We start from the raw sequence: 144,179 nt of genomic DNA on the forward strand, positions 1-144,179 counted from the left end.
AGAAACTGGTGAAAAGCTTGGTAGCAAATCTTAATTTAAAAACAACAAAACCCATTCATGATAAGTATATTCTTTGGAACTAAAAATGTATCTGATCTTTTATGTTCTTTTTGGAGGGGGGGCTAATTGCCTGCTTCCCTTTAACTGTAAATGTACAGTCTTTTTCAAGCTGAGTTCAACCTCTGATAAGTTCTACATCCATAGATTTCTTAGCAGAAATGCCCACATGGTTTGCTATTGCCTTCTTCCAGGATGTTTTTGGAATTTTCAGTCTAGCCTACAGCTGTGGTACTCTTTGGACATCTCCCATCCAAGTCCAACCTTACATAGCTTCTAAGTTAAGGCAAAGTTGGTCAGGAAAGAATTTGACTTCCTAACAGATGGCCTTGCAACACTAATTTAGCATCTCCAATGTAGTAGGATCCTCATTGGATTCATTCTCAATTCATTATCAGTAATTTTATCCAAAACATATTCAAATTCATTATATGTTTATGACAATCCTATTCTCTGAGTCCATATCGTAGTGTATATATCACATCTACTTTTCTAGATCTTGAATGTAATCAGTATAGATAGGCAAACATGTAGCTTGCCTGCCTTCCTTCCTTCCTTCCTTCCTTCCTTCCTTCCTTCCTTCCTTCCTTCCTTTTACCTTTAAAAACAAAAAAAGGGTTGCAACAAACAAAGAAAAAAAACAAGATAAACTTAACTATATAAAATAGTTATACAGCCTTCTGCATCGGCATTCATGTGTAGCCTTTGTAGTTCACCATTCTACATTGCCTTCCTATCGGTCTTAACTTCCTTCCTGATAGCTGACAAATGCACATGTTTTATATGGTAGAAACATATGTTGCACAAAGAACAGAGGTGGGTTGCTGATGGTTCACCCCGGTTTGGCCAAACCTGTAGTGGAAGTCAGGCCTGGATTGTAGAACTGGCAGTGACCCAGGCCTGCCACACCCCTGAACTGGTTCCCTCGCCACCTCTGGGCTGCCATTTTGGATTTTAGTGACTGCATGTGTGCAGTTCACTGTAAATTGTTCTGTGTATGTGCTACTCAAACCAGCAGTAAAACCAGCAGTAACCCACCCTGGACACCCACACTCCCACACCCACATCCACATACCTATATGCATGGCTTCTTCCTGACAAAGCATCACACTTAGCGCTTGAGTGAGCTCTAGGATCTTTTCCAAAGAAACAAACCCCATCAGAAACCATTGGTGATACAAGGACAAACGTAATTTTTTAAATCTTTAATATTAAACTTTAATTATCATACTATATTTCTGGATGAGCATGAGGAAATAGGAGTGGAGGGTAGTATTGTGGTGGCCTTCCTTTCCATTACATTTGATGGGGAGTTGATGGGGAGTTGATGGGGAGAAAAGTTTAATCTAAGAAGGCCCATGCTTTGTGGGGTGCTGTACGTTTGACTCTCTCCTTCTCCTGTTTAATCGCTAACAAAGCTGCTGAGTCACCTTGCAACATAGGGCCAGGTATTATCAGAGTGCTGATGATATCCAACTGCATATTTCAACCTCTGGTCACCCAAGCAATATTTTTTCTCAGTGCCTGGAGCCTGTTGGGGTCTGGAAAGGAAGGAACAGGCTCAGGCTCAGGCTGAATGCTAGCAGCCTATTTGGTCTGTAGTGCTTCAAAAGAGATGTATATCATAACTGTATTGAAACTAATCCAAACCTATTGGAGAGCTTTCAATTTTCCCAGATCTGAAAACAACTGAATGTAGTAGTCATAAAAGTGATGCTTTAATCCATGTTACTAGGTAGTTTTTGATCTGTCTTTGAGGTTTCAGGTAAGACAAGGAAAGTTTTATCTCTGTACTTAATCCACAAAGTCTGCAGTAGTAATCCTCTCCAGACAATTCATTTCAGTTCATTTCTTTCACCAAAATTATCAGATTGTTGTTGTTGTTGTTTGAAAGAGAAAGGCACAATTGAGCTGAGACATTGTGGTACCACCCTTTTACTTCTGTGAGCTGGCTGGAGCCATGAAATGATGGAAAGGGATGTTAATAGATTTTTTTTTAAAACGAATGACTAAAATTCAGTTGGGCAAGTAAAGTAAAATAAATAGGGTAGAATTATAAATAGGCGTTGTTCTGTTTGTTCTTGCCTGCTTGATCAATTGCCTATCAGCTGATAAAAATATCCAGTCTTTTGAGCACATTAAGCAGCACAGTTTCTGGTTCGTTCAAATGAAAATTCAACAATTATAAAGTTCATTTAAGAAATATGAAAGAGGGCTTGTTCTGCCCACTTTCACATGCACTTATGCATGCTTTTTCAAGCAGTGTGGATTTAAATGAATGATGAATGAAAGCCACTAGTATTTCTTTATGAACTGTAATAGAAATTGAATTCCTAAGCAATATGTGCCGCCTTTGAAAATGTAGGTTTGCTATTTGTAAAGTTTCCAAACTTCTACCCACCTAGGTCTCTTAGGCTTTTTCCTGATCTCAGCATTTCTTTTTTGCTTTTTCAGCTTTCAACTACTTTCACAAATTCTTCCTCCTGATGACCTCTCCCTACTAGGCAGAAGTTTATGGATTACTTAACATTCTGCTCCATATTTTCCAAATTCTTGAGCCAGAAAATATTTCAGTGATATGAGGCATTCAGGGCATGGCTTCCCCTGAATAATGGCAGAACATTGGAGATTTTTGTAGCTTTTTAAATATTTGGCCCAGGCAGAGGTAAGCAACATGAATTCTTCTTCAAGGTGTTTGAAAGTGAAAGCCTATTAAGCTCATTATTTCCTATTGTAGTTTTTCAGGGTGAGTTTAAATTAATGATTTCCAAACAAATGAATTGGAAAAACTAAAAAAACTGAAAATAGTACAGATGTCAGTAAGGCAAGTAGTAATAGTCTAGTACAAAATTTCTCACTCTGTTTCTGACATGATTTGATCCAATCAAATGCAATGGAATGCTCTACATTTTGAGAGTTATCTGAAGTGATGTCAGGTACATTAGCAACTGAAAATTCCAGAGCGGAGCTAAGATTTTGTATGGGTCCTTTCTTACTAACATAAAACAAGCGGTAGATATGAGCTGTTCAGCCATGACATTAACTTTGTCCCTGACCTCAATGAATCTCTCAATGGAAGATTTCTATCCATGGAAAATTCTCTATATCCTCCAATCATGTGCAATCAAAGGGATCTATATAAATAGGTTCCCTATTTTAGGATTTTTAGGAGCAGATAAATTGATTGATGATGATGATGATGATGATGATGATGATGATGATGACGATGATGATGATGATGATGAAACATCATAAAAGTGCCAGGTTTGAGTGGCACATTCTATTAGGTTTAATTAAAGGAAACAAATGCTATTTAAAGTAAGACAAATCAGCATCGTACTTTTAAATTGTGTGAAAATGGCAGATCTCTACTTCATCCTAAATTATTGCCTTTAGAGCGATGTGTACTTAGAGCATAAGTAAATTAAAGTAAAGATTTTGTAAACCCCATTGACTTTAGAGATAGACTTGAGTATATGCTCCATTGTCATTCAAGCGAGAATAGGCATTGTGTGACCTTTATGGCTCCACAGCAACTCAGAAAAATTGCTAATATTGAAAGAGTTGTATCTGGAAAGTTACACATTGTCCTCCACTATATTAAAATTGCCAGGATTTTAATATGATTCTATTTTATGGCTTAAAGTCCTGAATACTACTGTTCATTAAATTGGAACACAACCAAATGATATATTTTTCTTCTTGGTTTATTATGAATACACCTTTTCAAAGAAAAGATTATTGTCTAAACGTAAAGCATACTAGGTTAACATTATTATTTCTGCAGCTAAATAGAATAATAAAAATATTTTGTTTTATGGAACCAGTAACTAATAATAAAAACTAATAACAGGATATAAGTATATGTAGCTACATCGGTTTTCCAGCTCCAAGGAAGGAGAGAAGTTTGCCATGCTGCTAGTAGAGGAAATCTCCTCACGGCATTACACTATGGTGTTGTTTTACCAATGCAGTTTTGCCAAATAGGGCATACTATATCCTATACTATCTGGCTCTGAACATACCATTGCAGGCTAGATGATCCTGTCTTACGTGACCAGCCTACAAAGAATAACTTTAGTCTTGGACCTTTTCCCTGCTCAGTAACAAAACTATCCATCTGATAGCTGTTTGAGTCAGCAATAATTATACTGACATGAAATTTGCTTCCTGCAGTACCGATCCTTATCCAGTCTCTGTTCTGAGTCACTGCCAAATGCTGCAGTCCTGGTTTTGTATGTTCAGCATGCACTGGGCAAAGCAATTTGTTGAGTCCTCAATTTGCCTTCCTCCCTGTTCAGCAATTCATCAACCATCAGGAGAAAAAAAAATCTACCAGTCACAGGATCATCTGCATATCCAGTGCCAGCTCTAAAGCAGGCTGCTCTACTGTTTAGCATGGGGGCATATTCTCATAAGTGTCCACCTTAGGGTCAGCCAGTTAGACCCGGTTAGTACTAAAGCGGAAGGCTGCCTGGAAATTCCAGGGTTAAAACCAAGACTGGGAATTTGAACAAACATTCTGGAGGTGGTATCAAAGATGCTTTTTCAAAAGGCAACTGAATTATTGTTGTTTTTTCTTTGTGGAAGAAGAACAAAATGTTTTACTTCTCACCCAAGAAGCTTGGCTGTGATGGAATGTGCACCTGGAGAAAGGAAGGGAGGGATAGTTTTGGCAACATAAAGCTTTCCCACGAAGAGAACCAGATTAACAATCTGCGCAATCCCAGGCTGGGTGGGGTAGGGAGGAAGAGGTTCAGGGTAGTTCAGTTTAGAATATCTCTGGATATATCCAGTAGGTTAGAAGGTTATAGCTTTAGTTTAGCGAGAATCTGTCCATTAGGCAAAAGCAAATAAAGGATTGGACATGATTGAATTTAGCTGGGTGGTTTTTGGTCCTGGGACTGTCAAACTACTTCTTACTGATGTCTGTCAAGAAAAACTACTCAGACATGTTTGTGCAATCATCAGAAGTTCAGCTTTTGCTTCTGGTTCTTAATTGCTATAAAATATTCATTTCTCATTAGCATTATGATTTTCATATTCATGTTTCCAGTCTAGCTTATAAAATGCATAATAAAAACTTTTGAACGGCAAATAGAGAATGAAGAAAAAGGTACAGTGAAAGAGGCCTTACAAATGAAAACGATTAGCAAGAAATGGCCCCACATAGCAGATAGCAGGAATGCTGAGTATTTCCAGGAAAACGCTGCATTATCTGGAGCTGAAAATAAATTGCTGAAAGCTACAAAATACCTAAATGAGCTTGGTGAAGAGCTAAACTGACAAAAGTCAATAGAGGCTTTTGAAGTGACAGCATTAGTTTTTAACATGGTGGGTAGGAGAGATGGACAAATTAATACATGATTTTAATCAGTAAAGTTTAATCAGGGATTTCCAATATCAGGGATTTCCAACATGTACACAGTGTGGGATTCTGTCACATGTTTTTTGAAAACAGGCTTCACAGTAGAAAATATAAATTAGCTGTAACTATTACTGGGTCTAGATTTGCTGCTTCCATATAAGTTCTCTGATTAGGTATGTAAAAGTAAAGCAGGCGTATAGCCTTAGAGTACGGAACCTGAAGGACTGAAAAACAGATAACAATTTAATGATAGCATGTACAATTAGGAGACATAAGGTTTTTTTTATATATTAGAAAAACTTGCTTAAGAGCAGCTGCTATTTCCCACAGTTTTGTCACATATTGGTAGGAACTGGAGACAGAGCAAACTTGAGACAGAGCACACTACACCACTTCCAGTAATAATTAGTTTCCTATTTTCCTACCATGAATGTTTGTATATCCACAAACTAGGTTTGCTGTATTAGATGGATAATCTTTTATAGGCTAGGAAATTAATTGAAATGTAAGTTAATTGAGGGTTTTTTTCATTTCTAATTTATTCTTGTTCATATTTACACCATTCATATGCCAAGAAACAAAAGGAGAATATTGCTTGTTACAGAATAGATTACAGTAATTTTACAGTCAAGAGAATTTGGGTTCCTGATCCAAGCCAGGGTTTCACAAAACAGATCCCAAACATGCTGCATGGAAAGGACGTAGTTTATTTTTGAGAGCAGGGAATCTGCTTTTGAAGATAGCTACAAATGTAAGGTGACCAGATTTCCAGATTGGTAAAGAGGGACACCTTTGACCGGGGGGGGGGGAGGAGAGGGGCTTGATTAAAAATTTTATACGGAGCAACAAAAATTTTCATATAACGCAAAAATAGTATTGTATTTTTTTTTATTTCAACATAACTACAATTTACAAATATAAATTGTAACTGTTGCCAAACATCAAAATTTTGATCACGTGACCATGAGGATGCTGCAACGGTTACTAAGTGTGAAAATGGTCGCTAAGTGTGAAAAATGGTAATCAGTCACTTTTTTCAATGCCATTGTAACTTTGGTCACTAAGCCCATTGTACCACCTTTCTTGCCACAGTTCTTAAGTGAATAACTGCAGCTGATAAGTTAGTAACATAAGTGAATCTGGTTTCCCCATTTGACTTTGTCAAAAGGTGATTATATGACCCCAGGACACTGAAACCATCATAAATACGAATCTGTTGCCAAACATCAAAATTTTGATCGCGTGACCATGAGGATGCTGCAACGGTCGCTAAGTGTGAAAATGGTCGCTAAATGTGAAAAATGGTCATCAGTCACTTTTTTCAATGCCATTGTAACTTTGGTCACTATACCACCTTTCTTGCCACAGTTCTTAAGTGAATAACTGCAGCTGGTATTTTGCATTTTGGATAGAATCTTTTTTTAAATAGTCTAAGACAATTTTAAAAAAGAATCCACACAGAATAAAGCTATTTTAAAAAATCCTATGCACAATAAATAAAATATTATTTTAAAATACATTAAAAAAATAAAAGAAAAAAACCCAGCTCACTTACCAGCAGGCACAAGTCAATCCAGAATGATGTAGATGTTAATACAAAGAACTGATCAAATTAAAATGGTGAAATTAGTCAGGGAAATATTTTTCAAAGAAAATTTGCCACTATTTTTTCTTCCACACGAGCCGACCTCCAACCTCCGTGCCCCTCCCCTCCGGAAAATCCAGGAAGTAACACTCGCAGCCCCTCTAGCCATGTATTTCCTGGAGCTCTATGGTACTTGGTCATTTTTTCTTATAAAATGAGGTAAAAGGGGCGCGGGGAGGGGTCCGTTTTCTTGCTTTAAAGTTTTAATATTTTCAATGAACGTACTGAGACATAGAGAGGGGTTAGACAGTGTCTTTTGTCTTGCCCTGGTTAGGATTTCTTAAGCAAATCCACTGGGCTTTCAACATGAAGCCAGAAAATGGGACTTTTTAAAAACGGCCCAGGACACGGGACAAATTGTTATAAAGCGTGACCATCCCACTGAAATCGGGACATCTGGTCACCTTATATAAATGGGGATAAAAACAACAGAGATCTTTATAAGAAAGATGGTCCTTGCAGGGGTGTAGGACAAATGTTTACATACCTTATAATTTGGCAAATGTGTAACTTGGGTGGGGAAAATATTTTAATTAACTTATATTATGTTTGCAGATCTTCTTCTTTGATGTGTGGGTTAAGCCTGGGCGACTCATTTGTGCAATAGTCCAATGAATTTTGTGTAAAGGATTTTCCTTATTTGTTATTTTCTTTGATTTAATCAGTTTTGGCTTAGCTGTTAATTATTTAGCAGAGATGCGATGTAATGATCATTTGTAACAACATATTTACATTTGCTTGCAACATAGATTCTAGTCTGAGCCATTTGCAGATCATGTTAATGGGAAGATTTGAGACAGTGTAGGAACGAAGTTATTTTTATATAAAATACTTTTCACATTGCCATAGTTTGTGATTCCTTTCTTTGCTGCTGGCTATAATTTCTACTTCACTACAGTGCATGTCTACTAAAACTAAACTTTAAATTAACCAATAGTAGCTCTTTACAGTCATGAAAACTGGCTGCAACTAGAAGATAGAAAGGGCAGACACAAGTAGCTATCTCAGTCAAGGTAGCAAGTGTGAACAGATACATCTCTTGAGCATCTACCAGCATCACCCAAATGTGATCACGATGGACCCTTTACTAAACCATTTACAGTATTTTATTCTCAGGTCCTATTGGTAAATCTTAGGATTCTTAGGGAGAAAATACTAGCTCTTTAAAGACTGCCTATAAGTGATTGAATGGGTTCTACATAACGGTTTTCAGTGAAGGAGTCAGTTAACTTTTAAAATAATGTAAAATAGATCTATTCAGGAAGTCATTCGCTTGGATAATTACTCCAACACAGGAACCTTCCCCCAAACTTTAATGTATTTTGTCATTTGAAGATTTTTTTCTTTTTGTTAAATGAACACAACCTTTATAGAAAAAGAAAGGAAAACAAAAATATATACAAGGAGTATCTTCTAACATTATAAAGAACGTTCCAACGTTATAAAGAACGTTATTCCAACATTATAAAAAACACTTACATTTGACTCATTACTTAAGATCGTAATAAAATGTCCATACCCCTCCCCCCCAAAAAGGGAAAGAAAAAAATTCTTTTTTTAGAGGTTTTTAGAGGTTTTATTAACATTTATAGGCCGCCCTTTTCCCTGAGGGGACTCAGGGCGGCTTACATAAAATCAAGGGAGGGATATACAAACAATAACGCAGACAAAACATAGAATAAAATAATGAGCAACATTCATTCATCATTCGGGAGGGGGCAATTATCTTTGTCCCCAGGCCTGACGGGCTAGCCAGGTCTTAAGGGCTATGCGGAAGGCCTGGACGGTGGTGAGGGTACGAATCTCCACGGGGAGATCGTTCCAAAGGGTCGGAGCTACTACTGAGAAGGCTCTCCTCCTTGTAGTTGCCAGCCGGCACTGGCTGGCAGATGGAACTTGGAGGAGGCCTAGTCTATGAGATCTAATTGGTCGCAGGGAGGTAATTGGCAGAAGGCGGTCTCTCAAGTACGCAGACCCACTACCATGGAGGGCTTTATGGGTGACAAGTAGCACCTTGAAGCGCACCCGGAGATCGACAGGTAGCCAGCGCAGCTCGCGGAGGATAGGTGTTATGTGGGTGAACCGAGGTGCACCCACGATCACTCGCGCGGCTGCGTTCTGGACTAGCTGAAGTCGCCGGATGCTCTTCAAGGGCAACCCCATGTAGAGCACATTGCAGTATTCCAGCCTAGAGGTCACAAGGGCCCGAGTGACTGTTGTGAGAGCCTCCCGATTCAGGTAGGGTCGCAACTGGCGCACCAGGCGAACCTGGGCAAATGCCCCCCTGGTCACAGCCGTCAAATGATGGTCGAAGGACAGCTGTGGGTCCAGGAGGACTCCCAAGTTGCGAACCCTCTCTGAGGGGTGTAAAATTTGACCCCCCAGCCTGAGCGATGGAGTACTGGTCGAATTGTTGGGAGGGAAGCACAACAGCCACTTGGTCTTCTCCGGGTTGAGTACAAGCTTGTTAGCCCTCATCCAGTCCATAACGGCCTCAAGACCCCGGTTCATCACGTCCACCGCTTCATTGAGTTGGCACGGGGCGGACAGATACAACTGGGTATCGTCCGCATATTGATGGTATCTTATCCCGTGCCTTCGAATAATCTCACCCAGCGGTTTCATGTAGATGTTGAATAGTAGGGGGGATAAGACCGAACCCTGCAGCACCCCATATGTTAGGGGCCTAGGGGTCGATCTCTGCCCCCCCACTAACACCGACTGCGACCTGTCCGAGAGGTAGGAGGAGAACCACCGTAACACAGTGCCTCCCACTCCCACCTCCCGCAGTCGTCGCAGAAGGATACCATGGTCGATGGTATCGAAAGCCGCCGAGAGGTCGAGGAGAACTAGGATGGAGGGATGGCCTCCATCTCTGGCTCTCCAAAGATCATCGGTCAATGCGACCAAAGCGGTTTCTGTGCTGTAACCGGGTCTGAAGCCTGACTGGAAGGGGTCGAGATAACTTGCTTCCTCCAAGGACCGCTGAAGCTGGAAGGCCACCACCTTCTCAACAACCTTCCCAAGAAAAGGGAGGTTGGAGACTGGACGGTAGTTGTTAAGGACAGCTGGATCCAAAGATGGCTTCTTCAGGAGGGGTCTCACCACTGCCGCTTTTAGCGCGGCAGGGAAGTTCCCCTCCCGAAGAGAGGTGGTAGCAACCGCTTGGATCCAGCCTCGTGTCACCTCACTGCTGTTGACAACCAGCCATGAGGGACACGGGTCCAGTACACAGGTAGAGGCACTTACAGCCCTCATGGCCTTGTCCACATCCCCAGGGGCAACATCCTGAAACTCAACCCAGAGGTGGTCTACCTCATCCTCTTCTGCCTCGGCTGGAACTGCGGGGATGGAGTCCAAGTCCGACCGAAACCGAGCAATTTTGTCCGCTAAGAATTGGGCATAGTCCTCAGCTCTACCCTGCAAGGGTTCCCCCGTATCCCTCCTATTTAGGAGGGAGCGGGTTATCCTAAACAGGGCGGCTGGGCGAGACTCAGCGGACGCAACCAAGGTGGCAATGTGAGATCTTTTCGCTGCCCTAAGTGCCCTGGTGTATTCCTTGGTGCAGGTTGTTACCATTGCTCGGTTCGATTTGGACTTGTCGGACCTCCATAGGTGCTCTAGGCGTCTCCTCCGGCGCTTCATCTCCCGGAGCTCCTCGGTAAACCAAGGAGGTCTCCGGGATCCGCCGCCTCGGAGGGGCCGTAGTGGCGCAATCCGGTCAAGGGTCTCCGATGCTGCCGAGTGCCAGGCAGCAACCAGAGTCTCTACCGGACTGTGGGCGAAAGTATCAGGAATGACCCCAAGCTCCGTCTGGAACCTTAACGGCTCCATAAGTCGCCTGGGGCGGAACCACCTGGTCGGTTCCTCCTCCCTACAGTGGGGGTTTGGTCTCCGGAAGTCGAGCCTCAGTAGGCAGTGGTCTGACCACGACAGGGGTATGATCTCGTTACCCCTCAGACCAAGATCACAAATCCACTGCTCCGAGAGGAATACGTGGTCGAGCATGTGACCTGCTGAGTGGGTTGGGCCCCGGATTACCTGGGTCAAGCCCATGGCCGTCATGGAAGCCATGAACTCCTGCGCCCCATCAGAGTGTTCACCGAGCGACGGCAAATTGAAGTCCCCTAAGACCATCAGCCTAGGGAACTCAATTGCCAGCTCGGCTACCGACTCGAGGAGCGAGGGGAGGGCTGCTGCAATGCTGTTGGGAGGCAGGTACGTTAACAGCAGACCCACTTGACCCTTGAGGTCCAACCTTACCAGCAGAGACTCACACCCGACAAGCTCCGGAGCAGGGATCCTACGAGGTGATAACGACTCCCGGATAACAATAGCCACACCTCCACCCCTTCCCTGGGATCTCGGCTGGTGCAGCACCTGAAATACTTCTGGGCACATCTCTACGAGGGGGACTCCTCCCTCCGGGCCCAGCCAGGTTTCAGTAATACATGCCAGGTCTGCCCTCTCGTCTAAAATTAAGTCCCAGACGAGAGGAGCTTTGTGAACCACAGACCTGGCATTTAGCGACAGCAGCCTGAGCCCAGGGTCCTGATTACTTGCGCCATCTGGCCTCGGAGTGGGACTCATAGGGCCGGAAGGAGGGATCTCTGTAACGTAGCGAACCCTCCTTCCCCGGTAATGTCCTGCCCTAAAGTCCCCGCCATATCTGCCCCTCCCTGTTACGACCGTAATGCTCCGACATGTCAAAATTTAATTTATCTCCACCTTCTGCAAAAAATGTTGCAAAGGGCTTCCAATTATAGATGAATTTCTTCAGTGATTTTTCTCTCACAACTCCCTTGTTGTGAGTTATGTCACTTTTATTAATTATTTGTATATTGTGGGTATTGTAAGACCTTTCAAATGCTGAATATATGAAGACATGCTGCTTTTATCGTATAACAATAAAACAACATGAGATTGTTCCATTATAATTCCATCCATAGATCCTAACAAAAAAATTATGCTCTGAGTTTTATTTATTTATTAACTTTATTGGCTGCCCATCTTATCACATGGTAATTCTGTAGGATATTGTTTATATACAAGTTATTTGCCCTGGCAATATTGGTGGGATATTTCTGGTGGATCTTTGATTCATTTGTTTTATTGTTTGTCTGAGTTGGTAGTTCCTTAGTTGGGGTATTCTACCACTGATAATGTTACCTAGTTGGGTAATGAAAAGTCTGCAAAAATACAACCAAACTCAGAGAGCACCAAGAACCTCACAATTCACCCTTTCTCATGAAAAACCTACGATAAACAAACCTCTAGCAATACCAAGAAAGGCTGTCATACCTTTTGCATTGTATCTTCCATCCTTTTCAGTGCTCTAAACCTCTTTTTCTTACCCAAACCTGATAAGATATATTTTATCTTTTCAGTTATGTTTGTGTATGTTTACCTTTATTATTACTTAGGTACATTAAGCTGTCAGTAATTGTATTGTTGTATTGTATTGTTGTTGTTGTACTGTATTGTTTCAAACAGCACCCAGGATCCTTACAATTACTGTTAAACCGTCTGTCATTAGATCTTCCAAATGGTTAGTAGGCCACTTTCAAATTGAAGCTTGAATGTTTTTCTGAATGTTGGTTCATTTCATGTATGATAATTGCTGCGTTTTCCTTGGAAAGGCTATTTTTAACAATGTTTCCTTCAAGTCATTATTCTCCAAATTGATACTGCAACTACTTCACATAGTATTGTAGAGGTAGACTGCTTGGTACCTTGGTATTTTAGAGCATAATGCATCCATTTCCTTAGTGTGGGCTATTTTATCTCAGACTACCGTAATTAAAACTGAAATCCAGGCTGGTTGTGTCCCTGAACTCCTGTATTCCTTTGGCAACTGCACTAATAATATTTAATAACATATAGTCCAATTTACGAGTTTCATATTTAAAGGGGTATTCTTTTATACTATGAGTAGTTTCTTAAGATTAAAGTAAAGTTGATTAATAATAGCAAAAACGGAAAACCAAAACATTGGTTTACTGATGTCTTACAATTATCCACACCACTGATCTTGCATCCACTGGAAAATACTGCTTACAAGAGACTCTCTCAGTTTCTCCCCCCCTTCTTCTTCTTCCTGTGGTGTATGTGGGAGTCATGGTTGAAAATACCCTAGAATATCTTGGAAGAAGGAGTTGAGAAAAGTCATGCTGACCTTCAGATATGTTAGGAATTCAAATATTCATTTATTATCTCAACTCTCTAAAAACTCTCTCTTGCCTTTATACTCCAGTCAATCATATCTCTTTGGTCATGTGAGATCATGATTAATAATATCTGAAGGAGGCCTAAAAAGCTGTGGAGGGGATTTGCACGGAGTGCAGATAAATCAAGTATTATTAGCAGAACTTTATTTTTGTACAATGGAGTGGGATGCTATTGTACAATAGATATGAAGTTCATTATCATTTTAGCAATCACAATTCCAATCTTCATATTAGTTTTTCCTCCCCTCAAAAGAGTTAATGGTGCCTCAGTGACAGAGATGTCCAGAAAGGACTTGATTATCTTATGAAAATCTGAGCTCTGACAAACTAATCCTTTCTGGGACTTTCACTTTTTTAAAATCAGGATTTACTTGTACTGTTTATTGAATATGTAGTGTTTCATTCAATTCCTAGCTTTAATGTATTTGTTGTAATCCATTCAAGTTATTCATTTTTTCAGTTGTTACCAGATTCTGGATCCCAGTATGCATTTTCAGACCACATTATTTCTCAATCTTGACTCTCATTTATGTGTGACCTTTTCCCCAGATGCTTACAAAAATGTGAAAAATATAGAGCTTTGACACTAATTTCCTGCACAACAAATTCAACTTTCACCTTAAAAAACAGAAGCTGGCCATGTTTCTCCGAGTGAGGGTAGGTCAAGAAGTATAAGTGAAAGGTGGGTATGTTCACTATCACTTCTGTATCCTGTCCACTGTAAAAACAAATGGGGAGGGACATATTGTCAGATTTGGTCCCAAGCCACATATTATACTTTCCAATTCAATGCAGCCTGGATAATATTCAGTTGTGTAGGCTTCAGTGCCTAGAAGTCTTTGTATTGGCCTTGTGTTCAAATGTTCAGGAAGCTGAAGTTCATGCACTTGGAAGATGCCCAGCTTGGAGAAGGAGCCAAGGTGGCGCAGTGGTTAAATGCAGCACTGCAGGCTGACTGCTAGATCAGCAGTTCAGCGGTTCAAATCTCACCGGCTCAGGGTTGACTCAGCCTTCCATCCTTCCGAGGTGGGTAAAATGAGGACCCGGATTGTTGTTGGGGGCAATATGCTGACTCTGTAAACCGCTTAGAGAGGCCTGAAAGGCCTATGAAGCGGTATATAAGTCTACTGTTATTGCTATTATTGCTATTATTGCTAAAATAGAAGATCATATTGTCACCACTCAAGAGCACACTTGAAGAAGCCCAGTTGTTACACTTAATTCTATCCTGTTGCTCTTAAATGATGGTAAAGCTGGATAAAGGTATAATATACTAGCCTAGAACAAAACCAGATGCTAAAAATAAGGATGGGGAAACCTGTGACCTTTCAGAGGTTGCTGAATTACATTTCCCAGCATCCTCTTTTAAGGATCATATTTTACTGGGGCCCTTGATGGCTGTGCTTCAGCAACAACTTGAGGGTCACAGAGCTCCCACCCCAGTGGTGGGATTCAATTTTTTTTTACTACTAGTTCTGTGGGCATGGCTTGGTGGACATGGCAGGGGAAGGATACTGTAAAATCTCCATTCCACTCTAGAGGGGAGGTTATTGCAAAATCCCATTTCTTCCCAATTAGCTGGGACTCGGGAGGCAGAGAATAGATGGGGGCAGGGCCGGTCAGAGGTGGTATTTATCGGTTCTCCGAACTGCTTACAATTTCCGCTACTGGTTCTCCAGAACTGATCAGAACCTATTGAATACCACCTCTGTCCCACCCCCATTGGGAAGGTTATTAACATTTGTAATGTTGTATTGCTTTATGTAAAATACAGCAGGAATCATTTGGACTGAACTAGTAATTTAAATCATCATTATTAAGACTCAAAAGTGATTTAAGCCATGATTATTTGGAGTGAAATAGTGATTTACATCTTGGCTGTTTTTAAAATAACCCAACGTTTCCTGATAGTTAGAACTAAGGGGAAATTTCCTGATATTTAGAACAATTAACCAGTGGAATTATTCACCTCTGGAAGTTGTAGGTGTGACAACACTGGGGTTTTTGAAGAAGAAATTGAACAACCATTTGTCTGAAAGTATATAGGGTTTCCTGCTTGAACAGGGGTTGGACTGGAAGATCTCCAAGGACCCTTCCAACTCTGTAATTTTTTTTATTTTTCTGAGAATATTTAAACCATGAAAATATTGTTTACACTGAAAATGTTTTCTTAAGTTTTGATCACCTTTGTGAATTGTCCTTACTTCTGACATATTTTTTAAAATGAAAACGAAAAGACACATATTGTCATCCACATATTGTAAACTGCTGACAAATATATCTGTATTTCTCTTTTTCCCTTTTAAAGAAAATAAAAACTAACTCAAAGTAGTCTGTGTGATATTTGTCCACATATGGAAACAACTTTCAGGGTCAAATTGCTTGGCCCTGAATCAGATTCTTCATCTAACAAATGTGCCTTGGCTATTCTGCTCAAAGTCCCCTGAGCCTTTCATTTCCTTAAATAAATGGTTTATATTGTTACCAGAAAAAAAAAACATATGGGAAAGTATGTTGAAAAGTTGATATAATCCAAAGCCTAGAGGAACTTTCTGATACAAGTTATGTTGCACAAAACTTTCAGCACTGATTATTTTCTAATGAGGTTTTGAACTTTAATCCAAATTTTGTTACTATTATTTTCAGGAAGTTATTTTTCCATCTGAAGTACAATGGCCTATTACCTAGTGCAGGGTTTCTTAAGTAGCAAAATGTATCATTTCTTTCTTAATAAACATGGGGATTAATACCATGAATTGTCAAGGATATCAAAACGCTGTTATTTAGCCAGTTTGTCAAATGGAAACCCAATTAGAAGGTATCATTTGTGGATCTGAGTGTAATTGTGAAAGTAGACTTAACTCACTGTACACTACAGTCTACACCAGGGGTATCAAACTCAAGGCCCGGGGCCCAGATCCAGCCCGTGGTGTGCTTATATCCGGCCTGTGGGCATGACCTGGAAACAGCGAAGGGCTGGCCCACAGTGCCACTGCCAGCAAAAATGGAGCTCCCTAGGACCACATGTGGGACTCAGGCCCCATTTTCAGCCACGATGGCCTCCTGCAGCCATCTGCCAGCAAAAACGGAGCTCCATTTTCACTGACAGAGGGCTGCAGGAGGCTGTCACAGCTGAGAACAGTGCTTGGGGGGTGGGGGAGCAAGCATGGCCCACCTAAGCTTCATTTTCACTGGCAGAGAGCTTCAGGCCATTGCAGCCAAAAATGGAGCTCAGGAGCCTGTTTTTCTTGGCAGAGCGCTCAGGCCATCATAGGCACCCCTGATATGAATGATGTCAAGCTGGCCATGTCCACCCTGGCCCCTGAGGTCAAACTCAACCCTGATGCACTCTTGGTCTATACACTTTTATTCATATCTATGACTGGCCAGGTTCATTTTTTGTGCTAAGTCCCCACTGTTTGTCTTAACATGCATCATGACATAACAGTCTCTAGGTGTGAAGAGTGTATTAAATTATCAAAATGCCAACAGATTGCTTATGGAGTAATAGAATATATGAGTGTAGCTGTAATGGTTTCACCACAAAACTGTGCTCGACTAAACCGCGTCCGACTAAACCGCGTCACTGACATCATCAACAGGGCGACAACAGCACGGAGACAGAAGCACGCTGTAAACCCTAAACCTAAAGTTAACTCCTAAACCTAAACCTAACCCCCCCTAAACCTAATCCTAACCCTAACCCTAAACCTAACCCTTAACCTAACCCTTAACCTAACCCTAAACCTAACCCTTAACCTAACCCTAAACCTAATCCTAATCCTTAACCTAACCCTAACCCTAAACCTAAACCTTAACCTAACCCTAACCCTAACCCTTAACCTAACCCTAAAGCTAACCCTAAAGCTAACCCTAAACCTAACCCTAAACCTAACCCTTACCTTAAGTTGAATCGGCTTGCTTTCAAAGTGCTATTTAAAGCGCCCTTCTTTCTCCGCGCTGGCTGTTGTTGCCCTGTTGATGACGTCAGCGACACAGTTTAATCGGGCGCGGTTTAGTCGAGCGCGGTTTTGACGGGTCACGAGCTGTAATAGCCAATCAACTTCACTGTCTGGAGTATATTACAAATTTATATCTAATAAATTCATGAAAAATTTCACCAGTGCTAAAGTTGCAATTGTACCATGCCACTCAAAAGTAACAAACCATGTGAATAAGCCACCATGATAGGCTAAGGGCTATCTATTTTGAGTTCAGTATCTCACCATGTCCAGCCAGACACATCCAGGAAGATCACAAGGAGGATATCAGCAAAATGGTCTCTTTCATTGCAGTTGTTTTATTTTACTTCAATATTTACAGGGCTCATAAGTCATTCAAATCTACTGACACTAAGTTAATCATGATTAAAATCTATTGACTCTAAGTTGATCATGATTAAAATATCTCCTACATACTGTTCCTGGAACTGATAATCATGAATAAAAACTTCAGGAACTGTGAGTATAAGAAGATCACTGTAGATATTTAATGAGAATCTTAATGGGTTAGCCTCTGCTTATGAATGCCTCATAACATTGTCCTCTTTCACAGAAAACTGTCAGAGTATTATAATAAAACCCAGGCCTTATTTTCATATTTTGCTAAGCCAATCTTCTCCATCCTAGTATCTTCTAGATATTCAGATTTACAGGAAATCTTGGCAACACATCAAGGTTCAGAATGACCACGCTAAGCCTCATTAAGCCCCGGTTTTAGCTTGGTATAGTATGTGCACTAAGGCTTTTATACTATGGTTTACCATAAAGTATAAATGAAGTTAATTGCAGTTTTTAAATAAATTTGATGTCCATACATGTTATGAGATCTGGAGCTGTGACTTCTCCAGTGTAAGTAACTGAAGAGCAAGTACTATAAAATATTTCCATTCTTGATCTTAGGAACCTGTTAACTGTTAAAATAGGTAATATTGGCTAGACAAACAAACTAACTTGAGGTAACATTTCTATATTTGTTTTCCTTATATTGCTGCCTTCAATATAATCTGATTGTAATACTCACTTCTTATTATTAATCATTATAGTATTCTTATCTTATTTTTAATAGCACTATAAGAGTGCATAATTCCTACTTGGCAGAGTGAAAACAAGACCTGAGTTTTATTATAATACTCTGACACCTGTCTATGAAAGGGGAAAATGGTCCATTCAGGTTATTAACTAAATTGGATGGAGAAAAGAAGTGGTGAATGGACAAGTGGCTGGAGCTGTATCCTATGTGTATATATTCAGTTATGTCTGGTGTGTCTAAATTATATTAAATTGAAGCACAGGATGTAGTCTGATCGTTTTTAGAAATATTGGAGCAGTTTCAGGGCCCCTCCACCCACCTGAGTCCCTGCTAAAACAAAGGTTTAGAATTTGATTGCATGCTGCCTATTCATCAATAGGATGTACCATCTACCTCATCTATTTTTTTTCCTGTGCTATCAGCACAGTTGCACTTTTCCTGTTCTGGAAAAACTCTTAATTCCCATGACACAGTTGCTAATCGTTATTTTTCTATAGAGAAAGTGCCAGGCAGATCTGTTGAAGAGCTGAGCAGCTGCATTTTCTCTCTCTCTCTCTCTTCATAAAGCATACTATGGAGAGCAGAAGAGCCAATAATTGGTTTCTATCTTTTTTAGTTTTTTTTTTCCGGGAGTTGATGGCAAGATGGACTGATGTAATTATTAATTAATACAATATGATATTGGCTATGTGATAGTATACATGTGATTATATGTTATGAAAATGGAAAATAAAAAAAGTATTTTTGAGGAATAAAGCATACTAGGCCAGTAATTTAGGTATGAACAAACAAAATGAAGTAAACCTTTTAAAGGCTATGAACAGCAGAACTAAACATCTCCTCACGTATAAGTTGAATTCTAAAAGGAAAAACATCACTTCTAATCAGGTGTAAGAAAACTTTTTACCATCGAACATTATATTCCTTAAAACCTTACTTTATCTGTTCATTTCCAAATGCACTTGGAGGTATCATAAGTTGAAATCTGTGAACTTTATTCCAACACGTCAAGAAGGTACAAGCTAAAGAAGATTACATTGGTTTGAGACAGTGAAATTTTCAAAAAATAGTGTCCATGATCAGAGCTGCCATGATTTTTTTTTAACACATCCATGCACCTGCCCCATCCAAACGTATCTGGTTAGGTACCCACTGCCAATGTTGAATGAAGTTGAATGAATTGGTAGGAAGGACCAAGGACCAAAAAGTGTGAAGCCTTTCATTTGGGTAGCGGGAGGGCTGACTCCCACTTCCCTTTCTGCTGTGAAGTTGATAATTAGGAAAGTGACACAAAAATGTGTGATCTACTTTTTGGATTGGTATGTGGTAATGACCTTGAGAGTCCTGGTGAAGAGATGCTGCCTAGGGAATTGACTGATGAGAGGGAGCATAGCCCACAGATGCATAATGGGTGAGTCAAGAGGCTCCTGAAGGGATCTTCCCTATCCTATTGGGCTGTAAAGATAAGGGGAGGGAAGAGACTTGCAAGATTCTATTAATGTAGCTTTATAATAAAGCAGAATTATCTTATCTGGCCATGTTTTCTATCTGCTGTGCATAGTCAGGATGACACTTTCAAATGATGTTGAACTAAGCTGAGAACTACTTTAGCCTAATGTGAACCCACACTTCTTGAGGTCTCCTCACGGAAGTCCTTTCACCGGACCCCCAACTCCCTAAATTTGTCGGCTCAATTAATTTGGCCGAGGCTCAAGATGTACCTCTTAAGGAATTAATAGAAGCTGCAGAGATTGGTGGCCCGGCGAAAGGACTTCCGTGAGGAGGCCTCAAGATTTATGACTTCTAAGGAATGCCTGCTAGAAGAAGAGAGGGTTGCCAGCAGGGGTGGGTTTCAACCGGTTTGCGGCGGTCCCTGCGATCCGGTTGGTCGCCGAACCCGGAAGTAAGTAACTTCCGGGAACGGCGAAGGCCCCCTCCCGCGCCTGCACGCCCGCCCGCCCGCGCGCGCCCGCTCCCGCTCCTTACCCGGTTTTGCGGAATTCTGCACTTCCACGCATGCGCAGAACGCATACAGCGCCTGCGCGATCCTCCAGGAGCAGCTGGAGCATCGCACAGACGCTAGTACGCATGCGTGCGCCGCGCGCGTGCGCGAGGACACTGCTGGCCTCGTTCCAACCGAACCGGTTGGAACGGGGCGAGAAACCCACCCCTGGTTGCCAGGGAAACTTCGACAACTGGATGATTACCAGAAGATCTGATGAATGGAGAACTCAACCGCCCTCCCGCAGCCCTTCTCTAATGGGCCTCCCAGATCATTTCCTATGGCTAAACGTGGGTGAAATAAAAACCCTCCCCTCTTCAGAGACCCCCTCAGTGGACCCTGGCACCACCCACATTCTCCTCTCCTCGCAGGGAAATTTCTGCCAAGTGGAGTGGAGACGTGGGCTCCTTCCATACAGTAGCTAATGAATCAACCCACATCCTTGCTGCTGGATTAATGCCTAGAGCAGTCACATCAGCACCCCTCCCTCCTATTGGAGTGCAACCAGACCGCCCTCCAATTAGCCAGCAGAAAGAGGCCTGGAACACATGCACCTCCCCACAGCTGCAAAGGGGTGACTCCGAACCCATGAATCAAGCAAACCAAGGGTGGGCATTCATCCCGGGTCATGGATGGGCTCAATGTCAATGGTTGCCTGCCCTCTTCCAGCAGATGGCGCCTTCCCAGATAACTGCTCCTGGACAAACCCAGAGAATGGGACCGCCACCAGGTCCAACATCCCCCAACAAGTTTTTGGGTTCTTGTTGGACAGCTGGGTTTTTGTCTTAAGTTCATAGCACAGCTTTAGGAGAAAACAATATCTTTCATTAAGAGATGAAAGAGATGAAATCTTGCCTTTCATTAAGAGACAGTGAATATTTTATTATATATTGTCAAGGAACCCAGATTAGCATACCTGGGCTGTATAACATATAATTTAAAGAAATTATGAATATTCCTGTTTCTATGTAAAATGACTATAGATTCCCTGGTGCAAGAATGCATCACTATGGAATAAGAACGACTCATTAACAAAATATTCAGGAAGGCTAGATGAAACCATTTAATTTTACTGAAATTACACGTTATACAATGGTAAGCATTTATTTAGTCTCAAATGTGATCTACTTTCTTAAATTTTTAAATGAATACTTATAGTTTAGTTGCTCTCCAGTAAAAGGCAAAAAGGGAAAAGATGAACAGAAATGGCAATTCCTCGGCCATTCAAGGAAATGATGTGGAGAACTGGTCTCATCTGGTATAAACTTCAAGTTTTGTTACATTTTCTCATAAACTCTTGTACATATGGCACCTTTCATGATGCATTCCTAAAAAGGGGAACATAATTTGAGATATAAGACAAGTCATAATCACATGATTAGCCTCAACACTATTATACAATATATTTATACAGATGTAAGATGAGAATTTATAATCATTTAAAAAAAGATAATAGTCAATAATAAAAGCTTGTGTTAAATATTGTAGCTAGCAAGTTTATATCGGTTTCTTTTGATTTTGGTTTTTTTTCCAGCCTTTTTGTACACTGTCTCTTATGGTACTGCTGCCTATCAAAAGTCAATAAACAAAATCCAAAATGCTTTTGTTTAATTTTAAGGAACACAAGATTTAATAAAGAACAAGTAAGTCAGCATGTGCCTGGAACTTTCTCTCAATGCTAATGATCAAGATTCTCACAGTCACTTTAAATTGCACATGTATGTATAATTTTAATCTAGAACAAGTGAAGCAGCCTTAAATTTAGCTTTAGGAGATGGTGGAACACAGCCAGATGAACCAATCACATTTTCATCTAGTCTACACTAGGAACAAGGGATGCAGTGGTTCAGTGGCTAAAACGTTGAGCTTGTCGATCAGAAAGGTCAACAGTTTGACGGTTCAAATCCCTAGCACCATGTAATAGAGTGAGCTCCCATTACTTGTCCCAGCTTCTGCCAATCTAGCAGTTCAAAAGCATGTAAAAATGCAAGTAGAAAAATGGGAACCATTTTTGGTGGGAAGGTAACAGTGTTCCGTGTACTTTCGGCGTTTATTTATGCCGGCCACATGATCATGGAGATGTCTTCAGACAGCATTGGCTCTTCAGCTTTGAAACAGAGATGACACCCCCCCCTAGAGTCAGGAACAACTAGCACATATGTGCGAGGGGAACCTTTACCTTACACTAGGAAAGCCAAAAAGCAGGATAGGAACACAATATTCCCCTGGACGACATTTATTAGGAAATAATGGAACTTATTGTTTTTGTAAGTATTATATAGCTATCATGAGTAATGACTACAAATAATATTTCTTTCATTTGCTTTTACAACTATTCAAATTACTGACTATTGCTAAACCATAGCAAATTCTACCTGTCAGCTTCCTTTAATCAGATTTAACCCTCTTACCATTCAGCTTCACTGTATTTATATCTGATATTTTGAGAAAAAATTCTTCCTAACCACTCAACATGCATAATTTTATTAAATAATTTTCTTCTTCATTTGCTATTTCTGCCTAATGTAAAAAGCTGAAAATACCATTACTCATTTGGGCCCTTTGAAAGTAGTCTTGATTTTAATCAAATTGGCTCACCCGTATGTTTTCACTGATGAACACCATCACAAAATCAAAATCTGCTTTAAACTGGACAACTATGGAATGACATATTCAAATCCATCCATTCATGAACTGTTCTCTGAGCAGATAAAGATGCAGTTCCTGCTAATCCACATATTTCTATTCTTTAATGTTTAATGTGCATTTTCAACAGGATACCTTTTTTATCTATGCAGCTGTCATCAAAATATATACCTTGCCATTCCAAAGTTCAAAGATTGCGGGAATCGACCTGAAGTTCTCCAGCTAGACAGGTGTGGGGGATGTGAACTCTGAAAAGTCTCACATGAACCCTGTGTTACAAACTGTCTCCGAGATCCATTTTTGGATCAGAAACCCACTGTGGGGGTGGGGTTGTGAAGAATGGGTAGTTTTTTCATCAGATCCAGAGAGAGTGCAACAGGTCCCTCCTAGGTCAGATTTGCCCTCTGGGATAGCAGCATGGCAACATGACTGCACAAGAGCTGGCTCCAGGCCAAAGCAACTGAACAGGAGTGTGCAGAGGCAAGATGAAAGCCTGGTAAGATCTATTAACCCACAGTTATAAATCAGAATTTAGAAAAAGCAAAGAACCTTGAGAGCATAAATATTATTAATGGACAGATCGGGATTTTTGCGAAAAGAAAGGAGATAAATGTAGTATTGAATCCATCGCCCCAAAGAGAGCCATTTGTTTGAAATAATTTGGACAGAAAGGAGAAAGAAGATAAGTGACAAACCCACTTGAACACAACCCACTTAAACACAAACTCTAAATTTGGTTTTGGAGTTGAAAAGTTTGGGTTTTTAAAGGAGTCTAGGAGCATGAAGATTTGTTTTGTCCGAGTGTCCTTTAACCAACATATCTTAAGCAACTCCAATTAATGAGAACTGAAATGCAACAAGGGAGAAAGATCAAGAAAAAAGCACCATCTCCTTACGGACAACTGATAACCCAATCTTGCCTGTATGGGAAATTTTAATTAACCAACTACCATAAATCAGACCTTGGAAAAGCAGGAGGGAAGAGAAACATACTCGAATTTGGCTGTACGCAAGTTTGTTCCAATTAATATATTTTGAGCAATTATAACCAACAAGAAACAAAAGGTACCAAGGAAAAAATAATAACAAAATCGAGAACTGGGTAAATACGAAGTCTTTTTTTCTTTTTTGTCTGCAAAAGATGGTTCCAGCTTCTCTTCCATTTTCACAGTAGTTGAATAAACTAAATTTAAGGTGGACCTGAATTTCAGAATAAGATTGGTATAACTAACTGCAATTTTAGAACTGGACATTAAAGAAGACCAAGATGGCTCCCATCTCTCTTTCCCACAGCAGCTGAAGTAGATAAATTTAAGGTGGACCAGAACTCTGAAATAAGAATTGTATAATTAACTGTAATTTTGGGAGTGGACATTATGGAAAGGTGGGAATTTGAAGAACTACGTGAAATTATAAAAAAATATGCTTAAATCATTAAAATCAAGCCTAAATAGAATTCTGAATTCAGAGGAGCAGGTATTTAAGGAAGAAGGGAAGGAAGTAGGGAGAGAGACAATGAAGGGGTAGAAACGGTGGAAAAGAAAAAGCAGATAAAAACTCCATAGGGCTTGGCAGCGGTATAGGGAAAATTGTAAAGGGGGGGATCTGTCCCAAGAAAAGGGAATAAAAAGCAGACAAAAGATGTTTTGGAGATTGACATTGGCATAAGGAAAATTGAAATAGGAGGGAAGTGTAACCAGGTCTACATCTTGTCCAAAATTAGGCAGGTTTTTAAAAAAAGTATAATGACTATATATGTATACCTTGTTGTTTTCTCTTTTTTTAAAAAGGAGGAGGAATAGGTATGTTAAAATTAAATATGTATACTGAAAAGGAATTATAAATACCATCAACATAAAATGGAGCTCGCTCAGAAGCTGAAATACACCAAGTAAATGAGATGAAGAGTGTGAAGGAGAGGAGAGAGGTAAGGGAAAAAGAGAGGGATAGGAGAGAGGGTGGGGGGGAAGAGGAGGAGAGAAAAGAGGAGTGGAAAGGGGAGAGAAGAGAAGGAGAGAGGAAGGGGAAGTAGAGAAGAGGTGACAGAGGGAAGAAAGGAGGGAGGGAGAGGGAGGAGAGACGGAGAAGAAAGTGACAAATATGGTGTATGGAGAGCAGAAGAGCCAATAATTGTTTTTGGGAGTTGATGGTAAGATGAATTGATGTAAACATTTAATAATACAATACAATGTTGGCTATGTAATAGTATACATGTGGTTATATGTTATGAAACAAAAAACTATACACACACACACACACACACAAAGATTGTAATAAACAAATTGAACAAATGCACATCCTGTAGTTTTCTTGATTAAGAACTACTTACCACCACCATTCTTCCATCAACTAATTTCCTCTTTATTGTTGAGTCCTTGCCATTCCATTTCTGCACTTGAACCAGTGCTCCTTTTTCTAAGGTTACCACAGTCTGTAGATCCAAACAGTAATTCCAAAAGTTACCATTTTGACATGGATTGGGTACAATAAAAATGTGAAGTACTATTAAACCATTCCCATACTAAAATCTCTCTCTTTTCTTTCTTTCTCTCTCTCTCTCTCATCTATCTCTCTATCTCTCTATCTCTCTACAGTATCAATCATTGATTTATCTATCATCTACATATCTATCCATCCATCTACCATAATCACTATCTTCTAGCATTTAGTAATAATCAGCCGAGAGAGAAAGAGACACATACATATATCCTGCTTGTTACACTGCATAGCAGAACTTAACTGACAATGGTGGCTGAAAAAACTAAGCAGAACTTGGATGATGGGCTATCAAGAGGCAGAAGGGCAAGAGACTCAACCAAGTAGTCAAAATGAACCCTGGAAGAAAGTCAGGACAAACTACTTTTGTACTGTTTATATAATAATAATAATAATATATATGAGTCCATGAAGTCACCAGTCAAGCTGTTCCCTAGATCCATTTTGCTGTTTCTGAATCATGCGCGTATGTTGTTCCATCATAAGCAGTCACTTGCAATCTTGAGCTTTGCTACTGTATATTAAATAGCTACAGCTTTATTAGCAATAAGATGTGAATTATTTTTTTGCTTTGAATCACAAACAAATGACGCTCAATATATATGTTATAGTATATTTTCCTCTTGATGATTCCTCTTCCTTTTTTTCTGCTTTAACTTCCACATGATTTAAGCTCAGTTCAGTTCTCACATGCCTGTTTTGGTTTAGGCCTTGTTTGCTTCGTCGCCTTTGGATGATTATTTGTGTTTGTATAATCCTTGGGGCCCTTCTTGCCTAACCTGAGGTGGAAAATCCAGAGGTCCACTATTTGGTACGAAATCAATTTTCTCTACCTCTGTACTACCTCTTGCAGTCATCTGGATATAGTAATTCTATTATATTGGTAGTAAATTTGAAGTTAAAAACATTTTCAATTACAAGACATTTTTCTTCCTTTTCCTTCAATATACATCTTAAACATATCCAATATATGAAAAATTCCCACATCAGGATTGATCTCTGAGGAAATATGGTAGACAGTAATCAACTGTTATCTGAATGACTCACTTATTAATTTCTTCTGTGATCGGAAACTCTTAAACTGTTCCTAAGAGTATCAAAAGACCTCCGATAAAATGTAAAAAAAACCCACAAAACTTATTCACCTTGGTTTTTCTGCCATCTGCTGTGGTTTCTTGAAATTCTTGACCCAACCTAAATGTGATCTGTGTATTTTTAAAGGTACTTTCTGTCCTGATTGTGACCTCATCACCCTTCATGCTGATGATGGTTTTAGGTTTGGCCAAGTTACCAAGTTTCCTAGTTGCCAATCCCACTCCTAGGGAACACCAAGAAAACAGTGGTCATTCATTATTCATTTGACAAAAAGTGTATGTAGGGGGTTGTATTATGCAATCATTTACACCAATTATCTCTGACATACTACGTACCTGCACTCATATTTAAATGCATGATTAAATAACAGCATTTATTTGTGTTCCTAGTAAGACAAATATGCATTGCTGCGAACCACATCATCATAGCCCAATAGAATTTTCATATTCCACAGTGATAGCAGGGGACAATGGGAATCGTGCTCCAATATGTCTATAGAGTGCCTGGTTGAGAAAAGCTAAAATAGTAGCATCAAATGAATAATAAAATTAAATAAATAAAAAATGGAAACCAAAGTAGGAAGAATTGCTTTTCTGTGATATCTTCTCTATATGAAGAGTCAGTTTCCAGAAGAAATTTTAGTCCTGTGAGAAAGCACTACCAGGACTACTAACTGTATCTTTTTTGCACATCAACAGAGTTTTGCAATACTGAAAGTATGCCTCTCCTTCTTTACTTTTACTCCCCAGAAAACTAGGTCCCTTTTGAAACATTTATCCCACTCTCCCTCCTTCTGTATGGGGCTGAAGCATCTTCCACATGCTGGTTGTGCAGTCGGCACCTATCTTGTAAAGTCACTTTCACCTACCATTACATCAACATGCAAGATCTGATTTTAATTATTGAGTTCTGCATTAGATGTGTACATCTGTATGTGTATAGTGTGTATGCACCAGGGAGAAACATATTGCATATTACCTCCAAGTGTGATAACCACATTCTTTCTTTGATGTTTGATATCTGATTATGCATTTACAAAGATGAATGATTTCTCGGTACGACCGGTACTTCTTGATGATGTAGAAATAAAGCATGTATGGGCTATACAAATCCAGATGACTATCTGATGGCAGCAAAGATATATAGGAAACTCTAATGCTCAACTGCCATTTATTAGCCATGTAGATATTTACAGTCCAGACTCCATATAATAACCTCATCACACATAATCTCTTATTTTTTCAAAGATGCATTTTCATAGGTTAAAAAAGTAGTCTGAAAGGACAGCTTCTTAAGTATATCGATCTTACAACAAACCTATTTAACATTCTCTAGTAAAACAAATGGTAATTCACATAATTCTTTCTATTTTCATATTTTACTTAATGTTCAAAAACAATACGACAGTTTTATTTAAAAATAATATATCTGTATATGTATATATAATATTTAACACATAAACAACAAACTTTCATATTTAATCTAACTAAGTTTCCTTAAAATATAGTTCTAGGGACAAAATAAGCAATTAAATTCCAGAGATATCTGACTTCATCAGTTAAAAGCCTTCACCGATGGAGTAATTCTGCAAATAAATAGTTATGCCTACAATTTCTGTGCAACAAATAATTTTATTTACCAGGAAAAACTGGCTGTCAGGAAATTTAGGACTATTTATTTAAATTGATTAGCTACCCAGCTCCAATAGACTCAGATTAAGTTTTTCCTTTTTCCATCATGAATAATGACTTTGAAGTTATGACATCTAATATTATAATAAAAGCTAAATAATAAATTCTATGAAAGTTATTACCAAAGAAGAAATTTAAAAATCCTCAATGTTTTCTCATATTTATTTTGAAGAGAATTAAATTAAACGTTTCATGATCTAATTGCAAAACTGATGAGAAATCAACAACGGATAATCTGCAACATTCTTAAAATCAAATCGAGATAAATCTCACCCAATTCTTTCATGTAATCATCAAAATTTTCACTAGAGATGAGTTTCCAGCTTCCCACAAATTTGTTGCACATAGTTTTGCTGGTCGTGTGTCCTTGGGAGAAGGGCAAAGGCAGGAGCAATTCTTAAGAAGAGACAGATGGATTATATAAATGGTAATAACCCAGCCACATCTTTTTAAGAGAGACCATGGGCATGCAGGGCTTAGCACCTCCCAATGCAGAAGGGCAATGTCAGAGGCCAAACAATGGGCCCTTGTGCCATACCATTCATGCTAGTACCAAGACCAGCGGCATTTGCCTGCCACCAACTCCTCCGCAGTAATACAAAGAGGAAGGGTGATGGGCGTGAGCGTGCTACTATTGTGCTGGAGCACAGATGCAACATAGTGCTCTTGGGAAAGAAAGCATTTGATTTTTAGGAAAGTCTTATGACACTGTCTTATGAGAATGAGGAATAAACTTAATGAAGCCATTTAAGGAAATAGATACAGATGAAATAGTGTTTAGGATAGAAAATGTTGTATACTATAGGCAAGAAACTGATTCCAAAATTCCTTGCACTATGTTCATCATCAGAATGTCAACATACTAGGAGTCAAGATATTTCAGAATGTTGAAAGTATAGTGTTATATTGTACATACTATTGACACATTCTCTTGGCACCACAATAATCTAAAAGGCTGATAACACACATCACAGAATGGCCTTAGAGGTATTTCAGTCCAACCCTGTGTATAGTTAGGAATGTAGGGACTACAAGAGATATGTTTCTAACTTCTGTTTCTATTTCAACCAAAGGAAATTCCATTACATTTATGACTGTCTTTCTTGCTAGTTTTATCCCAATGTTTAGTAGATTTGTGCAAAACCCTAAAGGCACAATGTCTTGCTTCACTGAAGGAATAGCTGAAGTATCCTTTACAAACTTTATGTTTTGTGAAGTAACACGCCCCCCCCCCCCCCAAAAAAAAAGCAAAGTGAAGCAGTTATGTTATTTTGCTTTAGCTCACTTCTGAGTCTTCCTTCTATGGTTCTAAGAAATGGAAGAGGATTCTGCACAAAAGCTCCTTCCCCTTAGTCCAGGGCTGTCAAACTTGTGGCCCGCGGGCCAGAGGAGTCATGCACTGGCCACTCCCAAGCCTGGTTTAGCAAAGAGGAAAAAAATCCTGATACATCATGTGACGCTGCTATGATGCTGTGAGTTTGATACCTCTGCCTTAGTCAGTCTTTTGACTTCGTCTTCGGGAGGAAGTTGGTTACAGTATTGTTATGTGGAGCACCAGGGATCAGCTTCTTCAAGATACCTTTTCAGTCATTTGAAGGTTTTGTTAAGCATCGCTAAGTATGTTAGAGTTAGAAATTCTTTAGTTAATGTGTTTTTCCTCGATTATCCCAATCACCTATCTCTGCATATATTCTTTTTTTTTTGTCCATTTTATTCATAAGATATAATGTCTAACACAAGACAGGACCCCAAAAGCAGCCTGACTAATGCAGAATAGCAGCTGTCTATTGCAGTGATTTGGATTTTGGATTAACATAGTTTAAAATGGGAGATTAAGTATGTATGTGTATATAGTTTTGACTTGCATTCAGTTTACTACTAAGATACCACGTGGCACGACATAACCGCGGTAGACTAAAGCGCGCCGACAACACCGCGACGCTAAAACTGCGATGTCAAAAGCGCGCCCACAACAGCGCGCCCACAACAGCGCACCGACAGAAGCGCGATTTAACTTAAGGTAAGGTTTAGGGTTAGGTTTAGGGTTAGGTTTAGAGTAGGTTTAGGGTAGGTTTAGGGTAGGTTTAGCGTTAGGTTTAGGGTTAGGTTTAGGGTTACTTTTAGGGTTATGTTACAGCGCGCTTCTGTCAGCGCGCTGTTGTCGGCGCGCTGTTGTCGTGCGGTTTTGACGGTGCGGTTTTGTCACCGTGCTTTAGTCACACGCGCTTTAGTCTACCACAGTTTTCTGGTGGAACCAGATACCAAACTCCCCTATGTAATGCTCCCAAGTCTTTTATCTTTTATAATGACAAAAATGTGAAATTCATGTTTTAGAAGTAAGGTCCGGAATTTACTTCTTATTAAATTTGAAGGCTTTACCTGCTAAAGAAGAAGATACGGCATTCACTTTCCCTGTTTTCCCTGCCCTGGATGGTGGCCCAAGTAGTGCCATATCAACATTAAGATATAACCAAGAAATATATATCTGATTTCCTCCACTGATTTTCTATACACTATATGTCACCCTTAGCAAGCTGTCTTCGAAATTCTGGGAGTTGAAATATACACCTCTTGAAGTTGTCAAGAGTGAGAAACGTTGCCATAGATTCTTCTCCATGGTGGTCTCCAGATGTTTTATTATTTTATATGTCATTTTTATTATTGAAATAAATTATTATAACTATATTGTTATATAAATAACTCAAGGCAGCGAACATATTCAACACACCTTCCTCCTATTTTCCCCACATCAACAATCCTGTGAAGTGAGCCGAGTGACTGGCCCAAAGTCACCAAGCTGGCTTTCATGGCTAAGATGCGACTTGAACTCAGTCTCTTGCTTTCTAGCCTGTATATTAACTACTAGACTAAACTTGTGCATAAAGTGGTTGGAAATGAACCTAGCCTAAAAAATCTGTTCCCAAATTTCAGCTCCTTCCTCCATGGTGTTAAACTAATGTCTATTAATTCTTTTGTGATGGCATCATTGCCCTGTTGTTTCTTGGTGCTTGTGAAAATCTGCTTTGATTAAATATTGTCAATATGCAGGTGTGGACCTACCACCTGAGAAAGCATAGTATTGAAAAGGATGCCAATGTGGGAACCAGATTCTGCAACAATCCCAGATATCTAGCCTTTCCCCATATCTAAACCAACATATTCACAACAATCTGTGTCATGAAGTATGATTATGATTAGACAGACCTTTAAATGGAACAAACTTTGAGCAAAATAATTAAACCCTAAGTCAAGGTCATCTGGTTTTCTGCGTTTATATGATGCTCTAAATCAGGGGTGTCAAACTGGTGGTCCGCGGGGCAGATGTGTCACACACAGACCACGCCCACACCAGCTCTGACAATGGGAAAAACATTGCAAAACATCACAATGGCAACATGACACAGCGAGTTTGACACCCGTGCTCTAAATGATAATCCTCCCACACTGATGCTGATACAGTACAAAGAACAAAAAAAAAGGGCTGGTAGTTGGAAGGCAGTAGGGTGCAAAAAGAAAGATAAATTCTTTAATAAATGCTGTGATTTCCTAAAAAATCTACCTCTTCTTATACAGAAATATGTATAACTGTTTTTCAGAGTTAATAAATCTTGAAAAGCATATAAAAGAATATATATATATATATATATATATATATATATATATATATATATATATATATATATATATATATATATATATATATATATATATATATATATATATTGCTTCCTGTGTTTGATGAAAGCTGGGTAACTCCTAGTATTTGTACTTATTTGATACGGATAATGTTGGTTGGAGAAGCCTAGTCATTTTGTTGTAATGCTATAAATATGTGTTCATTTGAAGCATGACCTCTACCCCAAGTAACAGATAAGATCATTGCTTCACAGGTTGCTTTACAAAGTGTATTTCCTAATAACTTTATTTTATTTTATTTACAAAAATGGAATGTTATTCCCTCTTGGACCTCCATTAGGGAGCCTTCTTGCATTTGTCTTGGCTCCTGGTGTGTTCCCTTTCCCCTTCTCCCTTTCTATACTCAAAATACTTGAAGGGAAAGCCGATTCTTGTAAGTTAAACTTCCAACTTCATATTTTATTTTTGACTGTTTCTGGAATCCCTAAGCATTCTTCGATCAGGGAAAGAAGAGTGAGAAGCTACACAGTCAATGCTGTCTTAGGAAGTGGGCATACCAACTCAAGAGAAAGGTAAACCAGGATGGTGGTGAACTGTGGAATTTAGGAATCAATCTAATGTCCTGATAAATGAATATAGTCATGCTGGCCATGTCTATTAGGGCAAATCACTTTATACCATGTCCACAACATAGCTTTCATATATAATTTGGAGATTTTAGAAGTCCTGATTTAAACATATTTTAAGATAACCATATGGGTAATTTTTGGAACTATGCTTCAAATAGCACAACAAGCAACTTCCGGCCTTCCTGTTTTTCCAAAAGACATTAATTTTTTATCAGGAAGAATCATAGAAGTTTATTCTAACGAATTATGGTTCCAAAAAGATGATTCCTGAAACCACCCACTGGGAGCCCTGGACTGTATAGTTATTCCAGCATTAATATTTTTTTGAAATTGATTTTTCTATAGGAAGTAAAACAAATACAGCACTAGAGAAACATTGAACATTTCAATGTACGCAGTATAAAAGAAAAGGTGGGGCAGGACAATTACACTTTAGCCTATTTCATTATTTATTAATCAGGTTTTTAAAAAAATATTTCAATAAGTGAGGACAAATGTGAGGCTTATTTGATCCCATAAACAGAACCTGAAAATCTAGTTTGGATTGATCCTTATTCAGTTTCCACAATTGAGCCAGAAACCTTTTCATTTCAAGGTAAACACTTTATTGAATAACCAAAATGTTTTGAATTAGGTACAAAAGTAATTGGAAGTTGGCCTGTCAAATTCGGCTTCTGAAGAACAGGCTCTGTTCCGTGAATCGAACTTCCTATTTTGCTTTGAGATAATTCTAATTTGTACAAGATGGATTTTTCATGCTTTCTCATACACTCGAGTGGAGACAGTTTTGTTCATAACACACTCCTAGAAAGAAAAAAAGTACAGAAATATCACCATTATTTCATAACAGCAAAACAGTTATTTTCAGTAAGTGGATCAAGTGTTCCTTTATCCAAATGAAGTATGAGACTATCAAGGAAGCCAAGACTTGCATTGATGCAACATGATAAGCCAATTTTGGCTTAGTGTATTGCATGACCCCAGGCAATGGTGCTTTATTAAAAAAAAACATATCCAAGGGAATAAGACTCAAATTGCTTAAGTCTGCTTATATGTGCTTATATCCTTGACCACTGAAAAATGCATTAGACAAATTCTCTCCAAAAAATATTTGAAAACTGCTTTTTTGGTGTGAAGAGAATTTGACTTAGTTTTCTGTTTAGCAACTGGCTGAATATTATGTTGTTAAATAGTTCTAATTATGCTTGTATAAAAGACTGAGAAATATTCAGAATATTTAAGCAAGTTTTTAAGGTACCTTTGAGTTTCCACAGTTCATAGGTTGTGCAAGTTGACATAATACCTTACTGCCAACATGTTTAAACATTTTGGTTGAAAAGACATTTGCTTAAGGCCCTTCCCTTGATGTTGTCACATAAACGATCAGTTAATCCAATTGTCTTGTTTGCACATGTGCTTGCATGCCAATTTCATCCTGAAATCTGAATGACCTCTCATTTTCCTGATACTGCTCTTGCCACAGCTCATACAAGGCAGGTTGGCATTATCTTCTCCAATTAGAAGAGTATTTCCAATTACTTTTCAGTGAGAAACTGTCTGCTAGAATGCTTTTTCTTTGCTATAATCAAGACAGCATTTCAATTACTAGGATTTTCTTTTCATTTTGTCTTTTTGAAAGCATGTATGTGGTGCCTATGGAAAAGGTTTTAAATATCAAAAGAGTGGGGTTTCCCTGCATGTCCCACTAGAGATTACATCAGGGCTACATGATTTCCAATTATTTTCAACCGCCCTTGATATCACTTTTCAATCTGATCCATTGCTCTCTTTTAAAATTATAGATTCTAAGTGTATAAACATGAGAATCACCAGTTGCCCACAGCTAGGGCAATTCATTTCCAATGAACTCATTGCTAGGGGCTGCCACTGAGTCATAATATTTAAAACCCTCTTCATTTTGAAATCATCCTATACTAAAACGGATGTTTGTTGCAAATTTATTTTAATTTGAGCCAATTTGAATGCATTCTCAGATTGAGAACGAAGAATGGTTGTAGTAGAGTCTAAAATAGTGCTTTCAAAGTGAGATTTGCCTTAAATACTTTAAAAAATAACATAAGATATACGGTTCTACTATCAAAATAGCTTAGTATTGTCCCTCTGTATTAACTTGCTTATTAACTTCAAGGAATTCTTGACTCACCAACCAAAATAGGACACATCTTTCTTCTATAGGATAGAAGAGAATATCTACTTGTTTTGCTCTTTCCCCTTTGAAAAATGTTCATTCATAAACTTGCAATTTCTGTTGCTGCAAAACATCCCAAATGTTTATAACCAAAAATGAACTTACCACAACCAATTTACCATCCACTATTTTTCTTTTTATTGTTGTCTCTTTGCCATCCCATTTCTGCACCTGATTGAGTGAGCCATTGTCTAGTGTCACAACACTCTGCCAAGAAAAATTATCTGGTCAGTTTTACAACCTAGTGAAGAAAAGGCAGCAAATTTGCCTTTGAAATATGTGAATCAATTTAGGTAAAATAACACAGTTCTCAAACTATACATAATGTGCATTTCAGTAAGACAATAATCAGTAGTCAATGGGGTTTTTAAATAATGAAATTACTAGCATGGTGCAAGTTCTGCTCCTTGTAAGACTATAATAACAGAAATAACATGTATATGTATATGTATATGTATATGTATATGTATATGTATATGTATATGTATATGTATATGTATATGTATATGTATATGTATATGTATATCACATTACCCCGGGACACTATAACTGTTGCAAGTTTGAGTCAGTTGCCAAGTGTCTGAATTTTGATCATGTGGCCATGGAGATGATGCTACAATGGTTATTAAAAATGGTCATAAGTCACTTTTTTCAGTGCTATTGTAACTTTGACTGGTTGTAAATGAACTGTTGTAAGTCGAGGACTACCTGTACCTTTGTTGGCATCCACCAAGTTTCATGCAGTGTCCAAATTTCACATCTAAAATCATTAATTTAAGCAATAGCAATAGCAATAGCAGTAGACTTATATACCGCTTCATAGGGCTTTCAGCCCTCTCTAAGCGGTTTACAGAGAGTCAGCATATTGCCCCCAACAATCCGGGTCCTCATTTTACCCACCTCGGAAGGATGGAAGGCTGAGTCAACCCTGAGCCGGTGAGATTTGAACCGCTGAACTGCTGATCTAGCAGTAGCCTGCAGTGCTGCATTTAACCACTGCGCCACCTCGGCTCTTAAGCTGCAGGAAATGGGCATGCTACTTGGCTGGCTGGGGAATTCTCAGAGTGAAGTTTACACATCTTCAAGTCACCAAGGTTGAGAAACATCACTTCACAATTTACTTTCATCAGTGCTTTAGATCTCCAAGTGGACTGCATATTCTTCTTAATTAACAAGAACATGTGGCTGCAGCCCACTGTTTGACTTGGATGTCAACTGCCCTGAAATCAGCAAAACAGGAACATCTTGTAGGACGAAAGAGCTTAAAGCCCTTGTTTCCCAACTTAAGCTTGCTTGAATTCTTAGCCAACTCATTCAGCTGGTATTCATGTCCCACACGTTCCTTATTTTATAAATGTGGAAGTTCCCAAATAGCCATTTTCCAAGAGGGTCCCCACAACACATTTTCAGGAGTCCAAATGTACTCAACCAAAATGATTTAAGGGAAAGTAGAGAACTCACCTTTACTTTTCTGTCATCTGCTGTGGTCTCATCGAATTCTTCTTTTAATTTGAAGGAAATCTCAGTGTTTTTGAAACTGCTTTCAGTCTTGATGGTAATAACATCTCCATTGCAAGTGATAATTATATTGGGCTTGGCCACTCCAGCTATTTTCCTAGTGGCAAAGCCCACACCTACAAATTCAACCAAAATCATGAATTTCCTGACCTTGAAGACTGAATTGAAAAAAACACACACCCCTACTTATAAAGACTTGATTCAAGCTGGGTTATAGCCAAACCCCTAAAGAATGAGAGAGTAAAGAGTTTGAACACAAGAGTTCCTTTCCTATAGTCATTTTTATCCTGATGGGGTTTGCCTTTGATTAGAGCTTCTCTGTATAAAAATTCATCTGGATGTTTTAGGGCATGATGTGCAAACTAGATATTTGTTCGGGGGACCATCTTGAATTGTGTAGTATATTGAATTAGGTGATTCTATTGTTTGCCATAAACTAGGCTGAAAATAATATAGCAACCGTCCAATCCAATCTCTGTTCTCGTATGTTATTTTGTATAAGAAATCCAAAGTAGTTTCCATCAATTAGCTTTAATATATGTTTTCATAAATATCTAGACTGATTTCATTTGGTCTAGCTAGCAAATAGCATAAGATGGCTTTTTCTTTAAGGCAATATCACTATAACAATTACTCAAATCCATCAACATTATAAATATTTAAATGAACCAAACTATAAACTGATGATAGGAATACTAAAAACCCTCTTGACATCCAGGACGATATTTACCCCAGGCTGTCACAGATTGTGAAAGATAATTTCCAAAAAAACATGGGAAAAGAAAATGTCAGAATCTGGTTGGTCCTATACAGCATCCTATTTTCTACACTGGGCAGTCATACATTAGTGACAAATATTCAGATCAGAAGTCAGGCTGTTACCCATCTCTCCAAACTGGCATTCAGGGGAAGCTTTCTTTTGGATTCTTAAAATAATATAGACTTGAATTATAAGATAAAGTGATGGCAACTACTGTGATCAAAAATTATACTGTTTCAGCATCAAGAAGTTTAACCAATGCAATTCATGCATAGCATGATAGCAAGTTATGACTTGCAGGAACCCATTAAAGGGCTTCCATGGTGATGGGACAATGTAGAAGGGGTTTTTCAGTCTAAGGAGTTAGAACAGCTTTTTCTATCTTTGTCCAGAGCATAACCATTTGTTTTAAACAAGCACTTTACTCAATGCTTATTTACCAAATATTACCTTCATTTTACACCCATCTCCATTGAATTTTCAAAAGATTTGCGGCAAATATAACTTCTTGAAATATTATATAAATTAAGTTCCTTACTCTACATAATTTGATATAATCCAGAACTGCATTATTTCATTTGAAGAAACATCCTTTGTAACAGCTGATCTCTACAAAAATGTAAGTAGAAGATTGCCCCCTAGGTTGCTTAGCAGCAGAGGCACCTGGGAAGCTACCTTACACCTAGGGAGAAAGTGACTTATTTTCACATAGCACTGAACTATGATTCATTTAAATGAAGCCTGCTTACTGAAAAATGCAAAAATATAATCACTAGAGGGGTGTAAAGAAATGCAGATTACCTTTTTATTCCCATATTATCTATTCCAAGTTAAACCGTAGTTCCAGAAGTCTTCCATATCACTTATAGCTTGAAATGCTATTAGCCAGAAAATGAAGTGTAAAGCTTCTGCAAACAATCCAAGTGTTCCAGGATAAAACTATGGGCTTCCTTGAACTTGGTCCAAGAAAAGAGTGTCTAACAGATTTAGAGGTATCTTTATTCCTATATATAGTATTAATATTGGAAGTAGGCTATTTGCATACATTAATTTCACCATAGTTAAATAAGGGGCCAGCATTCTACTTTAAAAGTGTGATGGATAAACAATGCAAAGCTTCAGGCTAATTCTTTGAAGTATCATTAACATAAAGCAGGCATGTCTTGATAAGAACATTGCCACTAGTTCAAAGCCCATAGCTAGCCATTACCAAGCATCTCAAACCTTGCTCACATTTGGCCAGAGGGGAAAAAAACCTGTAAGCTTTCATGTAAGGGAGCATCCCATCACAGCTGTTTGGAGTATTTTATTAACATTTGTATCAATGTTCTCAATGTATGTTGAGAAAATATCAGACAATAAACATTTAAGTAAACAAGTAGCAAGAGCCTTTCACACTCCTGAGGTACTTTACCTGGATACAAAAGCTACACAAAATCTAAACAGGATTGTATGTTTTTCTAATATTGAATAAAACAATTCCAGGGTAACATTTTACAGACTATTCATGCTATATTATTAACTGAGTTTGCACATTCAAAAAATAGTTGGGAGTCAGATAAAATGCAAACTAAATGAATTTTACTTAGCATACGGTACAACATTGGATTACTCTGGAATCTAGCATGTTAACGTAATGTAAGCAACAGGTTTTCCTCCACAGTACTATTAATAATAAAGAAAATAAGAGTTATGTTGTCCCAGGTTAAGTTTATAACAAAATAAGTCCACTAGTTACATACCTAATAAAAAAATCTATATAACCACATTCTCCAGCAAAAACAAAGCTTTTTACTAAATTCAACAAATGATTCTTACCCAGCTCCTTCATGTAGTCATCAAACTTTTCACTCGAAATTAATTTCCAAGTTCCCAAAAATGCTTCACACATTGTGAAGGACTAAGTCTTCTAATACACTCTAAACACCTTCCTGCAAACCTCGATGTAGTCACCACTTCTGTGACTAACCTCACTGATGCCTTTAAAAAGAAGCTTTAACCATGTGATTTTCTGCTATTAGCCAATAGTCACACAGGCAATTAATAGCTTTGATTTAACTTTTTTTTCCTTAGTGGGTCATAGTGCTTTTAGGCATTAGGACAAAGCATTACCAGCATATAACTATTATGTTTTGTTCTAGCAGCAGTAGTGATTTCTGCTACTTTTTCTCCCCCCCTTCCCAGTTATACTGTATTTGGTATGACTAATCCACTGCATAAAATGCACTGACCTCTGCACTGATCTAGCAATTAACTATTTGCTGCAAAATTATAATTACATACAACGAATAGCACAATCCCATGCATATCTGTTCAGCTGTCAATTCCACTGGGATTTACTTCAAAGGAATTGATTTCCAAATAAGGTTTGGAGAACTCTTTGTGTCTTAAAGCTTTCAGAATTCTTTTTTAAGTTTATGTATGCAATGAACATCAAACAAATATGCTTCCTATCACTATTTACCTTGATTGTGGTGATAATAGGATCCTTAGATTTGCTGTAGGTATTTTAATTATCTCTATGTGAATTATAAATTGGTCTAATCCTGAAGAGAACAGATATTCAGTCAACTGTTTGACACAACAAAGAGCGTAACATTTTATTCAGAAGAAAGAAAAGTGTGCTGCATTCATTTTAATGAGTGGGATTTTTAATGACTAGAAGAAAGACACTGTGCTTATGTGAGGTTTGAAGCATTTCTTCTGAAACTATCCTAATTTATGTTTTATTTGGTTTTAGCTTATCATGTTGTATAAACAATCAGTTGTGGTTTGTAAGCATGGTTTATGCAGTGTGTTGTGTGAACCCAGCAAATGAAATAATTAGTACAAACTTTTCCAAAAACCATACAATCCAATTAAAATGGATTTCCTCATTGGTTGGGATGTTAATAACATCAAGTTAGGGAAAATTGTATTATTACTGAAATCAAATGTTAAAATAATAATTTTAGAGAATATTTTTCTACTCTTTTAAGCACTGCCTTATATTGCAGAAACAATATACAAATATGTTGATTCCTAACATAAGGAAACAAATCTTTGCAAGCATGTCTTAAATCGTAGGAGCTGCATCACCAAAATTCTCTTTGAGGAAGGATATTTTTGAAAGAAAAAGGAATTATGGTAACCTATTTTCTAAAGCATCAGAAGGCAAGACAAGAAACAATGGATGGAAACTAATCAAGGAGAGAAGCAACGTAGAATTAAGGAGACATTTCTTAACAGTGAGAAAACTTAACCAGTGGAATGGCTTGCCTTCAAGTTGTGGGCACTATCACTGGAGGCTTTTATGAAGAGACTGGATAGCCACTTTCTGAAATGATATAGGGTTTCCTGTTTAAGCAGTGGATTGCACTAGACTGGAAGACTTCCAATATCCTTTCCAACTCTGTAAGAATTCAAACTTAAACTTCCTTAAGAATGCATCTGGGCTACTATTATTGATGGGCCAACTCATGAGAAAGTTGTTTCAGGATTGCATTCACACAGTCTGAGCCTTTGCATTATTAAATAAGTATAAATAAAAGCTATACATGCCTATTTGGAAGTACAGTACATTCTATTTTAAATTTTACAGAAAAAAATACACAAAGCACTAGAAAATAAAATAAATGAAAAACTAAACAGACAAAAGACAAAAAAAGGGAGGAAGATTACAAAGTATAGAAACCTGCTGAAGCCACTGAAAAACAGAGTATTTTTTTGATTAGTGGATAAGACTATCTTTTCAAAAATAGAAATCACAGATCTCTTGAATCCAATCCTAAATCTCAGGAATATTACTGTTTTTCAAACTTAATAATAACTCTTCAAAAATAATTACCTTCCAAAGTTTCAGAACATAATTTAACACCAACATTCTAGACTAAAAATTCCTCAACTCTATGTATATTGAAATATTACTCTGAAAAGATTTTAGTGATTCACAGGACCAAATCATCAGTCAATAACCCCTCAAAATTTTTATATCACCAACAGGTATTAATCCTTTAAATCATTTAAAATTTGGGGTGTTCAGCACAGTTTAAATGAATCTTAATTTTATATCCACAGAAGCAGCTTTAATATTTCGAAGAACTTCAAGCTTTGATGTGTTCCAGTTCTTTAATTCATGAGCCATAGTACTGACTTTAAAAATATTTTAGTTTTGATATAGTTATGCGCATCATAACTGCTGAAAATTTGTTATTTCAAAGGCATAAATATTTTTATTTTTAAAAATTTAAAGCATCCAATGAAGAAAGGGGAACATGCTTGCTTCAGGCATTACATCCCAAATACAATAAATTGTTGCAACCACCATGGAAATGGTAGAGATGTATTAATTCCTTTCCTGTTATATCGCCGTAAAGACATACCATGACAGAACCATACATTTTAGCTCAAGCTCACTAAGCTTTCTTAAGATCTTGTGAATATCCCTGGAAATTACAAATATTTGATCATGCATACCTAGGAGGATTTGTGTGGATTTCTGGGTATAGGGTTCATGGAATTGGCCTTTTTGCCAATTATGTCCTCATACCCCTTTCTAAAATAAATGTTTCAGTGTCTTTATTATTTTGAAGATAGAGTTTAATTCTGCCTATTTGAGAATTATACATTTTATTAGATTACTAGAAAATGAATATAAATGTTCACTTTTGCATAAAATGTCATAAAACCTAAATGAAATTGGTCCCTTCCAAATGTGATTGGACATCATGTGGAGAATTCCCAGTCAGGCTGACCTTTAGTAAAAATACTATTTTGGGAACAATATTCATGAAATCATATTTATTTTTAGAAAAGAAATGAACTTTGTTCATAATTTTTTTCCTTTCTGGCTCCTAGCTTGAACTATTACTTGCTCTTTTTTCCCTACAAGGAAAGCAAGATTTCATTTCTCAGCTTCACTTTAATAGAAACTACTTATCCTATTATTTTTCATTATCAACAGCTGTCATTAAATGTAAGTTTTCTGACAAAAGTCCTGAAAATATTCCAGGGCCATCATATCTAGACTGCAACAATCTGGATGACCACTAAGTGGCAGCAAAGATTAGAAACCCCAAACTTAGTGGTGGTGATCTGGGCTTTTGCAACTCAGCTAAGATAGCTGTAGGTTTATGTTAGGAAAGAACATAACAGACAAAACTCTCTCCATGTTGGAAGATAATGCCCCATAATGCTCCCTAAGACAATGCCAGATTTTAGCCACTCACTTGCATCATGAAGCAAACTGCTGCTTTGCAAAAAAAAAAAAAAAAACGAATCACTTTTAGAATTTACTTAAAGATTGTATTGCTACCCATCTTAAAACAGTTCTGGTTACTCACAACTACAATACCCCCCCCAAAGGTATAAAACTCATAAAGCTGTAAAACACAACCAAAAATCAATGCATCTGCCATCTACTTGGGATGCACCAACAACTAACACCAGGCACTCTCACTCTACCCTAACATCTAGATAAAAAGCCAGGTTTTAAGGGCCTCCTGGAATGCTAAAAGGCTGGGGAGGGGCTACTGGATTGCCTGGGATAGGATGTGCATATGGTAGGAGCAGTCATGGAAAAGGTACACATTTGAAGTCCCACTAGAAGATGCTAACATTTCAGGGAAAGGACCTGTAGCATGCCTACTCTACCTAATCAGGTAGGATAAGCAGATATACTCAGGGAGTAGAGATCTAGCACACAGGGCATCTCCATTGCACATCATATAAATGCAGACATATACTGTAAATGAATAAGGCTGCTTCCTACGTCTGTGGTAATAGGTAGACACATAAATTGATGGAGATGCATCTTGTGCTGATGAAGCTGTTTTGGAACTTTTTTGTTTTCCCAGACATTTTAATTGATGTAATTGTCCTGACCACTGTCTCCCACCCCCCTGCTTTCTTTGTTTATACTGCTATTATATGGTTTTACTGTTTTTATATGATGATTTATCGCCACCCTGACAATATCTGGGAGAGCAACATATTCCCATTTTTTGCTGTGCTTGGTGTTATATGGATCTTGAGTTGTAATGTAGACTTTGGGGACAAAGAAGCAAGTACTATAATGGCCAATTTATTGTATGAGAAAACAGACTTCAATGCTTATTAATTTAACCTTTCTGTGAAATCACTGAATCTCTGCTTCTTGGAGTGGGATTTTGCTTGTTGTTTCAAATATTTGTATTTTTACTTGCCACAAACCAAATCTTATCCATATTTGACCAACATGAATTGTAGTTAACTACTGTTAATACCTCAAAATAAGAGAGAGGACGAGGGTTCTTGAAATCTATCTGCTGCATATCCTGTTCATTATTTCCGTAGGAATAATGACTCATGTTTCCATAATATCTCAGATTAAGAATCCTGCAGCATTATACATCTTGAACAAATTTTCAACAGGAATGACCTTGATTTTAGAGAAGCCGGTAAAACAGCAGAAATATATGGCAAGAGTAAATACCACCATTTTGATTTAGGCTTGAAGCATAACACCAACTCAGGTGTTTCCATTTTCCCAGCTACAAGGATTTTATGCTAAAGCAGTTTTGTATCTGACACTGTTTTTAATTAAAAATAATTAGGAGGAAAGGCAACATTGTTGCAGACTTCCTTTGAAGCTCCTAAATGAATGAATCATTTTTCCATGCATTCTTCCAGATTAATGCCCCATGATTGTTGCTGCCTCAGTCATCAGCAATTTGTGGTTCATAATCACTGAACCAGATGAATGATGTCAAGAAGCCTGCAGTGAGAAAATTGGTGATGGAAGGCACCTTCTGCTCTTATGATTTCCAGTGCCCTGCTTTTTAGCAGAAAGGCATAGATCAAAGTATAAATGAAACCTTTTTTTACTTATGCCAAATAATCCAAACACGTTTATTACATGTCAGGTATAGATGTACATATTAAGAACAAGGTGAGTGTAGTGATTATGGCATCTGGATAAAAAGCTGGAGACTATGAATTCTAGTCCTGTTTTAGACATAAAGCCAGCTGAGTGACCTTGGGCCAATCATTTTCCCTCAGCCCTAAGGAGACAGTGGCAAACCACTTCTGAAATCTTGCCAAGAAAACTGCAGGCACTACTCTAGTCTAGGCAATCACCAGGGGTCAAGATTGATTCCAAGACGACTGTGTACACACACACAAAACATGTACATAGGATAAAAGCTTGCTGCTTTCACTGTTTTGTTTGTATCTTATTTATTGGATGGTAGAATAATGACAGATTTCCCTTGAATACAATGAACATTCCTGCTCTTTTTGTTCTGTAAAATGTACTTTTCAGGAGTTAGGAGCTTTGCTAAAGACAAAGCAGCCAGCAGAAACAAACTTGTTTTAGTTTCTGCATATCCATGTATCTAACCATGTTGCTGAATGATGGATCCCAGAATCCATTTGGTTATTGTAGCTGACTCGTATATTGGGAGTAGTGTTACAAATGTGGAGGACTGCAGTTTCCAGTTGATAGTTATGATTGTTATATTGTTGGAAAAATTTGAATGGTTTTCTCCAAAATAATTACCCGTTTTAAAACTGCATCTTATAATTAATAGAACTGAGCAGAGGTTTGGAAATAACTTAGAAGAATTAATTAAGAGTGTAAATATACTCCTTTCTGCAACTCTTCAAAACAGCTGCATCTTTTCTAAGGAATGGATAGCAGTTTTCTGCAGCTACTAAAGATCCAAGGAAAAAATGCAATTTTGTAGAGTTCCAGAAAAAATGTTGTATTCATGCTTCTGTGAACCTCTTTGAGACTGAATTTCAAAAACTCTCCAATCCTAAATATCTTACTTCCTGTACTTTATATTACAAAACAATGTTGGACTCTACTGAATTAATATTATGACTTCATTCCACATCCACATCCCTTTTTATAGGCTTTTGTTTTGAGGTCGGGTTGTGATGGCGAATCTATAGCACGCATGCCAGAGGTGGCATGCAGAACCCTCTCTGTGGGCACACACATGAAGAGCAGCTGGTGACAGTGTGTGTGATTTTTGGATTTTCTGTTTCTTCCCAATCCACATTTTTAAATGATCACTATTTCATGAAGAGTTCTGAAAAACCTGAAATCTGCATACTTTTAAAAATAATTTGATTTTCCTAAAAATAATGCCATAATAATCTGGTTTTTTTTCCTCTCATGGATCCATTTCTTTATTCAAAATGGTGTGCTCCCAGTTTACTATATGCAGATCTTTTTGGAGTAGCTTGATTTTAGTTTGAGTTTTAAACCTGTTAATTCCCCGAAGAGCTAGCAATCACGATGAAGTGTTTCATTTATATACACTCATTACATTTGCTGACATTTTTTTAAAAAAATTGTAACACATTTGGAAATACCAACAATGATATCATGAAAGAAACTCACACATTTCTTTGCTATGTCTTCAGACAAGTCGGTCAGCTTTATAAATTGAACTCTAGCTTCCTTTTTGCATACTGTATTCTGACCTTAGTTCTACTTGTCAAGTATAATCCTGGCTGTTTCGTTCTGTGAAAATACAAAGACACCCCCTGCTGGTCTGGGTGACAAGCATAAACCTCTGATTATACTCCCTAAACTTTCATAACAATTTTGCTAATTGATTACCTGAATCATAGTGACATGCAGGGATAACAATGTGTATTTGCATTTGATTATTTCATACAGCAGATGTCAAGATGTTCTTGTTCTCTATTCAGAAATCTTTCTTTCAGGAGAATATAAGAGTTGCTGGCCAAACTACTGGCCTCTTGAACCAGTACAGTATTCTCTGACCAGATACCATTTGAAGTCACGAGCAGGACTCTGGGCCACCACCATCTCCCGCCAAAAAGTAACATTTACAGTGCATTGAGCACTTTCACATTTGATGGCCACGTTCTCTAAAAAAATGTCTCTGCTCTCCCTTGAAGGAGCATACCAATTATCTTGGGGCAGGGTGGGAAGAAGGAAGAAAAAAATTAAAAATAAGGTCAAAATACCAACTTGGTGAACAATTGAGGACTTAAAGAAAGAGTTTTATTGACAGGCATTTACTCTATTCTTGGTCTATGTGATAGTGTACATTTTAAAAATATTTTACATTTTTAAAAATGTCATCTTCCTGGAAATCCAAAGTTCTTGTGGCCTCCTTTGGGCATACAGTACAGTAAAGAACAAAGCAAAACGTTAGAGGCTCTAAATTTGATCTCTCTATCCAAAAAGGGGAGCACTGTCAGATTTGCAAGGTAAGTTGGAGAAAAGTATTTTTTGTTTTAGTGCTTCCACCCACTTACCTGCCAATATTCTTATTCTTCCTTCTTTCTGCTCTCTTTTTGCAGGAATGGCAACGGTGCGGTTAAAATCAAGATGGAAGCCACAAGCCCATGATTGAAGCTCTTTCCCTTTACATGCATCAGTATGTGCAAAAAGGGTTAGGGCTTGGATTTCAGCTGCCATCTTGATTTTATTTTTAACCTTTTCCAGGATACCTTTGTTCTTTTGGCACAGGAGAGTCACATTCCATTTCTGATAAAGAAGCATTATTTAGAAATCAAGGCAAAGTGCTTTGCCTGAAATGCAGGGATGGGAACATCCTGCCTTTCTGAATTGCTGCCTGCTATACAACTCTTAAAAGTAAATGAAGGCTCTTGAAATCTCTTGTTTGCGTTAAGTTCTATTCTCTTAGATGACTCAAATTACTGAACAGATAAGAGGCCAATGCAATGCAATATCCTGTTTGTGTTGAACTTACTTCCTGAGTCTTCCAAAGTAATGGAAAGTTCTACTGCTAAAAATAGACATGAGCCTGCTTTGTGCATAATATTAAATCATTATAACTTTTAAAACAAATTGGAATAAAACCAAACTGTGGTGTGGTATGAACTTCTGTTTGTCCTGTCATGAGTTATAACAGTACATCTGTGGGTACTGTTTTCATTTCATTTCACTCTTCAAGGGTTCTTTTAAACAACGTTTTCCAAGGCAGTAAGAAATAATAAACATTTAAATGTGAATCAAAGCAGAACTGTAAAATAAAGCACGATCGTGACAGGAAAATATTTGAAGCCAACATTAAAATAATCATCAGCATTGCCATGAATAGTTTGTGAAAAATTAGTGACTAAATATTTTGTTTGGTTTGGCACAGTTGCCCAGCTATCCTGGATTACTGAGAAAGCTAGGATGAAAAATGACATGTTTTTACTCTGCACTTAGCCAGTTTCACCAGTACCAAAAAGCCCACATAGATAACCAGGATTCTTGCTAGAAATACTGACCAATGAAGGGTTAGGGCTCATAGCCACACCTTGGAATATATTGGGAAAGAAATGGAAAATGAATATACAATTATTTATCCATTTTAAACTAAGAAGTCCTGTGTTGGCTTTAGTTCCTAACTGATTTCTCCCTGGGACATTCCTTGGAGAAATTCAAATAACATAATTTTACATGAATCCATGATGCAGCTACCATTGTGAAAAATCTATCCAGTGTTCCATTCTTCTTGAACATTCTGTCATGTTAATCCACAGATCTATTCATAGGGTTTTTTTTTTCTACATCATAATTAAATGATGGTGGAGCAATTCTTGGGAACCTGGAAACTAATCTCGAGTGAAAACTTTGACGACTACATGAAAGAACTGGGTAAGCAAGCACACTGCAGAAAAAAACCCTAAATTTTCAGAGATAACCAGATTTACTTGTTTCTTAGAATTATAGACTGTTTTTTATCCAACAGCAAAAAGTAGCATATATAATGTGCCATACTCCATTTTTCTACGTAAAAATGTGAAGTACAGTAGAAACTCTGGTCACAACCATATTCGTTCCATAACTTTGGTTGCAACCCAATTTGATTGTGACCCGAATCTAACCAAAGTCAATGCAAAATGAATGGGGCCACATGTGGTTCACTGTTGTTTGTAAACAAACAACAGGAAATTTGGTGCTTACAAAAAACCCAGATTTGGTCATGGTCAAAAGCGTTTGTGACTAGAGGTTCTAATATATGTTGGATTGACAAAGAGTAAGAATGAATAACTGATCCAAAGTCAGCAAACTTGCATTTTGGGTCTTCCCAGTGCCAACTTTTCAATCACTACCTTTTAAAAGTGTGTTGCCTACAAAGGAATATCAGATATTTCTGTTTCCGAACATTGGAACAAATACTATGAGATACAGTAAAATAATGAAATGTATTTAAACTGCAAAAAATAGGACTAAGAAGCAGCATGATAGCATCCTCTAGCCATTTAAAAAGAGAGTTGACTTGTTCTCTCTTGGTAGGCTGGGAGTTGCTAGGCTTGCACTTACGTAAGGAGGTCTAAAGTATTTCTTCAAAAAATGTTTGAAACCGAACAGAGCTATAGTAATTACTTCTAATACTCCTTAAAATGGCAATTTCCAATCTGGTGCTCCTTGAATAAATTGGATTGCAGTATCCATTATCCTTAATTGAAATGGTCATTGCCTTTTCCAATTCAGTACTTTCCACGAATATTTTTGATTAGACTTTACAGGTATAGTTAGAAGTTGTAGATCAACATGTGTGACACCTATCAGGCTAAAGAATACTATTTGTCTTGGATATTTTATTTTGGCTTGCATTGGAAGATTACTAATCAAATCCACTAAACAAAATACAATTATCCTAAAATCCAAATCTTGATTGTCTAAATTCCTCCTTCTGCACACTGAAGTAGAACATATTGTGTTTTTTAAAAAGTTTTATTTAACCAAGCCTGCAATCCCATACCAGATTTGGAAAATATGAAGATTTAACCGTTACTAGGATGAAAATAAAGTGGAATTTTATGGTTCACTAAAATATGTTAATGAAAAATTAGAAACTATACTATACCAGTGAGCAATGCGTCATTTATTTTACTTTCAATAAGTTTTAATTCACCTTTTAAATATTGTTTGTATTTATTTTTTACTTTATCTGTTGTTTTTCTAAAAGATATGTATTCTTTCTTAGAAAAAGGGTGGCATATAAACCAAAGAAATGCTAATAAAAATGAAAGTTTTCAAACCTGAGTTATTTCTAAGTAGGCCTTTAAAACATTGGATAATATTTCATATTTTGCATTCTGTAGGAATAAGCTTTGCCCAAAGACAACTGGGTTCTCTAGCCAAACCCAAAATAATCATCACTATGGACAAAGATGTCATCACCATCAGAACAGAAACTATCTTTACAGTTAATGAGATCTCTTTCCAACTGGACCAAGAGTTTGAGGAAAGAACAATAGATAACAGGCTGGCCAAGGTAAATATTTCTAGGTTTTATTCCCATGTTTAAGAAGAAGAGATAGAATAACTTGCTATATAACAGAATCATTATTAGGATGTCAGTCTAGTGGTTTAAGTACCAGACTAGAAAGCAGAAGATTGTGAGTTCAAATTTGGCCTTAGTCATGCAAGCCTGATGGGAGACTTTGGGCCAGTCACTCTCTCTCAACCCAACTCACCTAAGGGGTTGTTGTTAGAAAGAAAATAGGAGGAAGAAGGAAATATTTGCTGCCTTGAGTTATTTGTAAAAATGATAAAGGCGGGATTCCAATAAACAAACAAACAAACAAATACATAAATAAATAAATGTCAGCAAATGAAAAATGGGATGTATGGGGGGGATGAACGAAGGGGTTCATTTAACAAGGAGGGAGAAAGAAACCATCTTCCCCATAACCTCCTGTGTATTTTTAGAGCATTGTAACAAAGGATAATGACACCCTCATTCACACACAGAAGTGGAATGGCAACCACACTACTCTCAAAAGAAAAATAGTAGATGGAAATATGGTGTTGGTAAGTTTATTTCAATCTACCTTGCATTTTAATTTATTTAGTTCTATATAAAGTTCCACAAAGATTTGAATTTAGAGGAAACATCATGTACCTCATTGTTCCTATGGCATTCCCAACTTTCAACATAACATTTCAATTGTTCTCATTTTTTGTTATTATCTTAGTATTATTTTGTTAATTATTAAATCCACACTGTATGCCGGGAATTGGGGGATGTTCAGAATACCCTAGCCCTAACAGCTACCAAGGAGATTTTCGGTTTCTTCAGCTATAACCTGCAGACAGTTAAACTCACTGTGAGCTGTGAATTATGGTTTGTGTGAACTCAATCCTTTAATGCTTTTTACATATTTTTCACTTTATGAACTAGACTCAACTATTTTTAGATTTAAAAAATGACAATTCTGGGGAAGAGGGATAAAGAACATTTTCTTCAAACCGTAACCTCTAAGTCACTCTTATATTTGAAGTAACCTAATCTATTTAAAAGTTTTCGAGAATAATTTACTAGTTTGGAGTAGGAGAACTACAGGTAGTCCTTGACTTACAACCACAACTGGAAAAGACTTTACTTTGTTAAGCAAGGCTTTGTTAAGTGAGTTGCACTTGATTTTACAATTATTATTATTTTTTGCTAAGATTGTTAAACAAATCATTGTAATTGTTGAATGAATCATGCGGTTGTTAATTTGGCTTCCTTCATTGTTTTTACTTTTCAGAATCAGGCTGGGTAGGTCACAAATGGCAATCATGTGACCCCAGATGCTGCAATCCATGCTAATTGCCAAGCGCATGAATTCTGATAATGTGGCCATGGGAATATAGCTACAGTTGTAATTGTAGGACTGGTCATGGTTACCTTTAACCATGGTTAAAGGTTACCTTTAAAGTGCTACATGGCACAGGGCCTGGTTATCTGCAGGACTGTCTTTTCCTAAGGACATCTATCCATCTTACCAGATCGGATAGAATGGGCATGCTCCTATTCCTGTACCTTAAACATTGCCATCTTATGGGATTTAAGAAATATGACTTTTCCGTGGTAGCACATACCCTATGGAACACTTTCCCCCTTGAAATTCAACAGGCCCCTATCCTCCGAGACTTACAAAAAGCACTGAAATCCTGGCTTTTCCTTCAAGTTCTTGAGTAGGATAAAGTGCACGAGAAGATTTTCCAAGGGACTATATGTGAAAGCTTAACTTTAGTGCCAGGTTTTTAACACTGATGGTTCTAATTGATATGCGTACTATATTGTTTCCATCAATGTTGTTTTAATTGGCGATTGGGAGCCACCCTGAGTTTGATAATATGGGTGATTATACAAACATTTAAAATAAATAACTACAACCCTAATTTTGTAGTCTAGCCCTCTTGGTATTATTGTTGCAAACATTACGCCCACTGCAGTGCATACCTGACTCAGTATCTGCTTCTCATTTTGTAGGGTCAGCACAATTCCTGTCAGGTTTAGTTTCAGGTTTTGGAATTTTTTTGGTTTATTGTTTTGCTTTATTGTAGTCTACTCTGGGATTGTGATGGAAAACAGATGAAAACTTGATCTAAATGGATGTTAATCATAGTACATTTACTAGGAATTTCTGAGTACATGAAATTCCTACTACCATCTTTTTCTCTTCTTCCAGGAATACATCTTGAATGATGTCATTTGTACCAGGGTCTACAAAAGAGTATAAGATCATCCCCAGGTTATATTTTTCTGCTTCTTATTCTTCAAGTGATGTCAATGTTAACTATGATGCTTGTATGCAAAAAGAAATAAAGAATTTCATACTGAAATAAGATTGAAGAGAAACAAGTCCAACATCTTAATCGCTATGTTATTTATCATAGAATTACTATTTTCTTAATGATCATAGTTGCTGAACTGATTTTGATATTCTTCCTACAACTAACCTCTACATTGGGACCCACTATGCAAGTTGAAATCAAACCAATACAGAATAAAGTAAAACTGTTGGGGTTTTTTTTAGCTGAAAAGTAAGGCTCTGCTACCATAGAATCACAACAGTCTTTGAAGTTTCATTACACTGCTAATTCAGGTGTGATACTAAAGTAGAAGTAGAATGGAAAGATCACCATGAGAAGCCGTGCATCAATGGTTGCACAAAACCTTTACTGAATAGATCAGACAGAATGTGACACACTCACACCCACACCCACATTTTTTAAAAATAAAATTTGACAATTCTTCATTTTGAAATTCAGTTAAGCAATCTGATAAAACTACACAAAATAATATGTTGGATTTGAGAATCTGTCTGGGGGTTAGGAATCTTTTGGGACCAAATCACTTTTGTTGTTATACTGTAAAAGTATAACCCCCCCCCCCATATTTTAATTGCCTCATAATTGATTGCATGATTTTCCCATAATTTTGTGGCATGAAATATATAGAGACTGTTGCATAAATCCTCTAAGTGGGGGGGAAAAAAATCAAATTTCAGAAAACTAGGAAAAAAGATTTTGCTTTGTCTACTTTATAATTGCTCTGCTAGTTACAGCCCCCCACATCTCACAATCAATCAGAAGTGGCAGATATTTCAGTTTAGTCTATCATAAATCATAAAACATCTAGGCAACACAGAAGCCATCGTTCTCAGTTGAAAAGAATAGTAAACTGAAAAGCAGAAGACATATTTCAGTGTATTATAAATAGGACAACTGTATTAATTCATCAGGAAAGCAAAGAGAAGTATTTGAAATGAGTGAAATGAGTCCCTCTACTGGCTGACTTAAGTAGGAGTAGCTGGTCCAGTTTCATGCATTTGGGGAACCAATTTAATAAATCAAAGAAAACGTATTTTTAAAATGAAAATGAGGGCTATCCATTTTTTCATTTTTTTCTTTGTCATTCTTGTCTTTCCATTTTGTAAATCTTTTTTCTTGTATGGTCTGTAAACTAATACTTTTTTTAAAGGCAACAGTGTACAATATATTGTATAATAGTAGTGCTGTTTCCAGCGATTATATTTAGAAGATGGGACAAGAGGAAAGAGTTCCAGAAGTAGTTTAAGAAAATCATTGTAATGATTTTTAAAAAGATTGATAAATTGCTAGAAGCTGGAGCTTGTAGATTTTTGAAAAGAATAGGAAGCAGAAAAAACATTTAAAGAGATAATTTATAACTGAAAAAACTGATCTTTATTTTAAACATGAGCTCACATTTTAAAACAATTTGTACATTTTACAATATAAATCAATTTATTACACTATTCTAAACTCAGATATTTTGCAGAAGTCCAGGTATTCCTATTTGACTTGTTCTTTACCAAATCTTGTTTCCCTCCAACAATTCACAGAAGTGGATTCCAAGATACCAGAGTTAAGCCAGAGATTGATACGCAAGTAAAATCAACAGGAAATGAGAATTAGGCTAAGAACAGTTTATTTCTACACGAGGCTAAACTCAAACAATTTGAAAGGAAATGATCTGGAAAAACAAAACTTATCAGTGAAAATTATATGTATACTTATCAGTGCTTTGGAACAAATCATTCTCCCAATATGCCAGAGCTTGCATAGGTATAGTTAAAGTGAGAAGACTAACATAATAAAGTTTTCAACCCAAAACACAAGAAGATTAAAAAATACGCATGGAAAAATATCAGGAATCTTTTCAGGGCTAGATAACATTGTATGAACTTGTAGGAAAGGCACCCCCAACAATTGAAAACAGTTGTAAACTTTGGCCTATTTGTATTTTTAAAACATTTTTACTTCATTTCAGAGACATTAGGACATCTGGATGGTTGATGTCTGTTCACATTCAGTTGCTAACCCCTGGAATAAAATAGGTTGAAATCTTACATTTATGATTTATCATCAATGTGGGAATATGTCATTAGTATATCCGAATTATTCTGTCATGCAAATCTTTGTGTCAAAGTTATGGTTAGATTTGAGTCCTGCACATCACCAGCATCAATATATGATTCCAACCTTCTAGATGTCATAAAGGTTTGTAAAACCTCTTCACATCTTCAATTATAATTTTTCCCCACTAATAAATATAGCGCTTATCAAGTAATTTACAGTAAAACACTCAACTGCACTTCAAACATTTAGAGTAATTCCTAAATGAACCAGCTTTTTAGCCTATTAGAAAATGCAACATCTTGTGGGACCTTAAAAACAAATAAATAGATCACACTTTTGTGGGTCAAGGCCCAAATTTTGTCACTGATACATGCAAGTTTATACAACATATTGAATTACCCATTGCAAGGCAATCTGCTGCACTGAAATACTTATTTACCTAGTATTTCTAAGAGTGAATCCAACTCTAGATTAAATATCTACTTCAAATCATCCAGTTTATGAAAACTGGAAATAAATGATTAAACCACACATATATTCACATACCCAAGTAAAATGCCTAATTCAATAAAAATTCAGTATTAAAAAAAAAAACACTTATTTGATTGTTGCCATTCTAAGAGACCAAAATACACTCACAGTGCTTAATCTGATATAAAATACTGTTGTATTATTCTAATTAAGATTTTTATTTTTAGTTCGGTCATATCTTCTGTTCTGCCATTGTGTTTGCTATATACCCCATACAATACTCAATAATTAGTATTGCAGTTTATGGAAACTCTTATAGAAACGATGAATAAAATAGGCATGTAAGAGGAAAGTTAACAGAAAGCATTCTTTCCCTATAAATAGGAAGCATCAGTGGGGAAGATTTTTCAAACAGTGAATTTTCCCAGCATGTTGTTCCACAGATATTTAAAACAGTACATCCATTACTAAGCAAGGAAATCAAGTTGGTGGAGAAAGAACAACCTGATCATGGCAACTGCAAGGGGAAAGAGGAAAAAAGCATTGGTGCATCTCTTTATCTTTGGTCTGTCTTGCCCTTAAAAGTTTCCCCAATCCCTGTATAACGATCAATACAGTCCCCTACACTACAAAATGAGTCTTCATATTTCTATATTTTAGGTCAACAAATTCTTTTAAAAATTCATTTCCATTTTAAATGAAATTGTCTCTCTTACAACATTTGGCTTGGGATTTTATTCTTTTTCCTTATAATATACAAAGGAAGAAATGGCACATGGAACTGTACGGACAATCAAACTTGTTCTGAACTATTAATTATATAAATGAATTACTCCATCCCCTTTTGCACCATATTTATTTTCTTGACAGAGACAAGAAAGCATGACATTTAAAAATGTGCCACACACACGATAAATAATAAAGAATGTTAAAAACATTGGAGAGGGGAAGGATTTCAGCAACATATCAAAATGGATTACTGAGCTTATATTTACTCAGGTACAATGGGTGAGCATCAAATAAGTTCTTTATGAAATAGAGGCCATATGATAAGCTATTTAATTCACTGCATCATCCCTTTGCCAAGGAATTATCTGGATCTCTTTTGCTATCCGCTCTGCTATTGCTTGACAATTTGCAGCAATGATCCTTCTTGACATCAAATCAAATGGTCCTCCTAGAAAAACAAATACATACATCTATTGAACACACGTCTATATATCTGACTTATTTTTACTAATTCACTGATAAAGTGACCTAAATCAGCAGGGATGCAAACTGAGTATTTTCTTAAACTATATTTGCCTGTTATTTCCAATTATATTCAAATTCAAAGCAGAATTCATATCTTTTCCTCCAACAAGAATTCTGGCCCAAAATAACGCAGTGAACTTCCCTGGCTGACAGTTGATTAATTTGGCTCCCCAAATGTTCAATCAGCCTCCCTGATCATAGTCCAATACTTTCTACCACACCACAATGATTCTCTGGTCCAATAATCACGACAAGAAACAACCTCATGTACAGTTTTCAAAATCCTGCAGTACAGAAAAAATGATGACTAAATAAATTTTCAGTCTTGAATGAAATGTTATCAACACCAATTTTCTATAGGCACTGAATCCTAGTGTGAGAACTAGCTTTACAAATTAAAAGTGGGAAAATCTTACGTCAATCACAAAGTAGCCATATTCACATGGCATTTCTAGAAAGATCTTTCTTGTTGTGGAAGCTGTATTACTGTGTGTACAATTTCTTAATTTCCATTTTGTTTGTCACCTAGCAAAGCAGTGGTGGGTCATTTAGTATTTTCAACTGAGTTACAGTTTGTATATTACAAAGGAAAAACAAAAATCAGGATAATTCTTATTTTATGATTCCGAGCAGGGTTACAACACAGTAGACATTAACAGCATTGCATCAAACCCTTGTGATGTCGTCATGCAAATGCTGTTCTGATGTACCTAGTTCCTGACATTTGACACAAATATGGAAGTTGCAACATTTGCACAATGATGTGTATCCTGAACATTTTGCTATTCCCACCCTCTACAAGGAAATTCTCAGGTTTGAAACCACTCAAGCTTTTTAATAGTCTTAGTCACAAACTGTTAACTGTACAAAACTGGCTTTACTTTGTTGTCAACATATTTTACCTGAGATGTCGAGCAGCACTCCCCCTGCTTCAAGAATGATAATTCCGGCTCCTGCCATGTCCCAGCAGTGAATCCCCATCTCATAATAGGCATCCGCTCCTCCTGTGGCCACCAGGCACATATTAACAGCTGCTGTCCCTACTGCTCTAATCCTAAAACAGGTAACAGAATTATTGCAACCTATTATTTAGGCATTTAAATTAATGACTAATTACTGGACTGCTGAAGCACAGAAGCAAACTCTGAATTTTGGAGAACTGAGTGGAATTTAGTAGAATAAAGTGCATGTACCTAAATCTGGACATAGCCAATATCGGGATATTAGTCTTCATAATAGCACATCATCCTATCTTAATTATTCACTACGTGCCTTTTTCAATCAGCTAGAATGGTGACTTTGCACATTATATATTTTGTATTACTGTGTACATATTCTTTTAATAAAGATAATGCATTAAATAGTAATTTGTCAGAACAATTGGAAATCAGTTATATACATCATAGAGAGGTAAGAAACAAACTCCTCTGGATGGTGAAAATCAAGGGCAACATCCAAACATCTCTTTTCATGATTTAGTGGACTTGAGGCCTTGTTTCTAGCTACTACCTCTGAACTGATGGCATTCAACAATTTATTTATGTATAAAATTTATAGGTTGCCTACCCCTACCTCAAGGTAATTCTAGGCGGCTAAAGTCAAAAATTTAAACACCTCTAGGAGAGATAGGTCAAGATTAAATTATTTTTAAACAGATTGCTCCTGTTGAATTGAAGATATCTTCCTTTCAATGCCTTAAAAATGTTTACATTAACATTTTCCCTTTTATATTATCTCCCTTGCCTTCAGCGATCACCTTGAGACTTTGCACATTATATATTTTTATGACTGTGTACAGAGATAATGCATTACATGGTAATTTGACAGTGCATTGGGAAATCAGTGACATTTGGCACACAAATCTCCAAATTGGCAAATAAACTCTTGTATTGCCACAAACAGACACACCTCTGCCGAAATGATAAGCCTCTATTCTTCACTCCTAGCCTAAATTTTTTCTTCCCTCCAGCACTGCCCCTCATACTTAGTATTCAAAATCGCATAATTCGTTGGTCATAAAGAGTAAGGTTAGGTTTACAATCAATGTTCTTTTTACTGTACTATATAGAGCCTGCTTTCTGCTTATACCATCTGGAACAATGTATTGAATCAGAGGTACCATGTTTTCCCGAAAATAAGACAGGATCTTATTTTCTTTTGACCTCCAAAATATGGCCTTCCCCTTATTATTTGGGGGGGGGCTTATTGTTTTGGGGGTGCAGGAGACAGCAAACGTGGTCACCTCATGGCTGCTGTGTTGCGCTGCTGCGACAGTGCAACACAGCTATTTGCCCCTGAGGCCTGCCTGCGTCCTGCCGTCCGCACGCCAGGCTCTACGGGACCCCGCTTGCAAGAGAGTAGCCACCTGGCAACCCCCCACTCCAGTGCCACTCACTGACCCAGTGGTATCTCAAAGGCACCAAGCTGCGCGAGCACTTGTTCCCCCAGTTCCTGCAGCTTAGCGCTAGGTTGGGGGTTGGTGCTCTGCCTGGCCAGAGGGGGGGAGGGCGTATATTTTTTGCCCACCCCAAAAATCTGGCATGGCCTTATTTTCAGGACATATCATATTTTCGGGGAAACACAGTACTAATTTGGATCCTTGTGTGGACTGAGAGAATAATGGAGACATTCTTATCTCTTTGGAAATATCGGCATTGTAGTGATGTTTCATTACAATTAAATGCAAATAAATCAAAATAAAAAAGATACTGTACCCATGAATAGGAATGCTAAGGAGCTTTTGCATATTAGAAAGAACTGTTTTAATAACTTCTGGGTCACGGTCAGACCCCAATTCTGATACTAAGAGTGCTTTTGTAATGTCTGCAAAATAAAACAAAATTGCATCCATTAACTTACATTTGATCAGTGCTGTTAAAAAAGTCAAAATCAACTATTTTAATATAACATATTGTTTAAAGCACATTGTTACTTATTTTGTACTTAATACCTAGAAGGGTGAGGAAAAAGCCAGTGTCTACCCCCAGGCTCACTTAATGCTTACTCAGACATGTATGACCTGAATATGAAGAAGAAACCAAACTATATTGTATAAACCTTTATTAAAGAATACAAAGTCCCACAAAGTTCTGAGCAATTCTCTAGCCTTGACTATTGAGCCTGAGTACCCTACAGACATTACATGAACAATGAGGTTGTATTTTATTCAGATATATGTACTCTCCAAGTTCATTCTCTTGTTGACTGTTCAAGTCATATATCGTCTGTACTGTTTCCCACAAATTCACCTTCTTTTAATGAAAAAATAATTCAATGGCAAAAGCACAGGACATCTTGGCAATGCTTCAAAAAATTTAAAAAAGACAGACAAATTATCTGAAATGGCATGGAGGTATCAAACAGATTGCTTGAATAGCACACCTATTACCAATTAGTACAGAAATATGTGCTAAGAGAACACATACAGAGTAAACTCTATTTCCAAGGGCCTTTGATCAATCTTTTTACACATTTCGCTCTTCATATACTTCTCTGGCTGATTGCCATCAAATGAGCTCATCTCTGTTCTCAAACAATTTGCAATATAAATTACATAAGTACATTTAAGATATTTACATCTCTCAAAGCAATTTCTCAATGCAATATAAGAACAAAAAAAGCCTGTGCGGATTTCTGAAAGACATTATTATATTTTTATCCTGCTCGTTTATAAGCATGTAACTCAAGGTAGTGAACATACCTAATACTCCTTCCGCCTTCTATTTTCCCCACACCCACCACCTTGTGAGGGCTGAGAGAAGAATTGACACAAAGTCACCCAGCTAGATTTTGTGCCTAGGACTGAAGCCCGGGGTGCCATTACACCAAACTAATTATTAGAAGAAAAGAAAGATTTTCGGAAGAAAGCCAACAGTAGAAAGGGCTATGGCGACCTTACAATCTATATATATACCAAAAACAAATTCCTTGTGTGTTCAATCACACTTGGCCAATAAAAATTTAGTTCTAAATGGCTGTGTGTGTGTATGTTCCAGGATAACTCTGGAACGCATCAAGCAATTTCAACCAAACTTGGTACACCGATGACTTACTCTCTGGAAACAAATACTGTGGGGGTAAGACTCATGGTGTGTGTTCTGTTAAGATACAGCCTGTTATGCCTTAAAATGGCTTCTATGGCATAGCACAGTAGAGTTGCCATGGTAATGACTTCATAGTCCTCCACAAAGGGGCTCCCTCTGGTAAGGGGGAAAATACAACATTCGAAATTATGTTTGGTCTGGAAATTTGTAAATGTCTAATACAGGATTTGGATAAACAAATACCTGGGCAATGCCGGGTTAACAGCTAGTTTTAGAATAAAAAGAAATTTGAAAAGTGAAAGTCAATGGACAAGATCAAGATATAGCAAGGCCAGTAAAAAAAAAAAACCCAAAGGAAAGAATGAAAAAAGGTAAAAAAGTGGAAAGAACCTTTCTCAACTACAGGATGATATCAGCAACAAGGGGATGCAGAAGTGGAAACAAGCAAAGTTTTTATTTTTTATTTCATTTATTTATTTGTATCCCACCTTTATTATTTTACAAATAACTCAACCCAACACACCTTTCCACTATTTTCCTCACAACAACCACCTTGTGAAGTGAGTGGGACCGAGAGAGACAGTGACTGCTTTCAAGCCTTAACTATAAAAAGAAGTTCCTTGGCAAAGGAAATAAGAAGGAAAAAACCTCAAAGAATAACAGGGCAAAGGAATTCCAAACTAATAAAGTGGAGAGCTGTTAAACAGGATACTGTAATCATTGGTGTGAAATAGGCTAACGCAGTCCTCGGCTTCCTCAATTTTATGTAGCATTGTGAAATGAACACACGGAAACCAGACAAAGATTTACCTCGTTGTTTTGACACTTGGAGTTTTTGTCCATTGCAAAAGGCTCCTTTTCCTTTTCGACCAGTATACATCTTGTCTTCTACACAGCTATACACAATTCCAAATTCCATCTGTTATAAGAGAAATGCAACACCTATAGATCTTTAATGGTCCAACTTTACATTATAGGAAGAGGTTGCAATGAAAAGATTTTTTCCTATTAGAAGTTAAAATAAAATGAAAAATCGGTTACCTGTTTCTTTACTACAAAGCCAATCGAAACGGCTACAAAGGGAAACCTTGAAGATCAAAAAGAGAAATATATTGCCTTTGTAAGATGAGGACAGAAGCAACAACTGTAAATTGGAGAAGTAAAATTTGGATAAAATTATCGTAGACACCCTTAAAGAAAATACTGAAAAATAGGTTCTAACATTTTCATACCAAAAGAAAAACAAAGGTAAGTAATATGTAGTGATAGCTGAAAAAAGTACCTATGCACAAAATTAGTAGTTCCATCAATAGGATCAATAATCCATGTGGGATTATCTGTCAAAATACTTCCTGCGCCAGCTGCAACGGATTCTTCTCCGATAAAGCTAGAATGAACAACATATAGACAGACAACAGATTGTAAATTCATAATTAATATACATGTATCATAAAGCAACACTACATCTTCAAAAGCCATAAATCATCCAGTAAACTACTTTTTGGTCACTTTAATTTTTTTAACACCATCAGTCTTAATCATTACAAAGTTGAATCATTACAAAGTAATCCTGAACAACCAACTGATCTAATTGGTCCATGTAGTTAATACCTCTGTACTTAGAAGTATATAGTCTAGTGCAGCTTTTCTCATTCTAATATCCTCTAGCTATGTTAAAATCACAATAGCAATACTGTTAATTCCTAGTCAATGTAATTGACAATACAGGCAGTCCTTGAGTTAAGATAGCAACTGGGATTAAAATTTTCATTGCTAATCAGTGAACATCCCTGAAGAGGATGCCATTTTGGAACAGTCACAATTCCTTGAGGCTGTTCATAAAATGGTATCCGCTTCTGGGATGCAGTTGCATAGACCCAGGGATGCTGAGCCACGGAGTAACCTGCCCTCCTTCGCCAATGTGAGGTATGGATCTCTAGAGATCTTCAAAAGGTAAGTACTTGATGGGTAATGGGAAGCAGACCCAAGGCCTTGTAGGAATTCACTGGAAGGAGAAGCAGTCTAAGGCCTATGGGGACTTGATGACATGGGATTGGGGGAGATAGTTGGGGGCATTGGAATATCCCCGAGATTGGTTATCAAAGTGAATTACCATGGGGCAGTGTTCATAATGTCAAAACGGGGTCTTAAGTAGCTTTTGGGGGGGGGGGTCTTAACTTTGCTAAGTGATCAGTTATAAGTCAAAGGCCACCTGTATATCCAGTTTCCTTATTCTTCCCTTGTAACACTTGATTTATAGCCACTCAGTTATTGTTGCCACTCTGCAATATTTTCTCTGAATCTTTCATAAATGGAATCTCAAGGTTTCAACAGGGCCTCAGACAAATGTAGCACATAGTGAATTGTATCTTTCCATGATTTGGAACCTATTTATTCAATTATTACTTATATTAATGTGGCCTAAATCGCATTTGCCTTTTGCGTAGCCACTTCACATTATTATGAATTCAATGAGTTAATTGATGATAAGTCCAAGATCTTACTCATGGGTACCTTTGCTGAGACCTGTATTTTAGAGACATTCTCTTTTGTAATTAACATCGGAAAACACGCTGTACCTGTGTGATGGATATTTTTCTTTTATAGAAGATATAATCATATTTTCCACTTTTTGATCAGTGACTGTAACTAGATCTGCTGGAGAACTTTTAATCATGACGGTTACTTCCTCTGTCAATGCCTCCCGGATTACCTGTGTAGAAAAATCTTTATATGATTATTTTGAAAATAATATTTTAAATTATCAGTAAGACTTAAGTTAAAACCTGTCTGTTGGGGCAAGGCATAGAAGCAGCAAGCAAAATTATACTGAAAGATTCCGATTTAATTCTTATTTTACAAGGTACAAACATTTGTAATGAATAAAAATGTAGAAAATGGAAGAACCCTTTCAGATTGTGTTCAAGTGCCATGCATAACTAATACATATGTAGGCACCATAGGAAGTACACAATTTTATAAACGAATTGGTTAAATGTTTTTATAAGTTGACCATGATTTAGGGTTTCTAAATCTTATATTTATTTTCATATTTTAAAGTATAAGTGATTTCTTGTTTGCTCTGTAAAATCCTCATTTCTTTGTATTGCTTAGTTAATAGATAGAAATGCAAGTCAGGTTCTTGAACACGTACAACTTCTCAGAAAGTTAATATTCTTAAGCAGAGATGGCAGCTTAGAGCAGCACACAAGTGTCCCTCAATTCATTATTTTTGTAGTTCTTACAGCAGTACTGAAATATGTTAATACAGTTATTCATTATTGGTGACTAGCCACAATTTCCAAGCTGTGAAAGCTGAATTTAAAATCAGTACTTGAACACTTAAGCCATTTTTGAGAATGATATTTTAAAATGTTTCTCTGATCCCAATAGAAAGTAAATTATTCATACCTCTCCAGCTTTTCTTGCTAAAACAATTGCATAGTTCATGCATTCTTCCCAAGGATCAGCCATTTTGATCTACCTAGAATATAATATTTTAGTTACTTTTAACTTGTAAAATAGCATACAGTATCGATGCTGAGGAAAGATTCTAGAATCTTTGTCTTTAGTCTGATTAACTTCATATTCTGGATTTCCTTTGTTCAGATTGTTCAGAGAGACCTACATGCAAATAAAGATTAACATTGGTGTGGCTGGTATTTTCGTTAGAAATTTCTTTGAAAAGCTTAAGGATTTTGTTTGCTTTTAAGCATTGTTTTGTTCCAGAATTTTGGGATCACAACTAAAAATATACTTGCTTGGAAGTAAACCCTATTGAATATGAAATATTTTTACATTTATGCTTAAAGATACACCAAATACTCTTTAACAGGTAGATGCATAAAAATATCTTTGTCCAGTCTTCCATTTTTTTAATTATGATCCAACACAGGTGATATTTACAATGAACAGATAGTTTAGGTAGATGCAATTAATTGGATTTTTTACAAACAGGATTTGAACCTAATATTAGGGCAGAAATCCACCCAGATTTCTTGATAGTGAGATCGGCAGCATATACATTTAATACATAAATAATGATGGATGATTTATGCCAAAAATGGGGAAAAACCCACCCTCAAATCTAGGGAGAACTCAATGACTAAAATAATCAAGCAGATTAACAACAATGAGAAAATGCAACTTATTGTACAGCTTAATTATTATAAAATGAAACATTGCTCTGAACGGAAGAAAAGCACATTTATCCTACGCACAGAGGGCCAACTAGGAACATAGTGAAGGGATCAAGGGGTTGAGCCCATTGTTGAATTCTCTGTTACTTTCAAAAAAAACCAAACAAATCCCACTCAAATTCTTTGTCTGCTAGCGAATACTACCAATCAGATTTTGATTAACTTATGTTAGCTAATACAACAACTCAATTATATCCAACTGTTTTCTCCTGGCCAAACAATTTGTGAATTCAGTATAGGATGGAAATAGCGTGAACATTTTCTGAAATGGGAAATGTATAAATCATCTTTCCAGCATCCTTTGAGACGGCACATACTGAAAGCACAATCCTGCCTCTGTTAAATTCAGAACACAATTCTGACACTGTTAGATTCAATCTGTTTATCTGAAAGCTCCTTATTACTTTATCTTTACAGGCTCTTCCTTATCCTTTGCAGCAGATGAACCTTGTTTTTTAAGGCATCTGCTGCGGTCATAGGGAAGTAGCGATCTGAACCCCTTCCTAGCATTCCACAGACTCCTATGTGCATCTGGCTGGTAAACTTCTACCCAGTGTTGCTCTAGTACCTGACTACTTCCTCCTTAATTATAATTAGAAAACACCAAATGGCAAAAGAGCATCTCTGAGAAAATGGAGCTTTTTCACCTTTCATCCCAACAGGCCTGGGGATAAGTCCTTAATTTGCCCCACCCGAGTGTTGAATGTAGAATGCATGTTGTGTTTTTACTACTTATCTTGTTTTTATATCGTTTATTGTGTATTGTACCCCCTCCCTAATGGTTGTAAGCCGCCCTGAGTCCCCTCAGGGAAAAGGGCGGCCTATAAATTTTAATAAAATACCTACAAAAAAAAAAATACCTTAGCTTCATTAGAGCACTTCAAGCAGAGATGATTCCCGCTATCAGGAGGCCTATTCCTCCAGCCAAGTTTGCAGACGGCTTTTCATGACCTTTCTGCCTTTATCCTCCTTTTCTAGCTTCCCCACATCCTAGTGATTCTGAGATATATCTGCCTTTCCTCATCCATCTTGCTGTTCCACGCAGAGGAAAGCCACCAGGAAATGAGGGAATGGCATGGTGCAACAGGATGGGTGTGGCAAGATTGTCAATGAACGTAGGCTTCTTTACTGTTTTAATGGCAACAGTGTAAAATAGCTAGCCATTTCCTTTTTCAGAATTATATTTTCTGCATTTCTCATTTTAGCATAAAGCTCTGGGATCTCCTGGTGGTCTCTCATCCAAGTACTAATCATGTCTGAGCATTTAGGTCTTCTTCCCCTAGGCCAGGGGTTAGCAACCCGCGGCTCTGGAGCCGCAGGTGGCTCTTTCCACCCTCTGCTGTGGCTCCATCGCTCAAAATATGCGTCACAACCGCCAATGTGTGATACCCGCTGGCATGCAATTTATTGAGCCAACCATGGATAAATCCAAGAAAAGAAAATTTTAAGAAAACAGAATGTTTAATTCAACTACATATGCTAGTTCTGTGGCTGCTGAAAAAATAGTCAGGCAAGGGAAGGGTTTTGTGGCTCTCTGTGTTTTCTTTTCTGTGGGAAACTGGTCCAAATAGCTCTTTGAGTGTTTAAGGTTGCCGCCCCCTGCCCTGGGCAATCTTTCACATCTCACTGTCCACATAAGGTTAGCAAGAGGATGGAACTGGAGTAATGATCCTCTTCTTTCAATGCTACTTGATCTCCCCTTGGAACAAAGAAAGTAGCCTTGGAGAGACAATTCCTGGCTGAGGGTCCTTTGTGCCCTTGAATGTCATTTACTGTCTGACCTATCCTAGTGTACATTTTCTTCAAAGTATAAGTGACACATCAAACAGTCCGTTCTCTGTGCCTATTTCCAAATAAATGTAGCCAGGCCTTTAGGGGACATTTATACAAGGAACGGTGGGGCATCTATGCTAAATCAGATTCCAGCATCCAACAAGGACGTTTGTAGCTTTTGAGAATTAAAAGGGGGGGGGGGGGTAGGATTGTCACTTCCTGTTTTATTTGGCTGCTGTTTAAACAAGAATACAAACGCAAAAGAGGACTACAATTATGCTTTTTGAAAGTTCCGGCCTTGCATATTTAAGGGATCTGTCCGGAAAAAAACCCGAAATTTTCCTGCTTCCATTAAATCCAGCGTCGGTTTTTCTATGATCCAAGGCTCGACCTAAACGTACATGACACCGTGATAAGGGAGTTGCCACCGTGTTGGAGCGCAGTAGACTCTGAACCCTACGAGCTGCTGTGTCAAACAGGAGAAAAAACAAAGAAATCCTAGAATTAAATCAGATCACGGATTAGAACAGGAAATGCCGCCAGCTCGGGACTTACCGTTAGGAGGCCAGTTTTTTTGCAGTAGCTCCCGGCTATTGGCAAAGCCGATTCATTAGGCAACCCCCTCAGCCGAACCCACTGCGCAGGCGCTGCAAAGATTTAAGCCGTCCCCTCTGCTCCTGCGCTGCCATTGCTAATTGACTGATCGTTCCTGTGGAGTGCGAGCCTGAAAGAGCGAGGCCCGGCTCGTGCTTTCATTGGTTGCCTGGTGTTCGGATGTTCGGGGAGGCGCAGCGAAATTCCACGGCGCTTTCCCGGGAAAACGAACCTTTCTTCCTAAGCGTATTTAACCAAATAGCTGAACAAAATTCCGGCATGTTTACGTTTCGAATTCGCACGTGCATATCCGCCTGAATCGGGCACACCAAATAGGCGAATAGATCATTTGTACTTTGCTTCCAAATACGAAGTGAGAAATAAAAGGAGTTTTAATATAAAGGTGTTTTTTGTTAAAAAAAAATGCGGTTTTAATTGGAGTGGATCGTTGAGTGTATTAAGGAATGGCGATAAATGACGGTCAGAAGGAGAGATCGATATTCTCTGATTGTAAAAAATATTTCAATAAGATGTTACAAAAAAAAAATAGTATTCGGTATTGTCTCGCCCTAAAAAAGGAGCTGCTGGGCACACTTGCATGATTTCCTTCCCCAGTCTTACATTACTTCAATAAATATAAAACCCAAAGTAGTTAACCTTTCTTACCAATGTATTTCAACACGGTGTTTTTTATTTTTTTCAAACTGCCCATGAGCAATTAGTATATTAATGTTTAAAAGATATTTTGAACATATGTCTAACTCTCGATACTGTGATTCATTGGGTTTCTTTGAGAAACATGGAAATATTTATATTGTATATTAGATTAGCCAAATGTACTTTATGGCTAATCTACAATATCACCAAACCAAATTCCAAATCCCTTTTTTCATAAAAAGAGAAAATATATTGGAATATTTTAACATAGTATATAATTTATAAAATACATATTATAATTTATAAGAAAAAAAATGGCCTGGTTGTTCCAGGATTTGTATGACCACACACAGCTTATAACAAAAATATTTCTGCTTCCATGGCTGATAGAATTGCAAATTGACTGTAATAGTGTCACTTTGTTCAGTAGTGAACATCTGAAAGTATTAATTACATTACTTAAAATATTTTTGACAAATAAAACAGGGTTGAAAAAGATTAAACTGTTAATAGTTGATACAATTGTAAGATACAATCAATGTTCCGTTGACATTTGAACCATTTGATCCCAAATCTAGCTAACATCAAAATTAAATATGCAAATGAACTGTAAATACAGAATTGTTTCAAAATAAATATAAATGTTCCAAAAGAGCATCTTTGACTGACTGACTTTACATAATGCATTGTCAGAATCTTAAGTAGATATATTTGAAGAATTTGTGCAGTTAAAACTTTCTTTTGGCTGAAACAATTACTGAATAATGTGGCTTCTATAAATTGCTCTTGTAATTAAAAAAAAGTGCCACTACTATGGAAATTGTATGTGAATCACTCTCCATTAGTTGGATCACAGGAGTAGAATGAGCAATACTTATTGAAGTACTCTTTTTAACCAAAATTATCAAGTACGGTATTTCCATTCTTGCCAGGAATTTTTTAGTCCCTATCGTTATTTGATAAAAAAAATATTTATTTAAAACATTTATATAATAGACCAGGGGTGTCAAACTCACGCCACGATGGTGTTACGTGATATATTGGGACATTTTCCCCCTTTGTTAAACTGGACGTGGGCATGGCCAACGCATGACGCATCTGGCCCATGGGCCTGGAGACAGCCTTGTAGTAGACTACTTTTCAGACAACTCTGAGCGGTGCCTAAAATATTTTTTCAGGACTATTTGTAGCAATACATAGTATATAAGCAAAATTTTGTGACATAAAGTAGCATAATTTTCCACTAGGTTTAATAAACCCAACCCTCTTTTGGGATTTTATTTCAACTTCATGTATTTTAACTGGTTCAGAAAACAGCAGGCAAATAACACAATCACCTGCTGTACTTGAATACTAAGTTTATAATAACTCACATGTAGGAATGCATGCACAGATTAAGCACCACAGGTAGACTTTTCAATTGATTAGCTGTTAGTCTGAACTCAATTTTCAGAAAATGGAAAGACATGTATGACAAATGCATTTGCGCACTTTGGAAAACAACAGCCTCAATACAGATTTCTTTTTAAACTAAATACCCGTTTCATCTAGAGGTAGCGAAACAAAGTCTTCTCATGTTCAATCTGAAACAATAAATTCAAAAGCAGTATCTTGTATAATTACTATAGATAAGAATCTGCATCTGCTAAAAATTCGACGTCATTATCAAGATATTCCAGGATTACATTTCCACCATTATATAGCGGCGATTCTTTAGAGTTTATCCACGATTCTACTGTGTGAGCCAAAGGCAGGGCTTCTCCAGATGCTGTGTGGCAAAGTCTTAATTTCTGAAAATTGGGAGGGGAGGAAGTTAATCATTCTTAAATCCAAATATTTGGAATTCCCACAAAATTGCTTCAATTGATTTACCTTGGCTGTGGTTTTGTTGTTGTCATTTTTAAGGCTTGCTAAGCGGGCTGCACAATCTACTGCCTTGCCAATGCTCCATTTGCTGCAAAAGTACATGGGTATACTTTTATTTTTGCTTCCTTTAGGTAAAAATACTTGGAAATAGATTCTGTCTGTCTATAAGAGAAAGAAAAACAAGATGCAGTGTTAAAATAGTTCCTAGTGGCATATTCCATTTATTTTATTGCTTTAAAAGGAACTTTTGTATTTCTCCACCAGTGCATAAATTTCTCACCCCAGAGCTATAATTTTAAGACAAATTCCACCTTCTTCATTTCAGAAAATCTACTACATCTTACATATAAGCAAAAGTGTCCCGTAGAACCCTTGAAACAAGTTTAATTGTGGGATTAGAAAAAAAAAATTGTTAAGAGAATAAATACTGCAGTTATTCAGAAATGTATTTGTCTAATCCATAAGCATGATTTACCTGCGGTACAGACTTCTCCCCACATGCATGCATTTTTAGTTTCATCAGGGCCACTTTTGCAGCTGTTTCGGGGTTCTTGGCTCCTCTGCCTTTTTTCATTGAAGTGGCTTCTTTTTTAGAATCTAAAAATATACAGGCATTCACTGGGTTGACTGAGAAGTGACAGCAATGAAATCTAAAGGAAGAGATGCTTAGGAATTCCATAGTATGAAAAAAGAAACTTCTATGGTACTGTGTAATTATTTTAATATAAAATACTGTGGAATAGCAGTATTGTTATTGAAAAAAGGCTGTGAGTTATACTATCTATTCTTGAGGATTTCAATATATAGCAATGTATTCTGACCTTCCCTCCGTACGCCGAGACATGCTGATACAAGATTACTGCTAGACAATTTATTCACAGTAAATTAACACACCGACAAGACTTTGTCAGCAATCCAGACTTCCAAGATAAGAAATACACACGAGAGCTTCTCCAGCGTTAGCATATTAGTTGAATCCTGCAAGCAGCCTCCTCCCAAAGTCTCTCCTTATATACTCTCTTGGAAGGGGCGTAATCACAACCACCTGGGTCTAATTATCTCCTTTGTCTCTTTAATTGCCTCTGCCGGGCGTCCGGGACCAATTCCCTCTGAACCTCATCACTGCTCATAGGCCTGATGTCTTCATCACTGCTCCAGGGCCTGACGTCATGGGCACACTCTCTTTGGCTTTCACCGCTGCTCCATGCCTCAGCGCCTCCTGGTGACCAACCAGCCTCTCTGGCCCCTGCTTGGAGTCTGAACCCTGTCCAGGGTCCTTCACATCTTACAGAGCCGACTCATAGGGCCCCTCGCTATCGGAGTCTCTTTGCAGCTCCAACAGCTCCTGCTGGGCCACAACAGCAATGATAGGGAGCATGATATTCGTGGAGACTCAAGTTCCCAGAGCTGATCTGTCTTGCTGCATGCCAGGCTCAACAATCCATGTTTCTTTTCATTTTTAAAGTTTTTTAAGTAAGTGGGAAACTGCCATCCTGCAGAACAAATTCCAGTCTCCAATGTCATTCTTATTTATATTGTAAATACTATAGGGGGATTATAACTCTGGGCATACTTGGAAAAAAAGTAAACACTGGAGTATGAAGTATGGAGTACTGCTTTGCTACAGTATACCATTCAGTTCAAAAGAAAGACTCAAATTCTCATTATAATCAACCGAGTTTACAGACTGCAGCTTAATCTCAGCAATTCTTTCGAAGCAGGATTTATTCAGCTAAAGGGCATGGATCACTGGATATGTGCTCTATTCTAACATGGAGTTCTGAGCACTCTATTAGAGGAAACAATATTTTATAAAATCCTGCACTTACCTACAATATTTTTAATCAGTTGCCGAGTGACAGTCATACGAGCTTCAGGGATTTCCAGTTTCTCACACTCATGGTCTGACTGATGACGGTGCCTGAAAATAATAGATTGCCAAATATTCACAAGGTACTTTACAGAACAATAGGATAAGATTTGTTTAGATCATTGTCTTTGCTCACCTTAAGCAAAATTGTTTTTCACAGTAAGCACATAAGACGGGTACAAGTTCTCTTCCATCACAATCTTTATACATGCATGGAAATGATTTGTGATAATCCAGTTTCATATGTTTGTTTTTTAGATTTGCCTAAGTAAATTTAAAAAAATACAATTTAAAATCTTATTTAAAAAATCAAATTATATATTGAAATTATTAAAGTTCATAGTTTAAACTAAATGTACACTATTTAAACTACCTGGTGGCGACAACCTGGGAGGAAGTAACTAGTTCAAATTTAGATATAATGCCAAACTATAGCAGTTAATCTTTTGTTTATATGCGTCTTCTCTGTCTGTGAACTCCTGGATATATAAGAGCCAACAAGATAATTTGTATACTCTCCTACAAATCTGGAGTACAACTTGACTTAATAGCTCTTTGCAGGGTAGACACCCAGAACTAGACTACATAGCAAAAACAGATCTCTTGCTGGTTATCTTTTGCAAATCTTGATGGCACAGTGATTAGGATGCAATACTGCAAGCACACTCTGCCACAGCCTGAAGTTTGATCCTGGCAGGGCTAAAGGTTGACTCATCCTTCCATCCGTCCAAGGTCGGTAAAATGAGGATCTAGACTATTGGGGGCAATATGCTGATTCTGTAAACCACTCAGAGGATGCTGTAAAACACTATGGATTACTACTGTTACCGCTCTTTACTTAAAGGCTTTGGTTTTACCCTCTTACTTTTTGGAGCAGTTCCCTGATTCTAGCAATTGGTCTCCCCACGGTGCTCTGTCTATCCAAATTGCTCGTCAACAGGAAAGTATAATTAATAATAAAAGAAGCCAGCTAATAGTCAACCTCCAACCTATTTGTTCTTCCCTAAAGATTAGCCACAGAGCATCAGAAAAATAGCAATAGCACTTAGACTTATATACCACTTTACAGCCCTAAGCAGTTTACAGAGCTAGCATTTTGCAATTTGGGTCCTCATTTTACCCACCTTGGAAGGATGGAAGGCTGAGTCAATTTTGAACCAGGTGAAATCTGAACTGCCAAATTTCAGGCAGTCTGCAGTCAGCAGAAGTAGCCTGCAGTACTGCACTCTAACCATTGCACCACTCAATATTTTGAGGCTTAGCTGAAAACTGTTTTCAACTGCTGTAATATAAGAAAATATTTCTTTTCTTTCATTGCAAACAGACTTGTGTTCACAATCAGTCTAATTCACAGTAAGGTCTTCACTTGGTCAGCCCTTCTAAACTATGTAATCTAAAAGAGCTTTTTTGCAGGCATAAATTTGGCAATAAGACAACCGGGATAAGAAAGTTTTGCTTGCAAAAATATGCCAAACAAATGAAAAGAATATGAATTTCTCTTATTAGGTAAAATGTTCATAAATGTAACTTGTAGCAAATTAATTAAGAATTATTAGCTTACCTCAGAACAACCATGAGCAGACAGACTTCTGTGTTGAATGCTTAAAAATAGTTTTACAGAAACAAAAAAATGCCATCAATATGTGGGATAAAAGTAAACACTGGAGGATTTTATGAAAGAGTGACTTAGTCTTTCTTAAACTTCTCTTGAAATGAAACAGTACCATGTAATATTTAATACTTAAAATTTATTCTCTTTCCTTTCTCATTTCCATATTATTTTCTCTGCCCTTACAATCCTATCCCAAATCTCTAAAAAGTCTATATTGCTAGACTACACCTTAATAATTAATATAATTACCAGAAAACTCCTGAGCAGCCATCACAGATGAAAGGGAGGAAATCTAATATAAAAGAAATATTGTAATTATATTCACACTTTGATAGGTATAATTATCATACTGATAGTAAGTTGGTAGATCTATTCTGTATGAACACATTACTGGGCAATTTATATGCTAAATGGAATAAACTTGAGGCCAAACTGCAGAATTAACTAGGTATTCTTAAGCACACTGTTTTTAATTTATTGGATTTAAAGAGGTTTCAGTCATAAATTCTGAGCAGTATACCGGCATTTGTAAATCAGGTTGAAAAAATTTCAGTAATAAAATTGAAAAAAAAGTCAAAGAATACAGTACAGTGACATGTACTAGCTTTATAGAAATACAATTTACTAATTTAACTGCAGTGGGTTATGATTTTGTCTTTAGAACTTTCAAATAATAAAAAAATGAAAGGTAATGGGTGTTTCCAACTTGCATGGAGTCATGGTAAGAAAACAATTTCTCTGACTTTTTGTTTTGTAATTTTATCTTTTTAAAGTTGCAGGAATATAATTTTTCAATAGCTGTATGGTCCCGGTGTTAAATTCTCAGAGGGTTGTGGTTGTTGTGGGGAGTGTTGTATAACTTTTGTGAAGATGATGTGGGTTATGCATCTAATAAGACACCAAGAGAATTTTCAATAATATAAAAGTGCATATTGAAACAAAATAACACTAAACAAATACTAACACTAACAAATAATACTAAAGAACAATACGTTATGTTAAATGTAAACTAAGTTTGGAAGATTTTGCAGAAAGGTGTGAATAAAACTCTTCTTTCTTTCTCCAATTTCGTAAAACTTCTGGCCCACAAGTGCTTTGTTCTTGAATGCCTGGGATGATTTTCAGTAGTTCAGTTACAGTTAGCAATAGGTAGAAAAAATGGATTTTTCATATCTCCTAAATTAAGCTAAAGAGGGAATCAAAATGAAATTTTAATGGTAGACTGGTGAACACATCTCTGCTAAAAAAAGGCTTCCTTTGGGACTACTAAAGATAGGCAGATTTCACTTTGTACCTTAATTCTAGGTTTTACACACATACCTTTTACACACAAACATCAGTTCTTTGTTCTTAAGAACAGTTTAAAAGATTAAATATAAAAGACATCGTCATACAACGGATGGTTACTCCTCCTATAAGTTTTTTTCTTAAAAAAAAAAAGAAGTTTGCTTTTCACTATGCTTTTCATAACCACAAACGCCCTTCAGCTGCATTTAACCAGCAGGCAAGCAGATTCATAGAAAGAGCCCTCGGCATTCATTCACCCTCCTCTTTTCGATCGCCCCCTCTTCCTGCACCCTGGTTTTGCACTCGAGGGAAAGTTAGAAGCACCAAGCCAAGTGTGGGACTCGTTTGGCGCTGAAATTCCCACGATGACAGCCAGCCAATTCAGATGCAATGTTTCGCGATAAAAGTTGCAAGCTCTCGAAATACTTAATGTGGGTCCGACTCGCTCCCCAAGCTGCTCCTCTGCCCATCACTCTTTTGATTTTAGAGTCCCCTAACCTGAACCTCCCAACAAAACGCTCTTACCGAGCTGTTTACACTCTTCAACCCCGCAATGCTGCCCGATTTCCAATTCCGCCATGTTTCCCAACAGCGCATGTGCGCGGCGGCGCCACCTTCTTCCGGGGGTACTTGAGGACTTTATTCCAGCCCTCTTTCCTTTTCCCTTCCCCGTTGCTTGAAACCAAATAGGAGGCGGAATCGCCCCTGGCGTAAACAGAGGGGTGGAGCTTGTGCGGTAACTCATGAATAATCCATGTAGCTATCCCAGCAACAACAGCGAACCTATTTTGTGTTTTCTTCTGGAGATTTTTCGGCTTCCCATTCTAGACTTCCCATTCAGTTTAGGATTTCTTTGAAGTTTCTCGTTCACTTCTGACAAACTATGAAATGAACTTGTGATGCAACAAGAATCAATTGCCTTACGGATTGTTTCTATTTTGTGAGCTAAAAAAATAAAATTTAATAGACATTCAGAATCGCTTAAGAAAAGTGCGTATGTTTTTGTTTTTTTCTGTTAATAAGCAGATAGCTGGCTTGTTAATAGCATATGCCAGACGGGAATCGGGAGAATTTGGGATTGTAGTTAATCACAATTAAATATGAGTCAGCAGCAAAGCCTGGCTGCCTTGACAAAATGTAGTTTGTAAAAGGTGGGAAGAGTTCTGCATATTATGTACTAGTCAACTTTCAACTCAACACAATATTGCATTCTATATATGCCATATTTTAAGATTTACAGAAGTTACTGAAATAACTATAAAAGGTGCAAAAGTAGACGATCAGTGGACTAGAAAGTGATATAAAACCATGTAGTCTTCGAAAATAATTTAGAAAAAATACGTTCATTTTTCTTGTTCAGTTCTTTATTTTGCATTAAAGGAAACATGTTGTTGCTTTGATGAACTGCATTATGGCCCAACTCCTTAAAGTGGCACTTTAAAGCAGTATAATATCATTAAAATTCATTACTCAGTTTTAATGTCTAGGAGAGGTAATAAATAAAGGTAATAAAATGAAAACTATAGAGCACATTTTTCCAAAGTGTGCATAGAACATCAGAAGCTGTTTTCATTATTGTAAAACATATAATATGGAATAATAGTTTAAACTTATAGGAACATCCCAGTTATTAGGGAGACAAAAATAACTTTGGTAATTGTGAGAGCAGAAAAATACCATTACTGTGAGTTCCCTTTTGTGCATGTATTCAAACAGAAGCTGGATAGCCATTTGTTAGGGATGATTCAGTTTGAATTCTTAAAATACCTTCCACTGCTGCAGTTCTTATAAAAGGTTATACATTTTCTTGCATTTTAAAACACATTAATTCTAAGTTATACCCATCATAAATCTTTAACTTTTTAGTTAGTATTTCACTGAAGACTGACGTTGAATGTTTTTAACCTCTTTTATTCCAATGGCAATCAAGTTTTACTGCCTTGGACTTTTACCTCATGTTCAAGGGTTCAAAGTAAAAATGCAACAATAATGGACTTGAAACAGAACTGTAATTTATGTGAATTACAGCAAAAACTTAGATTTAGAATAACTCGTCACTTTGGATTGTACACGTTTAATGTACGCATACATTAAAATGAACTTTCGTTGCAAACAGCTCTCAAGGGTCACCACCTCCAATATACACTGTAGCAAACTAAGTATTGCTTAACTCTGGAATAACCTGCTTCTGCACCTATACTGAACATACATTACTATTTATCCAAACTTCAGGAACGGGAGTCTGGTTACAGCTCGGGACGGCATGTTCCAGTGGGGGGAGCAAGTCCAGACTTTTCACTTTACAAAGTCACAATTTCTCCTTTTTACTGGACGCGCTGCTTGCTTCCCTTAGTTTCCGCAGTTGTGGCTGCCGCTCGAGAACCTTGCAGCACCTGTCGCAGGTGCGCGTGGATCACGTGGCTCTGCCGTCGGTCTAGGGAGCCGCGCCAGCTTCCTTCCTTTTAGGCGTTTCTCCGCTTGCGCGACCGGACCAGATTAGGGAATGCGGATAGAGTTGGCCGTCGCTCGTTAGTTCTCGGGGGGAACAACACAAAACAAAACAAAAAAACCGAAGAGGGAGAGGTATTCAGGCCGCCTTCCATTAAGACGGTGGCGCTTCGGCGGACCGAAGATGAGCAAAATCCAGAAGTTTTTCAAGGGCGGCGGCGGCGGGTCTGGCTACTCCAAGGGGAAGGGGAAAGGGGGCCCCACCCCGCAGGAAGCTTTGGCGCGGCTGCGGGAGACGGAAGAAATGCTAATCAAGAAGCAGGAATACTTGGAAGCCAGGGTCGCCAAGGAATTGGCCCTGGCTAAGAAATACGGCACCCGAGACAAGCGAGGTGGGTTTTCTCGAGGAAGCAGGCCTTGAATCTGGCAAATCAAGGTGATTAAAAGAGTACCTCGCTGAGACGTATGGGCTTTAGGAAACGAGCCCTCTGAGCGTGAGCGGAGTACAAAGCCTCATCGGACAAAAGATCATTCAAACTCTTGGTTTTAGAGAGTTGTCTACGACTTTAAAAAGTATCGTCGTTGTGTTGGTATGGGGAAGGGCAGAAAGTGATTTCGCATTGCAAAATCTTGCCTTAGAGCCGTTTCCTTAACTCCGTGAGAGACTCTAACTTTACTGTTTAGTTCAGTGGTTTCTTTTTATACACTTTAGAAGTTGGAGGTTGGTCAGTCGTTTTAAATTCTGGTACTTGAATTGCATTGCTTGTACTTAGTTTTAAAATTTGGCTGCAGTTGTTGAAAGATATTTGTGTCACAGTAAGAATTGCCTTTGTTCATATGACTGAACAAAGTTATAATTTGAGCGCTGGAAATTGGTGTTTTTGTGTCAGTGAGTTCAGATTTGGCTGCTGCTATATTTGAAGCTCACCCTCCCTTTTCACAATCATGTGTGGCTCTACCTAGGACAGTGATGGGCAACCTTTTTGGCGTGGTGTGTCAAAAATCGGCAAAATATCGAGCATAACTCGCGTTGTGTGTCACTTCGACAAAAACATAATTTTGCGCAATTTATAGTTTAAACTACAAAAATATATAATTGCAATATAATTGTATTTAATAAACCAAAAACAAATTATTTAACATAACTGCTTAGTAACTTCTTTGTTCATCAGTCGATTTCGTATGTTGCCCTTGATATTATTATCAGTATCACTTACCAACGGTCCTGCTTAGCAACCAAAATGTTGGCTCAGAAACTCTGGCATTGAAGCGTGCAAGTCTTAAAGCTGTCAAGTTACAAGAACCTTGCACCCCTAACCCTTTAGGAAAAAAACCCCAGGGGTCTTCAAACCTGACAGCTTTAAGCCTTGTGGACTTCAACTCTTCAACTAAAAGAGAGACTGATAAATATTAAAAAAATAAAACCAAAAAGCAGCTACTGCAGTGGCTTAGAATTTTACTCAATTACTGTTGAGCCCATGGAAAGTTCTGCAGCCCCAGGAGCAAAGGAAGGGGGACGGAGAGAGAGAGATTGGCTGTTTGGGGTGCTTGAAACCACCTGGCCCTCCCCAAAGGAAACCCTCATTTGCAGGATGAGCCTCGACTGGCTCTGCCCAGCGGGGTTACCCCAAGCGCCATTGGGCAGCGACGGATGCTTATCCTTTTTCCTTCGGCTGCTTCAGCTGGGACTTCAGACACCCCAAGGGAGGGACTTTATCGGGCCTCCCCCTCCCCACCCTTTGAATGAAGGTGTGATATGGCTCCTCCATCCCTGCTCTTTAACCCAGCCAGAATTACAGGAGGGCTGCCCCCGTTCTGCTTTCCAGGGTGGATCTTAGCCGAGGGACACCAAGACCCCAGAATGGGTGGGGGGTGGGGGAAGAGCTTCTTGATGGAGGCCACGATCGACTTTTGGAAGTTGTGTTTTCGTAAAATAAGATTAACCTTTGGATGTGTTTGTTCCGCTCGGCCAGCGGCGTTTTCTCCCGCTTAATCCCGGCGGATCCTGATATCTGAGCTGGAAAACTGCAACCCCCCCGGAAATGATGACGCCCCGCTGAGTAGCTGGGACTTGCAGAAAAAGGCTGCAGAGAGAGAAGCGTTCGATCCGTAATCCGTCTGTGGGGGGCGCTGGGGACAGGCCGGGCCCCTTCTTCCCACCTCTATCCCCCCCCACTCTTGAGGGACAAGCCCTTTCCCCTGTCCCAACGGTGGAATTTGAGGCTACCTCTGCTTTCCCTCTCCCTCCCTCAGTTGTGCAGCAGCGGCAGCTCTCAGCCTGGGCGGCAGCGTCACGCAGGCTGTGGAAGGAGGAGGAGGAGGAGGGAACCAACCAAAGAGAGGCTTTTACCGAGTCTGCGCCCCACAGCCAGGACCGTCCTGGCGCCTCAAGCCGCGTTTCTTCCTGCAAAGCCCTTCTGGCGTCAAGCGGAACTCTCGGGTTGCCCGAAGGGCTTTGCAGGAAGAAACGCGGCTTGAGGCGCAAGGACGATCCTGGCTGTGGGGCGCAGACCCGGTAAAAGCCTCTCTTTGGTTGGTTCCCTCCTCCTCCTCCTCCTCCTTCCACAGCCTGCGTGACGCTGCCGCCCAGGCTGAGAGCTGCCGCTGAAACAAGTTTGGGGAGCATGTGCGTGTCACCCGAAATGGCTACGCGTGTCAGCACTGACACGCGTGTCATAGGTTCGCCATCACTGACCTAGGATGAAAATGCTTTCTTTCCTATGTATAGTGATTCCTTTCTTGTTTTCACATCTCATCGGGGATATCAGCCTCAGTGAAATAAATTTAAACACTCAGCTTAAAGGTCTTGTGTGCCCTCTTATTACATTTAAGATATTCCATTGTTGTGCTTAATTCTAAAGGTAATCATAAGATTTTTGCCTTCAGATGGCTTTCAGCGGATGCCACTTTTGAATGCTACCTTGAGGGCTTTATTGTCAGAAATCCTTCCTGTGTTGTTCCCCCATAAATTTATTTCCAGGAATAGAAACTTACACAAGCAACCTTTCCTCTGAGCAATTTTGAATGCTTCTACCATATATCTTCCCAGATTGCTTTGTATGTGAATTTGATACCTGCTAGAAAGTTTTGATTGTGGATGGTTCAATAAGTTGACAAGCAATTGCAGTAATATAACCTCTCTCTGTTTAATAGTATTCAGAATGAGGTCTTGTTTTTTGAATAAAGCTTTTAAGACTACCTACCAATTACCACATCTGCATTTGTTTGGATCTTGTTTAGGGCATTGCTAATGCTGCCTTTAAGGATCCTTATGTAATAATAGGTTGACTCAGCCTTCCATCCTTCCGAGGTGGGTAAAATGAGGACCCGGATTGTTGTTGGGGGCAATATGCTGACTCTGTAAACCGCTTAGAGAGGGCTGAAAGCCCTATGAAGCGGTATATAAGTCTAACTATTGCTACTATTGCTATTGCTACCTTAACAAATCCAACTCACTGAGTAGGACTTATTTCTGAATTGATTGTGTGCCCTTGAGATGTTTTTGACTCCTAGTGTTCACATAGATATATTTCCAACTCATGATCTGTCCCTAATCTGGCCTTTCAGGTATTCCAACATTCTTTCTAAATAACATTTTTTTCATGATATAAACGAAGTGGAAGTAATGGAACAACTAGGTTTGTAGGATTCAGGTGTGAAATTTTACATGCATGCTTAAAATGTCCCTAGTGTGAAAATTAAGTAATGTAAGAAATTAAGTAATTCATATAAAATTATATAAGTAAATAAATATAACATGACACCTCTCATTTCTGTTTGAAATCACTGGAGTATAACTCCCTCCAAGAAAGGCATCTGTGGGAGTAGGGTATATGGAAAGAGTCAAGGTGGCAGCTGCCATCATAAGATTGAAACTCTGCCTATTTTGTGCATGTGATGAATGTAAAAAATGCATATATAATATATAGAAAAGGGAGTGAAGCTTCATTTACATATCTGCCATATTACATAGATTTTTTTTTACCTCTGTCAATCTTCTTTTAAAGTAAAGAGTTGCAAAGCCTAATATTTAAAAAAATTGGAAGATAATGTTGAAATTGGGGAAATAAACAGTGATTTAATGAGGATATGATTAAGGATGATGTTGGACTGTCTCACTCATGGGCTAATGGCAAAGTCATTGGGACAGGGAAAAAAATCATCAGCGTATATTTGTAGTGGTTAAGGTGCAATCAGGAAAAAACATGAAATAGATATGTTTTGAAATAACTCATTGTCATTTACATCATTCTACTAAAGTAGCCGTGTAAAGGTGCAATATTATGGTTCTCAGGGCAGTATGGGGATGCTGCAACGATCATAAGGGTGAAAAATGGTTATTTTACTGATGTAAGTTCACACATTAAACAAATGGTTGTAAGTGTATAGTTTTTAATTAAAAATAGATTTATTTAGCTTCTCATTAAAGTGGAATCAATGTTTTTGTTATATTGAAGCAGGGGGTTGGACTAGAAGACCTCCAATGTCCCTTCCAACTCTGTTATTCTGAAGGTAGTTGTAGTTATAGTTGTAGTTTATTCAATTTGTATGCCGCCCTATTCCTGAAAGACACAGGGCGGCTAACAACCAAGGGGGGAAGGGGATACAAATAGGACAATAAAGACAAACAGATTAAAATACAGCAACAGTCAACATTCAAATGGAGCTGGAAATTCATCAGCCCCAGGCCTGCCGGAACAACCAGGTCTTAGTGGCTTTGCGGAAAGCCGGAAGGGTGGTGAGGGTCCGGATGTCAACGGGGAGATCGTTCCAGAGGGCCGGAGCAACCACAGAGAAGGCCCTCCCCCGGGGAGTTGCCAGTCGACACTGGCTGGCAGATGGAATTCAGAGGAGGCCTAGTCTGTGGGATCTGATAGGTCGTAGGGAGGTAGCTAGCAGAGCATTGTTGCAAGCCATTTTTATAATATACAATTATATAAAATTTAGAACACACTTCCTGAAACTATTTTTATTGGCTAGCAAGAATGGATCTGCAAACACAGAAAAAGCAGCTGTAGAGTTCTAATTTTAGATTACATTTCATCCCAACTGAAAGCAGAAACTATGTGACACTATATTATAAAATGGTAATCAATTTAGTTTTAACAAGCAGGCTTGGTTGGTTTTTAACTATACACTGTCCACAATAATTCAGTCAGGGAGATAGATGGTACCTGCATTGACAAATAAAATAAAATAATTATTTGCCCTCTCAGGATAGAGGGAAAATTCTAATTATGTAGTGGGAAGTCTGAGATATTTCTTGCATGCCTCTTGGTGATTTGTGTCCTAATTCAGAAAGGCCTGACTTTAAAAACTCTTAAGAGGATCTCTTCTGGGATTGGACAGGGCAAGAGAGCAAAGTCTTGGATTCAAGACTTCCCAGTTGCCTTCATTCTTTTGAGTCCTTTTTTTTTTTGAGCTCTAAATCCACCTCAACCATGATCACCAAAATCTAAAGGTATGGTTTCCTGCCGTATAAGATGAGAAAACCATAATAAAGCTACAGCAGGAGTTTTTTTTTAAAAAAAAGAAAGGTAGGAAAAGTATGCTGAACGTTGGCCTTGTCAGCTGTCTGTGTAGCAAAATAATATATTTGTTTATGTGTTTTTCAGTTATCATTTTGTGTTACGTCTATATGCATTATGCTGAAAAACACTAGGTGCACTACATATAAACTTCATTGGGTCACATGACCTTGAGGAAAGAATGGGGAGGGCTTAGAATGATGCAGAGTCACAGCTCAGTTGTGTTTCCATAGAGAATTTATTTTGTCACAAGCCCAATGGTTGTGTTTTGCTGATTTTCTCTCCATACCAAATTTGGTTCCATTCTATTCAGTTCTAAATATATGGTGCAGACAGAGTCCCAACCCCCTTTACATAATTTATTTTCAGCTTTAGTTAGAACAACTTACATGTTCAACTTTAATATAATCAAACATCTACAGCTTCTCCTATCCCAGGTCAATAGGTGGACAGAAATGTCAAATCCAGTCTGAACATCTGATTGACTATGCAATGAATCATAATAACAATAATGGATAGTCCCATCAACTTTTTCGGGTTGATATTGACCACTTTGGAAAATTGTGCCCTAAAGAATGGATAATATTATAACATCCAAGCTCCTGAAGGGAGAACAAGAAGCAATGGATGAAACTAATCAAGGAGAGAAGCAACCTAGAACTAAGGAGGCATTTCTTGACAGTGAGAACAATTAACCAGATATTGATTACAGCCCCAAGAAAACGTTAATTGTTTGAGAGAGTGCTGCAGTTTGAAGACAAGAGTGTTATTATTACTGGTAGATTATGCTATAATTACAAAGGAAAGTCTGAGTGGGCAAACCTACATCCAAGAAAAACAATATTTACTTGTGTGAGTATGTTTATGTGTACAACTATATTAAAAAGTGACATAGTAAATTGCTTTTGGTAAACTTCAGGAAAATTCTCCAATGGTGATAGCAAGACAGCTGTGAGTGAATGTGTTGCAAACCTCTTGATGATGATTAGCATCCAAGTATATGATGACACTGCCATGACTTCACCCTATTTGAAGTTGAGTAACAACAGAGTAGTTTCAAGTTACTACAGAACAAGCCTGGCTGCATGTTCACAAACAGAGATTGCAAAGTAGAAAGCTGGGTAGAAAGTAGAAAGTAGAAAGCTAGCAAAATATTTCTAGTTGCCACTTTTCTCCTAATTTTTTCCAGTCAATCTGCAGACTTTAAATATGTGAACAGAGAAAATACTTCATTGAATTCTCATTATAAAAGGCCTGATTTCCCTCTTCATTTATACCATTGTAGTACAAAATCCAATTTCAATCAGTTGGTCCAGAATGCAGCCGCGCGAGCGATATCAGGTGTACCTAGATACACCCATGTTACACCTATCCTCCGCGAACTGCACTGGTTTCCTATTGGTCTCCGAACGCGCTTCAAGGTGCTGGTTATCACCTTTGAAGCCCTACATGGCCTAGGACCCGGATATCTACAAGACCACCTCCTGCCACATACCTCCCAACGGCCGATAAGATCTCACAGGCTGGGCCTTCTCCGGGTGCCGTCAGCCGGACAATGCCGGCTGACGACCCCTCGGGGGAGGGCCTTCTCTGTAGCTGCTCCGGTCCTGTGGAACGATCTACCCGCAGAGATCCGGACCCTTCCCACTCTCTCGGCCTTCCGAAAAGCCACTAAAACCTGGCTGTTCCGGCAGGCCTGGGGCTGTTGACCCCATGAACGAGGTCCAGCCCCACCTAGGTTGAGTATATGGTGTGTTGCTTTTAAATCTTTTTGCTCTTTCCCTATATTTTAACTTTTTATTTTTACTCTTCTACTTTGTAAGCCGCCCGGAGTCCTACGGGATTGGGCGGCATATAAATTTATTAAATTACAATTACAATCCAAGATGAAGATACTTAAATAGATTTTTGGGTGCCACGTAAAAGTCTTGTTAACTGCTGACTCTCATTTGCTTATGATGTGGGAGTGGATCATTATAACAGTGGTACAATATTTAGCTTTGATACTCCCACATCTTTTCTATCATTTTTCACCCAAGACAAAAATGGGTAAATATTAACATCTATTGTTTTCTACTTTTTGAGAAAGAACAACTTTAGTTAGGAACACAGAACAAGTACCTGAATTGTGGTCATGTGACTGCAGGGATGTGCAACTGTTGTATGTACAAAGACCTGTAATATGTCACTATTCAGTGGTGTCATAAGTTTGACTGGTCACTTAAATTAATGGTTTTAGTTGAGGATTATTTGTATAAGTCTACCTGCTAACTGCTGCTATTTCCTTCAGCTTTCCAACCTTCTATTCAAATGCTTTTGGTATCTAGCAGTTTATTACACTGTTTTGTTTTAGCTTCCATGTTCTTGTTGTTTTTATTGTAGTCAGTTTTCTTATACATTGCCTAGAAATTATAGAAATTGGGTGGTAATATAAATACCTTAAATATGTTTTTTCCAAAATTATTTTTCTAGTTTTAGCAAGTGTTGTATTTTTGAGACCAGAGAAGGTAAAATGAATGTATTGTTGTTATTATTTATGGAGATTCTCAGTCATCCAGGTCACGGTTGTCTCAAAAGTGCTTTTTAAAGAGGCAACTGAACTTTCCTGGGGTTTTTTTTGAAGATGTTTTGCTTCTCATCCAAGAAGTTTCTTCAGCTCTGATTGGATGGGGAATGGAAGGATTTATACTCCTTGCAGACTAGTCATTTGCATTTTTTAGAGTCATTGAGGCTACTTGGAAGTTTATCTGTGTCATCAGGGTCACCTGAGCAAATGGATGTGGAGTCTTCTTGGAACTGCTGAAAGGACTGTGTTGTAGATTGGAGATAGAGTCCAGTTGTTTTTAGTTTGGTGATAATTGAAAACATAAAAACTTTTGAATTATGGATGAACTATGATTTAAATCATTATCATTTTAGTTTTCCTTTATGTAATTATCTTTAAATCACTAACAGTCTTGCAAACTAATTTTATAGCAGCCTGTATAGGTGGCACATATGAGACACTCACAGCACAAGCATCATAAGAATACATAGTTTCATAGGTGAGGACTATAGCCCATCCACCATTTTTAAAATTCAATTACATATACAGTGTTTAAATAATTAAAGAGGTTCTGTGTTTACATACTTATGAAAACATTGGTTGGCAGGAACAAGGCCTTTTTATTTTATAAACTACAAAATTCCAGAATCTCCTTTCAAGATATAGCTTAATTTTCACTTGATACAATTTTTACAGGTAGAATTAAAAACTGTCCATTAATTTTCAATATTCTATTTAGTTAGTTTTAGGAAAGCATGAAATAAATGGAATTTAAACTTGCAAATATTAATGGAAACTGGAGAATTACATGTCTGTTTATGTAAAGGAACTTTTTGTCCTTCCTCTCTGGAAAACCTGTTGCTGTGTTGGCAGTCCTCCCAGAAGAGTTGATAAGTGCGCTATTTCCTAGGGATTGACATAAGGTACGGTAGTTTCTCACTCTGCACTCTGCATAAAATCAGTATGGATTTTATTGTGGGAAAGAATATTTTCACTGTGATCTGGGTGAAGACTATTAAGGTTATTTGCTTTTCTTTTATATTATTATATTTTTTTAAAATCCCATCAATTCAAAATGTATGTTATTTAGAGTACCGGTATTTGTAGTTAAAGCAGCCTATAGTACTAAACAAATAACAGTAATTAAATATTATGGGGATTTAGGACGTTTTGCCATATTTGCAGAAATTAATGAAATAATGATTTTTTTTAAATCTTTCATGGCATCTGCCTTCTATTATGTCATGAACAAAGCATTGATTATAGTTATAATTGTAGTTTTAATGTACGGAATTATTTGGGCAAAAAAAAACCCCATTGATCTATTTTCTTAACTGGAGAAGTACCTAAAATGTCTATAAATATATGTATCTCTACAGTAAATCCTGTTTTTTCTTGATACTCATTTTTTTAAAGAAAAAGTTTATGTCAGAAAATATATACACACATGCACTACGAAAATCTTTAAATTTTATAATGTAAATCATAATCTTATACATTGTATAATTTTATAAACTTTATAAAAGTTAAAGATTTTCAGAAGGTCACAAATCACTGGTTTAAAACAAAATTATGTAGAATTATGACCTGTGGCATTATGTTTATTTCAGATTAGTCTCTGATTCTCCTTATCTGGCTTTCTACTTTTTCTGACTGTTTGGAGTGGGGAATCTTCTTTTTCCAGTCTCAGAGTTTCTCTGATGTAAGTTTATTTCCAGTACTGTCAAATCTAGGGGTTAGGACTTGGTTATGTTGCTAGTCCAATAAACAAGACATGCACATTTACCATATAAATAAAGTAGTGGTATTGTCAAAACTTAGACTAATGTTTCTCCATATCAACAACTTTCAGATGGGAGTTGAAGTCCGCAGCATGTTTGAAAGTTGCTGAAATTGAGAATCATTGCCTTAGTAGACCATTGCTGTCAGATCATACTTGTGACTCTGAATTCAACAGTTCAGTTTTTGACTTTGCAATGCTAATATGTTCATTAACTGGTATTAAACTTTGGAAACCTTGAGGATAGTATTTATTGCATAAAAGCAAAATAGTTGTATATTCTTATCCATTTATAGTTCAAAACAGGGAGTGGCGATATGGCACTCCTGTTTCACACAAAATGATACTTGTGGTCCAATTACAATTTCTAAAATTAAATTTACACAAGTCATGGAGCTAATATGTGAGATCAGGGAACGTTGTGTTCCCTAAAAAGAACTACAGTTGTTTTCAAGTTAAAGCAGTCTACCATTTATTTCTAAATATTTTGAAGTCACAAGTTAAGTACTGTAATGCTTTGGGAAAATGTGACATGACCTCAGGACATGTGGTAGTTGTTTACCCGGTCCAATAGGACTAAAAAACTCTTGAAGTTTAGAATTCTCATACTTTGGACCCTAGAAACCTAGGAGTTCCATTGATTCTCCATTATTTTTGAGTGATGGCTATAGTCACATTTCACTCATCTTTCCAGTTTTTAAATGTGAATGGAGGCAATATTTCTGCACACCAGTGTTTGTCATAAGCTGTTGTACTTTTGCAATCTCCCCCCCCCCCCAAATGAGATGCTCAACAGGGGTGGGTTCTGGCCGCCATTACTACCCGATCAGTAGTAAACAAATTTGCGTGTGCACACGCATTTTCATTTGCAACAATCTGCACATGTGCACAACCTTAAAAAACCAATAAAAATTATATTTTTAAAATGATTGTTCTGCACATGTGCAGAACAGAAAATCAAGATGGCACCGCCGATCATAGAACCGGTAGGGTCACATGTCTGCCGGAGTTACTACCTATTTGGCCGAAACGGACCGAATAGGTAGGAACCCACCTCTGATGCTCAAGGATGCTAGAATTTGTCTTTTTGGGGGGAGGAAGAGTTCTATTGTCACTTTTATAGGTTGGAGAAAAAATTCAAAATAACTTTGTAACAAAGAGATATGTTCCATACAGAAATTGTGCATCTAATACATATCCAATATATTTTCAGCTTTTAGCTAGCTGCTTCTCTATATCTCTGTCTCTGTTACAAACTGCTTCTGTGTTATTTCTTCTGGCTCTCTCTATATGCCTCCGCATCTATACATGGCCATTATCACAGAACAATCTTTTTTTTGTAATTGGGAGTGGGGCTGTTACTAAATTTGTTATGTTGATTAACAAAATTCCACTCAGCCCCAATAAGGAAATTTATTTATTTATTAAATTTACATACTATCCATCTTGCTATCCAAAATGATCTTGGATTCTTCCTCCCCTCCATTTGTTTTAAAGGTAACCTGATGCCTTAAATCACTATAGCTAATAGGAAGAGATTATATTGGACCTCTATTCTAAAATATATGGTGGAGACCACATCTCTTAACGTTTACCTTGTACAACCAAATATATTGCTGATTGATTTATAGCAGTAATTTTATTGTTAAATAGTAAAAAGTTAATAATATAATACAATGCCTTTCAGAAGGAAGAACAATTAACCTGCTTTGAATCACCAAATTCTTTTGCTATTGTAGTAAGCTGAGAAAATGGTTTTCAGTTGGGTGGGTGTCCTGATAGATTTTCCAACTCTGTTTATTTAGTTTTACTGAATTTGCTTGCTCATTAAAAGTGGCAATCTGTCTCTGGTTTTTAGTTAAGAATTAAATCAGCCATATCGGTATCTTTTGCATTGGCTTATGAGATACTTTCCCCTGTTCTTACTTCCCCAGCTGCACTGCAGGCACTGAAGAGAAAAAAGAGGTATGAAAAACAGTTGAGCCAAATTGATGGGACTCTTTCCACTATTGAATTCCAGCGCGAGGCTCTTGAAAATTCCTACACAAATACAGAAGTGTTCAAGAATATGGGCTATGCTGCTCAAGCCATGAAAAAAGTACACGAAAATATGTAAGTGGAAAATATTGTCAAACCCCACAGAAAATAACCTTAACTCTTACATTTACACCTATTTGGTGGGTTTCTTTCTTACATAAGAATTGAGATGTTTCATTCTTGTATATGATGCTAAGGTTTATCATCAGGTATAGATAAAGTTGCTAGGATTTTACTGTTATACTTTAATCTAAAATTTAATTCTTTTCTTGGATTTACCTGTCCTGCAGCAGGTTAAGATTAGTATGGCCTGAACCATATAGATCATTGCAAGCTGTTCATATTGTTTCAACTGAAATTTCTGCACAACATTATTAATTGGCATTTCCCCCCTTTTTTACTGCCTTTCTCCAACTTGAATATACCTGAAGTTAAATGGACTTCAAATTCCAAAATTCTTCTGCTACAATGATAATTCTTTACAATTGCGGAAGTTGAAATTTGTTCATCTGGAAGGTATGCACTCTGGAGAAATAGAATCTTCCAGAAATTTTCTGAACATTTGGGTCCTTCTGTAAACCAGTTCAGCCATTCCAAAAATAGCACAGTGACTTTTCATAAATTGATTCTCAAAACTAGAAACAGTTCATGATATTCTGGACATGAAACATAACTGTTTTATGGCTTGACCTTCTCTAGGACACTATGTTTAAGTTCCCAAATAGAGTTCCCCAAATCTCCAATATGCAAACTGCTTGAAAACTGATTGGGATTGCTCCTTTTGTACATATCTGTTTTACTTAATTATTCTATTACTCTATTTACTACTGTTTGTAAGCAGTTGAAGGACTTTTATAGAATTTAAAGCCCTTATGGAATTTGAAACTTGAATACTGGAAGGAATTTTCCTGTAACGTTAACCTTATCACAGGGTAAATTGGTCTTGGATGGCCTTTTAAATGCCCTAATAAGCCGGATAATGGCTTAGAAAGAGTGAGATTTTATTTATTATGCTTTATTTTATTGAAGTGTTTTATTAAATTAGATAACTTAATATATCTTTGCTATTTTTCTAGTCTTTTAATATTCTTCTCCCCAAAATTTAAATTTTATTTTGCTGTTGCTTTTTGTTTTGATGATTGATTTTTATGAAAATCTCAAAATTTTACTGGAATCCACTATGCCATCCTATCCATATGCAAATTGAGTAAAGAATTCCTTCTTTCTTCTATCCTTAGGGACTTGGACAAAATTGATGACATGATGCAAGATATCACTGAGCAACAAGATATTGCCCAAGAAATCACAGAGGCTCTCACAAGAAGAGTTGGTGATGACTTTGATGAGGTATGTTTTGACATCTAAGAAGAAAAAATGGCCCTTAATATTACTGCTAATTTTAAATTTGCTATAATTGTTGTCTAGCTCTTTTCTAAGCGCTTCAATATTTTCCCTTCAACGCAGTCGAATTCTCAGATGACCGAAGAGACATTTGTTCAGAAATAATCTGTACTGTCTTGAATAAAATATTCAAAAGAGAATGCAAATTGCTATGTCAAAACAATACAAATACATAATCTCTTTTGCTATGACAAAAATCACTAGATTTCTGACATATCGGATGGAATCTACATAAGTAGTAGCAATGTGTGGTACATTCCTAATTTTATCCTAGCTAGTCAGTGATGCCTTCTTCTAGTACACTGCATTGTCCTCATCTGGCATTCAGACAAGCTGTGTACCACTGCATGCAAGGAAGGAAGATAACAATCAAGCTACTATGTTTTTGTTTATTTCCATTTTCACCACACTTGCAGACCAGCACTTCTGTTTTAAGGGCCTCATCTATAGGTTGTATTTCAAGCCAGAAAATAGAAGAATTTCCCTATTTTAGCTTATGAAGAAGGTAATGAAAAGTGGACTACAAGATGGACTCCTCTTCTTTGTATCTTGTGATGAATAACTCTTGGCACACTTCAAGAGGTCTTGTTCCATTCTTATTTCCCCAATTTTCTGTTTTTGCCTTCATTATGAACACATTTAGTAGTAAATATGCTGAGTATACATTGAGCTATTTGGAGTGGAATTCATTAATATAATTTAAATTGAGTAATCTTCTATCACTAACTGAAGCAATTATCAGCATATATCAATAGCTTCTCCTTTTACAAAACCGGAAAGACTAAAGCCATTGAGCCATTTTTGGATAGTAGAATGATCACAAAATAGAGCAACTCTTTTTTAAAACACTTGTAGCCTTTTTTGTAAACCATATTTTGTATTCAACTAGTCAATTACAGTAATATAATTTTGATATTTTTGATGTTATTTTATTTTATTCTTATCAACCAATAGCTAATTAAAATATTTGGTTAAGATCTTGTCAAGTGCAAAAAAACAAATACACTCATAAGATAACAGCATGGAAGTTTTATTCATACACAAGAATCTGGTCAATTAATGGTCAGGACTAAATTGACACTAGATAAGGATAAATGAAATTCAAGGGGGACTGGACTTGGGTATCTTATGGCAATGCAAGGATTATAAACTGATGACATGTTTAATTCTGCCCATCAGTTCTGCTTTTTGTTCTACAGATTTCCAATAAAATTTATTTGTCCTAAAAATATCCATTTATATAGGTCCCTGGCATGCTGAAAACCCAAAATAAAGTTTATTTTATAAAGTTTGTATAGGCAACTGTAATTAGAAGTTCTTTTTTATTGTTTATTAAAATATAACCTGGCAATTTTTAACATTTCAGGATGAACTATTGGCAGAATTAGAAGAACTGGAGCAAGAGGAACTCAATAATAAGATGAAAAACGTTCATTTGCCAAGTGTCCCAGCTAACCCATTGCCTTCTCATCCTGGTAAATTGCTTTCTTATATTAATTAGTCTGTTACGAAAATAGGCTAAAGAAATATTGAAGAGAAAAGGAACAATCACAGAAATGTAATATACCTGGATATAATAGTAGCTATCTTGACACATAAGAGTGATACAAGTTCTTGATGTGATTGAGGAGTACTTATCACTGGTTCTCATAGTTGTTGTAGTTGCAGTGCCCCCATGGTCACCTGGCCCCAATTTGGACATCTGACAACCAGCTGACAATTGTGACATCACAGCATTCTGTGTCATGTAATTACCATTTGCAAACTTCACTCCCAGCTTTCAACAAGCAAAGTCAGTAGAGAAGCTGGCAGAAAGTTTGGTGATCACTTGACTACAGAATACTGCTATTGCATGGGATTTGCCCAATAATGGCAACTGGAACTGCTATCATCAGCTGGTACAGTCACATGATGTGCATCCCTTGCTTAGCAATGGCTTTCTCAGTTCCAATTACAGTTGGTAAGTGAGGACTACTAATAGTAATTGGACTTTGATGAAAAAATACATTGTACACAAAGTGTACATTTGGCGATAGCTGAAGCTGAACTTGGATTTGGTCATCTGGATTCAAGTCTTATGATCTGATGTAAAGCTATGCAACCAATTCTTATTGAATACCAAGCACTTCGCCTTATTTTCGGGGTGGTCTTATTATTTTTGAGAGGCAGAAGGCAATGAGGTGGGCATGACTGCTGCCGTGTTGCAATACTTTTGGGGAGGGCTTATTTTTGGAGGGAGGGCTTATTTTACCGCATATGCTCAAAAACCTGATAAGGCTTATTATCCAAGGAGGGCTTATTTTTGGGGAAACAAGGTAGATCTACTGAAGCCATCCCTTTACAAGCGTCTTGTAAACTATGTCTCTTAATTTTTAGCCACAATGCCTGTAATCCAAATATTAAATCTTTCCTGAGATAGCAAACTGTATCTTTGTTGTTCCAGTATGCTGAACAATTATTATCTTTTGTTACAGCGTCTTCAAAGAAGAGGGTGGAAGATGATGAAGATATGCAGCAACTGGCAGCATGGGCATCTTAACAGCAATTTCTCACTGGCTTCAAGGGAATACTATGGGAATATCATGGAAGGACTTCATGGAATAATGCTTATGTTTTACACAGAGCGTAGCTGTGTGGAATCTTGACCAAAATTGGTCTCTGGTGGAATATGTGTATATATTTTATATAGTCTTGTATATATTATTTTTGTTTTTTTTGTTTTTTTTAAAGCCAGCATTCTCAACTATAATTTTTCTCCTTCAGGTATATCTCCAGACATACCATTTTTATGCTAAAGAAATTAGATGACAAGCAAGACTGAATTTTAATTAATGTTATTCTTCTTAGCTGATACTTTTTTAACGCACAGAACACATTGAGGTTGCAAAACCTATTGGTGCAATAGTGAGTATTATAGTGGTTTGAAAGAGTATTAAAATTGGCTTGGTTTTGGAATCTAATTTTCCAAACAAAATTATTAAAACCCATGGTCCATAGATCTGCACTGAGTTTTTTTGTTTTCTGTGGTTCTTCTATAATGCCAATGGCTTGTTCAGAGTACAAAACAGAAATGATTTTGTACCTTAAAAACTAAGATGATGAAAATGGACCTCTGTTGAAAGAGAGAGGGGATGCATTCCCTATGCCTGTGATGGTGAACCTGTGGCACGCAGAGCCATTTCTTAGGGCATGTGATGCGTTGCCCTATCAGCTCCGCATGCTGGCCAGTTGATTTTGCCCTTCATTTTCGGCTGTTTTTTGCCCTCTGTAGGTTTCCCTGAAGCCTCTGGAGGGAGAAAAACGGCCCTACAGGCAAACCCGAAGTCAGAAAATGAGCAGTTTTCAGCCTCCGGAGGGCCTGTGAGGGGACAGGAGAGGCTGCTTTTGCCCTCCCCAGGCTCCTAGAAAGCCTCTGGAGCCTGGAGAGGGCAAAAAACAGGTCCACTGTGCCATCGCATGCCAAAAATGGGGAGGGTGGGAGTTCCCATGTGCATGCATGGGGGGGGTGTTGCACGTGCATGGGTGGGAGGAGGGCAGGTGTGCACACGATTCCCCCCCCCCAATACCCCCCTGCTTTTGGCATGCAGTGGCAAAAAGGTTAGCCATCACTGCTCTATGCAAAGAGCAGGACTAAAATAAGTGGATTAAAACTAGAAGAAGTGGGTTCAAAGTAGATGTCAGGAGGACCACAATAACAGACTGTAGAACAAGCTGTCATAGAAGTGATGAGGTTTTTTTCCCAGTGAAGTTCTTCAGCGGAGGTGGGTGAACACCTATCAGATCTTGCACTAAATAGGTAACATCTTATGATCTTTCCAGTTTTGTTGTTCTGTGACAGATCATCAGAGAAGGAAGAGTGTTATAGATCCATTACCAGCTGTGTTTAGATGATTTGTATGCCTTGAAATTGGTTGCTCCAGGAGCAGTTCAAAAAAATCAATTGACTTTCAGGTTATAATTCTAAGAAGTCTCAGGGATGAGATTCCACTGGCCATGTGGGAGCTAGAATAATTGATTTTCCTACCCCGCTTTTAATGGATTGGGAATTAGTGATTCTGAACTATGTTATATCATGGTTAGTTTTTTTTAAAAAAAGTTTCCCCTGCCTATATAAGTCATTAGAAAACTTAAGAGTCCATCACTTCTATCTTATCCCACAGGCACTTAAAACTAATCTAGAATATTTATATTTTATCAAGAGTCTACTTAATCACTGAATATAAAAGGTGATAGAGGCATGAAATCTAGTGCATCCAGGGAAACTATGATGCACTATGCAGTCTAAAATATACTGGAGATATGATTTGGTTTACTCAAATTTAGTAGCACCAAACTTTTACTGATTTTTCTGTAAGTTAGATTAATTTGATTTTATAAAAGGGAAAAAAGTAGAATGATTTTTTTTTACCAGCAAGTAATAATTGAGTTTATTAGCCTCTTTAAAAATAGGAGATCATTATTCAATAAATCAGATGGATTACATTCAAGTAATGTGTGCTGGATTCATGCATGTTTTCTTGATGGCAGACAAGACAAGTATCTTGTTAGGTAATACCTTATGATTGTAGTTTTTAAACAAACCTTATTCATTCTATTTCTTCATTTTTTGGTTTGAATAGTATAGTTCTCTAAATATTTCAAAACAATAATTTATATGTTTATCTATCTTCTTTAAAAAATCTGGGAAACCAATTATATGAAGAAGTTTTAAATTTCTCAAATAGTAAAGTTTCAAAATTATTATGTATGTCAACATTTTTTTTCATTCTTGAAATTAGTCTCTGCATATACAACTTTTTTTCCTAGCCCCTCTCCCTTTTGAATTTTAATGTAAGATGACATTACTGTTATTGACCCCTAGGCCCCTAACATATGGGGTGCCGCAGGGTTCGGTCCTGTACCCCCTACTTTTTAATATCTACATGAAACCGCTGGGCGAGATCATTCGGCGGCACGGGATAAAATACCACCAGTATGCGGACGATACACAGTTGTATCTGTCCGCCCCGTGCCAACTCAATGAAGCGATGGACGTGATGAGCCAGGGCCTTGAGGCTGTTAGAGACTGGATGGGGGTTAACAAGCTTGTACTCAATCCAGATAAGACCGAGTGGCTGCTGTGCTTTCCTCCCACTAATTGGCCAAGTGTTCCATCTCTCAGGCTGGGGGGTCAAATACTACGCCCCTCAGATAGGGTCCGCAACTTGGGAGTCCTCCTGGACCCACAGCTGACTTTTGAACACCATTTGTCAGCTGTGACCAGGGGGGCATTTGCCCAGGTTCGCCTGGTGCACCAGTTGCGTCCTACCTGAACCGGGAGGCTCTCACAACAGTCACTCGTGCCCTTGTGACCTCTAGGCTGGAGTACTGCAATGTGCTCTACATGGGGCTGCCCTTGAAGAGTATTCGGCGACTTCAGCTGGTCCAGAATGCAGCCGCGCGAGCAATCGTGGGTGCACCTCGTTTCACCCACGTAACACCTATCCTCCGCGAGCTGCACTGGCTGCCTGTTGATCTCCGGGTGCGCTTCAAGGTGCTAGTTGTCACCTATAAAGCCCTACATGGTATTGGATCTGGGTACTTGAGAGACCGCCTACTGCCAATTACCTCCACTAGGCCAATAAGATCCCATAGATTAGGCCTCCTCCGAATTCCATCAATGCCGACTGGCAACTACCCGGAGGAGAGCCTTCTCGGTGGCTGCTCCGACCCTATGGAACGAACTCCCCGTGGAGATTCGTACCCTCACCACCCTCCGGACCTTCCGCATAGCCCTTAAAACCTGGCTGTCCCGACAGGCCTGGGGCTGAAGACTTCAACCCCCACCCGAATAGTATGATTGTTGCGCTTTTAACGATGTATTGTCTCCATGTGTGTAACTTGTTTTGTCCTTCCCTCCCCCTGAATTGTGAGCCGCCCTGAGTCCCCTCAGGGAAAAGGGCGGCATACAAATAAAGTATATTCTATTCTATTCTATTCTATTTTCTTGGAATATAAAAGATTTAAGTATTCTTGTAAGTATTAAATTGTGCAATTTAAAATCTGACATTGGTTTTTTACAAGAAACATTCCACAAAAGAAATATATATGCAGGACATTTATTATTATGTATCTTTGTGGAAATTCAACATGTACTAAGTCTATAGGGTCTCTGATTTACTGTTCTAATCATAAAACAATAAGTGATACAGAACAATTTTTAACAATGATCATTAAATAACCCTACTGAATTTAGGGTCTAAGGATTATCCAGATATATCACACAGGAGGTTTTACATCTTTTACTTTAGTAGAGGAGATCAGAGAGTTTCTTGAAATGGAAAACTTACAAATTTTTATATTAGAATTTAATTTAGGGACAGGAGCTTTAAATTCATCATAGCAAGGGCATACTAAACTCCAGATTTGTTCTCAATTGCTATTTAATATTTTGGTGTTTAGTTGAATGGATGGATAAATGTGATTTAAAATTTTCTCCCTAGATTTCCCTAGATTCAGTAACTTATAATTAGTTACTATTTGAGACACCTTTAAAGCATTATAGTTGTATTATTATTCCATGAAAAAATTAACTGAGAAATGTTGAGAAAAGAAGAAAAAATATTTTTGAATGCAAGGTAAAAATGCATCCACATTACATAAGGATTTTCAGAGTGTAGGGCAAGAAATTAATTCCCTCTATGCACTTAATACATATATTGGTAGTGAGAATAAAGATCCAATAAACTACTGGCCTTTTGATAAATGCAGTTGAACTAATATTTCTATTATCAAAAATATTGGGATAAAATATTTAATAATTCCAATTTAACCAATAATTAGTGATAGTATTGCATCTATGAAAGGAGGAAAAGTTCTAAACCTGATGATTCATCACATTGACTATCACATACATACATACACACCGAAACTTCCAGTACAACTGGAGTTTTAAAATATTTTTCTTGAAAAACATTTTCCTAGCCTCCTAGTGAGCCTTAAATAGCTGTGATTTTGATAGCTTCTAAAGAATCTGTTGGCTATACAACTTTTTTAATACTGATGCCAAAACAACATGCAGTTTTCAGATAATACGATTCTTGATTATCCATCTGGCACAATCTGATTTTATAAAAAGAGGTGTCTTATAATACTTTGTTACTAATATAATGGATACATACTTCATAAAATTTGAAATCAGTAATGATTTCATAATTGTAAGAGAAAAAAAAGCCTTTGATGTTGATATAACTTCATTTAAAATTTTAAATCAACAGTTTAGATGGCTTGAATTATAACCAATACACCAACTAAATCAACATAAAACAAATCAGTAACACTGATATCAATCAATTCCCCAGCTATCGATCTTCCATGGGGCTTTTCTCTCTCAAGACCCTGTAGATAATTTTTAAATAATATTCTGAATGATAAGAAGGTACTACTCTGACTTTATAAGTCAAGATTCTCCCCCAGAATGTGGAAATTACAGCATGCTTCACAAGCTTCAAGAATTAGATCAATAGAATCTACCTAAGATGAATGGTCCTGAAGATAATGAGAACAACCATACAGGGCTTAATACAATATGTGATAACCAGCACCTTGAATTTTTCCCAGAAGCCAACTTGTAACCAATGCAACTTCCATAGCATTAAGGTGCCTCTGCTGTAGCACCTATTACTCAGTGGATGGGCAATTTCATTCTATGCCAACTGTAATTTCCAAGTGATCTTCAAGAATAGTTCCATGTAGATTGAATTGGTATTTTAACTAGGAATTGATGAAGGTATGAGTCACTATTGCCATGACTCCTAGTTCAAAAAAATTCACTATTGGTGGAGCAATTGGATGTAGCCAAAGATTTATCTTACCATGAAACACATTGTTTTCATTGGTTTTGAAACTAAGAGAATCCCCAGACTGTGGCCAAAATCTTCAGGATTATCTCAGCAAAGCTGTCTGAACTACTTTGGTACAAGAGGGCCTCTTTTGTAATAGTAGCTCCTCCTTGCTGAGGTCCTCCTAAATCTGTTTCTTCACATGGGTTCAGATGAAACTTTTGAAAAAAGACTTGGTCAAATACATACCTTTTATTTTAAAAAAAAAATAGTTTGATTGATACATAGTTCCTTAATCTGCTAGTGTTGTTATGACAATGGAAATATTTTCATCAATATGTGTTGTGGAACTCATCATCATTATCTTAAAACTGCTACTGGATATTTATTTTTCTCCTCCCTCCCTCCCCCCCTCTCTAAAAAATGGGCCACAAACAGCAGAGATGCATTTGAACGTGACCTGTCAAAACCGCGCTAGACTAAACCGCGCCCGATTAAACTGTGTCGCTGACATCATCAACAGGGCGACAACAGCCAGCGCGGAGAAAGAAGGGCGCTTTAAATAGCGCTTGAAAGCAAGCCGATTCAACTTAAGGTAAGGGTTAGGTTTAGGCTAGCTTTAGGGTTAGGATTAGGTTTAGGGTTAGGTTAAGGGTTAGGTTTAGGTTAAGGGTTAGGTTTAGGGTTAGGTTTAGGGGTTAATTTTAGGTTTAGGGTTTACAGCGTGCTTCTGTCTCCGCGCTGTTATCGCCCTGTTGATGACGTCAGCAACGCGGTTTAGTCGGGGCGCGGTTTAGTCGAGCGCGGTTTTGTGGTGGAACCCACATTTGAAAATTCTTCCCTTTTCTACAGCTCCTGATGATACCTCTGTTAAGAAATAATGGTAGTAATCGACAACTGCAATCTTTTTCAATATGTTGCTTTTCAAATGACTCAGACTACAACTGTCATTACTCCAAGCCAGCAATCATTGGAAACAAACTGATCTAGTGATTGATGCAAGAAACTGGGGATTGTGAGTTCTAATCCCACTTTAGGCAAGAAGGCTGCTTTCTCAGCACAAACCACCTTACAATATTTAAGTATGCATAGCCATCCTTTAAAATGATGCAGCAACAATACTACCTAGCCTTATTCTTCTCCTGCTTCTGGAAATTATTTTTTGTATGCAGTTTACAGACAGCTTATGTATGCAGTTTGTCCATTATATCTGAAGTATGCTAAATTGCTCTGTTAAATTGAGAATTTGCTAATGCCACCATAATCAAGGACTTATTCTAAGTATGAATAAACTTTGATCTAATTTTAGACCTTATTGTATATAGGACTGGAAGGGATCTTGGAGGACTTCTAGCCCAACCCCCTGCTCAGGCAGGAAATCCTATACTATTTATACTATTTGAGACAAATACTTGTCCAATTTCTTCTTGTTGGAGTACCCACAACTCCAGGAGACAAGCTGTTCTACTGATTAATTACTCTGAATGTCAGGAATTCCTCCTTATTTCTTCTGATGAGTTTTCACCCATTGCTTATTGTCCTACTCTCAGGTGTTATGGAAGTCAAAACCTACTTCCCTATGACAGCACTTCAAATGTTGGAAAACTGATATTAGGTCTCCCTCAGGCCTTCTCTTCAATTAAGCTAAATATATTCGTTTCCTTGGCCATTCATTATATGATGTAGTCTCCACACACCTTATAATCTTTGTTGCTCTTCTCAGCACTCATTCTAGGATTCTCGGATTTTTTTTTATATCATGATCGGAACCGGACACAATATTCCAATGTGGCCTCACTAGTGCAGTATAGAGCAGAACTATCATGTCCTGTGATCTTATCCTCTGTTGATGCAGCCTAGGATTATGTTGGCTTTTTTGGCAGCTGTACAACACTCTTGACTCATACTTAAGTGGTGGTCCACCAGGACATCTAAAGCCCTTTCTCAGACACTACTGTTGAGCCAAGTACTGCCTATTCTAAACTTGTACATCTGGTTTTTCTTGCCTATGTGAAGGCTCTTACTTTTCACACTGTTGAGCTGCATCTTTCTGAATTCTGAAGCTATCTTCCAAAGCAGTAGCAATTCGTCCCAGCTTTGTGTCATCCATACATTTTATGAGAAGTCATCTGTCAGAAATGGAAACTCATTTATTATTACATCAAATCATTGTGAGCTGTTCTCAATACAATCCTCACTTGACTTACTTTAAGTAAATACAACTGATAATTAGAACTGTAGAAAAAAACAATTGCTATCAATCTGCCTTTTATTGAGGACCTGTATACTGCATGAGTCAAAAAGAAGGCTGTGCAAATACCTGCAGACTCCTCACTTGGACATAAATTGTTTCAACTTCTACCCTCAGAACAACACTATAGGGCACTACACACCAAAACAACTAGACACAAGGAGTTTTTTCCCAAATGCCATCACTGCTTAACAACTAATTCCCACAACACTGCCAAATAATTTACCAAGTCCGTATTACTCTTATTTTTCTTTTCCTTCCTAGTATCTATCTCTTCCCACTTATGAATATAAACATGTTGCTTGTATCTTTCAATTTATATTGTTTTTGTTTCCTAGTATGATTTGATAGCTTATTAGTAACTTGACTATCACTGTGTTGTATCTTTTTATTCTTGATGAATGTATTTTATTATTATCTAGAGGGCATGCACCAAAGACAAATGCCTTGTGTATCCAAACACGCCTGGTCAATAAAGAATTCTATTCTACTCTATTCTATTCATTTTCAAACTCTTATGGTAATTATTTTCTATTAAGCATTTTTAGATATTTACTTAGCACTTCATAATGAGAATTCTTTTATTGCTTTGAGTGAAGGAAGAAGCCCTCAGTAGCATTCCTAGAATTCCAATGAAATGAATCAGCTAGTCTCTGTTATTATTTATTCAAACAATCTTTTAAAATGCAAGCCAAAACAACACTCAAGCTATTTTGCGGTCTCTAGATGGAGCTGTGGATTCAGTAATATTCTGTAACTTGTTTGACAAAATCTACTAAAATACCTATTTCATGCTATGTTTCTCCTATGAGGAAATCCACAGCCCTGGAAGTCTTTGAGGATATGTAAATAGTATTTACTGTTTCGCCAGGGTCATTGCTTTGTGAAATCTATTTGAATCGGCTGTATAAAAACTGTTGTAGTGATAAATCTCCACTCCACCTACTTTGTGGCCTTTAATGCAGCTGCTGAATTTCAGCAGCATGGGAAAAAAAAGAAGTAAAAATAAAAACTTGTTTTCATTTCATAGAATCTGTTCAGATGAATAAAGGGACCATTTCCTGAACTTCTTTGTATTCTTTGTTAAAATGTAAAAGCGCAGAAATTTTTACAAGCAATTTACCAGGCGAGGGACATTACTTTGGAAACATGTACAGAGAAAAAGTTGGACTTTTAAAAATGACACCCATCTTCTTCTCCAAGGAGATTGGAAGTGCATGCAAAGCATTCTTCACACTTCAGGCCTATTTATCTCACAAGCGTTTTTCTGAGCTAGTTTAGGATTACTGGCTCAAAGTCATGGAAAGTTTCATGGCTGAGAAGATTTGAACTGAGAAGATTCCCCCAATTCTTTTTATAATCTAGTCTTTCTATGCTGGGAATGATAGAAATTGTAGTATAATGGATGTAGGATCAAGATGTATTGGTATGTCATCAACACTTCTGGAAGGCCTCAGAATAAGGAAAGCTGCTTTAACCACTGGAAATACCTTTCAGTTGATATTCAAAATAAAAAAGTATTATTTCTATTAGGAAAAATTCTTACTCCATCTATTGTATCATCTTCGCTCTGCCAACTATGTCACAGAATAGTAGCTCACCAATACCACAGGCAAGAATTGGCACAGGCAGCACTGAATTCTGTGTTTGCACAAGGAAACATCTTTGGAGGCAAGGGAGAACAATATAACTAATGACTCAAGTAATAAAATCGAATTTTCACAATGGTCTCCAGTGCCAGAGACAAAGTGCTTTGCATTGTTTATGTAAGAACCACCGTTGTTTTCTTTGGACAAAAAATGTTTTTAGTTATATCGCTGCTCAATTTTAGGTCATCCTTTTATTTTTATATTTCTTAAGAATGGCTTAATTTACTTTTTGCAGAAAGGCAATGCAAAAACATTAATTATCAAGAAATATAAACCAGAAATATGTGTTTCATTGTTAAAAAGCTAGATTGGTGCAGAATTGTGAAACGGAACACAAATGTTTTAAGAGTTTATTATTTTTCTAATGTCTCAAACAGCATAAATCTAAGTTAAAAAGAATTCCTGATTATACTTGAACAACTCAAATAGGGATTGACTATTTTTAACAGACTGTCAGCAAAATGTCAATTAAAGAGAGGGACTTGCTGCAACATAAGTAATTGAGTACATCTCTGCCAATGTTATATAGATATATTCTAGTAGTTACAATAGCTGCTGGATTATAAACATTCTGCCACACACAGAAACATAGTATTAATTTTAATATTAAACTTCTTAGGGGATTTACTTAAATATTTTTACCACATTTATCTATAGTTTAAAGAGCCAGAGGTATCATATTACTAGAGACAAGTAGCCTTAAGCTCCATTATGCTTAAGCACATATTAACTCTCTGTCAAGTCAATGGGACTTCAAGTATTTTTCAAACCAATTTTATCTCATTGTTAATTGCATTTTCTGAATCCACACTGTAACCACTGAGTTTTAACAAAACCACTAATAAACACTGAAAGGACCAAAGCAATTTGCTGTGTAGAAATTTGTACTTGCTACAAATTTGGCGAGGATGCAAGTATACCAAATTTAAGCATCTGTCTGGTTGGGCAGTCCAAGAATTGAAAGAGTTGTCATAGCCACTATTACTTCCCTTGGATTAGTAGTTCTTCTTACTCCTTAAGGTTTCTTTTGTTCCTTTGTGAAATGGCCACTGTGTTCAAACACACTTCTTTAAACTTGCATACTGAAATTTTTATGCCTCCCTGATCAAGAGACTTGAGCACATTAAGTGAGAACATAAGCTACCTCTCAGAGCTTCATTCTCACTTTCACATCTCACACTGCACCATTTAAATTACCATGTTTTTCAGACTATAAGATGCTCCGAAGTATAAGATACACCCAGCTTTTGGGGAGAAAAACAAGAAAAAAAATCTGCCACCTATTGTCACCCCTGCATGCCCCATTTTCGGCTTCCATGTGTCCCATTTTCAGCCTGTTCCAGGTGGCGAGGATTGCCGTGCCTATTCCCTCTGCCTGGAACAACCCGAAAATGGGATGCGAGGAGGCCAAAAAGGGGGCACGTGGAGGCAGTGATAGATGGCAGCGGTGATGGGTGGCAATGGTTCTAATAGGCGGCGGCGATTCCTGCAGCCTGGAACAGCTGATAGCTGGTATTCCGGGAGGCAGATCCAACCGCCAATGAGCTGCTTGTGCTAAATCAGGCTGTGCTGAAGCTGATCACACTGCTTGCTATAAGGAGGCAAATTGCTGGGAGGCAGAGGCTGAAGGGTGGCGGCGATTTGGCAATATTCACTGTATAAGATGCACAGACATTTCTACCCACTTTTTTGGGGGGAGAACAGTACATCTTATACTCTGAAAAATAAGGTAATCAAGTTTCTTCCTCAGAGCCACTGAAAGACTCCTTTCTGAAACAAATCTATTGTTTGAGCATGAAAAATAATATTTCAATAATATTGTTAAAAATACTATCAGTGAGTTACCTCAGTGATTACAAGTTTTGCACCATAGAAGGACAGTTTTGGCAAGTGTTAAGGCCAAAGGAGTCTTTGAAGTCTGGAAAAATTCTAAAGGAAGATTTTCTTTAATTAATCATTTTTCCAGTTTGACTAGTATTCAGATTTAGCAGTCTCCTGGCAATCTCTCCTCTGTTATTGTATCAAAATATTAAATGTGATAAGACACCCTGTCAGAACAGTCTCATTCTGTTTCAGAATTCAATTCTTTTTATTTCTGAAATTCCAGAGTGTTTTCTGGCATTTTAACATGGACAAAGCTCTTGCTTCTCTCTCCTTCACCTTCCTCTGAGTTACCTTCAATAAACAACTTCCACAAGGAGGCAAAATATGCAATTCCAACGGGATTTTGAGATGTCAGTAGTGGACTGAACTCGCTCTCACAGCTTCATCTGAAAGAATGATACCAATTTTTGAAGACTTATTGGAAAGATTTTGAGAAACCATACATGATGTGTTTTAAAATCTAGAAACGTGCTAAAGAAATGCTTTCTGCTAGGAGTGCAATGTATTGTACAGCTATGCTAATTTGCACAAAATAGCCATCGCAAATAAAGAGATTTACAAAACATAGAATGTAGAATCATATGGCTAAAAGGAACTTCAGAAAGTTCTTCTAGTCCAATCCCCTGCTCAAGGCAGAGACCTTATACATCCTGGGTCAAATAGTTGTCCAGTCTATTTTTGAAAACCTCCAGTGATGGAACACCTACAACTCTGGGCAGCAAGCTGTTCCACTAATTGTTCTTGCTGTCAGAAAATTTCTCCTTACTTCTAAGCTGGATCTCTCTTTAACAAGTTCCACCTATTCATTTTGTCCCACCCTCTGGTGCTTTGAAAAATAAGTCAATCCACTCTTCTTTGTGACTGTACTTGAAGTACCGGAAGACAGTTGATCCTTCTCTTCCTTGATGCTTCTCTTCAATAGGTTAGACTTACCTGCCTCCCTCAACCATTCATCATACAATTTGGCTTCTGGATCCTTTATCATCTTTATTGCTCATCTCTGCTTACGTTCTAGGCTCGGCATAAGTCTGCATCGTGATATCAATGTATCATAGAAAGGCCATGGAACTGTATCAACACTATTGTGGTTATTGTATTATATAGAAATTCATTCATATAGCCCATTGTTTTCCATAGGAATATATTTCAAGTGAGTATGAGCGAATTTGCAACACCAAAATAGCAATTCTTAATGAATCAAGAACAGTTGTTAACTTGAATTATATTTCAACAGTTTGGTAGTGGAATATGTTTGATTTCAAATCTTGTCCATTGAAGCTTGTCATATTGCAAACTGTTGGGAGATCAAGTCCCTCCCCACAGAGCAAACCTCCAATTTGCTGATCCTCCAAATTACTGTCACTGCAACAATTTACAATCCACTGGGTAGCTGGCGGCAACTGAGGTAGGGTGCCAGATCCTCCAATGAGAAACAAAGCAGAGGAAAAACTGTGCACAAATTATCATTTGCAGAGGAGACAGGTTGAATTTTAGTTGGGAAAAAGAAACTACACATTTAAGAAACTGATATGCTCTTGTGAGATTTTGTTCTCCCAATGTAAAATGCTTTTTGTTTTGAACAGAACAGAGCTCACAGATGCACGCACTGCTAATGATATGTCATTTAATATCTGTCTGTTAATGCTTTGTCCATAGGCATTATTAAAAAAAAGAGGGAGGGAAAAAAAAGACTTCCATTACAGAAAAAAGAAGATATTCTGTTGAATTTGGAATGTTACAGCACATAGGAAGTGAAGCATTGAAATGTTGCAAATCCTTTTTCCTGCTGGGCAATCAAGCTGAAAAAATAATTGGCGGCAGTGAAAGCATATTTTTCTAAACTTAATTGCTTTGCAAGGGTCAACAGGATAAAGAGGAAGGGTTATCTTTCCTTACATACTTATGCTTTGAAATTCCCTACTCCCCATTGCAAATTAAGCTTAACAAATATTTTCTGTTGGCACATTCTTACCTGTCCTAGTTTAAACACCATATAGAAGGTATTTTTGGAAATTAGAGCCCTGGGCTTTTGCTTCCTATCCCAACTGTAACCTCCCAAGTTATTGACACCAGGGATCTCTAGGAAACAGATTTGGACAAGGGGATATGCGGGGGGGGGGGGGAGCGTGCATGCATATGCAGCTAGGTGGGCACGCGTGTGCGCTGTCAGCCCTCTGGCTGCCATTCAGGTGGGAACCCGTCTATCGCCACATCCACTCGGCCATGCTTACATGCCACCAACGCTGCTGCGTTGATGTTAACTCTCTGATGTCAGCAGAGCCTGTAGCTGCATGCGGCTCTGCATGGCTTCTCTCACTACTCTACAGATGTGCCTCCTGGACAACAGCTGTACTTCAAAGCTACTCTGACATAATTCTTCTACTCGGTGCACCTGCCTACTCAGAAGTAACTCTTCTACTCGGGCAACTGCCTACTCTGCAGTAACTCTTCTACTGGGATGCAACTGCCTACGTGATGTACTTCTGCTTGGATGCAGATGACCAGGAAGGAGGCTATGATGACACTAAGTGGGGGGTGTGGCTGAGGGTCATGATGATTGGTGCTGGTGGTTGGGTGCCATCTTGGGTGGAACTGGGTGGGAATATATATATCTATATTCTATTTGTATGAAAAAAGGTGATAGATGCGACTGGAAAAGGGAGGTGCTGGGTAATATATATATATATATATGATAACGGATAAGAGCCTGTGGCCTAATGGCCGAAGATATATATATATTTTTAAAGTCACAACCCCTGGTATGCCCAAACATGGGAGGAAGGTCACACTTCCACTCTCTGTCTTCGGCTCGTCACAAGAGACCATCCAGACAGAAACCCAACTATTTTTTACTGTTGCCTTTTTGTTACATTTGTTATATTTATGCTGATAAATAAATAAAGGGAGACTAGTATAGATCTATTTCAAGCTATTTAGCTCTCATCAGCTAGCCACACCCTTATTGGGAATCGAACCTGTGCTCTATTGCCTCTTAGGCAGATGTGTTAACCATTGAGCTACGGCTCGACTCCTTATCAGCCAGCCAGCGTGAGAGGTATATATTTAAAGTCACAACCCCTGGTTATGCCCAAACATGGGAGGAAGGTCACACTTCCACTCTCTGTCTTCGGCTGGTCATATATACTATACTAGTCTCCCTTTATTTATTATCAGCATAAATATAACAAATGTAACAAAAGGCAACAGTAAAAAATATTGGTTTCTGTCTGGATGGTCTCTTGTGACGAGCCGAAGACAGAGAGTGGAAGTGTGACCTTCCTCCCATGTTGGGCATACCAGGGGTTGTGACTTTAAATATATACCTCTCACCCTGGCTGGCTGATAAGGAATCGAGCTCTGTAGCTCAATGGTTAACACATCTGCCTGAGAGGCAAGAGAGCACAGGTTCAAGTCCCAATAAGGGTGTGGCTAGCTGATGAGAGCTAAATAGCTTGAAATAGATCTATACTAGTCTCCCTTTATTTATTTATCAGCATGCATATATATATATATATATATATATATATATATATTATATATATATATATATATATATTATATATAATATATATATAATATATATATATATTATATATATATCTTCCATATTGATACCCAGCACTCCCTTTTCCAGTCGCTATATCACCTTTTTTTCATACAAATAGAACTTTCTGGCAACTAATGATATCATTTTAGAGCTTAAAACAATGTCTGCCAGCAAATAAGCGTTAGCTTTTAAAAATATTCAGTCACAAAACATTAAAAAAGCAACTCACTAGCAATCTGGTAAACCTGGATCCTGGGTAACATAAGCAAGTTTTGTAAAAGTGATTGATGTGAAGCTGGAATGTATTTTTGATACATTAGATGCTGTAATCTTATAACTAAATTGCAGATTTCTAATGAAGACAGTTATGCTACTTAGTTGAGTTTTACAAGAGACAAAAACCTGAAAAGTTCTTTAAAACATGCTTAAAACATACAGAGCTTCGATTCTTGAAGGATAACAGAAAAGAGGAAAGCAGTAACAATAAAAAATCAGAATGCTGTATTATTAGCAGATAGACCAAAGAACAAATGATATTTTAACTGTCATAATGCACATACATTTACAATTTATCAATTCCATTAAACTAATTTGAAATTCAATCATTAAAAATAGATTTTAAGCAACTGTTCATAATATCCAATTGAAGAAAAACTAGTTTTTTTGACTTATTCTTCAATCATTCAAATACAGTGTATACGATAATAATTGCAGTGTAATGTAGTGATGATTACATAGTATAGTACTGCTTTACACTCTCAAATTGCTCTATCAACTGTTTTGCATAAACATTCAAGAAGGCAAAATTACACATTGTGCTTAAATTACCTGCATGTGCTCTACAACTATGATAGGATGGAAGGTCACAGAAACAAATGTGCTGCATGTGTTTGATTTTAAGAATTTTGGGACATTATAAAGTTCTAAAACCTTTTAATGACTACAACATAGGCCTCCTTTCTTCTAAATGAATAGTCATTAACATGGATTAGAATCTCATATAACCCTATCTTTAGTTTTGCAGCAATATTAAAGCATGTTAACAAAGCTGGCCCATAAAAAGCATAACCTGTATGTCGCTAAAGCTTTATAAAGTATGTTTAAAGTACTATAGCTTTATGCTGCAAATTACACACAGTTACACAGCTAAAGTTTTTGATGCAGTTCAGAACAGGGAAAAAGATGTCCTGTTTTCTCTCTACATTGCAGAAACAATGTAGAATAGGGCTATGCATACAGTATGTTTTTGAATTAAACTCACAGTGCAATTACCGTGAAGTGCAATCCATATAAAAAGTTCTGTATTTTAAAATATTGATATATAAAATAGATCTCTCCAGTGTGATACTATTCTGATCTTAAATGTCTCCTGTCTTTGGATAATTATTTGGGGAATCAAATAAAGGATATTTTTAATGTATGGCTACTTAGAGAAAGCATACTTGATTTTCTCATTTTAACGGCTAAGATTTCTTTACTATGTAAGAGAAACTTTAAGTTCCTCTAAATTCTGAAATTAAATGCCTCTGGCATCCCTGTCCCAGTTCACCTGAAATTGCAATTCCAAAATAATTTCCTACTCTGCTCAATTATACTCCATTTCCTTTTCATACTTGCTGCACCTAGCTTCTATATTCTCTTCTACATAAGAAATAGCATTTTTCCCCTGCATGTCTTTTTCCCCAGCTGAAAATAATATTAGATGTAAGCTAATAGTAGAAAGAGGTGGTGAAAGTGGGTAGTTTGAAGGAGAAGCGAAGAAAGGAAAAAGCAAGATTAAGAGGAGGGTACCGCATACCCTGTTAATTTCGCCAGCTGTCTGTTTACCTTAAGTTATAACATGGGAGTAGAGATTTATGTAAGATCTTCAGTGATACAAGGAAGATGTATTAAATTGGTTAAACTAATTATATGACTATTATGATATATTGGTTTATTGGCTGCGTAATGGAGTGAGCTCCCGTTACTTGTCCCAGCTTCTGCCAACCTAGCACATCATGTAAATCTGACATTTACTCTGTTCTTCAAATAGTCCCATCTTGGGAGGCAATAACACTGTGTTTAGTGAAAGCTACAACACTGTTTCATATCTATGATTTTGAATCTTTCCTGTGTGGAGATGCCTGAAACAAACTTTTCATAATTAGTTTGTGGACCCTAAAAGACCAGCCCTATAAAATTCTCATATAAACTCTTATACAAAATACCTTTAAAAAAAATCTTCAAATCTGAAAATTGTATATTACAACTATTGGATGTAATGGGATTTCAGAATTTAGACATTGTGTATTTGCTTTTGTGTATGTAGGGAAGCCTGAATAAATATCAATTAAAGTTTTCATACAGTATATGGAAATATCACATCCAAATGTTTATCTGGATATGAGCAAAATATCTGGTGAATCAGATATTTTGCTGTTAGGCCTGTTTTAGGATTTTGGAAGGAATTTGCTAAAAAAAAAACCATCACAGGAATTATTTAAAAATATATCAACATGCCAAGTAATACGTATAATATAGGACTAGATCCAGCCATGCCTTTTTCATGGAGGATCTATGTCCAGTGGAAGTTCATAAATGAAGGGAAAATAACTATTCGTTATATCTCTTTGATTCCTGAAGAATGATTTAAATACTGAGAGACTTTATGGACAAATTTGGAGATGGCAGTAGAAGTTTTAGGAATAAGCAGTAATTGAGAAATCTGTATGCTACTCAAAGTATACCTCATGTTTTCATACAAAGAATATATTTGAAACTTTGATGGGTGCTTGTGTCACTGAAGTCAACTTTAATATGAGAAAACCTTGACCTTTAGTTTGGCTTTTGAACATTTTCCCACAAAAGACGGCAAAAGATCTTATGTCCAAATCTTTATTTCCTTCAGACAGCTTTGTACAATTCTACAGAGTGCTTTTCCTCAGACCCCAAAATTACAAAGTGAACTTTGAAAAGTCTAAGCACATGGAGACTCGTGTGCTAACAACATTAAGACAAACAAAGAGTAAATGGCATAAAGAAGAACAAAGCTTGCTTTCTTTTCATGGGAAGAGGAGACAAAGGCACTTTGAGCAAACAGCCGCTCAGCAAAATGTTTCTGAAGATTCCATAAAGCTGACCCACACTACAGCAAACATGTGTAACAAGCATAATAGAAAGAGACATGATTGTGCAGATCACTTCACCTTTCCTTAATCAAAAGGTATGCATGGGTGTGTGTATGTGTCTCTGTGTATGCCAAAAATCTTGACACAAGGTGTCTGTTTACAATAAAGTGCATTGTTGGGCATAACACAATTTGTATGTAAGTACAGAATCCCTGGTATCTTCATACAAACTGCAACTAGATTTCATTAACGGTGCAGAAGTATGGCTTTAACAAATGGCCATTATCATTCATATTATATATATTGAATATGTATTAAAAAGCACACTTATGCATAAGTAACAAAGTAGGAGGTAGTGGTTTTTTATATATATATATAAGGCAGTCATTGATTATGTAGCAAAATTATCATAAAATTTAAAGAAAAAACAAATACAATGTTAAATCAGTTTTTACATTATTTTCAAGTGTATATGACTATCTACAGTATAACTAGGCTATTATTCTCCCTCTCCCATTATAAAAAACCTCCCAAACTGATTCCTATTTCTGAAATATTATTTTGGTACTATAAGCTTTTCTAGTTTATTGCATTAAAGCATACATATTTAAATTTATTACTTTAAAAACATGAGAGATCATATACTGTTTCTGAAGCCTGATGGCATAATTATATTTCCAGAGCATAAAACTGTATCCTATATAAATCTGTAAAATCAGATACCAAAAGCTGCCCATACAAAATAGTCACATATTAGTAGTAAACAGGTGTGACAAGCCAAATGATAATTGCCATTTAACCTTTATCTACTGCTAAATTATACACATTACTTAGGAGTCTAGGCATAACATAAACTTAACCAACATTTTTTTATATTAATATAGTTCTCCACATATCTATATATCTTAGATATCAAATGAATTAAAGCAGCAGCATTGATTATTCTTCTTGTGTCAAAAATGTATTGTGAGTGATTTATGTAAACATTCCTATCAGCTTCGGTTCTACTGCTTTTGTTGTTCAACAACTTCCAGATAGATCTTCTTAAAAAATAAATAAAATAAAATAAAGCAAAACAAGTCATGCTTACATCTCTATATCAGCAGCATATGCCACTTCGGCTACTTCAATTTCTGGCACAAAGTTTTCTACCAGTGACTCATTCCAAGGGGTTTTCCAATCCTCTTTTTCAGACCTGCAGATTCAGATCAATATATTTATCATAAAAATGTGAGCCAGCAAGCTCTTTCTATCACTCAATCCTAATATCTGCTGTATTTTAAAACTACAAGTTTGGGGGACACTGTCTATCTGCAAATTGCTGGGCTCATATTTTATAATACTCATATCCTATGAGTTATAATGCTGTGCAATCTCTTCAGCAAACAGCCAATTGGAGAGCTAGTGGCATCAATTAATTGACTTTTAATTTCAATTTCATCCAATGACTTTTTGAATGGCAGAAAAGCACTGGAAAACCCAAGTACATGTGGGTACTATATAGAAACTTTGAAGACAAGTAACATAAAATTTACTATGTTGGATTATAATAAGGCACAATCCTATGTAAAGTATCTCCAGCAAAATGCCTGAAATGTCTGCAGTGCGTTACCCCCAAAGGACTGTTCTAAGCTTGCAGATGATTTGCATTTCAGAGCTTAACTTTAAATAAAATTGCTCAATGATCATTTACCGGGTGTCTTCTTCCAAGGTTCTTTGATCTGCCTCTGTTGCGGATGACTCCACTTCTCCACTGCATTCACTTCCCTCTCCTGACAACTTACAAGACTTTGTTTCCACTAAATTTAAATCCCTGCAACAAAATCAAGGCAGGTCTTTTATTTTAGTTGGAAATTATTATAAAAATGTCTCTGGGGAAAAGCTTCCTTCGTTGGGGAAAATTATGCACATGTATTTAAAAGAGTCATTGCATTCAGTGGAGTTTGCTCCTAGAAATTGGGGATAAAACTGCAGTCTTAGAAGACTTTTCTAGGAATAATTACATTTCATTTTTAAAGCGCAGCTTTCTACTGATAGAACAAAGCAGTAATTTTCATTATTATTACAATCATTAATATTACACACTGAATGTATGCTGAAAAATGTTCACCGAAGATAAAGTCATCTCTGATATCATTTATTTTGTGTTTGGGATTGTAAAATTGAATATTTCTGAAATTAAATATAAACGGAATATTTAATTCTGAAAAAGACTTTTGCCAGAAAAGCATTCCCCAAGGGACTGCAAGCTCTGTGGCAATTTTCTCATTCTTCTTTTCAAAAAGAAGTTAAGACATGATACGGGTTGTATCACAAAGTCTCACATACCGTATATACTCGAGTATAAGCCGAGTTTTTCAGCCCACTTTTTGGGCTGAAAAAAGCCGCCTTGGCTTATACTCGAGTCTACAACTGGATCCGGCAGTGCTGTTGCCTGTTGGAGGAGGAGGAGGCGAACCAGCCTGCCACCGCCGGCCACCGCCACCCCCCCGCCGCTCTTCCCGCCCCCTTCCAAGCCCCACAGTCCAGCGGACGCAGCAGAAGCAGCCCCGGAGCTCCGCTGCCGCTCCCTGCATTTTGTGGACGGGGTCTCGCAGGAAGGAATCCCCTCTCCAAGGGATCCCTGTCCAGAAAATGCGGGGAGCGGCAGCGGAGCCCTGGGGCTGCTTCTGCTCCGTCCGCTCCTCTCTGCTCTCCTGTCGCCAGCTGGTGGGGCTGACCCTGATCCATAAACACTGCCGAATTCAGCCTCGGATCTTTGTCGGGACCTCTTTCTGGTCCACCTCTGAAGTCCATATTCTCCATAGTCTCTCAAACTGCTCCCCCCCACCTCCAGTTTCTTCCTAGTTTGATCCCACGCGCCGCTGACCTAGGAACCGCATACCTGCCAGCAGTTTTTTCAGGCTGCTCCCAGATGGGAAGGGAGGGGGATTGTATTAGCCAAAGGGGGAAAGCGAGCGAGCGAGCGAAGCAGTGGGAGGGGGAAAGGGTCCCTGTGAAGCCCTGCGGCCAAGGAGCGCTGCCTGCTTTTAAAGAAAACCTGGAAGGGGAAGAGGGCGGGTTTTTTCCCCTCAGTTGTGAGGGCAATGCTGCTCGCGACTTTCCCCTAAATGTTGGAGAAAACTTTTCACCGCTGTCCTCCTCGGCTCATTTGGAAGGACGATTGTAACAGGTTGAGATTTCCTTTCAAAACAAAACAAAACCAACCCCTCCCCCGGTCCCAATGTTTCAAACAACCCCCTTTCCTGCTGGGAAGAGCCCAGCCAACCCCCCCGTCCCTTCCCATTCGAAAGGGAAGCTCGTATCACCTTCTAGAGAAAGTGGCAAATGCCCTCCGTGACTTCCTTGGTTTTTCTCCGGGCTCTGCTCTTCGGCATTGCCCTTGGGGAAAACTGCCGCGGTTTGTTTCCTTGAATATATTAACAGGCGCGTGGAAAGCAACTAAGCCAAGGAGCGTACGTAGTCCAGCCAAGCGAGTCTAGTTTCCTGGGGTCCCTTGCTCGCTCGCTTTCCCCCCTTTGGCTAATTTGGGCTTCTCTTTCAAAGAAAGAAAAAAAGAAGAAAGAAAGAGGAGGAGCCAGGGTGTAGAAGGGGTTTACAATCCCATCTGGGAGCAGCCTGAAAAACTGCTGCCGCGCCACGCCTGCGCCCCAAACAGAGCTGGGTCCAATCAGCCTTTTTTCCCCTTTTTATGCCCTGTCTCAGACGTGCAGGCGCGCATGCTGTGAACTTGCCCACTTAGACGTCGAGGTTGCCGCGTGCACTCTTGTATTTTCCCCTTCCTCTTACGTGTCCCCCTTGGTGCAGCGGGCTAACGCTGGTGAAAGGAGTGGGGTGGACACAACTGGTAAATTATAAACCACAGATTTTAATCCTATTTAATTTTTAATGGTATCAAATTTAGCTATAAAGAAGAGAAAGAAGAGAGGGAGTGTGTGCACAGGAGTGTGGATTTTCTAAAAATCCCATTGAATCCAGAGGAGGGAAGAGAGAAAGAAAGAAGGAGTGTATGAGGGTGGGAGATTTCCTAAACCCCATTGAATCCAGAGGAGGGAAGAAAGAAAGAAGAGAAGTGTGTGCACAGGAGTGTGGATTTTCTAAAAATCCCATTGAATCCAGAGGAGGGAAGAGAGAAAGAAAGAAGGAGTGTATGAGGGTGGGAGATTTCCTAAACCCCATTGAATCCAGAGGAGGGAAGAAAGAAAGAAGAAGTGTGTGCACAGGATGTGGATTTTCTAAAAATCCCATTGAATCCAGAGGAGGGAAGAGAGAAGAAAGAAGGAGTGTATGAGGTGGGAGAACGACAGCTCTGATGGTGATGACTGCGAACTCAGTGATGATGACAATGTCTATGCTGATAACCTCACACTAGCTAATGCTGAAGCTCTGTTTGGACATACAGATGATGAGGAGGAATCCAGTTTTGAAGGATTTTAACTCTTATGTTTTAGCTTGGTTTGCTGAATGAGCTAAGGTTTTTGTACATTTAAAGTTATTGTTGATACCATATTGTTTTTTATTGACCCTCTTTTCCACTTACAGAGCTAGTTATTTATTTATAAATAAATAATATTTATTTATTCAAAACATTATTGGTATCTATTTTTATTTTTGAAATTTACCGGTAGCTGCTGCATTTCCCACCCTAGGCTTATACTCGAGTCAATAATTTTCCAGCTTTTTGGGGTAAAATTAGGTGCCTCGGCTTATATTCGGGTCGGCTTATACTCGAGTATATACGGTATGTTCTTGGTGGAGAGATAGAACTTAAAACTTCCTATTTGATTACAATCTCTTCAAGTATTTCCTGCCTTTCGGGCCCCGTGGGCAACCGGCCAACATTAAGATGGCTCTGTTACTATTAATATCCCTTTGTAGATTCTTGTTTAGCTGTATTTTATAGTTTTTAATGCTTTTAATAATTATAATTGTTATTTGTGAACAATGTTTTTAAACTTCGTTGTAGGCCTCCCAGAGTTATTTCTGTTGTGAGTTGGGCAGTTATAGAAATTTGAAAAATAAATACATACAAGGAAGCATTCAGAAATCCTAAAATATTAGCTTCATATCACTAGCTATGATAGTGAGATTTTGTGGTGAGCAGCTTTGTTTCGGTCTTACCCAAGTCTTTTCTCCATTTCATTTATGTACAATTCTTTTTCATTTAACAACTTTTTCAGAGCTTCCACCTCTTTTTGTTTTTCATTAAGCTCCTTTTGAAGCCGGTAGTTTGTTTCCTCCAAAGTTTCACAAAAAGCCTAGAAGGAAATTTAAATGTTTGAAAGTAAGTTGGGTTTTCTTTTGTAAAAAGCAACACACATACATTGACTTAGTCTTCTTCTACAAACAATTATGAATTATTTTTATATGTACACAAATATCATTTGGATTTGGTTTCTTTCATTGAAAAGATTATTATGATATAGTAATAATATGATCAAGCTATCATTCCCTAATTGGACAAATCTGTAATGAAAATATAACACCTTCAAGGTTTTCTTTTGGCCTCTGATCACGTATTGCTGAATTATGAATTTCAAGCTTCCATTGTAGCAGTAAGATAAACTTGTAGCACTGACTACCAAGATTTATTCTTACTAATATGTTAGTGATTTTAATAGAATGTCACTTAAATCTGATGAAGTAATTATTTATGCTGTGTACACTAAGGTTAATTTCATCAAAAAGGGGTGACAAGATAGTTTTGATAAAAATCAAAACTGAGATGAGCTATGCATTACTTACAGTAAGTAAATAAGCCTAGATGATATATGTGTATATGTATGTGTACACACTATTCAGAGTTTGAAAGACTAATCATGCTATCCTGTTTTATTTTTGGACCTTAACCACAATAAAAAAAACCAAGCAATTAAGGAGGATACTCAAATATCTCTGACATGAATGCTAAGCCCTCTGGTAGCCTCAGCAGATCATAGCACCTAAATGATCTTATCTGCATTCAGGTGCTAATTAGGGCTCTGATTAGTCCTTGGATGAAAAATCATCAGAGTGTATGAATCAGGAAGTTAGAGCTGGACATTAAAGATGCACAAGATTAAAGATGACAAAGGCAAATCATGTTTTTGAAAAAAAACCCGGCATAGATGTGTCTTTATGAAATTAGACTTGAGAATGCCTTTTCCTTTCTTTACAGCCACCATTTTGTGAAGTAAATTATATACTTAAATTATATGCTTTGGTTAAGATAACCAAATAATTTTTGTTAGATACCCATTTATCATCCATATGTGACAAATATTGTATGGCAGTTCTACATTTTCATTGTATGTAAATACAGATCTGAAGTGCAGAATTCTTCCTTTACAGCAAATATTATGTGTACAGAACTGTTTAGTGTAGAGAATGATGACGCACTGTAGCATGAACAAATCTGTGGAATCTCTGTATAGTTATTTATTATGTTTCCCAAATTCTTTTCCCCACCCTCCAGTGGTGGGTTCCAGGGGGTACGGCCCGGTATGGCTGTACCGATAGGAGCAGTTTGGCACACCTGCCCGCCCGCGCTCCATAGCTGTTTATAACGTGCCTGTCCGGTGCTTGCGTGACCTCCACCGATCAGCTGGGTGTCGCAGGGCAGTGACATGCACATGCTTGTGCCGCGCACATGCCCGACTAGGACGCTCGGCCCTGTGCACAGTGTACTGGCTGCGCCGAGGTCCGGAACCCACCACTGCCACCCCCCCTGTTCTTTTGACTTTCACTCTTTTACTAGATCCATCTCTTTGCATTTTGGTTCCCAGCTCTGTTCAAATACAGTTCATAGATTATTCATTCGATCTATTTTGCTACATGATGACCATGTTTAATCTATAGATAGAGAAAGAACAAAAAGTTGCTGCTATTCACATAAAGGCATTAAGTGATAAAGCATAGGTCACTGTGCAATTAAAATCTTCTCTTCCCTCAGTAAAAACAAATTCCTCTATTGCACTTACCCTGCTCTCTTCAAGGCTATCAAAGGGCCCCGGAGGTTCATCCAAACAAAGAAACTCTCTTACTGCAAGGCTTCGAAAAGAATGGGAAATAAAAGCAATTGTCAATGAAAATACAGGACAATCTGAAATGCATATTGGGAATATGCTAAATGTTGTACAGTAATGCTTTCCCAAATAGGAATTAGCTGAATTATTAAAATTTATAAAGACAGATGCAAACATAATTAGAGACCTGAAAAGGTTTGAATGTAATTTTCTCTCTAGTAAGCATACATGTTATTAAAAAGAGTAAAATATTTTGAAAAGGTGGTTCAAGATAAAAATAAAATAAATAGTTCAGTTGCACATCATTTTCTTTGAATACGGCAAGTCATGTAGAATTGAAATTTAAAATAATCAACATCATTTAAGGTACTGGTATGCTATAAATGGCCTACTTGATATACCACACTTTTTCTTCCTGCCTTTTTGTTCAATTTATGCATTATATTTATACAAAAAAGTTCCATGTAAGTATCAGCAGTTATAGATAAGTATGTCCTCATTTTTTCTCAACACATTGCTACCTAACCCAATTTGTAGAATTATTTATTTTAAGAAGTCTATCCTAAGATTCCAATTAAAGCTCTAAATAGCTGTAGCTACTGCATAAATACTATCAAATGGAAAAAAACCCTCACATTATAAGATAATTATAATTTCAGTATATCTATTACAGAAGATATTCAGTGTGTGTGTGTGTGTGTGTGTGTGTGTGTGTGTGTGTGTGTTAAAAAACCTCAGGGACAAGATCTGGCTAGAAAACCAAGGAGTCTATGAAATACCATGCAAAATCTGTCCAGCCACATACAATGGACAAACTAATAGGAGAATAAATGCACGCATCCCAGAACACAAGAATGCAATCAGAAAGAAGAAAAAACTTCCTCCCTTTTCCAGCACCTTAAAGCAACAGGACATGAAATTGATTTTGAAGGAACCAAATTACTCTCCAAAACTGAACACTTCAACAAGAGAATAATTATGGAAGCTACCGAAATAGAGAAACACCCCACAACATGAATAAGCGTGATGATACCTCCCGCCTACCAGACATCTGGAAACTAGCCCTAGTCAATAAATGAGTCCAAGACACAAAAACCAACACAGGACCCAGAACAACACAGGCCACCATCACCAATCACCCTCACCAAACATCAATTCCATCAACCAATCAAGATGTGACAACACAGCCAACCAATCCGTTTAAAGCAACAAAGCTAACATTTCACACCCACCCACCTATATTTATAGAAGAACGGCATCACACTTTGCTTGCACAAGCATGAAGCGAAAGGCACCAGCCTGAAGATGACGAGTGTGACCTCATAAAAACGTCACCAAGATACTGTCAATCTTACATGGGAAAAGACCCGAATACGCCAAGATCTGCATATATATATATACTATATTGCCAAAAGTATTCGCTCACAACTGCTTCTGATTATGTGGATGGGGTGAGCGAATACTTTTGGCAATATAGTGTGTGTGTGTATGTGTGTATGTGTGTATGTGTATATATGTGTGTGTATATATATATATATATATATATATATATATATATATATATATACATACATACATACATACATACATACATACATACATATACAATATACACACACATACACACATACATACACACACACACACAACACAAACACACACACAGGTCTTTTCCCGTGTAAGATTGAGATTGTCTTGGCAACATTTCAGCGAGGTCTCACTCGCCATCTTCAGGCTGGGTTCCATGTATAAGTTCCATGTACAAAACTCACTCCACTTCATAGAAACAATAAAGAAACAAAACCTACAACCCAGCGACCTACTTGTGAGTTTCGATGTCATATCCCTCTTCACCCAAGTGCCTATAAAAGAAGCCTTGACAGCTACCCAGAACAAACACAATCCCCCTAAACACATCCTGGACCTGACTAACCACCCACTAACCAACACATACTTCATTCATGGGATCACCCCTCTCACCTGCAAACTTATACATGGAACATTTTGAAACTAACATCTTAGATAAATCTGAACCCAAACCCAAACTCTGGCTTAGATATGTTGATGACACTTTCGTGATTTGGCCAAACGGGAAAGAAAAACTGGACAATTCCTCACACATCTTAACAGCCCATACCCCAAAATACAATTCACCATGGAAATAGAAGCAAACAACCAACTTCCCTTTCTGGACGTCCTGATCTACAAAAAACCCAATAGCTCCCTAGGACACACCATCTACCAGACAAAAACACACACCAACCGCTACTTAAACGCCCATCACCACCATGCACAGATCAACTCTGTAGCCAAGACCCTCATCTCCAGAACCAAACGCCTAGCTGACAAAGACCACCTGAAAACTGAATTACACACTCTCACAAAAGTATTAATCTCCAACGGATTCCAAAGAAAAACAATTACTAACCTAATCCAAAGGGAGACTCCTCCCAAAAACCAAGATACAGAACAGGACAACGGCATCGCCCTCCTCCCTTATATCAAAGGCACCACAGATAAAATTCTCCACAAACACAATATCAAGACAGCCTTCAACACTGACCAAAAAATAGCCAACACATACACACACACACAAATGAAAATTGTTTTTTAAAAATCAAAATTGATTTTAAAAAATATACTACAGGTTAATTGTATGTGAAAAGTTCTAACAAAGTAAAACCCTGAATATTGACTATTGTCAGCACAAAATTCCTACCATAAAGTTACAAAAGTCTTTTATTTTTTTCATCTGATATGTTTGGAAAAGGTCATCTTTTGTAAATATTATTATGTTACAGTGGATATTTTTATTGCTAGCTGAACTGCTGTTTTGAAAAGAAGTGTGATGGGGCTGCAAAAGGCCATCTTAGAACTACTTCATTTTAATGAAGTACTGCTGCTTCTTATTGTCCAATTTGTCCTGGACTTTATTTGTTCTGTAATACATTCAGAAAGAACTGTCAAGTTAGAAGGACAATTCCAAAAATACGTAATTATAAACTGAATATTTTGTAACCAATATCAAAGCATGATAATAAAGTGTACATTTCTATGTGCTTATCTAAGCATGTCAGTTGCCTTTACAATAAGACAGGTAACTTCAATAGCGATGCAGCTTATAGCCTGTATAACAGTAGTCATCCTATGTATATAAGAAGCAAAGCTTTTATCAAGGAAAAAATGCAGCTTAAATGTGCAATTCGGTAACTCTCTCACAACCACATTTGAAAATAAGCCTCAGATGGCAATATGTTTCTAGGTGCTAAATATAAGGGGGGGGGGAATCCACACAGAACTTTTGTCTTCATTCCTTAGTACAGAGAACCAACTAGCTCTTATTTGAAACAAGATGTAATGTAGCAAGCTACTTTAAACATATTGTGTGTAATCTAACCATATAGTGGAATGAGGTAGCCAACAAATTGGCTAAAATCTGGTTGATTTTGGGTTTTTGTTAGCAGGATTTCGGGGAAGAGAATTTTAGTTTTAAATTTTAGGGCACCTGAGAGCTGTTACAAAATATGGATTGAGATTACAATTTAATAGCAATCACACTTGACACTTATATACAGCTCTCTATGGGTAGTTTACAATACCAGCACATTGCTGATCACAATCTGAGTCCCCATTTTATTGACCTGAGAAGGATAGAAGGCTGAGTCAATCCTGTTAGTTTAAAAAAAACAACAACAACAACAAGATAGTAACAACATTTATCAGTTATTACTTATGTGTCTTCTACAAAAGTTGTAGTTATAGCAGTAAAAAAACATTTATGCTTGTATTCATATCTTGCTCACTAATTATGCTGAAAATGGAAAAAAACACTGAACCCCATTTTTAGATTTTCCTGCAGCATTGAGCAATTAATATTGATGGACTGAGGAAAGGAAGAAGAAAGAAAACAACCATATAGCTTCAGTTTTAAATATTCACACATGGGCAAAACTCACTAATAAAATCTTACCTATCATTATCATCCACAAATGTTTCACTTATAGCACTATAGAATCAGTACAGTATGTTTCACTATATTTCATACATACCAGAAAAAATATAAAGAGAAACATGCACTCATGATTCAGAATTAAGAAGTGTCTTTATACAATTGGAAACCAAATAGCTAATCAACAATGCCTTCACACATTGTTATTCCTTACAAGTGAGATCCGAACTTTTAATTATTGTTCTTTTTTCTTAATAATTTTCTTTTAAAAAAAATTTAAATTTTTTTTTCAAAACAAACACAACACAAAGAATTCCCCTTTTTTACATACTGTAGAAAGTGTATCAGTTGATTACAAAACACTTTCGTGCGTCTCTTCCACAGTCATCAATCATAATTCATATTAATTCAAGTATTTTAACTCAGGTATTTATACATATTACCATCATCATACCTCCATTTTCATTTGTCTACAATTGTTTAAACGTCCTTCATCGCAATTTTAATAGAATTACTGCCCATTTATTTTAATTCTTCCTTTTCTTTTCTCTTTTCTTTAAAAAACCCCTCTCTTTTTCCCTCTCCTCTTCCTTCTTCCTAGCTTTAAATTTTAATTTTAAATTGGTATGCTGAGTATATGGGATTGTATGTGAGTGTGTGAGTGACCCACTTTTATTGCTATTATTGTTGTATTTTTGTATTTTAATCATTATGGGGATTGGTTGTGTGAGTGCTTGAGTATGCTTGATTCGGAGGACCTGCCGGGGAATGCGGGGGTCACTGGGGTGGTTGGGGGGACCATGGCCACGGGAGTGGGTCGTAGCATTGCGGTCGTAACAGGGAGGGGCAGATATGGGGGGACTTTAGGGCTGGCCATTACCGGGGAAGGAGGGCTCGCTACATCACAGAGATCCCTCCTTCCGGCCCTATGAGTCCCACTCCGAGGCCAGATGGCGCGAGTAATCAGGACCCTGGTCTCAGGCTGTTGTCGCTAAATGCCAGGTCTGTTGTTCACAAGGCTCCCCTCGTCCGGGACTTAATTTTAGACGAGAGGGCAGATCTGGCATGTATTACTGAAACCTGGCTGGGCACGGAGGGAGGAGTCCCCCTCGTAGAGATGTGCCCAGACGGATTTCAGGTGCATCATCAGCCGAGAGCCCGGAAGGGGTGGCGGTGTGGCCATTGTTATCCGGAGTCTTTAGCACCTCGTAGGATCCCTGCTCCGGAGCTTGTCAGGTGTGAGTCCCTGTTGGTGAAGTTGGACCTCAAGGGTCAAGTGGGTCTGCTGCTAACGTACCTGCCTCCCAACAGCGTTGCAGCAGCCCTCCCCTCGCTCCTCGAGTCAGTAGCCAAGCTAGCAATTGAGGTTTATGGTCCTGGGGGACTTCAACTTGCCTTCGCTCGGTGAACACTCTGATGGAGCGCAGGAGTTCATGGCTTCCATGACAGCCATGGGCTTGACCCAGGTAATTCGGGGCCCAACCCATTCAGGGTCATGCTTGACCTCGTATTCCTCTCGGAGCAGTGGACTTGTGATCTTGGTCTGAGGGGTAATGAGATCATACCCCTGTCGTGGTCAGATCACTGCCTACTGAGGCTTGACTTCCGGAGGCCAAACCCCCACTGTAGGGAGGAGGAACCGACCAGGTGGTTCCGCCCCAGGCGACTTATGGACCCTTTGAGGTTCCAGACGGAGCTTGGGGTTATTCCTGATACTCTCGCCCACAGTTCGGCGGAGACTCTGGTCGCTGCCTGGCACTCGGCAGCATCGGAGTCTCTTGACCGGATTGCGCCACTACGGCCCCTCCGGGTCAGCGGATCCCGGAGGCCTCCTTGGTTCACCGAGGAGCTCCGGGAGAAGAAGCGCCGGAGGAGACGCCTAGAGCACCTGTGGAGGTTCAATAAGTCCGAATCGAACCGAGCGCTTTTAACAACTAGCACCAAGGATTATATCAGGGCATTAAGGGCAACCAAAAGAACGTATATAGCCACCTTGGTTGCGTCCGCCGAGTCCCGCCCAGCCGCCCTGTTTAGGATAACCCGTTCCCTCATAAATAGGAGGGATACGGGGGACCCCCTGCAGGGCAAGGCTGAGGACTATGTCCAGTTCTTGGCGGACAAAGTTGCTCGGTTTCGGTCGGACTTGGACTCCACTTTTGCAGATCCAGCCGGGGCACAAGAGGATAACTTGGCAAACCATCTCTGGGTTGAGTTTCAGGATGTTGCCCCTGGGGATGTGGACAAGGCCATACGAGCTGTGAGTGTCTCCACCTGTGTACTGGACCCGTGTCCCTCCTGGCTGGTTGCCAACAGCAGTGAGGTGACACGAGGCTGGATCCAGGCGGTTGTTACCGCCTCCCTTCGAGAGGGGCACTTCCCCGCCGCACTTAAAACGGCGGTGGTGAGACCCCTCCTGAAGAAACCATCCTTGGATCCAGCCGTTTTGAACAACTATCGTCCAGTCTCCAACCTCCCCTTTATTGGGAAGGTTGTTGAGAAGGTGGTGGCCTTCCAGCTCCAACGGTCCTTGGAGGAAGCTAGCTACCTTGACCCCTTCCAGTCCGGCTTCAGACCTGGTTACAGCACAGAAACCGCTTTGGTCGCATTGACCGATGATCTCTGGAGAGCCAGGGATGGAGGCCATGCGTCCATCCTGGTTCTCCTTGACCTCTCGGCGGCTTTCGATACCATCGACCATGGTATCCTTCTGCGACGACTGCGGAGGTGGGGGTGGGAGGCACTGTTCTACAGTGGTTCTCCTCCTACCTCGGACAGGTCGCAATCGGTGTTGGTTAGGGGGCAGAGATCGTCCCCTAGGCCCCTAACATATGGGGTGCCTCAGGGTTCGGTCTTATCCCCCCTACTATTTAACATCTACATGAAACCGCTGGGAGAGATCATTCGGAGGCACGGGATAAAATACCATCAATACGCGGACGACACTCAGTTGTATTTGTCCGCCCCGTGCCAACTCAATGAAGCGGTGGACGTGATGAACCGGGGTCTTGAGGCCGTTAAGAACTGGATGAGGGCTAACAAACTGGTACTCAACCCGGACAAGACCAAGTGGCTGTTGTGTTTCCCTCCCAATAATTTGGCCAGTGTTCCATCGCTCAGACTGGGGGTCAAATTTTACACCCCTCAGATAGGGTTCGCAACTTGGGAGTCCTCCTGAACCCACAGCTGACTTTTGACCATCACCTGTCAGCTGTGACCAGGGGGCATTTGCCCAGGTTCGCCTGGTGCGCCAGTTGCGACCCTACCTGAACCGGGAGGCTCTCACAACAGTCACTCGAGCCCTTGTGACCTCTAGGCTGGAATACTGCAATGTGCTCTACATGGGGCTGCCCTTGAAGAGCATCCGGTGACTGCAGCTAGTCCAGAATGCGGCCGCACGAGTGATTGTGGGCGCACCGCGGTTCTCCCACATAACACCCATCCTCCGCGAGCTGCGCTGGCTACCTGTTGATCTCCGGGTGCGCTTCAAGGTGCTACTTACCATCCATAAAGCCCTCCATGGTAGTGGATCTGAGTACTTGAGAGACCGCCTCCTGCCAATTACCTCCCTTCGACCTATTAGATCGCACAGATTAGGCCTCCTCCGAGTTCCATCCGCCAGTCAGTGCCGACTGGCGACTACGCGGAGGAGGGCCTTCTCTGTAGCAGCTCCGACCCTTTGGAACGATCTCCCCGTGGAGATTCATACCCTCACCACCGTCCAGACCTTCCGTACAGCCCTTAAGATCTGGCTATCCCGTCAGGCCTGGGGATAAGGATTACGCCGCCCCACCCGAATGTTGAATGACTGTTGTGTTTTATTGTTATTATTTGTTTATTCACGTATTGTGTTATTGTCTTGCATCCCCTCCCCATGAATTGTAAGCCGCCCTGAGTCCCCTCAGGGAAAAGGGCGGCCTATAAATAATAAACAATTCAATTCAATTCAATAAAATATATCAAGATTTAAAACATAAACATATACTGGCATTTCATCTGCTATTTCTAAAATCCTCCAATAACAATGAATCCTGATGGCCTATTCTAGCTAAACATCCATAATATCTAGTAACAAAATTGTTTAATCCTCCTTACCAAATCACTGTTTACAATTTACATCCAGTTTCCTTATGTTGTATACATACATACATACATTCATATACATACACAACAACACACACACACACACACACCACACACACACACGTCTCTAGTTTATCAATAAGGGCAGGCTTCCAAATGGCTGGCAGGCGGGAGGTATTGTCCCGCCTGTTCATGCTGTGTGGGCGTTTTTCTATTTCTATAAGCCCACACAGCATGAACAGGCGGGACGATACCTCCCGCCTGCCAGCCATTTGGAAGCCTGCCCTTATTGATAAAAGTCCGAACAGGATGAACGACACCAGGCCCACACTCACAAGAGCCACACAGAATATCACCACCAAACTTCCACAAAGAAAACAGACAAAAACACAAACTGATGAGGAGGCACGATCGAGGACCAGAAGCCAGACTGCAAATGCACAATTAGCCTCTTTAAACCCCTCCTATCCTTACATGAAACACAACCCCCAAACAATCAGAACACACCTCCACTCAATCAGGACACACCTCCACCCAATCAGGACACAGCCAAGCTCCCACCCAATCAGTTCAAACCCCCACTGGCAGTTAAAAGGAAGAAACAGCCGAGATCTCACATTGCTCCTGGAAGCACCAAGCCTGAAGATGACGAATGAGACATTGCCAAGACATCTCCAATTTTACGTGGGAGAAAACCCGAATAAATAGAGACCTACATACAACACCCGCGAAAACCTCAGAGAATATATAAAAATATATATATCTGATTTTTACAACCCTGGTAAGCCCCAATTAGGGAGGAAGCTAACTGCTTCCATCATCTGTCAATTGGCTCGTCACAAGAGTCCATCACGACAGAAACCCAATATTTTTATGTTGCCTTGTTATTTGTGGTTTATTTATGATATTATCAGCACAAATAAACACAACACACACACACATACATATATTCCTTTGTTCATATCCCTCCTTTATTTGACTGTATCCTGTATAATAACATTTTTTCCCTCTAATAATCAAAATTTAACTTAGTTCTTTTATTAGCCTTTATATAACCAAAAAGATTTCTAATCTTCCTTTCATGGGTACCATTCAAATATTCATATCCAATTATCTTATCATAAAAAATATATATGTATATATTTTTATCATTATCAATATTTATTTGACTATATCTATTGTCACTAAATTTCACTAAGTTTAACTAGTTTTAAATTATGCACTTCCATCTATCAATCTCTATCTTTTCAGTAGCAAAACAGTCTCATATCTTGTGCCATTTGTGGTATCAGTCCTCTAATCATCTTCTTAATCAAATTTGTATGAACTCCTCTTAGCAACTCATTGCTTATTAAGTCTCTCATGTAATTTTGATGCCCTCTTCTGTTTCCTTAATCAGCTTATCTTTAATTGTCAGTATTATCAATGATGTTGCTAATAAAATTTCTCTCTTTAAATCCATAAATTCTTCTGTTTTTTCTTCTTCTGAATCTGGGTTAGAGTTCCCCTCCATTTAATTCCTCTTTCAGTGTTCCATTCTTTCCATTTCCAGACACAAACCAATCACCATAGATATCAGCAGATTTAATTTCTTTATGGTCATTTTCCTCTTTGGTTTTTAGGACTCTAACCTCCACTTTTCCACTTGATAAACATCTCCAACTTCTTCATCATTTTACTGTTAGATGCTCTAGGTTTTCCAACTTCTTCCCCATTCTTTCAAATGTATTTGATAATTTCTGAATTTGTAACAATATATTTGCAGGCTTAAATTTTCTTTCTGCTGTTGAAGTTGTGCCATTATCTCCAGCTGACAAACACTGCTGCTCTGGCTTGGAAGGTTTTTATAAGATTAAGCATAAATTCACAATAAGGTCTTATTTTCACTTTTCTCTGGTTAAAGATATACTTCAAAGGAACATATATGCTTTCTTCTTATCACTCTCTAAAACAAACAGTGAGACCTTGAAGTGCCAAGCCAGAATAATCAGTGAGGAAAGTAAGAGTGTTTTTTTCCAATACACAAACCTCCAGCTTCCGAGCAGCAGTATTTTTCTTTCCTTCTGTTGTAACAATTTCTTTGTTTCCTTTTGTATCTTTTTTATATTCCAAGTTAAAAAAAGTCAAATTCTTGAATGAGTTAGAGAAGAAAAGGGAAAAAAACACCACAGTAGTGAAGAAGTAGAATTTAGTCCATAGGTTACAAAGAATAATAATAAAGAAAAAAAGAAGAAAACTTAATCCATTCATTTTAAAAGGCTTGCATGAATTCTATCCATGAACATAGCATTAAAAAGTAAGATAACCCACTGTCCAAAATCATTCAAAGCTTAATTCCGCCGCTTATTTCTTCTGTTCTCAAATTTAAATTAACTTTAAGTTTTTTATAGGCAGTCTCTTTTAAAATGACAAAAATTCCTCACCATCTGGAAACACTTTCTCTTTCCGTATTCTTCCATTTGAAGCTGCCCCGACTTCATCAGCCTAATGGCTGGATTTTTGTCACCGGCTTAAGAACTTCTCTGGATCCATCAGAGACTTTGCGATGTCCCTGAGATCAGCAACATATTCTTCTTGTTCACCGTCTCTGTGGGACGGTTTCGGTCCGATTGGACCACCCAGCGGCAAAAGGATCGGCTGAAGTCTCGGAGCATCGAGACTGCACGTCTGTATCGTCATGACATTGGCTCCTCCTCCCCTTATAATTTTCTTAATACTTCAGGTAGTATTAAAATAAAAATAATATTTAATATCCACAAAAGCACAAAATCCACAGATTTAAGTCAGTGTGCCTGTCTGGTATTGTTTTGTTTTAGCACATGAAACCCAGCTACTGTGTCATATTCAACAAACCATGGTTAAGTAAAAATAAAGCTAAAAATAAAGCCTTTTTTACAAAAGTGTTCTGAAAAAAGTTTGTGCAACTGCAATATTAAAGGTTGAAACATCTGGAATAGACAAAAAATATGCTCTAAGATTATCTAAAGTTAAACCAAATGCTTATGTAGCAGAGCTGATGGTTGTCTACCAAGTGGTATCTATTTTTGTCACTACTGTTCTGTTTCTCATTCAGCCATTCACACATTCCCTGCTTCTGTATTGAAATTCAACAAGAGTACATAAGGTACAACTTTTCTCAACCAACTCTCAATCCTTATATTCATTCTACTCTGGCAAGACATTACAATCACTATTTTGAACCTCTACTATTAAAAAAGAATAAAACCTCTGAAATTGAACCTTGCAGTCTCAGGATTATTTAAAATGTAAAACATTGCCAAATTCTTCTAGTCTTATCAATATTTTGTTTACAGAATAAAATTATTTACACCCTCTGGAAAAGTAACAGTGCTATTTAAATGAGGAAAAGGAGAGCTGCAACATCTGCTAAGATGAGAATAGTGAAAAAAATACATACCAGTTGGCAATGTCTTTGTGAGCTACTAAATTCTGTAGAAATGCTTGGAGTCCTAGCTGTCTATCTTCTAAGAAGTCAGGATTGTAATTATCCTTGAACCAACGCTTTGGGGGCAATGCCAGTCGAAAACCAGGAAACATATCTTTCAGCTGAAAACATATATCAGAAGGTTATTGTATACAGAATCATAATTTCTGTAGATAGAGGGAATAGTAACATTATACTATCAGAGATATAAAAGTCAGTGGTTAATGCGTCAGGCTAGAAATCAGGAATGTTTGAGTTCTAATCCCGCCTTAGGCATGAAAGCCAGCTGGGTGACTTTGGGCTGGTCATTCTCAGCTCAGCCCACCTCACAAAATTGTTATGGAGAAGCAAGGAGCATTAAATATTTTAGATGCCTCAAGTTACTTATTAAAATAATAAAAGTGATATAAATAAGTAAGTAAAGTAAGTAAGGTAAGTATATAAATAGGTAAGGTAAGGTAGGGTAAAGTAGGATGGGTAGAAGGCAGGCAGGCAGGCAGGCAGGGTAAAAACTGGGAGACTGTGAATTCCAGTCTAGTCTTAGGCATGAAGCAACTAGGTGACTGTGGGCTAGTCCTTCTCTCAGTCTTAGAAAAAGAAATGGCAAATCACTTTCAAAGATTTTGCCAAAAAAAAAACAACAACTGTAGGGAGGGTTTTTTAAAAAAAATATCCAGGCAGTCATCAAAAAACAAGAGTGAAGAAGCATTCATGCATGATATGCCCACACTCACACAAAAAGAGTTACAGCAGTTTAGCAATGATGCTAACATTCACTTTGCATTTCAGATTTGTATTAACATTAGGTTAGCAACATTTCCCAAAGTTGCACTTTCCAAATTAGACAACTTTTCATGCTCTACTTTATTATAGTGATTCATCTTATGAATATTGTATGTATATTCAAGGAAGTTACCTATCTTTAGATATGTAAAATAGAAGCTAACCATATCATATCTAAGCTGCAAAAACTTTCCTTTTTACCCATCTATAGTAGTAGTTTCCACATATTTAAAGCCTACCTGTGGTACACCTATTAAATATATATATATAACTCTATTATAAATCAGTCACTTTCTCTCAGAACCTTTTCACATCCTTTGATAATTGTATGTGAAATAGAAACAGCATTTAATTTTCATTCATTCAGTTCAACAGTAAACATGTCAGGCAAATGATTTAGGACTCATATCTACATTTATTTTCTTTGAAGGCTGCAAGCTTCAATTTCATTTAACTCATTACACAGGATTGCTATAGCTCATTTCCACAAATACATTCAGTGTCAATGCAATGTGCTTGGGAGTTTGCATCACTTAAACATAACCTAAACATGATCATTCAGCAATGAAAATGTAAGCACTGTTGACAATTATCAAAAATATTATCTGTAGTTTCTGGAATACCAATTGTTAACTTTTGTGTAACTGGAAACATTTGAAAAGAGTACTGGACATATACTAAATACTATCTTTGGAAAAACTCTAACTGCAAAATGCTATATTTTAACAGGTACTGTGAATCTTTGCTTTAATTTTGAACAACAGCTTACTGTTAGATACAATAGCTGAAAGCACCTATACACAGTGTTGGATTCACATGTTCTGGTCTCTCATCCAATCAGATTGTATAGAATATATCTTTACAAATTAGCTTTTAAATCAAATATATATTGTCTTTATGGCAAATAATAGATGTATTTTCATGCAATATTTTATGCTGATTTTCATATGTGTTCATTTTTATTTTTAACTTTTCAAAGTAATTTATGAAACATAGGAATAATATTAAATTTGTAATAGTAATTACTGATTGGCCTATTTAAATGCATGTACCTTGTCATTAAGCCTGGAGAAGTCTGTATACCTTCTGAAAACTACCCAGTTTTCTTCTGGATTTTTCTTCACAAGTATTTTGTAAACCTATTAAAACAAAAAAGACAAAGCCCTATTCAAACAGTTTCAGGAAACAGCATGTGTAGCAGACTTCTCATATTTCACTGTAGTTATTGAATAGTTCACATAACTTATTCTTTGTTTTTCAGAACCAACCAACCATTAACAGATGAGGCAAAGTTTACAGAACTTTAAAAAAGAACTTTTCATACAAGTTCAGGATAGATATAGTTTCTACTAGCCAAGATCTAATTAATGGTTTCAGCCAGTACTTTTAAAAACTGATTTCATAAGCACATCAGATTGCTGCAAATTATATACATGTACAATTTATTTAAATTATATTTAATCTGAAGAATATTTAACTATAGTCCTTGTTTCCTGGGATATATTATTATACCTTATCCATGCCTCAATTCTGAAAGGTATTGTGTTGAATGAGACAAGATTGGAGAGTGTTTGTCATTTCAGCAACTTGCATTACATGTTTTTTTTTCAACATGTAGCTTTTATTGATTATATTTGTGAATAAAGATGGCAAGAAAAAAGCAAAGTTCTTCCTATTCAAAAATGCATTCAGTGAGGCTGATATCAAGGGAAATAAGGTTGCAAATTATCACGAATCTATGTATCAGATACTATCTCCATTACAAAAGTAGCTTAACATTAGACTGTAAAAATTATGGTAATATCAGGGGTGAAATTCAGCAGGTTCTGGAGAACCGGTAGTGGAAATTTTGAGTTGTTCGGAGAACCAGAAAATACCACCTCTGGTTGGCCCCAGAGTGGGGTGGGAATGGAGATTTTGCAATATCTTTCCCCTGCCACGTTCACTAAGCCACACCCACAGAACCGGTGGTAATAAAATTTTAATTTCGCCACTCGGTAACATTATTTTATGTAAATCTAGACATGCTTAAAATTACCCATGTAGGTAAAACTGAACAGGATTAAAATATACAAATCTAAAGCATGTATGATAATCAAGAACTGTGCTGAAACCAGTTAATTTTACACAAGTTTAGCAGTTTCACATAGCATTTAAGAGTTACTAGAAAATAAGAACTGGTTTCCTATACACCAGTTCTTTATTTTTATTTATAGAATTTATATAGCAGCCTATTTGCCCATGGTGACTCAACGCAGCTTACAGAATATAAAACCACATTTAAAACAATAAAACTAATGAAAAGAATCAAATAATTTAATATAGTATAATATAATAAAATCACCCCCACCCCCAGCAGATCTTACAAGCCATTTAATGGATTCCATCCATATTATTACAACTTACAAATATTACAACTTACAGTGAATTTTGCTCTCTCCTCCATTACTTCATAACCAAGTATTGTAGGAGTAGCGGGTCGATCTTCCCAGTTCTCCAAGATATTTTGATCAGTTGTTTCCAATGGTTGAATATAATATTCCATAGAAGTGTTTAAACCTAACATTTTAGTCCTAACAAGTGGACTATTGCAAGGACATGAAATAGTACCAATCTCATCGGGAATACTCATTTTTTTAAAGTTGCTTTTAGACGACTCTTCTATCTGTCCCTTTGAAGAATCTGAACATGTTGAAATACTCCCAAGAGATGATCTTCTTTGGTTTCTATTTATGGTAAAATTAGTAGAACTTCCTATAGGAATTGGAACAGGAACATATGGAGTAGTCATCCTTCATCAGAAAGTTTAAGAAAGTTTATATATGTCCAAATTGTTGAGCTTAAATGATTCTCTTGTTTTATTTTTTTTCACAGGTATCTGGAAGGGTAAAGAAAGTTAAAAAGTATTTCAATTGTCCTTTCAAGAAAAAATTCAAAGTAAATGACAAAGAAGTATGGAACATTACATATAAAAATATATGATTAAATAATAATTCTACAAATCAAGAGTACAATTTAAGGATATTAAATATCATAAAGTATTTTAATAGTGAAGTATAAAAACTAGAAACCTCAAACCAAACCTTACTAATCTAAAGAGAAGCAAACAGGGATATTAAAATGTATACCTGTATCTTTCCAAATATATTCCCATGCCATATTAAAAAGTAACAACAGAAGAGCTATTTCAAATCAGCTGATGAGTACAGAAATTTGCCATTTTTTAAAAAAATTAACTACGAATGGAACGCCATGTCCTAAACTCATTTCACTATCCAGTACAAAAGAAGTTCTGATTTTGAAAATATGCAATATAGTACATTTAATACCATCTAATTAGTGTCATTATGCTTAACAAGATATTTTAAAAGAACAAAAACTCAGCACTGGTTTCTCTATCATGATTGTCATCCCAGAAACATATGTGGGCTGGATTACAAATTATATGCAATATTATAAAACTGGGCGGCAAGGATAGTTGATGCGCAAACATTACATTGCACGCTTATTGCAAAGCCTCTCAACTATCAAACGACAACCCGGCCTTCACGTGGTGCCCCCCTGTTCCCACCAATCGGGCTCTGTTGACCCTTGGGACTGGCGTCCCCTTGGGTATCTCCAGCCGAAACAGCTTCCATGGATCGCCGTATCCATTACAGTGGCGTCAAATGTTCCATGGAAGTCGCCTATACCCACGATGGGTGAAGAGGTGTCAAGTACAAGTACATTTAAAACTGGATCACTCCACAGCTCCACCTAACACTAGAAATGCTCATAATACTCCCATTGTTTAATTACAGGCAAAAGTACATAATAATATTTGCCCTAAGCTGAGAACCGTACTGACATAAAACCATTGAAAGTAATTTCATTTAAAAAAACCATACTTTGAACCATGTCATTTCAGTCTTTTTGTAACCTCCCTTCTCATACTGTATGCAGACCTTACAGTTTCTTTACAGCACGAGATCTCTATTAATTTTCCCTTTTCTTCCAACTTCTTCTTCCTCTTGTCTTCTGCACCCTCACTCTTTGTGTGAAAAGTAATTTGTGCTAACTTAGCCATTTTAATTGCTATCATATTTCTGCCTCCTTCAAGAGAGCCAAGTGGAACTCTGGGAATGCAGACATGAACGTGGCATGAATGTATTGTTCTCAGCTGTGTTTGGATATACCTAACAATAAGAGTATACATTTTGGACAGCTTTCCAATTTAGAGTAGAACATTTGGCTATCCAGGAAAATTATAGTTTAAGAAAGAAATTGCTCTCTGAAACTTGCACCTAAATACAACCATGTATTTAGCAATCTTTCAAAGATAAAATGCATTGAGAAAGGTGACTTATGATTGGCCTTCATATTTATGTCTGCTGTAGGTCATGTGATCAAAATTCAGGCATGTATTTATGATGGTTGCAATATTTTGGAGTCACGTGATCACCATTTATTATCTTTCCATCCAGCTTTGACTAATGTGGAAAGGTGGACTCACTTAACTGCATGGTTCATTTAGCACCTGCCATAATTTCCTTCACAGCCATGGCAAAAAGGTCATGGTTGCAGATCCCTAAACAACTGCCTTGCTTAGCAACAGAAATTTTGGTTCCAAATGCAGTTGTAAATGAGGATTACCTATACCACTTTCCAAAGTATTCACCGGAACATAGAAAACGAGAACTGCATTGTGAAGAAGCCTTACAGTTGATTATGCATTGTTCCAGCACTGTACTGAATGTTTCAGATGGAGCTATTGATAGAACTTAGTGAATTCCGGCATGCTTCTACGATAGATCACTCCTAAGACCAATGCTGAGCAAAGAGAATTAGAGGATGCAGAGCTGGTCATTTTATCCCCCCAAAAAACTAAACAACCTCTAAATTCCAGCGTAGCAATCAAGAAGACAACGCCCACAAAATATGCTGAGGTTAGACTTTTTAAAACCATGACTGAGTAAAATAATAATTGTGGTCAATTTCATAAATAAAATTTGTTCAATAGAAAACCAAAAGTATAGTTGTGCCTCTCTGGCCCAAAATCAAGAATGACATATGGTAATTTTATTCAAGCTGAGTTCTTTATTGTTTCATAACTAGAGGCAAAATCTTACCGGACTGAGTACTCTGGTATCTGCATCTACCATATTCTCTTAAGATATACTGGAGGGGGGCTGTTTTCACCTTTTTATCACACATAATATCTGGACTGAGCTGCCTTTTACTCCTCTGGAATGCATCCCTCCTTCCTGAAAATCCATCTCTTTACTACCATCACCTTATCCAATATTACACTAGAAGTACAACAGCTGTTACTACTTGTATACCATCAATATACTTTCATCCCAACTCACCTCACAGGTTATTTTTGTGGGGAAAACAGGAAGGAAGAACATTACCGGTATGTATGCCTCCTTGACTTATACAAAATGAAGGTGAGAGAGAAATGTAATAATCAATAAGTAACTGGATGCATAGAATCAAACTGTCTTGTGGAATTGATTTCAAAGTACTAGACACTTGAAAGTGTCAAGGATGAAGTAGGTTTCAAGGGTTGAAGCTACTAGATAAGCAGCAGAAACTTCTATAGGAAAGTTATAAATCAAACTTTAGCAAAGGTTGAATTATGTGTATAAAGCACCTTGTCTTCAGTTGGGTTAAAGATTTTAAAAAAATATTGTAAAGGGAAAAAAAACTCACTTTGGCCACTTTAAGATGCATTTTAAAATCTTGGACCTAGAAAAACTAAGCAATGAATTTTGCTCACAACTTCTAGAATCAGTGCAGTATGAATTTCTAAACTTTTGAATTAGTGGACTTATTTGGAATCTAATAAATACAGTATATCTATTCACTTCGTAACTGCTTTGTTTTCTTTGTCACTCCAAATATAAGGCTCTTGCGTGGCTGACATTAGGCACTCAAATAAAATGACTGCCAATGGAAGGATGTCACTGTGGGTGCGACTTGTTACAAAACACCAGGTATGAGAAAGCAAACTTGTGACCCTATCCAGCTTCTTAGAGTGTGCTCTACTACCCTAGCTTGCAATCCTTTTTCACTGATTAGGTGGGTAGTCTTCTAAATAAACAAGTGTAGTTTTTGAAGATTATACATGAAAGACCAGAATCTTTTTTATAATAAACATTCTATTTTACTCTGCAGCATGTCTATTTTGGTCTCTTCTTTTTTAACTGAAAGAATCAGCAATAACAAAAACAAAACTAAGAGGATCAGACCACTAAGAGGCCTGGGGGCTGCAAACAGTATTTTGAGGGTACAGTGTTAGCAATTGCAGTATACAAGAACTTCTCAAATTACCTATGAGTTTCCAACCCAGTGTTTTCAAACCTTAGCAACTTGAAGAATCTGGCTGGGTAATTCTGGGAGTTGAAGTCCATGCATCTTCAAGTGGCAAAGGTTGAAAAATGTGATTCCTAGACAATACATGGTAGAAGATCCATTATAAACCCACCCCAACCCCCATGCTAAGGCAATTATGGGTACCTGTCATCTTAAAGTTAAGAAAAAGCAAAATAATAACCATGGAAAAGAAATGCAGTACCTGTATTAGTATTCAAGGCAAATATTCCAGATTTGTGGATATTTCCAGATTCATATTAAATGCATGTAAAATGTTTGTTTGAAAGCAAATTTTCAAGATGAAACATAATTTACCAAACCGACATTAAAAGATGTAACAATATCAATTGTAAGAGAAGATGAGAAAAAGGTATGTATTGATTATAAGAAAGAAACTAACTGTGAAATGTACCTAAGGAGCTAGGAGAGTCTCATAAATTATCTGAATCAGGCAAACTGCTTCATAATTTTGAGTATATATTCAAATATCAAAAGGACTAAGCTGACAAATGAACATTTCAATCTGCAAATTCAGAAAATATGACATACCAAAGGAAAGAACACTTGTCAAAATAATGTTTATAAATAGAATTAAAATCTAGAAGCCTAGAAGTTATTTCATGATTTTTAAAATAAATTTAAGATTATTTATTCCTTCTCTCTTCAAATTAAATAAACATCAATTCAAATGAACAGCCAGTGATGTCAAAAGAAAGAAAAGATAGACAGTCTTACCAAAAATATCTTGCACAACTTCGCAAAAACTTTTTTTAAAAAAAGACTATGCATGTTTTAGTATAAATCCAGGCTGGACAACAGGTCCCAAAATACTGTGGGAGGTCAAATTACATCAACAGATGCAATTTATGGGCATCTGTGAATTGGGCAAGGAAGCCATGAAAAGTGAAAGAACCACACGTGACATTAGAGTGGCAAACATAGTATGCCCATTTCCTCAGATACATCCAATTTTATATATTTTGTGCCGAAAAATATAAATATATAAAACATAAAGATATATATGCAATATCTATCATCTATCTATCTATATCTATCTATCATCTATCTATCTATCTATCTATCTATCTATCTATCTATCTATCTATCTATCTATCTATCTATCATCTATCTATCTATCTATCTATCTATCTATCTATCTATCTATCTATCTATCTATCATCTACCTCCCTCCCTCCCATTTATAACGAGACGGAAAAGATCTCTTACACGTGAAATTGTGTTTTACTTTTGATTTTCACTTCAAGTCTTCTTGAATACCTTTCCCACCCTGGATTAGCTCATCACATGATGCTCGGTCTAAACCACGAAAGTTTATGCCGCAGCACAGCTCTTAGTCGTAAAGGTGCCCGGACAATCTTTCCATACTTGAGTAAGTTAAGCAATTGTTTCTCTCTTGGGAGAGGATTCCGTAGAAAGCAAGCAGCAAGCGAAAGCAGACGAGCGCGAGGGACAGGGGCAAAATCCCGCACAATCCCTGGGGGGGGAAAGGCACGCACACCCTCCCGCCGCAGTGCGAGATCCTCTTCTCCGTCCGAACGCTGGCGCACCCTTACCTTGCGGGGCAGCAGCTGGGCGCTTGCTTGGCTCTCCTGCCTGCTTCGTCTAGCCTTTCGCGGGCAAGTGCCAGAAGCAGCTCGCCTCCCACCCCGTGGAGAAGCGAGGAGGAAGGGGCCGCGCAAAAACCTGTTGCGAGGGGCGGGAGGTTGCTTGGACACGCCGCAATTCCCTACCGCCCGAGCGGCTACTGGTTTAGTCAGGCCGTCGCGACTACATCTCCCGAGATGCATCACGGCTCCATCCGAGAACGCTGCCTCTTTGGAACTACATAACCCAAGAGGCATCGCGGGCAAAGAAAGCCGTGAGTCGGCGTATTCGCGTTAAAGCCTGACATCTTAAAGTCACACCTCCTACTTTTTCCTTCGGGTAGAGCCGGCTGCTGCTGGGATTTGCAGTTCTTGTGGGCGGAGCAAATTTGCGCGAAAGGTATTAAAAGGTAAGGTTGGGTTCAGGTTGAATCAGATTCGTGCGTCTTATGTCCCCGCCCTCTACTGGGAAATCTTTACCTAGGGAAAGCAAATTAAACAGACACCGACACAGGAACACAAAATGTGGGCTGGAGAGTTAGGATGGAAGAAAAAAAGAGACTCTTTGCCTAACAAAAAGGAGGAAGAAAATAAAGATCTTAAGGCACAATAGAACAGAGATGTCTCTAATCTGAAATATGATTTTGTTTTTAAAGTTGTATTTCAAATCAGTTCTTCCAATCATTCAGGCCATGGTGGCGCGGTGGTTAGAGTGCAGTACTGCAGGCTACTTCTGCTTACTGCCGTCTGCCTGCAATTTGAGGGATCGAATCTCACCAGGGTCAAGTTTGCCTCAGCCATCTTTCTGAGGTCCTAAAACGAAAACCCAGATTGTTGGGGGCAATATGCTGACTCTGTAAACTGCTTAGAGAGGGCTGTAAAAGCACTGTGAAACTGTATATAAGTCTAAGTGCTATTGCTATTTTGGGATATGTAGTATGTCACACAAATATATGTCAAAATTTGATTCCAATCTGCAGTACAATCTAAATAGCAGTACAAGACTTACAACCATTCATTTAGTGAGTGTTCAAACTTACAAAGACACTGAAAAAAGTAACATAACCACTTTTCACACTTAATGACCATTGCAGCATCCCAATAGTCCTGTGAACAAAATTCGGATGCTTGGCAACTGGTTCATATTTATGACGGTTGTGTTGTCCTGGGATCATACAATTCACCTTTTGACAAACAAAGTCAATGGAGAACCCAGATTCAATTTACAACTGTGTTACTAATTTAACCAACTGCAAAGATTCACTTAAAGGCCATGGCAAAAAGGATGTAAAATGGGGCAAAACGTGCTTATCAACTGTCTTTACTTAGCAAAGGCCATTTTGAGCTCAATTGTGGTCATAAGTTGAGGACTACCTTTATGAAATCATTTCATATGATGTTGACTTCTTGATAAGCCAAGGCAGCAGCATATTTTATAGCAATAGTCTTTGCTTCTGATTCAAAGAAAGGGGGAAACAAACATATTAACCTGCTTTTGAAGAACGGGTCTTATTGATTTTTGTTGCAGACTTTTCATTACCCAACTAGGTAGCATCATCAGTGTTAGATAACTGATGATGTTACCTAGTTGGATAATTAAATAAATTAAATGCTCTGAAGGCACCAACAACTTCAAATTTATATTTCTAGGGAAAGTAGGCAGGCTTTTCTGTGTGGTGACTCTGCTCTAGTGCAGTGTTTTCCAATCATTTAGATGTATGACCTTTCTCCATACATCTCCAGAGAGCATGCTTAATTTTGGCAGTATATTTTGTTGCAGGTTGCCAATAAATGATCAGGATAGTAATGATAGAAGCATCCTAGTCTAAAAGAAAGCATATAATTCTTTTTCTAGATACTTGGGTGTCAGTTCAAGGCAGCTGTACTGTCAAACTTTTTAGCTGTCTATTTTTTTTTAATGAAAACAATCTTCATTAAAAAATACAACATGTGTATTTCAGCTACTTTACTCATAAGTAGTTGCATTGAGACCTGTTTTGCTAGAGCTGTTAATAAACAGTAAGCAGAGAAAGAGAATGGAAGATTAAGTACAATAGTCTTTTTCCAGAAAACAAAATGAAGCCCTCTGGTGGCCACATAATATATTTTACAACTATTATGAACATTATGCAAATAATCAGTTCAAATTTGCAAAGTTCTATCCACAAACAAGTAATGCTTTTCAAGTGTCTACAACTCTACATCTATTAGATTGATGGCTTCTCTTACATATTTTCCTTTTTAATAGGTTTTCTGTGGTGGAGAAAATGTAAAGGAAGTGGGGAACATAGGAGCTATGCAGGGAATAAATTGTGGACGTACTGTACCTCTTCCATGAAATTTAATGAACGAGGCAGAATCACTGTACCATGTATACATTGTTTGGAAAAACAGATATTTAGGAATAAGATCCATAATATTCAGTACAACATAATCATCCTAATCAAAATGCCAATTACATTCAGAATGACATCCCATGAAAAATTTGATTTAAAATTTACATCCTTTAAAAATATGCAAGGTATAAAGGCAGTTGATTGAGTGTAGGTAGAGATATTTTTCTTCTGGCCTCACCACTACTCATAAGAAACGGGTCTTTACAGAAGCTGCATTCAGAAAAGTAGACATTTGATGAATTAAGATGTTTTCACTAGTTGTAACATTATGTTGTGATAACTTCCTGTAGAAGTTTCCCAAAATGGCAAACAGTAGACCTATGTATAGCATAAATACTAGGCCTCTACATCTTTTAAAAAATGCTGCATAAAGTACTGTATTAGATAAAACACATCTGTCTGAAGAATTAAAGCAGATGTGTACCTTGAAAGACTCATGTTTCTGTTTCAGAGGCTGTCTTCATCGATACATGTATGATCATGCACATGGAGAAAGCCAGGACACTCTTTGAAGCAACCATGTGAAACTTGCAGAGGACATGGCCCTTTTAATACTTTGAAGAAAGATGTTCTGTTTATTGCAACCTGCTTTCGAAAGAACTTGAATGCACAATTATAATGATTACTTTTTAATTATACAATCCTACCATTGTGCAAAACAAGCCATGTGCAGTAGGTATACTGTAGATGTTGGAAGGAAATGACAAAATAGCAAGCTTGAGAGATGGCCTATTTTGCATAACCCACATTGTCTTGCTTCAATACAATCATGGAGAGTTCACTGTATATGTTCATGGTCAAGAAACTTTTAAAGACATGACTATTTTCCCAAATTCTGGGGCAGGGTGAAAGTTGAATCCCTGATAGTCAGCTTCCTCTCTCCCAGCTTTTTGATTATATGTGGATTGGGGGGGGGGAGCTTTCATGATCTCATTTTTTTCTTTTTCTTTTTAAAAATTAAATTAAAATTAAATTTGGATTGTGGGGGCTTTCATGAAATTTGTTTTTACATTTTAAAACATTTTAATTTTAATTTGCCCAGAGTTGTTGGAAAATGGGAAGTCTATATATTACTTAGATAAATAAGTAATCTCTCATCATCATTGTGCAAACGATATTCAGCTATTAGTCCAGTAGCTTTTGAATATGAACAGCAAGCATCATTTTGTTCATGTCAGGCAGTAAAATATCTTGGGAGAACTCTACACATATTTAGCAAATACAGGTTATCATTACCCTACAACATAGGAATACTGAATAAGGAGGTCCACAGGAACAATCATATTAAATTATAAAGAAAGCAGACATTTAAAGTATCAAAAATAGTATAAACAGCATGACTAGATTAAGAGAATTAAAACTTGAACAGGAATGCAATTCTTTTGGATGTCAGTTTTGTTTGAAAACTGTTTAAAACTGGTATTTGAGCTCTTTGGTTTATTTCCAGAGTTAATACAGCAGTATTTTTATTAGGTAAGTCTGGATTGAATGAATATGTTGCATATTCAAATGTAGATGAGAAAGTCTCTGTATTCATTTTATCTCCAGAAATACTCTATTTAAATTCATTGCTGCATGCTACAAATGTCTTTTACAAAAAGTGATAGATGTATGAACTTTTTCTTTGGAGTTTAAATAAACCTGTATGTTAAAGATGCTGGTGTCTATCCAACTGTATTAAAAGCAAATAGTTATCTGACAAATATACAAAGAGGCCTTTATAGAAGACGTTAGGGGGAGAGATAAGAGGATTGTCTGCAGTACATGATTGTAGCGATCCTGTAGAGAATTCAGGCTGAGTGGCAGATAAGATTGGACAGCATGAAGCAAAGAAGAAATAAAATTGTATGAATCTTATATATTATAAGAATCTATAGGCAATTTTCATATTCTACATTTAACTTCCCTTTGGTATATGTCTTTTCAAGCCTCCGATCCATTTCCTCTTTTTTCTTCTCCCAAAGCCAAAAATGAATGAATGAATGAATGAATGAATGAATATATATATATATTCTGGTCTTAATGTATTTGGGTCTTTTCCCATCTAAGCTTGAGATTGGCAACATTTCGATGAGGTCTCACTTGCCATCTTCAGGCTGGTGTTTTCGGCTTAAAGCGTGGTCGGAGCTGCCGTCTTTCTATAAATCTTGGTGGGTGGGTGTGGAGTGCTGGCTTTGTTTCAGTATGTGGCTTGATTGGCTGTGTGGTTATATCATGATTGGTAGATTGGTGCTGATTGGCTTTTATTTTGGATTTGGTGGGTTTTTTCCAGGTAAGTGGTAGGGTCTGTGTTTAGAGGTTTTTAAGCAGGGTCTTGGAGTACGTTGGATAGTTTGGCTTGGTAGTCAGAGGTGTTCACCACCACTGTGGCGTTACCTTTGTCTGCTGGGAGAATGATTATGTTGTTGTCTTTCCTCAGGTTGTTGAGTGCTTTTTGTTCTTCTTGCTGTAAGTTGCTTCTGGGTGGATTACTGGAGCAAAGGACATTGGTGACTGCAAGTCTGATTTTATTGGCTTCATCTGGGTTGATTTTGGTGAGTGTAGCTTCCCCCACCTACCTGGAAAAAACCACCAAATCCAAAATAAAAGCCTCTCCCATCAGTGAAGAGATCCAGCAAAGAATCATTCCCAGAGAGAAATCTTCCAGATGCCCCAAAGTCTATGGCCTCCCCAAGATACACAAAGAAGGAACACCACTCAGATCCATAGTCAGCTCCATAGGCTCACCTCTACAGAATCTTGCCAAATTCTTCACCAAACAACTCCAACCGTTTGCAGAATCTATCCCTCTTCACCCAAGTGCCTATAAAAGAAGCCTTGACAGCTATCCAGAACAAACACAAACCCCCTAAACACATCCTGGACCTGACCAACCACTTCCTAACCAACACATACTTCATCCATAATAGACAAAGATACAAACAGATAGAAAGAGCACCCATGGGATCACCCCTCTCACCTGTCATCGCAAACTTATACATGGAACATTTTGAAACTAACACCTTAGATAAATCTGAACCCAAACCCAAACTCTGGCTTAGATATGTTGATGACACTTTCATGATTTGGCCACACGGTAAAGAAAAACTGGACAACTTCCTCACGCATCTCAACAGCCTACACTCCAAAATACAATTCACCATGGAAATAGAAGCAAACAACCAACTTCCCTTTCTGGATGTCCTAATCTACAAAAACCCCAATGGCTCCCTAGGACATACCATCTACCGGAAAGAAAAACACACACCAACCGCTACCTAAACGCACAATCCCATCACCACTGTGCACAGATCAACCCTGTAGCCAAGACCCTCATCTCCAGAACCAAATGCCTAGCTGACAAAGACCACCTGAAGATTGAATTACACACACTCACAAACGTATTAATCTCCAACGGATTCCAAAGAAAAACAATTACCAACCTAATCCAAAGGGAGACTCCCCCCAAGAACTGAGACACCGAACAGGACAACTGCATCGCCCTCCTCCCTTGCATCAAAGGCACCACAAATAAAATCAGCAAAATTCTCCACAAAATCAAGACAGCCTTCAACACTGACCAAAAAATAGCCAACATCTTAAGAAACCCTAAAGACAAAATCTAGGTAGAAAAACCATGGAGTCTACGAAATATCATGCAAAATCTGCCCTGCAACATACATAGGATAAACAAAAAGGAGAATAAATGCACGCATCACAGAACACAAGAACACAGTAAGAAAAAAAGAAAAAACTTCCTCCCTTTTCCAGCACCTTAAAGCTACAGGACATGAAATTAATTTTGAAGGAACCAGGTTAATCTCCAAAACTGAACATTTCAACAAGAGAATAATTATGGAAGCTATCAAAATAGAGAAACACCCCCACAACATGAATAAATGTGATGATACCTCCTGCCTACCAGACATCTGGAAACTAGCCCTAGTCAACAAACGAACCCCACCCACCATCCAGGCCATTACAACACAACAATGGACACACAGCCAGCACCAATCAGCACCAATCTACCAATCATGATACAACCACACAGCCAAACAATCCACTTACTGAAACAAAGCCAGCGCTCCACACACCCCACCAAGATTTATAGAAAGACAGCAGCTCCAACTATGCTTTAAGCCAAAAAAAACAGTCTGAAGATGGTGAGTGAGACCTCCCTGAAACGTTGCCAAGACAATATCAATCTTACACGGTAAAAGACCCGAATACAACAAGACCAGCATACCTACACCCGTGAAAATCTACGGCAGCCAAAAAAGTCAACACAGTTCTAGGCTGCATAAACAAAAGGATAGAATCAAGATCACGTGAAGTGTTAATACCATTTTATAATGCCTTGCTAAGGCCACACTTGGAATACTGCATCCAATTTTGGTCGCGACAATGTAAAAAATAGGGGAGACTGTAGAAAGAGTGCAGAGAAGAGCAACAAAGATGATTAGGGGACTGGAGGTTAAAACATGAAGAACGGTTGTAGAAACTCGATATGTCTAGTTTAATGAAAAGAAGGACTAGGGGAGACATGATAGCAGTGTTCCAATATCTCAGGGGTTGCCACAAAGAAGAGGGAGTCAAACTATTCTCCAAAGCACCTGAGGGCAGGACAAGAAGCAATGGGTGGAAACTAATCAAGGAGAGAAGCAACTTAGAACTGAGGAGAAATTTAGAACAATTAATCAGTGGAACAACAAATTGTTATATTTTGCTGCAAAATTAGGAATGAGAGTACCAGGGACGTGCAGTCACTAGAGGCAAGGGAGGCGGAGCCTCACCAGTCTCCTCAGGAAAAAGAAAGAAATTTAAATATTTTTTTAAAAAGAATTAAAGCCAAGATAGTTGCTACCAGATTCCAGGTCACAGTGGCTTGGTGTCTGCTTAGTGTTAACCAAAGCAGGAGGCGAGAGAACTCAGGGCCTCCTTTCCATAAGGAATTTTTCGCCTTCTAAAAGTTAAGAAAGAGTTAAAAGGCAAAAAAGTTCAGATGCAAAAGAGGCACTAATTCTCCCACCTCCTGATCTGGAAGCAGCGAATCATGTCTTCTTGAGCATGCTTACGTTGGGCGGGTTATTTCGGAGGGCGTGCTTCAGAGGAAAGAGGAGTGGGGGAGAAGGAGGAGGCTCGCTCTTTGCTGCAGACCTGGGCGCTTGGTGGCTCCCGCGATGCAAAGTGCCCCGCCGCCCCCGATGCTGACGCCTGCCCACTGCCCCGGCCTGCTTCTCCAGCCTCCGCCACTGGAAGTCCCGGATCGCTTCTGGGGGAAGGCTGGGTGAGAAGCGGAACGAAGCTTCTCCGCAGCCTCCCGGTGCTGTG

At 37.9% G+C, this 144,179-nt stretch overlaps 7 protein-coding genes across 12 annotated transcripts; 2 read left to right on the forward strand and 5 right to left on the reverse strand.

The window, feature by feature from the left end:
• Positions 1-21,607: 21,607 nt before the first annotated feature.
• On the reverse strand, positions 21,608-28,604 carry LOC116512544 (myelin P2 protein-like). 2 transcript variants are annotated; one of them, XM_032223084.1, is made up of 4 exons: positions 28,532-28,604; positions 26,618-26,790; positions 25,306-25,407; positions 21,608-21,658 (listed from the first exon to the last, which is right to left on the reverse strand). In XM_032223084.1, exons 1-4 carry the CDS (start codon positions 28,602-28,604, stop codon positions 21,608-21,610), a joined length of 399 nt encoding a protein of 132 aa, XP_032078975.1. The 2 variants fall into 2 exon arrangements, with proteins under 2 accessions (XP_032078975.1, XP_032078976.1); XM_032223085.1 differs by lacking the exons at positions 21,608-21,658; positions 26,618-26,790 and having other exon boundaries at positions 25,322-25,407.
• A 4,486-nt stretch (positions 28,605-33,090) lies between these two features.
• Positions 33,091-46,586, reverse strand: LOC116511944 (fatty acid-binding protein, adipocyte-like). 2 transcript variants are annotated; one of them, XM_032222204.1, is made up of 4 exons: positions 46,269-46,586; positions 36,194-36,366; positions 34,838-34,939; positions 33,091-33,327 (listed from the first exon to the last, which is right to left on the reverse strand). In XM_032222204.1, exons 1-4 carry the CDS (start codon positions 46,513-46,515, stop codon positions 33,277-33,279), a joined length of 573 nt encoding a protein of 190 aa, XP_032078095.1. In that variant the 5' UTR covers positions 46,516-46,586; the 3' UTR covers positions 33,091-33,276. The 2 variants fall into 2 exon arrangements, with proteins under 2 accessions (XP_032078095.1, XP_032078096.1); XM_032222205.1 differs by lacking the exon at positions 46,269-46,586 and adding an exon at positions 38,829-38,988.
• A 960-nt stretch (positions 46,587-47,546) lies between these two features.
• LOC116512591 (myelin P2 protein-like) lies at positions 47,547-51,485 on the forward strand. The gene is made up of 4 exons (XM_032223165.1): positions 47,547-47,622; positions 49,077-49,249; positions 49,687-49,788; positions 51,435-51,485. Exons 1-4 carry the CDS (start codon positions 47,547-47,549, stop codon positions 51,483-51,485), a joined length of 402 nt encoding a protein of 133 aa, XP_032079056.1.
• Positions 51,486-52,930: 1,445 nt separating this feature from the next.
• On the reverse strand, positions 52,931-67,011 carry IMPA1 (inositol monophosphatase 1). 2 transcript variants are annotated; one of them, XM_032222583.1, is made up of 9 exons: positions 65,924-67,011; positions 62,808-62,876; positions 61,976-62,109; positions 60,679-60,783; positions 60,438-60,483; positions 60,207-60,315; positions 58,068-58,176; positions 56,256-56,407; positions 52,931-55,276 (listed from the first exon to the last, which is right to left on the reverse strand). In XM_032222583.1, the coding sequence occupies exons 2-9, from the start codon at positions 62,868-62,870 to the stop codon at positions 55,158-55,160; spliced, it is 837 nt and encodes a 278-aa protein (XP_032078474.1). In that variant the 5' UTR covers positions 62,871-62,876; positions 65,924-67,011; the 3' UTR covers positions 52,931-55,157. The 2 variants fall into 2 exon arrangements, with proteins under 2 accessions (XP_032078474.1, XP_032078473.1); XM_032222582.1 differs by having other exon boundaries at positions 62,808-62,880.
• Positions 67,012-67,165: 154 nt separating this feature from the next.
• On the reverse strand, positions 67,166-73,888 carry ZFAND1 (zinc finger AN1-type containing 1). 3 transcript variants are annotated; one of them, XM_032222579.1, is made up of 8 exons: positions 73,780-73,888; positions 72,217-72,259; positions 71,917-71,956; positions 70,492-70,619; positions 70,315-70,406; positions 68,961-69,082; positions 68,492-68,647; positions 67,166-68,409 (listed from the first exon to the last, which is right to left on the reverse strand). In XM_032222579.1, the coding sequence occupies exons 1-8, from the start codon at positions 73,832-73,834 to the stop codon at positions 68,242-68,244; spliced, it is 804 nt and encodes a 267-aa protein (XP_032078470.1). In that variant the 5' UTR covers positions 73,835-73,888; the 3' UTR covers positions 67,166-68,241. The 3 variants fall into 3 exon arrangements, with proteins under 3 accessions (XP_032078470.1, XP_032078471.1, XP_032078472.1); XM_032222580.1 differs by lacking the exon at positions 71,917-71,956 and having other exon boundaries at positions 73,780-73,885; XM_032222581.1 differs by lacking the exon at positions 72,217-72,259 and having other exon boundaries at positions 73,780-73,882.
• Positions 73,889-75,472: 1,584 nt separating this feature from the next.
• CHMP4C (charged multivesicular body protein 4C) lies at positions 75,473-92,082 on the forward strand. The gene is made up of 5 exons (XM_032223118.1): positions 75,473-76,094; positions 87,490-87,667; positions 88,831-88,939; positions 90,360-90,468; positions 91,468-92,082. Exons 1-5 carry the CDS (start codon positions 75,887-75,889, stop codon positions 91,530-91,532), a joined length of 669 nt encoding a protein of 222 aa, XP_032079009.1. The 5' UTR covers positions 75,473-75,886; the 3' UTR covers positions 91,533-92,082.
• Positions 92,083-102,263: 10,181 nt separating this feature from the next.
• SNX16 (sorting nexin 16) lies at positions 102,264-136,650 on the reverse strand. Its single transcript, XM_032223284.1, has 9 exons — positions 136,444-136,650; positions 130,935-131,390; positions 129,565-129,651; positions 127,703-127,851; positions 116,211-116,280; positions 114,373-114,509; positions 110,945-111,064; positions 110,342-110,446; positions 102,264-102,983 (listed from the first exon to the last, which is right to left on the reverse strand). Exons 2-9 carry the CDS (start codon positions 131,301-131,303, stop codon positions 102,980-102,982), a joined length of 1,041 nt encoding a protein of 346 aa, XP_032079175.1. The 5' UTR covers positions 131,304-131,390; positions 136,444-136,650; the 3' UTR covers positions 102,264-102,979.
• Positions 136,651-144,179: the final 7,529 nt, after the last annotated feature.

Source organism: Thamnophis elegans, chromosome 8 (assembly GCF_009769535.1).
Source record: "Thamnophis elegans isolate rThaEle1 chromosome 8, rThaEle1.pri, whole genome shotgun sequence".
Lineage (NCBI taxonomy): Eukaryota > Metazoa > Chordata > Lepidosauria > Squamata > Colubridae > Thamnophis > Thamnophis elegans.

What these genes read in the sequence shown, in the direction of transcription:
- IMPA1 (XM_032222583.1), bottom strand. Translation starts at nt 62,870, where the DNA reads ATGGCTGATCCTTGGGAAGAATGCATGAACTATGCAATTGTTTTAGCA. An exon ending in GCTTTGTAGTAAAGAAACAG is followed by an intron (nt 60,316 to 60,437) that starts GTAACCGATTTT and finishes CTCTTATAACAG; the next exon opens with ATGGAATTTGGAATTGTGTA. An exon ending in CCAAGTGTCAAAACAACGAG is followed by an intron (nt 58,177 to 60,206) that starts GTAAATCTTTGT and finishes TTTATTTTGCAG; the next exon opens with ACATTACAAAAGCACTCTTA.
- LOC116512544 (XM_032223084.1), bottom strand. Translation starts at nt 28,604, where the DNA reads ATGTGCAACAAATTTGTGGGAAGCTGGAAACTCATCTCTAGTGAAAAT. An exon ending in CAGATGGCAGAAAAACCAAG is followed by an intron (nt 25,408 to 26,617) that starts GTGAATAAGTTT and finishes TTGGATCTACAG; the next exon opens with ACTGTGGTAACCTTAGAAAA. An exon ending in TTGATGGAAGAATGGTGGTG is followed by an intron (nt 21,659 to 25,305) that starts GTAAGTAGTTCT and finishes TCCCCTTTTTAG; the next exon opens with GAATGCATCATGAAAGGTGC.
- CHMP4C (XM_032223118.1), top strand. Translation starts at nt 75,887, where the DNA reads ATGAGCAAAATCCAGAAGTTTTTCAAGGGCGGCGGCGGCGGGTCTGGC. An exon ending in CGGCACCCGAGACAAGCGAG is followed by an intron (nt 76,095 to 87,489) that starts GTGGGTTTTCTC and finishes TTACTTCCCCAG; the next exon opens with CTGCACTGCAGGCACTGAAG. An exon ending in AAAAAAGTACACGAAAATAT is followed by an intron (nt 87,668 to 88,830) that starts GTAAGTGGAAAA and finishes TTCTATCCTTAG; the next exon opens with GGACTTGGACAAAATTGATG.
- SNX16 (XM_032223284.1), bottom strand. Translation starts at nt 131,303, where the DNA reads ATGACTACTCCATATGTTCCTGTTCCAATTCCTATAGGAAGTTCTACT. An exon ending in TCTCCAGGCTTAATGACAAG is followed by an intron (nt 127,852 to 129,564) that starts GTACATGCATTT and finishes ATATGTTTTCAG; the next exon opens with CTGAAAGATATGTTTCCTGG. An exon ending in ACCTTGGAAGAAGACACCCG is followed by an intron (nt 110,447 to 110,944) that starts GTAAATGATCAT and finishes CTGAATCTGCAG; the next exon opens with GTCTGAAAAAGAGGATTGGA.
- LOC116511944 (XM_032222204.1), bottom strand. Translation starts at nt 46,515, where the DNA reads ATGCTTCTTTATCAGAAATGGAATGTGACTCTCCTGTGCCAAAAGAAC. An exon ending in CAGATGACAGAAAAGTAAAG is followed by an intron (nt 34,940 to 36,193) that starts GTGAGTTCTCTA and finishes TTTTCTTGGCAG; the next exon opens with AGTGTTGTGACACTAGACAA. An exon ending in TGGATGGTAAATTGGTTGTG is followed by an intron (nt 33,328 to 34,837) that starts GTAAGTTCATTT and finishes TTTTCTTTCTAG; the next exon opens with GAGTGTGTTATGAACAAAAC.
- ZFAND1 (XM_032222579.1), bottom strand. Translation starts at nt 73,834, where the DNA reads ATGGCGGAATTGGAAATCGGGCAGCATTGCGGGGTTGAAGAGTGTAAA. An exon ending in ACTGATTAAAAATATTGTAG is followed by an intron (nt 69,083 to 70,314) that starts GTAAGTGCAGGA and finishes GTATATTTTTAG; the next exon opens with ATTCTAAAAAAGAAGCCACT. An exon ending in GGGAGAAGTCTGTACCGCAG is followed by an intron (nt 68,648 to 68,960) that starts GTAAATCATGCT and finishes TTTCTCTTATAG; the next exon opens with ACAGACAGAATCTATTTCCA.
- LOC116512591 (XM_032223165.1), top strand. Translation starts at nt 47,547, where the DNA reads ATGATGGTGGAGCAATTCTTGGGAACCTGGAAACTAATCTCGAGTGAA. An exon ending in TAGATAACAGGCTGGCCAAG is followed by an intron (nt 49,250 to 49,686) that starts GTAAATATTTCT and finishes GTGTATTTTTAG; the next exon opens with AGCATTGTAACAAAGGATAA. An exon ending in TAGATGGAAATATGGTGTTG is followed by an intron (nt 49,789 to 51,434) that starts GTAAGTTTATTT and finishes CTCTTCTTCCAG; the next exon opens with GAATACATCTTGAATGATGT.